This window comes from Clarias gariepinus, chromosome 16 (assembly GCF_024256425.1).
Source record: "Clarias gariepinus isolate MV-2021 ecotype Netherlands chromosome 16, CGAR_prim_01v2, whole genome shotgun sequence".
In the NCBI taxonomy this organism is placed as follows: Eukaryota; Metazoa; Chordata; class Actinopteri; order Siluriformes; family Clariidae; genus Clarias; species Clarias gariepinus.
The window spans coordinates 27,206,953-27,351,131 of NC_071115.1; the positions used below are offsets into that span (position 1 = coordinate 27,206,953).

Sequence of the window (144,179 nt, forward strand, 5' to 3'; positions counted from 1 at the left end):
GCCATAATAACAATTTTAAAAAAATCCATAAATTACACTGTATGCAAATCTCCTGAGACTCAGACAGATATAAGTACACTGCATGTACACAGCAGTCTGTGTTTGGTCGACTACAGCAGAGGAATCATGAGCTTGTCTCTTCTTTTTCTGATATCCTCTGTGCCCTGTGAGTAAACACATATCTCCACACTTTACTTTTTATAAGCTTTATATTTTCAGTCTGAACTGAAGTGAAGAGTGTTTAATAGCTTTTATATGTTTTACCTCTCTCTTCTTCTCAGATGTTCATGGTATCAGTCTGACCTCGTCTCCCGCTGAGGTTAAACCTCCAGGAGCCTCAGTAAAGCTGTCTTGTCAGATTTCTGGCTATGCCCTCAGTAGCTATGGTACAGGCTGGATCCGACAACCTCCAGGAAAACGTTTTGAGTGGATCGGGATCATATGGGGTGGTGGAAGCATAGACTCTGGAAGTTCCTTTAAAACTCGTTTCAGCATCTCCAGAGACACAAGCAACAACGTGCTTTATCTAGATATTAGCAGTCTGGTGCCAGAAGACACGGCTGTTTATTATTGTGCAAAAACACACAGAACACACAGCTGTGCACCTCAGTGATAGGACTGTACAAAAACTAAACCTTACATATGTGCAATGTTTATATTGAGTTTAAACTATAAAAAGGTAAAATTTGTGTTAATTACACGTTTTAGTCATGCATAAATATTAAACAATATTAAACTTTTTCAAAATTATGTTTGCATTACAAATCAGTGCAAATTCCGATGTATTATTATTATTACGTTATTTACTTATTTTTACAGACAAATTTACCTACATTTTTTTTTTTTGCAATATTTCCTTTAAGAGGTTAAACATGTTGAGGTTAAAATGGCAGAGACTAAAGGGACTGATATAGGACTGATGTTTTAGCTTGTGTTGTGCTTTATTTGTATCTTGGCCCGCACTAATTCCAAAACTTTTAACTGCACAGAATTGGCCAACCTGATTATATTAAGTCTAAGAAGATAAAATGTGGGATAGGAATTATTATATGAATTATTATATGCATTGTGGGCTGATGTAATGCTGTGTGACATGCTTGCTGCTTCATCATTGTTAGCATACTGTGGGAAATAGATCTAACTTGATATTTCTATATATGCATCATGTCTTTTGATATTGATTTATAAATAAAAAAAAATTGCAAAAGGGATTTCTTTCTTTTTTATTCTTTTTTTTTCATTAAAAAGCCAGATAGACTCAATAATATAAATTTCCTCTTAAAGAGATAATTACTATTATACCCAGATATGAAAACACAAGCATCAGGGCTGGATAGCTCTCTATTTATGTGATGTCATGGTTTTTGAACTCAGAGGAGAACAGAGAAGACCTAAACAACACACACCATGTTCTCTACATCTCTACTGTGCCTGAGGGCAGCTGCTTCCTGTTCATCATCATTATTATTATCTATACCACTTTATCCTGTTACAGGGTTGTGGGGGGCCTGGAGCCCATCTCAGGAGACTTAGGACATGTGGTGTGGTACAGTACACCAGGGACGAGGTGCTTCCTGTGAGTGCTTCATTAAATTAAATAATTTGATTTATTTAATTAGTTCATTTTGAGTTACGTTACTCTAGCATTGTTCACCCACAATTAGTATTAATGATTATTTAATTAAGAAAAGAAAAAAAAGAATATTTTTTTCTGTTTTTTGTTTTGATTTTAACACCTATTTTTATGTATTAATGTTTTTCAGATTGCTTTAATCAGACATTGATCGAGTCCGACCCAGTCATCATCAAACCTCATCGGGGGCGGGGCTTGTAGAACGACTTTGACACACACACACTGACATTTTGGGAATGCCTGCTGTCTGTCTCACGGATTACATAAATTGTCTGAATAATAGATTACATTTTTGAAAATGTAACTAAATAACCAAGTACTTAAATAGCGAACCTAATGCGTTAGATTACTCGCTACATCAAAAAAGTAATCCAAGTACTCTAACACGTTAATTTGTAATGCATAACAACCAACACTGCTCTTCAGTCTCATACATTGACCTGCACAGCCTCTGGATTTGACTGTAGTACTGTAGCTACTCGATAGCTATAGGGTCAAAAAGAATAAGTTTCATCTATAAGATATGACAGTAGTCGCAAGTATTACCCCACTACAGGTAATGACCGCTTTACCACCCCAAAGACAACAGAAAGATGAAAGTGTATCTGCACATGAGCAGTGTGAGAACTGCAGAGAAGACACTGCAGTGTATTACTGCACCAGACACACACAGTGATATTTCTGCTTCAGTATAAAAACACATGCTTGTCATAATCACATAATTAGCTAGCATTTTCATAATCAGTGTATTTATGCAAATAAAAAAACAAAAATATTTAAATTAACTATGACTGACATGTTACCCACTTGCTGATTGCATGTAAAAATTTACACTAGTATAAGATCAATTGCACTACTTCTGATCATGTGGCAAAAACAAGCATACAAACAAAAAAGCTAATGTTAAATACAGTACTTGACTTCCCTCAATGTTTAAAAGGGTCTGTGTAATAATCTCTAGTTGTTATAAAGTTTCTCATAGTTTTGAACAGAGTAATATTTCATGGTATGACAGACTGGAAACTAGAGAACGAGAGAGAGAGAGAGAGAGAGAGAGAGAGAGAGATAGTGGAATCAAGAGTTTGTAAGATAAAAAATAAAATTTAAGCACATGGACAAAAGCAGAATTGTTCACCAAGAATTAATCACAAATCTACTGCCAGATGCCATAGTTTGTTAATATTTTGTATTGCAGAAAATTAATGATTATGATCCAAGAAACTAACCATAACACTTTCTAAAATAAATAAATAAATGAAGAAAGTGTTATATTTCATATTAAAAGACCAAGTGCTACATATCATCATGATTTCTGCACGGTGAAATATCGAAATTCATTCTTTTTTTCAAAATTTCTTTAAGGATTCTTTGCTAAAATAAGTGTTTTCAGCTTTAAAAATTGTTCTGCTTAAACCCTTTCTGATGATGAATCTTTTTTTGTTTAGAACTCAACATACAGCAATGTATAATAAAGCAATTATAATCATCCACTTATCTACACACTGAGTAACCTGTGGTTGTGGATTTAATACATCCATAGTGCTCATGGACACTCCTTATTTAAATAGAGTCGGGTATAAACAGCATGCTCTTAGCTGTTCTAGTTTCCAGTGAGTAGTAACTGGATGGGCTGGATCCGTCAGAAACCAGGACAAGCACTGGAGTGGATCGGACGAATTGATACTGGCACTAGCACTGATTTTGCTCAGTCTCTGCAGGGCCAGTTCTCCATCACTAAAGACAACAATAAAAACATGCTGAACCTAGAAGTGAAGAGGCTGAAAGCTGAAGACACAGCTGTTTATTACTGTGCGCGAGACTCACACTGACACAACAGACCCCAGAGCTGTACAAAAACTTACACAAGCACTTCCTTATGAGCTGTAAATATTCCCTTAGCAAGGAAAAGAACTTCAGAGACATTTATTATAAACATCATCATTCATTCACACTCAGCACTTAGATTTTAAATCTTTATTCTAAATGTGTCTTCAATGTCTACAAGCTAGTTCTAGTAATTTTTAATAACCGCACAAATATTTGCATAATTTGACAATTGATTACAGTGGAACCTTGAATTATGAACATAATTCGTTCCAGAAGCGACCGTATTTCAAAACACTCGTAAATAATAGCGAATTCCCTCATAAGAAATAATGGAAACCCAAATTATTCGTTCCACAGCCCCAAAAATTAATACATAAAAATAATTAATACAAAATATAAAGCAAAAATAAAACAAATTAACCTGCACTTAAAAAAGTAAAGATATATCCCGACAGATACGTGTTTCCATTTATGCACGCAGGCGCTGTGTGTGTATGTGTGTGAAGCTAAAGCAAGAGGAGAGGAGGAATCAGACCCTCCCCTCTCCCTTTTGTTGTCTTACACAGTAAACCTTCCTCCTCTCCTATTTAAGTTTCACACACACACTAAACACTGTTTTATCGGGGGAAATTAACAAGGAACATCTCTAATAACATTCGAGTGAGCGCTCACTAACGGAATCATTGCTGTAAAGAAAAAATAAAACAAATTAACCCGCACTTTACCTTTAAAAAGAACCATGACAGAGCAGTGTTTCCATTAGAGAGATAGAGTATGTGTGTGTGTGTGTGTGTGTGTGTGTGTGTGTGAAGGCTAGAGGAGGTGGGGTGTGTGTGTGAAGGCGAGAGGAGGAGGAGAGTGTGTGAAGGGGCATGGTGTCCAATGACGCGTGCACACAGACACAAAGTGCTTGCAAAAACAGAGAGAGAAAAAATGGATCTTTAACCTCTCTAACGAGACTTTCTTTTGCTTTACACGCACACGTGTTATAATAAACAGTACACGCACGCTGTACACACACGCATACAAACACAAAATTAAATGTGCTTTACACCCACACACGTGGTCACAGTGTTATAGTAAACAGTACACATGCACGGATGTTGATTATACCAGTAAGAGATGCGCACTAAGACCCAGTAGGGGAGATGATTACTCACAATTCCGCAGCGCAAGAAAGAGAAAAAACGTTGGCTCAGTTGTGATAACGTGACGAAAAACAACTCCGCGTCAAAACAAGGAGCGCATGCGTGATACATGATACTCGGTACTCGTAAACCAAGACTTGTTCGTTTTCCAAGTCAAAATTTATTAAAAATCTTCGCTTGTCTTGTGGAACACTCGCAAACCGCGTTACTTGCAATCCAAGGTTCCACTGTACTTTTAGTTTACACAAAGAAGGACAAGACATACATTACTTGTTTCTTTCTTTTTCAGCATATCCCACCTGAGAGAGACTGATGGAACCTTTTGTGTTTACAATGTTTCTATAAGATGATCTGAATTATTTGATAAGTGCCAGTTTCTAAAAGGATATACTGTAACATTTGTGTTCACTGATCACCGGGAAACTTTGTGTTCCAAATATTAAAAATACAGCTCCTGACAGCCAGCAGAGGGAGACAGTCTCACAAAATGAAAGAGTTTGTGTGGGAGAACTCAGTTCCACAGAGATCTCCAGATTCAATGACATGGAGAGCCGTCACCTTTTATTAGCGCCCTGTTGCTCCACTGCAGAAGAGTGATCAGTACAGTATGTCAAAAAAAAAAAAAAAAAAAAAAAAATATATATATATATATATATATATATATATATATATATATACTCAGCAAAAAAAGAAACGTCCCTTTTTCAGGACTGTGTATTTCAACAATAATAATAACTTTACAGATCTTTATTGTAAAGGGTTTAAACAATGTTTTCCATGCATGTTCAATTAACCATAATCAATTAATTAACATGCACCTTACAGAAAGTAGGCATTTAAGGTCACAGTTCTAAAAACGCAGGACACTAAAGAGACTTGTCTACCGACGGTGAAAAACACCCAAAGAAAGATGCCCAGGGTCCCTGCTCATCTGCGTGAACGTGCACTAGGCATGCTGCAGGGAGGCATGAGGACTGCTGATGTGGCTAGGGCAATAAATTGCCATGTCCGCACTGTGAGACAGGACGGGAAGGACAGCTGATCATCCTTGCAGTGGAAGACCACGTGTAACAACACCTGCACAGGATCGGTACATCCGAATATCACACCTGCGTGACAGGTACAGGATGGCCACAACAACTGCCCGAGTCACACCAGGAACACACAATCCCTCCATCAGTGCTCAGACTGTCCACAATAGGCAGTCCATGAGGAGGAGATGCACTGCAGTACTTCAAGCAGCTGGTGGCCACACCAGATACTGACTGGTACTTTTGATTTTGAGCCTCCCTTCATTCAGGGACACATTGGGAAACATTTTTAGTTTATGTCTTATGGTGTTGACTCTTTTAGTGTTCATACAAATATTTACACATTAAGTTTACTGAAAGTAAAAACAGTTGAAAGTCAGAGGACGTTTCTTTTTTTGCTGAGTATATATAAAAAAAGACACTGAACAAAAAAATGGCAAGAAAGTGGATAAACCAGGGCATAAGAGAAATTTAAGACAAGCAAAATAGAAAGAATCCTGAGACAAGGGGACAAATGTTAATAAGGAAATAATATGGAAGTATATTAGTGCCAAAATTCCTCAAAGCAAAATAGCAGGTTGAATTACATGAACTGAAAAAAATGTGTTGCAATAAATATGTTTGAATTTTTCTGCATTGCAATTTGATCTGAATTAAAAAAAATCCTTAGAGCATTTACAATGTTTGAAAATTTTTGCCACTGCAATTTATTGTGGTTGTATATTTCAAGTGAAAATGTAATCCAAGCATTTAAAATTCAATGCAAAAATATTCAAGTTACTAAATTGCAGTTCAAAATATTTTTAAGTGTTAAAAATACAATCTTCATTATTTTTCAATCTTACAAATTCAGGTCGACAAAATTCAGGTAATAAAATTCAGGTTGCAAAAGTTCAGGTAACAAAATTCAGGTAATAAAATTCGAGTCGCTAAAATTCAGGTCTTTACATCCGGGATATCACAGGCAGAGCAGTGGAGAGCCGATTGCTGCTGTCCGTGCCGCAGTCTACTTTAAAGTGTGCTTCCTGCGCCCTGTGCAGTCTACTTCTCAGAAACTACTTACCGATCGGAACGCAGCCCTCTTAACTAACAGGCCGGGTTGCCAGTTGCACAATAAAGGGTGTAATGTGTTAAAATTACTCCTCTGCCGTAAACACTATATTCAAAGCAAAGCCAGCGCTCTTTCATTCACACGCGAGAGCGATGGGTTTCCCGCCCCTGAGCTCGGTAATGTTCAGTCTGTGGAAAAATTCATTACAGCAGCAGAAACAAATTTAGGAAGCAGTGAAACAGCATGGGTTCAGCGAGTGACACCAGAGTAACTGCAGAAGTCTGACTCTGTGCAAATAAACTGATAGGGACAATTCAAGACAAAGAATAAAGATAGATAGATAGATAGATAGATAGATAGATAGATAGATAGATAGATAGATAGATAGATAGATAGATACTTTATTGATCCCGAAGGAAATCCCAGATATCCAACAGCAATAGAGACAGTAACAGTAAGACAGGTTATAGACTCCACACTGTATATCTTACAGTCAGTATACAGTCAGTATACACAGGGTAATGTGAGAACTGACCAGAGTTACTTGTGCAATGATGAACAAAAACTATATATATAAAAAGGATATAAATATAATAAATATAAATTACAATAAAAAATAGAAATGGGGTTAATTGCAGTGCAGACATTGATGTACAATGTTATATGTGACAAAGTCACAGTGCGACAGGTATTAATGAGGCGCCGTATGATGGCGCAGTTGATGCAGTAATTTATGCAAAGGTAGGCCAAGTATTGAGTGCTGTGCATGTTCATACTTTTTAGTAGTAATTTTTTGGTCTTGAGTAATATTCAAATTTTACAAATTTAGTTTTTTTTTATAGCTGTAAGCCATATTCATCAAAATTGAAGGAAATAATTACTTGAAATATATCAGTCTGGACAATGGATCTTCAGTATGAGCTTCAGTTTTTTAACTGAATTACTGAATTAAATAAACTTTTTGAGAGCTTTTTTAATTTATTGAGATGCACCTGTGTGTGTGTGTGGTTGTGTGTGTGGTTGTGTGTGTGTCTGTGTGTGTGTCTGTGTGTGTGTGTGTGTGTGTGTGTGATGGCAGGAAACAAAACTCCAATATTTAAATAGATTTCATATTTAAATTCCACTGTTGGAAACCTTTTAATGGCACTGTGACTTTTCTTATAAGACCAGTGAAGCAAACATAAAGTATAGTATTATATATTTATATATACTATAATATATTACAAAAACAAAGCATTTTTTTTTTAGCTTGGAATTCAAACATCAAAGGATGTAGCTTGTATTGGAGTCATGGACTGTTTTTAGGTTTAATTAATTTTAGTTTATGCTCTGAAAACTAAATAAAAAAAACTAATCTAAATAATCCACATTATTACACTATGGTATGATGAGGGTTGATGGGTACTCCATATCATTACATTAAGTCTCCTTTTCAAATTAAGTTAATATAAGATGCCTTTAGCTGTTACAGCATTATCTTCCGTAACATCATGGAATTAGTAACTCTATGTTGATGAAAATCACATTTTCCACTTTTCTCCATGAGTATGATGTAATGATGCAAATATGTGCCCATGCAGTATTTATATGCATCTGAGCTGAGTGGAGCAGTCGAGTTTCATCAACACTCACCATGAAGATCCCACCCTCCTTCCTCCTGCTACTAATCAGTCTGTGTGTCTTAAGTGAGTTCTTGTTAATTTTTTATATTTTAATTAATTGTACTGTTTTAATACCAATGTTTTAATTTGTTTATACCCTCTCTGAAAGGCCAGAGTTTGGAGTCTATTCCTAGTAATGCAGTACTGAGTAATCCTGGTGGAACTCTCAGCCTCTCTTGTAAGGCTGTAGGGTATGATTTTGGAAGTTATGGTATGAGTTGGATACGACAGGCACATGGAAAGCCCTTACAGTGGATCGGGCGCATTAATACTGCAAGTGGAGAGACATACTACAGCAAAAGCCTTGAAGGAAGAATTAAAATAACAAAAGATAACAGTAAAGGAATTTCATACTTCAAGGTATCTGGCCTGACTGTAGAAGACACAGCTGTGTATTACTGTGCCCAAAGACACAGTGACACAAACAGATGGCAAGGATGTAGAAAAACTTTAGCGTTAACTCTGATAGACCCTGAAGCTGATCCTGAACTCTATGTGTCTCTTAAACCAAGTTGTTTAAAAGGGTGATCCTAACTAACCTATGAGCAATAAAACTATTTGCCATTGCTGCCCTGACACTCTTGACACCCGAATGTACCCTCACCACTGTAAATTTTCTATTTATCTGTAAATTATTAATAACAATTCATTAGTTGTACCTCAGCATACAGTACAAATTTAATTTATCCCATAGGTAAGTTCTCAAGGCTAAACTTTTATATTGTGAAAAGTATTTTTTAATGGGAAATAATGTAAGATAATCCATTTCAGCCAAAAGACATGCACTTGAAGTATTATATCAAAGAAATAGACATTAAAGTTGTCCTTAAAATTATCACACTTAGCAAAACGTTTTACATAGCTTCAGACAGACTGACAGTTTTACCTCTGTGTTGGATAAACTGGCTCGTTATATGAAATGATTTTGAAAGAACAAGTCCTAGCCCAGACAAAGTACACATTAACATTTCCACATTCTTTAAAATCTATTTCTGGTTTCTTAAAACTGAGGGGTCAAATGCAAAAAGATTTTTACCAATTCACCAGCACCTACATTATAAATGTATGAACATTATTCTTTCCTATGAGATTTAATATCTGTTAGGGTCGCTATTTCTCTAGCCACAATCTTTACCTACCTATCATGTTGAGTTTGATAGGTAGGTAAACTCGCTATGAGAACATGTTCTTCTGGGACTTATATCAAAGCTGCAATCCCTATCTACAGCACTGATGTACTGTAAGATCACTGGGTACTCAGCAAAAAAAAAAAAAAAAAAAAAAAAACATGTACTAAATGGGTACAATATGCATCAGGTCAGTTGCTGGAATGGAAAAGCTGGTACCACAGTTCCAGTACTGGCTGTAGAGATTCACCAAGTAGCCATTTCTTACCTGAGCACTATGATTTACAAAGTGGAATACACAGTTGAATTATTTTGCATGTGCGTGTGTGGAGTAAGGAAATGTTTTGCATTTTATTTTGTATTAAATTATTTATTTAGAAATGAATTAATTCAATCTTTGGGTAAATAAAAGAGGATAAGATTCCTATAATTAAATTCTTAAATTGAAAACATTGCATGTCAGTCACCTCCCTTTTTTTTATTTGGTTAAAAACAGAGATGTAATACAGAGCCCATAAAAAATTTTAGAAATACAAAAATTTTGTATTAGTGTCAATGTTGATGAATTACCCACAAACATTAGAGTACGCTGTAAAAAAAAAAATCCAACCAGATAAATTTTGAATAATTAATTTTGCCTTGTTGGCCCAACTTGGTACCTTGGTATTTGATGAGACAGCAGATAAAATTGTGTTCTTGAAAAACTATACAACTATACAACAGTTAGTCAATCATTTATAACTATATCCATCTTTTCCCCCTACTTTTCCTTGACTTTCGCCCAGCAGCAGTGTCCTGCTCCACCCCAGCACACACGGCTGCGCAATCACTAAGCTAACAAAAGTTGGAGAAAAACCTGAAGTGTTTAACAGTTAAGAAGTAGCAGCGCTTAAGTACTCAGTAAGTTAAGGGACACAAAAATGTCTGTGTTAGTTTAGCTTCAGTTTATAGATAAGCATCTTGTGTTATCCAGATATTTTATTGTTCTTTAAGCAAAATATGTATTACCTTGTTTTATGCAGATCATTGTTTTAACTTTGACTAGTTTTCAAAGAACAAAGATTTTTTTTTAATAATGTTGTATTTTTATTTTTTATTGTTGGGGTATTGTTAGGCTAGCTTGTTTTTATAGAAAAACAGTCAATCAAACCAACTATATTAATGTGCTAAAATAGGAGACAACTTACATTTTTGAGCAGAAGAAAAGAAAGAGAAAGAAAAATATAATTAATTGAGCCCACAACCAATACTACTTTAGCTGACTTAAATATTTAAATTAGAATTTGTGTAACTAAACACCAATGTGAAATATTTTGTTTATCCAGCAAATTCTTCTAAAAGAAACTTAAAAAAACTTTTTTTACGTTGAGACAGCTTGTTTTTTTACAGTGTACTATAGGTTTTTTTTATGTAAACAATTTCATAACATTTTAAAAAAGAGAAACTTCTGTTTAATTAAGTTCATAATACATTATTCACATACATAAGTGTGTTAATCATTGTATAATAGGCATATTACACAATTAATTTATTTGTTAATAGGCAGTAAGAAAAGCTCTAATAATTCCTTATGTTTGTGGCTATTGTAATCTGTAAAACACAATATTATGTTCATTAAAGTTTCAGAATTATGGGCAGACATAAAATGTTAAACATGGCTCCGAATGGTCAAAATGGTTGGGTTTTCTCCATTAAAAAACATATATCCTTCATAAAATCTTTCATAAAGTCTTGTCTGCTTACAATCTGTTTTAAATACAGTGGAACCTCTGATTGCGAGTAAAGCAGTTTGCGAGTGTTCTGCAAGATGAGCAAAGATTTGTAATAAATTTTGAGTTGAAAAACGAAGTCTTGGTTTACGAGTACTTGATTTTAAGTATCATGTATCACGCATGCGCTTTATGTTTTGACGCCGAGCATCATGTGATCACAACTGAGCCAATGGTTTTTCTCTCTCTTGTGCTGCGGAATTGTGGGTAATTGTTTCCCTTGCTTGGTCTCTCACCGGTATAACCAACATCCATGCCCATGTGTGTGCGTGTAAAGCATCTTTCATTTTGTGTTTGTATTTGTGTATGTGTACAGAGCATGTACTGTTTATCATAACACACGTGTGTGTGCACGTAAAGCAAAAGAAAGTCTCAATAGAGAGGTCAAAAATCCATTTTCTCTCTCTCTGTGTCAGCATGCCATTATGTCTGTGTGCACGTCATTGGACACCGTGCACTCTCAGACACATCCCTCCTCCTTTCACCTTCACACACTCTTCCTCTTCTTTACTTCTTGCACACACCCCTCCAGCTCTCTCTCTCTCTCACACACACACACACACACACACACACACACACACTGCTCTGTCGCAATTCTTTTCAAAGGTAAAGTGCAGGTTATTTAGTTTTATATGTACTTTACAGTAGTGAATCCGTTAGTGTGTGCATGCAGTCGAGTTGCATGTGGAGATGTTTCTTGTTAATTTCCCCGATGAGGCAGTGTTTCCGTAAGTGTGTGTGTCATCCCGCACAAATAAGAGAGAAGGAAGTGTTACTGCGAAGACGAGAAGGGGGAGAGGGTGGCGCGCACACACACACACACACACACACACACACGCACGCACAGCACAAACATTTTTTGTCTGGCTTTATTTGTACTTTTTTCAAAGGTAAAATGCAGGTTAATTTGTTTTATTTTTACTTTATATTTTGTAATTATTTTTACGTATTTATTTTTTCGGGCTGTAGAATGAATAATTTGGGTAACCCTGTTCCCTAAAAAGGCGGGATGCTGCGTGAAAACGCTATGGGAAACATCTTGTCATGTTGCTGATTGTGAAGCATGTGTGTATTAAACACGCCAATATGATCTGTAAAAACTCATAACTTGTACTGGATATTCTGTACAGAATTTAGCCTTAAATAGAAAAGTGTTTTAATAATGCTTTATGGCCTATAAGGGGCGCTCATTCTCTATCTACACAACATCCACCCAGCGAGTTGATACTGACTGAGACGGTGCCATAAGGATCAGCACATGGATTTTAAAGTCTCATGCTTTTTCTGCAATATTATTATGAAACAAAAAAAAATAATAATTTGGCAAAAGGCTTGTATAATTATAGCCCAATAACACACACACGCACACGCACACACACACGCGCGCACACACAAAATAAATCCACATTATGTGTAATTTAAATACTGCTTAATCAAATTTTGTGTCATTGTTGATAAATTACCTAGTGTAAGTATTAGCTATTTTATGTAAGTAATTTCTTAGTAGAGTAAAACCAGATACATTTACTTAAATAATTTTATATTGCATCACACTGTTTTATTCCTTGTATAACATGCCTATTACATGATTTATCTGTTTGTTAGTCAGCAGAAGAAAGGCTTAACAACGCTTTATGTTGTTTTCTTTCTTCACAATTTTCTTTTAATTATAGTTTAAGCATTATGGGAAGACATATGTATAACTTCAAAAATAAAATCCAAATATTTTGTGTTGTTGTGATTGGGGTTTCTAATCTAATATAAGGGAGGTTTGTGCCAAGAACAAGGCTTTTCCTTTCCTTTGTAAAAAGCCACGAATCATTGATAACAATAATGTCTTATCTGCTTTAAATATGTTTTAAATACTAACTCCTCCTACTGTATCATCAAAAATATGCAAATACAATTACCAGAGAAGGAAATAATTCAATTTATGTGAGATGATGTTCTCTGTTAAACTTTGGATAAGTTCTCAAAACAAATAATAATGATTTAATTGAAAGCGTTTCCTTCTTACACAAAAATTAATATGATCATAATTGTTTGTATTAATTTTAAACTCAGTTGTTAATAAAAATAAATGATTTAATGACCACTAAACCATTGTTAATACTCTTATTTTAAATAATATATTTAATAGTACTTAATACATTTTGCTCAATGCTTTACCTATTACCTAATGCTGTATTAGATCTTATTTTCAACTTTTTAAACCTTGCAAGTTTTGTTGTGTACAGTATGTCCTGCAAGCCTTATTTACCTAAACTCATACTGCTCGATTTGTTTAGGGAAAATAAAATAAAAATCTATCTATTTAGATAGATATTATTTTGACTATAACAAACACTAAGATGAAACCTATTGTAATATTGATCACAAAGTACTTCACTGATTACTAAATAATTTTTTTTTAACCCAGTTAAATTTAATAACATTTTGTGTTACCAGTCTAAACTGACCAGTATGATGTATTTATTGAACACGAAAACCCAAATGTACACAGGGAAAACTTAACTATATTACAGAAGTAATGCAGTCTCCAAACAGTCTCCTCTAGCAGTTTTTGCCCTCCTTTTTGATTGATCTCCTTCCAAACCACAAAGCCATTATAGGCCAACACAAAGATGATATTGAAAGGTTTGTGATGAAAAGTTAAAAACAGGACTTGATGTCATTCATTCAGGATATCGCATATCGCATTGGCCCTGGGGTAGCCAAAAAGGGGAATAAGAATTGTGTATGTGTGTGTGTAGTGCTGGGCGATATGGAAAAATCATATATCACGATATGGATTATTTTATATCACGATAACGATATATATCACGATATACCACCCACAATAAAGTACGTTTTCAGTTATTCTCCGAAAACTTTGACGAGGTCTCGGAAGCTACTCTTCTTAACTGCATACACAGGGGTCATGCCTTTACAAATGTAATGCAAGATGGCACATGTGATTTCTTTATGGCGCTGGGACGTTTTTTCATACGGTGTGCTTTTTATGAAAGACTCTTGAATTTTAGGCTTATTAACTCGTATTCTTTTTCGTGGACCTTCTTCAAGTGGTAAAAAAGGTTTGTTGTATTAGCGTCAGGCACGGAAACAGTCTTTTGGCAGAGTTTGCACATGACTGTCTTCTGCTCCGTGTCAGAGCTCTTGAAGCCAAAATGCAACCAAATCACTGACGTACCCCCACGTTTCGGTAAAAGTACTTCTTGGGCTGCTGCCTGCATAGCAGTTTCAGTTTGTTGCGACTCCGGGCATTCATCTTTAACCTCTTGTGTCTCCATCTTTAAGCACTCACGAGTTAACTAGCGGAAAGCATGTCGTAAAGCATGTCGCAACAACATAAAGCGTCATGTCGCAAAACCACAAGACGGAGTTTCTTTGCGAAAAAGTTCATTTTTATTCTTGATTATCACTTATATAAGGGGAGAGTATGCATTGCATAGCGACAAGACATTATCATACATTTGTCATAGCCTGTTTAATGCAATATTATCTTTAGTAATTCATAAAATTAGGTTAGAAACTATAGAAATGATAGAAATAGGACGATAGACACTTTTCTCACGTTTAGGTGTGGGAAAGCAGTGTAGAAATGTGCTTGAGTTCTGTTTTAAACACCAATTGTAGTCTTAACCATTAATTTCCAATGACTGGTCATTTTTGACCGGGAACACCATGAGTGTATAAAACTTCCACTAAACACAAACTTTTATAAAAAAAAATTATATTTATTTTATGTCTTCAGATGCCATGTGGCATGGAAGCGTTTCACCTTTTCACCTATTAAGTTTGAGTATTCACTTCTGTTTTCACATTATCATGACTTACAAATTTGTTCCATCATGATGTCATAATGCAAATCCAGAGTGCTGTGTGTCCATGCAGTATTTATGTGCTGATGAACTGAGTAGAGCAGTCAAGTCTCATCAACACTCACCATGAAGATTCAACTCTCCTTATTCCTGCTACTAATCAGCATCATCAGTGAGTTTTCAAACTCTCACTCTCACTCAAGTATCTTCTATACTGCATGAGGCAGGGTACACCGTGGACAGGGTGCCAATCAATCACAGGGCACACACACATGCACACACTGAGTTTTTAAACTGAATATCATATATATTTAAAAACTGGCATTTATTTAATATACTATTGTTTTTCCTTTTATGTTGCAGGTATTCAGTGTCAAAGTCTTGAGTCTATTCCAACTGGGTCAGTGTTGAAAAAGCCTGGAGAAACACTGAGTCTTTCCTGTAAAGGATCTGGGTTTAATTTTGGTAGTTATGGCATGCACTGGATCAGACAAGAAGCTGGAAAAGCACTGGAATGGATTGGGCTTATCTGGTATGATGCCAGTAAAACAGTATACGCCAAACACATTGAGGGACGTTTGGAAATTACCAGAGACAACTCCAACAACATGGTGTACCTGCAGCTGACTGGCTTGACTGTACACGACTCTGCTGTATATTACTGTGCAGGAAACCACAGTGGTACAAACATGTTACTCAGCTGTACAAAATCCCCATAGAGTTGTGTTTACAGAGAAGAATGCATTCAATATACATGCGATTTTCTTAGGATCTGCAGGTGGCGCTAGAACATAACAAATATATTTTAACCCTCATGCTGTGACCTGGTCAAATTTAAACGATTTACATATTTCTTCTCTAAAAAAGTGCAGTTAATTACCTCCGCATGTCATGAGGTTTTTATAAAAAATTGTGTATTTTATGGAACTTTTATACACTTATGGTGTTCCCGGTGTATAAAATAGAGTTCAAGCACATTTCAACACTCCTTTCCCACACCTCAGCATGAAGGTGTCTTTGAGCAGACACACACACACACACACACACACACTTTATGCCACTTTTTGGCTTTGATGTCAGCCCTCACGGGAACCTATCGACAACATAATTTTTACTCCGTGGGAACCACAACTGTTTAAAAACAAAATTGCTTCATTGTTCCAATCATACCAAATTTCACGCAGCTCTAAAATAGAAATCTTTTTTGAGGTCTTACAATTCGCAAATAATTCAATTTATGTGAGGTGATGTTCTCTGTTAAACTTTGGATAAGTTCTCAAAACAAATAATAATGATTTAATTGAAAACGTTTTCTTTTTACACAAAAATTAATATGATCATAATTGTTTGTATTAATTTTAAACTCAGTTGTTAATAAAAATAAATTATTTAATGACCACTAAACCATTGTTAATACTCCTATTTTAAATAATATATTTAATAATACTTAATATATTTAGCTCAATGCTTTACCTATTACCTAATGCTGTATTAGATCTTTTTTTAAACTTTTTAAACCTTACAAGTTTTGTTGTGTACAGTATACTGCTCGTTTTTTTAGAGAAAATAAAAAAAAATCTATCTATTTAGATAGATATTATTTTGACTATAACAAACACTAAGATGAAACCTATTGTAATATTGATCACAAAGTACTTCACTGATTACCAAATTAATTTTTTGAAACCAGTTAAATTTAATAACATTTTGTGTTACCAGTCTAAACTGACCGGTATGATGTATTTATTGAACACGAAAACTTAAATGTACACAGGGAAAACTTATCTATAGTACAGAAGTAATGCAGTCTCCAAACATGATATTGAAAGGTTTGTGATGAAAAGTTAAAAACAGGACTTGATGTCATTCATTCAGGATATTGCATATCACATTGGCCCTGGGGTAGCCAAAAACGGGCATACAAATTGTGTGTGTGTGTGTGTAGTGCTGGGCGATATGGAAAAATCATATATCTTCTTAAATGCATACACAGGGGTCATGCCTTTACAAATGTAATGCAAGATGGCACATGTGATTTCTTTATGGCGCTGGGACATTTTTTCTTACGGTGTGCTTTTTAAGAAAGACTCTTTAATTTTAGGCTTATTAACTCTTATTCTTTTTCGTGGACCTTCTTCAAGTGGTAAAAGAGGTTTGTTGTGTTAGCGTCAGGCGCGGAAACAGTCTTTTGGCAGAGTTTGCACATGACTGTCTTCTGCTTCGTGTCAGAGCTCTTGAAGCCAAAATGCAACCAAATCACTGACGTACCCCCACGTTTTGGTAAAAGTACTTCTTGGGCTGCTGCCTGCATAGCAGTTTCAGTTTGTTGCGACTCCGGGCATTCACCTTTAACCTCTTGCGTCTCCATCTTTAAGTTTCTTTGCGAAAAATTTCATTTTTATTCTTGATTATCACTTATATAAGGGGAGAGTATGCATTGCATAGCGACAAGACATTATCATACATTTGTCATAGCCTATTTAATGCAATATTATCTTTAGTAATTCATAAAATTAGGTTAGAAACTATAGAAACGATAGAAATAGGACGATAGACACGTGCATGCGACACCTGCATGTTTAGGTGTGGGAAAGGAGTGTAGAAATGTGCTTGAGTTCTGTTTTAAACACTAATTGTAGTCTTAACCATTAATTTCCAATAACTGGTCATTTTTGACCGGGAACACCATGAGTGTACAGTATAATACTTCCACTAAAAACAAACTTTTATTAAAAAAATTTTTATTATATTTTATGTCTTCAAATGCCACGTGGCATGGAAGCGTTTTACCTTTTCACCTATTAAGTTTGAGTATTCACTTCTGTTTTCACATTATCATGACTTACAAATTTGTTCCGTCATGATGTCATAATGCAAATCCCGAGTGCTGTGTGTCCATGCAGTATTTATGTGCAGATGAACTGAGTAGAGCAGTCGAGTCTCATCAACACTCACCATGAAGATTCAACCCTCCTTATTCCTGCTACTAATCAGCATCATCAGTGAGTTTTCAAACTCTCACTCTCACTCTAGTATCTTCTCTACTGCATGAGGCAGGGTACACCGTGGACAGGGTGCCAATCAATCACAGGGCACACACACATACACACACTGAGTTTTCAAACTGAATATCATATATATTTAAAAACTGGCATTTATTTAATATACTATTGTTTTTCCTTTTATGTTGCAGGTATTCAGTGTCAAAGTCTTGAGTCTATTCCAACTGGGTCAGTGTTGAAAAAGCCTGGAGAAACACTGAGTCTTTCCTGTAAAGGATCTGGGTTTAATTTTGGTAGTTATGGCATGCACTGGATCAGACAAGAAGCTGGAAAAGCACTGGAATGGATTGGGCTTATCTGGTATGATGCCAGTAAAACAGTATACGCCAAACACATTGAGGGACGTTTGGAAATTACCAGAGACAACTCCAACAACATGGTGTACCTGCAGCTGACTGGCTTGACTGTACATGACTCTGCTGTATATTACTGTGCAGGATTGCACAGTGGCACAAACATGTTACTCAGCTGTACAAAATCCCCATAGAGTTGTGTTTACAGAGAAGAATGCATTCAATATACATGCCATTTTCTTAGGATCTGCAGGTGGCGCTAGAGCTCAACAAATATATTTTAACCCTCATTCTGCATTCTGGTCAAATCTGACCGATTTACATGTTTCTTCTCTAAAAAAGTGCAGTTAATTACCTCTGCATATTATGAGGTTTTTATAAAAAATTGTGTATTTTATGGAACTTTTATACACTTATGGTGTTCCCGGTGTATAAAATAGAGTTCAAGCACATTTCAACACTCCTTTCCCACACCTCAGCATGAAGGTGTCTTTGAGCAGACACACACACATGCACGACGCACACACACACACACACACACACACACACACACACACACACACACACACACACTTTATGCCACTTTTTGGCTTTGATGTCAGCCCTCACCGGAACCTATCGACAACATAATTTTTACCCCGCGGGAACCACAACTGTTTAAAAACAAAATTGCTTCATTGTTCCAATCATACCAAATTTCACGCAGCTCTAAAACAGAAATCTTTTTTGAGGTCTTACAATTCAGTCTGTGGCAGCACGATGGCCAAGAGACATACTGCATGTAAAGCTCTGGAATTCATATTTGACAGAGAGAGTGATCAGGAGGAGAGAAGCCAGGTTGAGAGTGATGAGGGTTAAAGGAGGAAGTACTAGAGGTTGAGAATGACACAGAGTATAGCCCAGAGGAGAAAGACTCTGATACTGATGAGTAGTGTTGGGCGACGTTACTTTATAAAGTAACTAATTACATTACAAAATGACTGTCTTTCAAAAATAATCAATTACATTACAGTGTTACTTACTGATAAAAGACCTTTATAATTATTCTACCATCATCACTTAGCAAAGTTTGGCCCATAATCTGTTAACTACTAATACCCCTATCTCACCTTCTTTTTTGCGCGGTGGCCATAAGTACGGTTCACTATGATTCACCGAGAGTTTAGGCGCCGTGATTAGGTTTCTATCTTTCGCGTAGTCAAACTGCATACTGTAGGTGAGATAGGGGTATAACAGCAGGAATAACAGAGTGGGGCTTGTAGGAAAACTTTCACACACACAGACTAATGGATTGGGAATCACTGGTGTCTCTATCACTTATCACTGTCAGAGTTCCACCACCCTCCAAATACTAATTTAAATCCCTGTCTAAACAGGAAGTGGTCCCTTACAGCAGAAGGGTGTTGTAATATCCTAGGTGTACGGATTACATAAATTGTCTGAATAACGGATTACATTTTTGAAAATGTAACTAAATAACTGTGGACCTAACATGTTAAATTACTCCTTACATCAAAAAAGTAATCCAACTTTGTAACGCGTTACACCCAACACTGCTGACCAGTTGAAGTTGGGGTTTCTTTTCGGCCAAAGAAGAAATTAAAAGTTCAAATTTCACATTCAAATTTTATTTGTCACATACACAGTCATACACAGTACGATATGCAGTGAAATGCTTATACGACGGCCAGTGACCTTAAAAAATAAAAGCTTACAGATAAGAAATAAATGTGAGTGAAAAAAAATATAGAAAATAAATTAAAAAAATTAAAATATACTCTACAAATAAGCACATTCACAATATAGCAAAATATAGAAAATATAGAAGAAAAAATTGAAATTTATAAACATTTTAAAGTTTTGTGTAAATAAAGAAAAATAATGAAGTAAAAATTAAGTAAAAAAATGACTGGGGGTGTGCAAAATGCATAAAAAGTGTCATATTAAAGTGTCTTATTAAAGTGTCTTGTGCAATGGTCCAGAAATGAAAATATAAATGTGTACGTGAAAGTGTGCATGAATGTGTTCATAGTGTTCATGAATGTCCAGTCATGACATTAAGTTTACCTGGATGTCGTCCCCACCTGAGAGAAGAGGTCAGCTTCCAAGTGAAAATGTCATCAGGAAGACCCCAGGGCCAACGCAATATGCCATATCCAGTGTGGGAGACATCAAGTCCTGTTTTAAATTTTTAGTCAGAGACTTTTCAATATTATCAGCCTACAGTATAATGGCTTTGTGGTTTGGAGGAAGATCAATTCATGCTGGAAGGAGGGAAAAAAACTACAAGAGGAGACTGTTCCTTGAAGAACTGGGCAAAGGCATGATTGTTGCTGCAACAGCAGCAACATCCACGACAACCAAAGAAGGAGAAGGCAAAAGAAAGAGGTGCCAATTTTGTGCACCAAGAGATAAAAATACATAGTGGCCCATGACACTACATAATTTTGCAGGAACAAATCCTAGTGGTTTTATACAAAGTACATATAAATGTTTCTACACTGTTTGAAATATATTTCTGGTTTCTTAACCGTGAGATGTCATAGGCAGAAAAAGCTGCACCATTTCACCTGCACCCACATTAGAATTGGAGGGAAAATATCTTTCCTTATGAGCTTTAAGGCCTGTGAGCTGCACTTTTTCTATATTCACACTCTTTAGTTAACCGGCATGTTGAGATTTAAAAGACTGAGAGAGCATAATAAATATGACAGCATGTTATCCTGAGATTTACATCAAAGTCATAAACTTTAACAAAGTCAATCAGCACTATTGTAAGATCACTGGATACTCAACCACAAATTCCTAAACTAAATGGGTACAACATGCACCAGGACCAGTAATGAAATGAATCAGCTGGTACCACAGCTACAGTACTGGCTGAAGTGATTGACTAAGGGACAAGATCCATTTCTCAGCTAAGGTCTCTACCAATACTGTATTTTTTAAAGTTGAATTCTCCTGCATGCATGTTCAGGGTCACTGTTTCCTGAACAGTATATAATAACTAACATGCATAAGGACAGTGCTGCTATCTAGCAAGTGCTGTGATGTATTCAGTAAAGCAATATACATATTTTACAGTATAATAACAAAATAATGCTTTCTAAAAAATTTCTAAACAATTAACTAATGTATACAAACATTTATTATTTTACAGAATAATTAACTGACAATCAACATAAACTAAAAATATTTATCAAGTGAATGCCTGAATTATTCAGCATTATTTAACATTATTTATTTAACACAATCTGTTCTCATAGTTTGCTATATGTAAATTTAAAAATGCAGAAGGAAGCACAAAAATAAAATAAATCCATCCAACTCCTCATGAGACTCATTCAGTATTACTCATTATCAGGCAAATATCTCAATCATTTTGAGATACATTTCCAAGATTTTCATTATTTATGATCATTTGCCTTTTCTTTACTTAGATTTACTCCAGATACATAGCTATTTAAAATACAATACATCAGAATTATATACATGCAATCCTACTTTATCCCTTTCTCATAGAAAGATTTAAAATCTAAAAAAAAAAAAATCATTACATCCAGATTGAATTGTATGATTGAAGACACTGCTGTACAGTATATTGCTAAAACTACCACACACACACACACACACACACGCACACACACACACACACTCACAGAGTGATGATTCTTTGTAAATGTCAATACAAAAACATATGCATGAATTACCCAGTATATTATACCTAAGGAAACATACTGTATAATACAATTAACTTTTATGAAAATGCTCTAGATTTTTGTATTGATACAGTGTTCTACAATTCTTTACCACATTTTTTTATGCTACAATTAAATATGTTTTTTTTTTTTTTTTTTTTTTTTACAAAATACTGTAGCAATGATTGCATAATTAAACCTTCCCTGCTTTCAAAAAAAAACATGGTTCTACATGAAAACATTTCTGATAGTAAAACATTGTGTTATGTGGGTTTACATAGGACCTTATAATCATCAAATCATCTACTGTACACACAGCCTGTGGTTATGTATTTAATACATCCATAGTAGACACTCCCTATTCAAATAGAGTCAGGTATAAACAGCATGTTCATGGCTGAAGTAGTTTGCAGTGAGCTCTGTGATAGTTAACACTCACATACACTGTAAATCTTGGTGAAGCTGAACTCAGAAAAGGATGATTTTAAAATATTGTGTTTTGTTTCTATTAATGCCATGTAAGTTTCAGATTTTTTATGTGATGCAAATTAGTAAAAATAATAATTCTGTTCTGTTAAACATAACATTAAATACTTATTTTACAGATTCTTATGGACAGTCCCTGACCTCCTCTGCTCCCGTGGTGAAGAGACCTGGAGAGTCAGTAACTCTGTCCTGTACTGTCTCCGGATTCTCAATGAGCTACTGGATGAGCTGGGTTCGTCAGAAACCAGGGCAAGGACTGGAGTGGATCGGATACATTGATGGTGGCACAGGCACTGGATTCGCTCAGTCTCTGCAGGGCCAGTTCTCCATCACTAAAGACAGCAATAAAAACATGCTGTACCTAGAAGTGAAGAGTCTGAAAGCTGAAGACACGGCTGTTTATTACTGTGCACGAGACACACTGACACAACAGACTTCAGAGCTGTACAAAAACTTACACAAGCACTTCCTCCTTTTAAAACACACCAAACAAGGCTTGCAGATATTTTTGCAGAAAATTCTTGCAGAAAATTTGCGGGCATTAGAAATTTCCCCACTATGGGATGAATAAAGATATATCTTATATTTTATCTTATTTTCACTCCACAACTGGGCATTTATGATTCTGTTTTAGATATTTTCGTTTATGCTTTACAGTTACAAGTACAATCACCTACATTATAGCAGAATCAACAGCCTTTACCTGCCTCCCTCACTTTATCCTTTTTCATAAAGTTGCAGCTGATGTTGCTGATACAATGGAAAGCCTCCAACTCTGAAGACTTTCTGAAAATTGTATTAAACCTTTATCTTTATAAATATCTATAAATAGTTAATAGAAAACCTTACCATAAAATTTATACACTTTTTTATTTAATGTTTGTGAAGTGCTATACAACAACTGTATACAGTAACTGTGTATGACACACACTATCACAACAAACTGCAGAAACACAAACAGGACGCTGCATCCCAGGGGGATATATACAAACAACATGCATTAATTTCAGCTTTCTGTTTCATTTATTCTTTTTTCTTACTGCATAAACAGTCGTTTCTTGAGAACTTGATTTCAAACTTTTAATGAATGAAATGTTTGAATAAATACTGTACTATAAAAGACTTCCACAATAACTATAATTAAAAACATAACCCATACTGTATAGAAATTTCCCCAACTTCAGACAGATATATGATATCCTCTGTGTCCTGTGAGTAAACACTTATCTCCACACATACTTCCATTTTTATATTCCCTATAATACAGTTTAAAATTTAAGTGAAGTGTCTTTAAGTGTTGTATTTTTTATCGCACTCCTTTTCTCAGATGTTCATGGTATCAGTCTGACGTCATCTCTTGCAGGTTAAACCCCCTGGAGCCTCAGTAAAGTTGTCCTGTTAGATTTCTGGCTATGCCCTCAGTAGCTATGGTACAGGCTGGACCAGACAACCTACTGGAAAAGGCTTACATTGGATTGGGGTCATATGGGGTGGTGGAAGCATAGACTTTGGAGCTTCCTTAAAAACTCGTTTCAGCATCTCCAGAGACACGAGCAACAATGTGCTTTACTTAGATATTAGAAGCCTGGTGCCAGAAGACACAGCTGTTTATTATTGTCCACACATAGCTGTCTAAAAACACATAGCTGTACACCTCAGGGGGATGACGGTACAAAAAACAAACCTCACATACAGTATGTGCAATGTTTGTATTGTGTGAAAAGTTATGATACAGAACAGCCCCGCAGTACCTGAGCGAACTGCTAGTGTCTTACAATCCGCCACGCCTACTTCGATCAAAGGATGCAGGCTGCTTGTCAGTACCGCGTATTATGAAAAATACAGCTGGGGGCAGAGCTTTTTCTTACAAAGCCCCAAAGTTATGGAATAGTCTTCCAAATAGTGTTCGGGACTCAGACACAGTCTCAGTGTTTAAGTCCAGGCTAAAAACCTATTTATTTAGCCAAGCATTTTTATAAATAGATTTGCCATAGGTAAAGGAGCAGATCGGGGGGACTCATGGACGTAGAGTATTATGGTGAACTGGTATGTTTGGATGCTGTCTTCCTCACTCTCATTGATCACTCAGGTTTGCTGACGGTGAGGTGATTGTTTGCTTTACATGTCAGGAAGCCCTCATGTTTGTGTTTCCTTCTGGCTCTCCCTTTTAGTTATGCTGTCATAGTTAGTTCTGCCGGAGTCTCTGCTTGCACTCTACAGTTAATATACATTCACATTATACATTGTGTGACTGTGACCATACCTAACTTGCCATCTCTCCTCTTCTTCTCTTCCCCCCCTCTTTCTTTTTCCTCTCTCCTCCTGTCCCCCCTTTCACTCTTTCTCTCTCTCTCTCTGTCGAGCTACACATGTCGTTCCTGAGCTGCCAGTGATCCAGACTCCCTCTGCCCTCCGGACCTGTCTGACCCATCCTGGTGCCCCGCTTCTGGCTGAAGATCTCGTCACATGGATGCCCCGTGTGTCTCTCTGGGATGCGTCTGGTGTCTGGGAATGATTCTCTCTATCTAGAAAATGGTTCTGGCCTTGACTGGGGTTGGCAACTGTTTCTCTGGGGACTTGACAGTTCGATAGTTCATGACTGGAACTTCTTACAAGTCTACCTGGGTCTTCAATAACTACCTGGACTCCATATTAACATCAATTAACATCAGCTATTATAGCTGAACTGCCTCCCACCCTACACACTGTAATAATGCAGATCATCTACTGCTTTCTGTTTCACCCAAATGAGGATGGGTTCCCTGTTGAGTCTGGTTCCTCTCAAGGTTTCTTCCTATTACCATCTCAGGGAGTTTTTCCTTGCCACTGTCGCCCTCGGCTTGCTCACCAGGGACAAACTGACCATTTTGATTCATACAAATTCACATTTCATACAAACCTAAATAATTCTTTTGACTGTGTAAAGCTGCTTTGCGGCAATGAAAATTGCTAAAAGCGCTATACAAATAAAAATTGAATTGAATTGAATTGAATGATTTGTAAAGTCCATCACACTTTATATATGGATAAATGTTAAGCAATTATAGACAAAATTAAAAGATTCTAAATAATCTATACATGAAAAATTATTATTATTATTATTATTATTATTATTATTATTATTATTATTATTATTATTATTTAGTTTTACAGACAGATTACCTAAATGTTTATTTTCCACTCCATTTTTTGCCATTTTTTCTATACTTATATATTTACCCAACAAGTTAAAATAACTAAGAAACTATAAGAACGGACAGAGTACTGATCTGCCATTTGTGTTGCGTTTTATATGTACCTTGGCCTGCTCTCCAAAACTTTTAATAGCACAAAATTGCCTGAACTGATCTCATTAAAATACATTGCTGCCATAGTGACAGACCCACAGTGATACAGAACAGCGAATTTCTTTTAAAGATTGGTGGCATGTAATAAAATTCTCTGAATGCAACATCTGATTCAAACTTTTACCTGTCATTCACTGGAATGAAGATTTAACAGATTGCGTCATTGAAAAAGGACAACCATTAGTTTTGATTAAAAAATAATAATATAAATGGTATTCTTTCTCGATTCTTTTGTCTTATCTTCACAGAACATGTATTGCTTCTCTTCTGGCACATTTTCTTTCCTCTTCTTTTTGTATGTTTTTTTGGATGTTTTTTTTCTTTACATACTTCTCCTTTATTGATTTAATTTTTATTCTGAGCTCACTCTTTCTCTCTCTCTTTCTTTCTTCTTTTGTCTTTTTGTTCTCTCCTCCTCAAATGTTGATTTTTTGTCTTTCCTTCTCTTCTCCTCTTCTGGCATTGTATTTATCCAGATTTTATTCTTTCTCTGTTTTTTATTGACTTAACATGAATATTGATAAATAATAGTAATTTTAAACTATATTTTAAGTAATTAGCCTTATTGTGTGCATGGTAGGGGTGAATAGTGTAGGTCAAAATACTAAAATCTGATCTTGCAAGCTTTGGCTTCAGAAAACTTAGTTATTACTAACTCCATATCCACTGATTTTCTGACTTAGTGCTCAATGGAGAGAACAACAGGACAGCCTCACTTGTGGCATTGTTGACCTGAAGTGACTTGTGACCAGGCATAAAAAAATGGTGTTACATTTGATAAATAATTATAAATAATTAACAGCACATGTTTTATGAAGCGTTGCCGATTTTTTTTTTAGCTCCCAAAAGGTGCTACACCGACGGCGACCAGCAGAGGGCAGACACGAAGAGTAGCCATGCGCGAGACTTTAGTTATCCAGAATTCTTGAGGTTGATTAACCAAGATTACCTGCAACTGACAGGCAGGGAATTTATGACCAGACTTGGGCAGAGGCCTTTGTTACAGAACAAAGCAATTCCAAAAAACATTCTCCTTCAGGATTTTTTGGTAGACAGAATTCATGGTTCCATCTATCACAGCAAGCCTTCCAGGTCCTGAAGCAGCAAAACAACCCCAGACCATCACACTACCACCCCCATATTTTACTGTTGGTATGGTGTTCTTTTTCTGAAATGCTGTGTTACTTTTACGTCAGATGTAACGGGACACGCACCTTCCAAAAAGTTTAACTTTTGTCTCGTCGGTCCACAAGGTATTTTCCCAAAAGTCTTGGCAATCATTGAGATGTTTTTTAGCAAAATTAAGACGAGCCTTAGTGTTCTTTTTACTTAAAAGTGGTTTGCGCCTTGGAAATCTGCCATGCAGGCCATTTTTGCCCAGTCTCTTTCTTATGGTGGAGTCATGAACACTGACCTTAATTGAGGCAAGTGAGGCCTGCAGTTCTTTAGATGTTGTCCTGGGGTCTTTTGTGGCCTCTTGGATGAGTTGTCTCTGCGCTCTTTTTTTGGTCGGCCGGCCACTCCTGGGAAGGACTACAGAAATTGAACTCAGGTGTGATAAACCACAGTTAAGTTATTTTTTAAAAGGGGGGCAATCACTTATTCACACAGGGCCATGTAGGTTTGGATTTTTTTACTCCCTAAATAATAAAAACCTTCATTTAAAAACTGCATTTTGTGTTCAATTATGTTATCTTTGACTAATAGTTAACGGTTTTTGATAAGCAGAAACATTTAAGTGTGACAAACATGCAAAAGAATAAGAAATCAGGAAGGGGGCAAATAGTTTTTCACACCACTGTATGCACCCAATGTTTATAATTAAAACATATAATTTAGAAAAAAGTACCATTTGTTGAATGCCACCTTACCCTTTTAGACGCTATGAAAGCATGATAAATAATGTACACATATAATGTGTAATATAAAATGTAGTTGAATTTATTTATTTATTTATTCATTTAAAGAAGTTGTGAGAAAAGTATCAACTGCATCAGTTGTGAGTGGGTCGTACAAAAGGCCAGTAAACAGTGTATTGGGTGTTGCTGCGTGAAATATCTGCGCTTCATCATTTTAGAACTATTGAGTCTTCAATGGCCATTGTTTATATTGTGCAAAAAATATCTAATTTATTTTTTTAGAAAATGTCACAGTCAAATACAAAAAGTGTATCTGAGCCAGTAGGCTTTACAGTATGAATCTCCTCTTTAAAGAAATTATTCATCATCGGATATGCAAATACTTTCATTCATTTGTTTGCTAAAATGTGCAGCATACTGTATATTGTGTGAGATATCATGTGTTTTTCTCCACAGATGTCCTCAGCTAGGAACTGACTCAGCCTGCTGAGGACCAAATAAGATGATAAATAATAGCATTTACGGAATTGTTTTTGTGTTACAATTAGGCTATAACTTACTCTGCTGTACTCAGTACAAATAATAGACATATTTTCAATTAAATTGGAGTATTCCGTTATGCTGTATTATAATTAAATGCAAAATTTTGGTGAAGAACCAGTGTTAGGGTTAGGCCAATGACATTGGTCAATGTTTGAAAAATGTTGAAAATGATTTGTTAATCATCTGTATAAAATCTTCTCAGAGTTTTGTTTAAAGATTGAAGTGCTTTTAACATACAGGTACATGCCGTTTTCACAAGATCTGCTGGTGGTGCTACAGCATAACAAATCTATTTCTAGACCCTTTCTTTAAAGTAATTTGAAGTACAGCATATTCCATGGACAAACATGGCTAGGCACTAAACAAGTTTTATTATATGTTTATGTGAAAATAAACACTGAGACTGTCTCTTAAAGTAAAATTCCGAAAAAAAGAACCAAAGAGGAAAACATAATAATAACATTAACAGAACTCTTGCAGCCTTTAATCAGTAATTATTAAACACACGTACCGTAGCATCACAATATGGGGAATGTACAGTCTTATGCAAAAGTTTAGGCACCCTTGATAAATAACAGATTTCGTGCATAGTTACTTTTTATGTCATAAATTAAACGTAAGGTAAAAAGAATAAAAACATTATTGTGGCAATGTGCAAAAGTTTAGGCACCCTACATAATCAGTGACACCTCCTCTGGCAGATATCACAGCTTTCAAATGCTTTTAATAGCCAGCTAAAAGTCTTTCAATTCTTGTTCTTGAGATTTTCTCTCATTCTTCCTTGCTAAAGGCTTCTAGTTCTGTAATCTTTTTTGTTCATCTTCCATGCACAGCTCTTTTAAGATCTTCCCACAAATTTTCAATAATGTTTAAATCAGAGGACTCTCATGGCCATTCCAAAACCTTCAGGTTGCGTCTTTTGAGGTATTCCATAGTGAATTTCGAGGTTTATTTAGGATCATTGTACTGTTGTAGAAGCCATCCTCTTTTCAGCTTCTTTACAGATGGTGTTTGCTTTTAGATTTTGCTGGTATTCAGTGGAATCCATTCTTCTCTCCATCCATGCAATATTTCCTGTGCAACTGGCTGCAACACAACCCCAAAACATGATAGATCCACCCCCCTACTTAATAGTAGTATATCAATCGTATATATTTGAGTATGACCAAAATAATCAATATATATTTTAGGCTATATTTACAGTATCTGTCAAGTCAAAATAAGTTTATAGACAGAAAAAAAAAAGGATTTCGGACATCACAGACAAGACATTAATATATAATCTGAAATAATAATTATTTTTTTACTCATATGTTATTATAAACTATTTGAAAATACATTGAAAAATAATTAAACCCTTAATTGATATATGAAATGTATGCTGAATATTTCACCAGCACCCATTTAAGAAAATGTATAAACATTATGCTTCTGTTTTACCTTTAAGGCCTCTAAGGGGCGCTATTTCTTTATTTACACAAGATTTATTCAACAAATTAATGTTTAAATAACTGAGAGAGTGTAATAAATATAAGAGCATGTTTCCCCTAAATAAAAAAAAAAAAAAAAAAAAAAAAAAAACATAAACTCTAATCACCACAGATCATGAACACATTGCAAATGTAATATGTATCTGTATATTATCAAACCAGGCTGCATAACCCTCACTGTTTAAAAATTATTAAAGAAATAGTACAAATCCTTATGTTCATTGCTTATATAGTAATTGTGTAAATTCTTTTTATTTAATTTTTTTTAGATTTCCAGGGAATGACACACTGAAAAAAATAATCCTTTGAATTTACTTAATTGTAATGTCATCAAAATGTGCCAAATTACACAATTTTTGCCTGCTAAACCAAAGTATTTCATTCATGTTAAACTTGTGTGAAAGAATCATGTTGACTTAACATACTCTTTATCATTTACTGTAAAAGCAATCGATTGTGCAATTGTAATGTAATTGAATTATGTCTATGATACTCCATTATCATTGAAAATTCTAACAATTTCTTAGTGCTTACATTATTCAAATGTTTAATGTAATTTTAATAAAAAAATAATCAGTCAAATAAATTTTATTAGGTTCAATTAACTTATTTATTACAGCTAGGTCCAAAATAATTTAATACTGTTAACATAAATGAATAGGTTTGGTACAACAAATTTTTCTGTTGTAAATCTAGTTGATCCAACTCAAGTAAATTTAAATTTCAAGCCCTGGTCAACAGAATTCTGTGAAGGAAGGAAGCATAAGACAAACGGGATAAAACGGAGATATTTATTTTATATTTAATAAAAACCCTGTTTTACACCAGCAGCAACTTACAAATGGGGTCTCAATTTGAAAAGATGTATAAAACATAAAACACAACAAATAAGTATTAATCCTAGAAAAAAAAATATTAAACACCAACAGAAACGTTTTGTACTTTATAACTGTCCGTTATGACTTTTAAATATGACCGTTAGATCCGGTTGGTCAGGAAACTCTTGTCAGATGCAGACAGGACACTTTCACTCACAAACTGCTGTGAAAAAATACAGAGATAGATATTCAATTAATATTAATGATACTTTAATTAGCAAATGAACAATATTTATACTTTGTTCCTCTCGCTTCACAACTCATAACAGACTGAAACCAGAACCGAACCGCAGATTAAGCACGCGCATATAACCGTCGGTATTTTTCAGTGTAATTAAAAATACAAGAAATACAGTAGCTTAAACCAAAATAACGTGACTAAACATCGCTAAACAGCAGGTGACATTTATGTTCAGTATTTCGTTTCTATTTAGAAAGAAGGGAATTAATTCCTGCTTACCTTTTCCACACGCCCGCCAAACGTTTGTCTTCTCAATAAACTGTGTTCGCATCTTGCGATATCTTCTCGCGATGTTTGCTTTAATATTTCCGTTTTTATAGTGACAAGATCTCTTTGGTTTTTCTCAACATGATTAAATCTAATACATGTTAAATTGTTGAATTGCATGCAAATACAACATAGTTTATTCATGTTTATCGTGGAAACCTGAAATTACTATGTACTAAACACATATTACATTTTAGTACATGTAACAGTTAGCCAACTTCCGTCTTTTGAGTGATAAATTTTTTATTTCTAAATAGTGTATTGACAGAAAAGTAGAAGCTATAAATGTGCATCATAAGGTCAACAGCTTCAATACAATCACAGAAGTAGAAGGATGGATATGAAACTTGTGTGACAAAGCCAGAAATTTTAACATTAAAGTGTATTGGTTGAATTAGTTATGCATATGATGTTGTGACCATCATTTAATTTTGGGGGAAAAACATCAAACTTAGTTTACTAGAAAATAATACAGAGAAGCTTGCATCTAATAATTATTATGCTAAATTTAATATCTGATTATTTGCTGAGTTTCTCCATATGTTCAAGTGTAATTGATATATGAATAACAAAAGTTGATACAGAGGTTGCTGATACAGTAAAAAAAAGGGGGGGGGGACCCCACAGAAATGCATACACCCATATTAAATAATAACTCCTCCCATTCTCAACAGATATGTAAATACAAACCTGGATATCACTCTACAGTATTTATGTGACATTATTTTCACTATTAAACCTTGGGAACAGTGAAGGCCTCAGTACAAACAACACACGTCATGTTCTCTACATCTCTACTGCTCCTTCTGGCAGCTGCTTCCAGTAAGTGTTTTATTAAATTATTTAATTTATTACAAGAATAATAATAAATGTGCAGCATACTGTATATTGTGTGAGATATAACTGTTAATTTTCCTTCACAGATGTCCACAGTTATGAACTGACTCAGCCTGCTGCCATGACAGTCCAGCCAGGCCAGAGTCTCTCCATCCCCTGTAAGGTTTCATATTCAGTTACAAGCGGGCATACAGTTTGGATCCGACAACCTGCAGGAAAAGCTCTGGAGTGGATTGGATACATTGAAAGTGGTGGGAGTTTATATTACAGTGACAAACTAAAAAATAAGTTCAGCATCTCCAGAGACACTTCTACTAACACAATAACAATTCGAGGACAGAATCTGCAAACTGAAGACACAGCTGTGTATTACTGCGCAAAATACACACAGTGATACAGAACAGTGGATTCCCCTTACATAAACTCTCAGACATGTAATGAACATTCTCTCAATGCAACTAATAAACACCTTAGTAAATTTACAGTCATTCATTGGAATGAAGATTTAACTTGCTAAGTTAACTATTTTTTTTTATTATTTTTTTAAGAATTGCACAAAAATACCTGCTGGTAGTAAACAAAAAAGAAATCAGTGCAGGACCTCTGAAGGACAAAAAGTAAGAAAAAAGGAAGGATAAAGAGGAGAATCATGAGGAAAAGAAGGAGACAAAACTGTTTAATCAGTTTAATCTGTAAAACTGTTTAATCAGTAAAGTCAGAAATAATACATAATGTATCCAACAGTATGCTTTTTTTTTTGTTTGTTTTTAAACACACTACTGTATATTCTTACAGGTTGAGGAATAATAACTTTAAAACATACAGTAGTAGGATGAAAATAAAGTGAAATTCTAATACCCTTACCATACTTTAACAATTAAGCATCCCAGTCCAATACACACCAGATTTCTGACTAGATTAGAAAATATTTGTATTAGTTTGATCACACAATCTTTTTATCCCAAATAATGTATTTCCTACAGTACATACATTTTCCTTACATACTTTAACATATCAGCAGTCACATTATTTAATTAATTTATTTAAAGTGTTCATTATATAAATCTCACAGTAAAATGTAGAGAAAGTGTATCTTTCAAGAATGAGCATCTCCCTGTGAACCATGCAGCTGGAACTACTGCACTACACACTCTGACCACAGCACCTGCTACAAGACTGTTTTGTTTTACAGTAAATTCATTTTTGGGAATTTAGCATTGCCAAAAAATAAAGTTACGTTCTATTTAGTTGACTATAGATATGATTTATGCAATCCTTCCACTATTTTTTTTTGTAATAATTGTGTGTCAGTGTGTGTAGTGAGAACAATGTTTAATTTACGTTTTACCCCAAACAATGATGATCTGGTAACATATGCATTCCGCAAGTTCTTATCTTCGCTGAATGAGTTTAGATTGAATAGCTGGTTAAGAAAATTATTTCTAGACATTTGATGATGTTTTATTATTGTTATTCACAGGTGGTGTTGGTGCTGTGGAGCTCACACAGCCAGCCTCTGTGATTGTGAAATCTGGAGTAATTTTTCACCTCTAGTAAGATCTCAGTGTCAAGCTATTGTATTAGCTGGATACAGCAACATTCTGGGAAAGCACTGAAATATCATGGATAACTGTGAACATTCTTAAAGAAAATGCGGAACAAGTTCAGTTTCAGCCAGGACACGTCCAGCAGTGCAGTTTACTTTGACAAACCAGTCAGACTGAGGACACGAGTCAGATACACAGCACCAACTTACTGCAGCCCTGCACAAAAACACGCTTGTTCGTTTTGTTAATCCATCATAAATGCTCTGTGTCCATTCTAATGCTTTTCTGCAATAGAGGGTAAAGTGGATGTTAGTGTTTCAGCTCAGTGCGAAATACAGGAAGAGAAAAAAAAGTGTAAATTCCTATTAGACATATAGGGGGCAGCAGCTTACTTTTGTTGAAAGAAAACGAACTTACTTTTAAAGAAAACAATGTTTGGAATGAAAAAAGAAATGTATAATCTGTTAAAACAAGGAGCAAAACATAACAACAGCAGTAATACACACAAGATATTATTTATGTTAGCTTATGTAAATATTTAATATGTGTAAATTACAAATATGTAGACACTGACTTAAAGCAAATGTGAACATTTACATTAAGAAGCGGTGAATGAAAACATATTCAGTTGTGATTTGAAACAGCATAGTGCATTTATTGATTTATTACTGTAAACATGTTTAACAACCATCTTTGAAGAAAGTTACTAGATCATAAGGACTTTAAATGTTACTTGAACATACATGAATGATTACAAACCCTGTCCAAAATGAAAAACTGTAAACAGTGACATCACTCTCATTCTTGGCACATGCAAAGTCTGTGGATGCTCATATTATAGACCCGGCTTTACTTGTTTATTGGAAGTCTATGCAAATCCTTCCAATTATTATTTGCTCTGTATAAAGGTTAGCTTGTTGATAACACTCATAGCATCCAACTAAATTACAGAACTTCCAACCATTATAGAATTTGATCATGGGACTATGGAGTCATTCAGCAGTGCATTTTATACCCATGTTAGCACAAGGTATATGTTCTAATATTTTAATATTATAATAATATATAATTGTTTTTGATGGTTTTGTAAAAAAACGATCTTTTGTAAAATAAGTGGCTTTAACATGACTTAGCACTGCATATAGCAGAGAAACCAAGCAAAGCTCTGGAATGGATGGGTGAGATGAATGCTGGTTCAAATTAAGCAATATTTGTCTGTAAAGAACCAGTACACCTTTACAGAAGATGTTCCAGCAAGTACTTGTAATTGTCCAAACACATATTTTTCACACAGCATTTTATTGAGAGAGGAATTACTTTTGTCATACTGGTGCAAATAATAAATATAATCTTTCTCTTACTATGGTTATAGAGCAGCTCAGTCACAGTGTCTTAACAATTGTTTGTAATACAAATGAATGGCATATTTTATTAAACCAGTTTGAATGAGCTTCATATTCCAGTTTCCTAAATTACTCTAATTAAATTACAGCAATACGAAATCATGTTCTATTTCAAATATGTAATGAGTTTATTTAATGTATCTAAATAAATATATGTTTTATATTTAAGGTCATAAAACAAAGCAAAATTACATACCCACATCACTCCCCTTCCATCAAGGCAAATCAATTCAAGTCTGTAGGATATTAAATGCATGTAAAAAATTATTAATAAAATAATAATAATAATAATAATAATAATAATATGAGGACTACTGCATTACTCAGTTTAACTCCATGCTGCCTATTGTACAATAACTCATATTGATTAATTTTTTGTAGCTATATACTGTATATCAAAATGTTTCTTGTAGTCTATAACTCCTTTATGGGCTGTACATGCAAATGAGCCTCTTACTTTTCCTTTATAAGCACCGAGGTCAGATGCATTATGTACACTTTTATAGGATTAGCCATGAACCCACAAATAGCTTACTGTTTTATTTTGGCATTAATGACCATAACCCGTAAGTAATAGCTTATTTAAGTGTGTATCAGTTATGTAAATAGTGTAATTATGTAAGACTGTAAAATGATTAAATGTATTTGACAGGTTGTGGATGTCAGACACTAACCGAGTCTGAGCCAGCGGTCATTAAACCTGGGGGATCTCATCAACTCACCTGTACCTACTCTGGGATTAGTGATGATGATGCAGCTATAGCTTGGATTAGACAGGCTCAAGGAAAAGGTCTTGAGTGGATCTCAAGCATTTCTGCTCCAAGTGGTAGCAAGAAGTACTACTCTCAGTCTGTTCAGGGAAGATTCACCATCTCCAGAGACAACAGCAAGAAACAGGGGTATCTGCACATGACCAGCCTAAAAACTGAAGATACAGCTGTGTATTATTGTGCTCGGTGGACTCACAGTAACACAATCAACTGCAGTGATGTACAAAAACTTTAAAGTGAAGCTCAAGCATTTATACAAAAGTGAATAGCTTTAAATAATAATAATAATAATAATAATAATAATAATAATAATAATACATTGGAATGCACAGTACTACTCCATTTAACTTTTTTCCCTATGTTTGAATGAAATGCTACTCAACACAACATATTTACATTAATAATTAATCCATACATAGTTTAATCTTTGTTAATTAATGAGTGCATTTTTACTAACACACAAACAATGAGGGCTGTAAAGATCATCAATACTTATTTCCACGTATAAAGACTATTTTTAAAAAGTATTATAACAAATTATGCTATTGCTTCACAAAATAATGCATTTTTTCTTTAAAAAATACAAATAAATAAATAAGTGAAACTTAATCCAAACACTTCATGATAAATTGATTGAATACAATAAGAAGTAGCATAAGACTATTTGTCTACTCGAATATTTTCCCATTAGGTGTTTCCACGTCACAACACTTCTCAAGTTACCAGATCCCCAGTGAACCTAAAAAGCACATACTGTGGAAAAAAAAAATGCATATCAAGATGTTGCTACTCTGTATACAGCTTTTATAAATCAACCTGCAGGGATAAATCTGGAACGGATAAACTACATTTGGGTTAGAGAATTAAGTACGCAAAAACATTCTCTAAAAAACAAGTTTTTTTAAAGACTTTTTAAAAGACTTTTTAAAGACTGCTCCAGCAGCACGGTGACTCTGAGAGGACGAAATCTGCGGACAGAAGACACAGATGTGTATTACTGCAGTAGTCAGCCAGACACACAATGTCAATGTTTTTCACACAATGAAATTCTTTCTGAATGTCAATGCCAAACACATGCATGATACAATCACAAATTGGGCTTGAAATATCATTGTAAGTGTATTAGAACTAAGGAAACTTGTAAACTAATTCTGAATTTTATGACTTTCCTTTATATGATTACCCGTGATACACTCACAAACTCATCATCTATACCGCGTTATCCTGTATACAGGGTTGTGGAAGGTCACGTACAGTAAGCCTATTCCAGGAGACTTGGGCACGATGTAGGGTTCACCCTGGACAGGGTGCCAATCTATCTCAGGGCACACACATACACACACTCACATGCTCATTCACACACTACAGGCACTGGAGGGCTACAGGGGTAGCTCAGTGGTTAAGGTATTGGACTACGGTTCGGAAGATCCCAGGTTCAAACCCCACAACCACCAAGTTGCCACTGTTGGGCCCTTGAGCAAGGCCCTTAACCCTCAACTGCTCAGATGTGTAATGAGATAAAAATGTAAGTCGCTCTGGATAATAGTGTCTGCCAAATGCCTAAATGTAAATGTAAATTTGGGAACGGCAATTAGCCTAACATTAGCCTGCATGTCTTTGGACTTTGGGAGTTAACTGGAGAACCAGCGGAAACCCACCAAGTGCATGCAAACTCCATGCATACAGACCCCGAGGCAGGAGATATAAATCCGGAACCTGGAGATGCAAGGCGACAGTGCTAACCACTATGCCACTGTGCCACCCTACCAGTGATACTGTATCTGAATATGAACACATTTTTTTTTTAAGAGTCTGAAAGTTGAAGTCATTGCTGTTTACAACTGGGCATGAAACTCACACTGACAAAACAGACTCCAGTGCTGAATAAAGATGTACACAACATGAGCTATAAATTTTCCCTCATCAGGAAACCAAACCCAAGAATCTTTTTTTTTTTTTTTTTACAACATCTATTCACACCCACCCTTACGGAAATAAAATATATGGCAATATATTGTAAAATACTGTAATATATACAGTATTTTACTGTATAGTATATATATATATATATATATATATATATATATATATATATATATATATATATAATGCAATCTAATAAATAATACATTTCCATATATTTAACTAGTGCTTATATTTATTAATATATTGCAATATATGAATGGACCGTGTGTGTGTGTGTGTGTGTGTGTGTGTGTGTGTGTGTGTGTGTGTGTTTGGGGTCACTTTCTAACTCCATGATTGTTCCTGATTTTTATTTCTTTCTACATTGTAAAGGAATGCTGAAGGCGTCCAAAAATTGCATTAATCTCCTTTGAACAGTTGATGGTGAGATGTTTCTGCTACTTCTGCTCTGTAAAGACTTCATAACGTCTCTAATCTGAGGTGCTGTTAATTGGTCATTTTTCAGGCTCATAACTCTAAATGAACTTCTCGTCTGTGGCAGAGGTAGGTTTTGGTCTCGCCCTCCTCTATATATATCACTGTAGACAAAACCATTATATTTATACTTATAATTGTATAATTGTTCTATTGAAACATCATTAAAAGTTTATGCATGTTTAAGAAACTACCTGTAGATAGTCTTCCTTAGTTAGTTAGTTTTACAATTTATGTTGTAATTTATGTTAGGACTATCTGTCTTGTCACTGCTAGCCAGCTAGACCTCTTAGTTAGCTAGTTTACCTTCTCTGTTAATTTATGTTGTAAGTTTATGTTGCATGTAGCACCTTGGTCCTGGAGAAACGTTGTTTCGTTTCACTGTGTACTAACTGTATATGGTTGAAGTGACAATAAAGCCTACTTGAACTTGAAATTGAATGTGCTCTGATTAAAGTCCATTTTGTTTGAACTACATTTACAAATAGGCATATTGTATAAAGAAATAAATATATTGAAACAAATTCAATATATTATGAAGTATATTGTTGAATATAAAATTACATACATTAAGATAAATATTTAAATATATTTCTCAATATATGAACAGCTGCAATTCATTATGTATTTTTCAATATATTGTAATATATTAATACAATATTATTCTGTATATTGTGAATATATTTGTACATTTTTTTCTGTTAATTATTACTTAGTATTAGTTAGTGTAGCAACGAGGAATATTAACATTATAAAAGCCTTTCAATTTACCAGGAGATCAGAACACTAAATCATTTAATATATTGACAGTTAATATATATAGAAATATATATATATATATATATATATATATATATATATATATATTGCATAAGGGACTTTAGGTCTTTATTTTAAATTATGTCCTAAAGCTAGTTCTTGTAATTAATAACTAATATTTTTATTATATATATTTTTTTTTTTTTTTTTTTTTTTTTTACTAAATTCGTGCATACCTAAGCAGATGAGTAATTTTCCATGTTTACAGCAGCGCCAGAAAATAAGCTGGCAACATGGTTGAAGTTTAGACTGTACTTTTGGGATTTGGGAAGAGGCAGAGGTTGTAAAATTTAATAAAGTGTAAAATTACATTTTTTCAGTTTTTTTATTTTATTTTGTTTTTATTGTGGCTAATGTATAACAATGCGCTTATATGTTGTTGATGCTTATCATATAGCATTGTAAAGGTTCTTGGCTAAGCAAGTTATCATTTTTCTATTAAATTGACAAAATCCAAGTCTACTAAAATCTCAATCTAGCATATAGTGTAGTATAAATACAATTTAAGGCAACAGTTCTTGCTTTTTAAACCTCAAGAGGTCAGTCTTTGTAAAGAAATCCTACTCAAGATATGTATATCAACACATTCAGCTTTTCTCTCTTTACTTGCTGTGATCTTTCTCAAGCCTCATTTAACTCATATTTAAAATAACTGACATTGTTTTAATTAATCTTCTTTTACTTCTTCTTCTTCTTCTTATTATTATTATTATTATTTGTGTGTGTGTGTGTGTGTGTGTGTGTGTGTGTGTGTGTGTGTGTGTGTGTGTGTGTGATGAGTGGGAAGGGATTTATTTAACAATAATTAAATGTATGTTATGAATTTTATTGACTATACTCCTACCAGAATTCCAAAAATGTTGGGACGTTTTTTTTTTTTTTTTAATAAAATGAATAAAAAAATAAAATACTTTTAAATCCCATGAGCCAATATTTTATTAATAAATATACGTAAATGAAGAAAACATAAATGTTTAAACTGGGAAATTTTACAGTTTATCCACTAAGTGAGCTCATTTTAAATTTAATGCCCACAACAGATCTCAAAAAAGTTGAGATGGGGACAACTAAGGGCTGAAAAAGCAGAAAAAAGGCACTATGAATGCTGAAAGGTATAGAAGGGTTTATATACCTTTATAAGCTATATAGGGTTTTAGATGACATCTACTGTATTTTAGGGCTTTGACGTATTTTAACAGGACGATGCAAAACAACATATTGCATCACAATGGCATGACTTCCGGGTGCTGAAATGACCTGCCTGCAGTCCAGATTTTTCACCTATAAAAAACATTTGGCATATCATTAAACAAAAAATATGTCAAAGATAATCACCAGCTCTTCATCAGCTGAAAACCTATGTCCGGCAGGAATATGAACAAATTCCAGCACCAAACTCCGGAGACTCATAACCTCGATGCCCAGACATCTTCAAACTGTTGCTTTTGAGACCTGTAGAAGGCAACATATTTAAAATGAGCTCATATTGTGCATAAAATTGTAACATTTCTCAACTTAAACATCCTTAATTGTAAATAAAATATTGGCTTGTATGATTTCAAAGTCTTTTTGCTTTCATTTTATTAAAAAAAAAAAAAAAAAAAAAAAAAAACATCCCAACTTTTATAGAATTTGGGTTGTATTTATTTTTTATTTTTTTTGGATTAATATGCACTTAAATAAATAACAATGAAAAAAAAACTGTTTTTAAAACTAGCAGAATCAGGGAAGTATCATTAAGCGGAAATGTAGGGGGAGGATTAGGGAATGGTAGTAAATGACCACAAAAATTACTGCTTATTGCTCGAGTGTGTGAAAATTAGAGTAAGCTTGTACTCTTTTTGATTAGTGCTCTGTAAAACTTTTCACGCCCCTAGTGGGCGGGCCATGCAAAGAAAATCCTGCATTTAAAACATTTATGCTGGAACACTCAGCTTTACACCATACCAGCAGTTTGTGTTCATTTACAGCAAATCATTTTAATTCTTTAAGATGGGACTAAACAGAGTCTTGATTTACTTTGCTCTAACAATGTTCATTCAATGTCAGTATAAATATTTAAGACGTATTTTTTTAACATAATTTTTTCTTTCCTTTTTTTTCTTTAACACTGGTTGTATATTTTTGTTTTACAGATTGTTGCAGTCAGACACTGATTGAGTCTGATCCCGTGATCATCAAACCTGGTCAGTCTCATAAACTGACCTGCACAGCATCTGGATTTGACTTTGGTAGCTCTTGGATGGCTTGGATCAGACAGGCTCCTGGAAAAGGACTGGAATTTGTTGCAACTATTGAGTATGATAGTGATAGGAAGTTTTACTCGAGTGCAGTTAATGGCCGCTTCACCGCCTCCAGAGACAACAGTAAGATGCAGGTGTATCTGCACATGAGCAGCGTGAAGACAGAAGACACGGCAGTGTATTACTGCGCCAGACACACACAGTGATACTTCTGTTTAAACACCAGTACAAAAACACATGCTTGCTACATGTATAGTCACATGATCAGCAGTGTCACATCATAAGCAATGTATTCATGAAGGTCAAAGAACCAAAAGGTTTACATTGTCTTTGACTAACATGTTACCACTTAACTAGTTTGAGAAAAATTCAAGGCCAAAAAAGCAAACAAACAAAAAAACTCTTCTCTCAGAAGAAGTGTATTCTTTTGTTTTAGACTTCTATGGATAAAGAAAAGCACAAAGACATCCTGCATGATAGATGTCTCTAAAATAATAAATAAATAGAATTTCTGTATTGGTGGGGAATTAAACGGGTATTTTCTTTGCATACGGGATTTTAGGTCTTTATTTCAAATTTTGTCCTTAAGTTAGTTCTTGTAATTAACTATTATTTTTTTAAATTATTTTTTAATTTATACTTTTTTTTTTTTTTTTTTTTTTTTTTTAATGAATTTGTGCATATCTAAGCAGATGAGTAATTTTCCATGTTTACAGCAGCGCCAGAAAATAAGCTGGCAACATGGTTGAAGTTCAGACTGTACTTTTGGGATTTGCTTTTGGTGATCAAGCTGTATTTAAGTAAAGGTGGGGGCAGAGGTTGTATAATTTAATGAAGTGTAAAGTTACAGTTTTTATTTTATTTTATTTTTATTGTGGCTAATGTAACAATGCACTTATATGTTGTTGATGCTTATCATATAGTATTGTAAAGGTTCTTGGCTAAGCAAGTTCTCATTTTTCTATTAAATTGACAAAATCCAAGTCTACTAAAATCTCAATCTAGCATACTGTAGTATAAATACAATTTAAGGCAACTGTTCTTGCTTTTTAAACCTCTAGAGGTCAGTCTTTGTAAAGAAATCCTTCTTAAGATACGTATATCAACACATTCAGCTTTTCTCTCTTTACTTGCTGTGATCTTTCTCAAGCCTCATTTAACTCATATTTAAAAGACCTGACATTGTTTTAATTAATCTTCTTTTTCTTCTTTTTTTTCTTTTTCTTCTTCTTCTTCTTCTTCTTCTTATTATTTGTGTGTGTGTGTGTGTGTGTGATGACTGGGAGGGATTTATTTAACAATAATTAAATGTATGTTATGAGTTTTATTGACTATACTCCTACCAGAATTCCAAAAATGTTGGGCCTTTTTTTTATTTAAATAAAATGAATAAAGAAATAAAATACTTTTAAATCCCATGAGCCAATATTTTATTCATAAATAAATGTAAATGAAGAAAACATAAATGTTTAAACTGGGAAATTTTACAGTTTATCCACTAAGTGAGCTCATTTTAAATTTGATGCCCACTACAGATCTCAAAAAAGTTGAGATGGGGACAACTAAGGGCTGAAAAAGCAGGAATAATATATGATCGTTTTTGATGGTTTAGCCAAGATTCAGCCAAGTTAATTGAAATCAGATCTGTAACATGATTAACTATAAAAAGGATGTCTTAGTGAGGCAGAATCTTTAGATGGAAAGGGGCTCTCTAATCTGTGAAAAACTGTGTTAATGTTTTCAGTGACCCATGTTACACACATTCCATTGTATATTTTGTTATATTTATTATAATTTAGTGTAGTTATCTTGTGTCTATTACTTTGTTTATTGTTACATTTCTTACTGCTGCTGGTCTCTGACAGCTACCAAACAAATTGTGTTGTGCCACTACAATGACAATAAAGTCTCTTTATAATCTTATCTTTATTTTAAAAATATTGTGGAATACTTTATAAACAATGTTCCTCAATGACAAATTGGAAAATCTTTGCAAATCTCATCATCTACAGTGCATAACATGATCAAAAGATTCAGAAACTGGAAAATTCCTGTGCATAAGTGACATGGACGAAAACCATTGTTGGATGCACTTAAGGACCTCAGATGCCACTCCATTATTTATCGGTATGATTGTGTCATTAAAATTACAAAATAGGCCCAGGAATACTTCGAAAAACCACTCTCGGTAAACACAATTTACCATGCCATCTGCAAATGTCAACTAAACATCTATCATGCAAAAAGGAAGCCATACAGTATGTGAACATGGTCCAGAATCGTTGTCGTGTTCTGATGGCCAAGGCTTATTTAAAATAGACTTTTTTTTTTTTATTTGAAAGTGTCCTACAAGTCCAAATTTCACATTCTTGTTGGAAATCCCAGATGCAGTGTCCTCTGGGCTAAAGAAGAGGGAGACCTTCCAGCATGTTATCAGCATTCAGTATAAAAGCCAGAATCTCTGATAGGACGGGGGTGCAAAAGGCATACAGTACAATATGGGTAGCTTGTATGTTTTGAAAGGTACTATGAATGCTGAAAGTATAAGCATTTTAGATGACATCTATTTCAGGGCTTTGACGTATTTTAACAGGACAATGCAAAACAACATATTGCATCACAATGGCATGACTTCCGGGTGCTGAAATGACCTGCCTGCAGTCCAGATTTTTCACCTATAAAAAACAATTGGCATATCATTAAACGAAAAATATGTCAAAGATAATCACCAGCTCTTCATCAGCTGAAAACCTATGTCCGGCAGGAATATGACCAAATTCCAGCACCAAACTCCGGAGACTCATAACCTCGATGCCCAGACATCTTCAAACTGTTGCTTTTGAGACCTGTAGAAGGCAACATATTTAAAATGAGCTCATATTGTGCATAAAATTGTAACATTTCTCAATTTAAACATCTACAATTGTGAATAAAATATTGGCTTGTATGATTTCAAAGTCTTTTTGCTTTCATTTTATTCAAAAAAAAAAAAAAAAAACATCCCAACTTTTATAGAATTTGGGTTGTATTTTTTATTTTTTTATTCATATGCACTTAAATAAATGACAATGAAAAAAACTGTTTTTAAAACTAGCAGAATCAGGAAGGTATCACTAAGCGGAAATGTAGGGGGAGGATTAGGGAATGGTAGTAAATGACCACAAAAATTACTGCTTATTGCTCGAGTGTGTGAAAATTAGAGTAAGCTTGTACTCTTCTTGATTAGTGCTCTGTAAAACTTTTCACGCCCCTAGTGGGCGTGGCATGCAAAGAAAATCCTGCATTTAAAACATTTATGCTGGAACACTCAGCTTTACACCATACCAGCAGTTTGTGTTCATTTACAGCAAATCATTTGAATTCTTTAAGATGGGACTAAACAGAGTCTTGATTTACTTTGCTCTAACAATGTTCATTCAATGTCAGTATAAATATTTAAGACGTATTTTTAAACATAATTTTTTCTTTCTTTTTTTTCTTAAACACTGGTTGTACATTTTTGTTTTACAGATTGTTGCAGTCAGACACTGATTGAGTCTGATCCCGTGATCATCAAACCTGGTCAGTCTCATAAACTGACCTGCACAGCATCTGGATTTGACTTTGGTAGCTACTGGATGGCTTGGATCAGACAGGCTCCTGGAAAAGGACTGGAATTTGTTGCAACTATTGAGTATGATAGTGATAGGAAGTTTTACTCGAGTGCAGTTAATGGCCGCTTCACCGCCTCCAGAGACAACAGTAAGATGCAGGTGTATCTGCACATGAGCAGCGTGAAGACAGAAGACACGGCAGTGTATTTCTGCGCCAGAGACACACACAGTGATACTTCTGCTTAGACACCAGTACAAAAACACATGCTTGGTGTAGTCACATGATCAGCAGTGTCACATCATAAGCAGTCATTGAAGGTCAAAAAACCAAAAGGTTTACATTGTTTTTGACTGACATGTTCCTGACTAGTTTGAGTTTAGTAAAAAAAAAAAATTTAAGGCCAAAACAAACAAACAAACAAAAAAACCTTTAATGCCACTATTTGTGTATTCTTCTGTTTTAGACTTCTATGGGTAAAGAAAAGCACAAAGACATCCTGCATGACAGATGTCTCTAAAATATTAAATAAATAGAATTTCTGTATTGGTGAGAAATTAAACACTTAGAGTAGTTCTATAAATATTCAACAGGGCCAACAACCCAATAGAGCATCTTTGGGATGTGATGAAGCGGGAGCTTCGTGCCCTGGATGTGCATCCCACAAATCTCCATCAACTGTAAGATGCTATCCTATCAATATGGGCCAACATTTTCTAAAGAATGCTTTCAGCACCTTGTTGAATTAATGCCACGTAGAATTAAGGCAGTTCTGAAGGCGAAAGGGGTTAAACACCTTATTAGTATGGTGTTCCTAATAATCCTTTAGGTGGGTGTATACAGGTAATACAGTGATTTGGAGATGAAAAGATTGCATTTTTAACTTTGTTTTAATACTGAAGTTATATTGTAAGCCTACGCAATATAGTAGTTGTACTGCAAATAAAATATTTGGGTATACACAATTTAAATAAAGCTGACAGCACTTCTACAATCTAAATGTATATGTGAATAGGGCAGTAATTATAATGGTATCACACTTGTTTGAAAGCTGTACACAGTACCGCCGCTCCGTATACGCAGAGTAAGCAGTCTGCGTAGGGCACCAACTCCCAGGGGGGCGCCATCCCAGCTGCTCAAAAAAATCGTTTTTATATATACTCGGCAAAAAAAGAAACGTCCCTTTTTCAGGACTGTGTATTTCAACAATAATGTTGTAAAAATCCAAATAACTTTACAGATCTTCATTGTAAAGGGTTTAAACAATGTTTTCCATGCATGTTCAATTAACCATAATCAATTAATTAACATGCACCTGTGGAATGGTCGTTAAGACCTTAACAGCTTACAGAAAGTAGGCATTACAGAAAGAAGACCACGTGTAACAACACCTGCACAGGATCGGTACATCCGAATATCACACCTGCGTGACAGGTACAGGATGGCCACAACAACTGCCCGAGTCACACCAGGAACACACAATCCCTCCTTCAGTGCTCAGACTGTCCGCAATAGGCAGTCCATGAGGAGGAGATGCACTGCAGTACTTCAAGCAGCTGGTGGCCATGAGTATGCTAAGCGCCCTCACCTCTGTTACGGCTGCCTATTTGGCCAAAAATGATAATTGAACAATATGCCTGGTCCTGGAAAGAGACATCAACAGTCCGGCGCCGAGAAACGAAAGAAAAAAAAAAAAATCCCCAAGATGAACCCGTGCATCACTTTCAGGTACGTTCATAATACTGTGAAACTTATTCTGTCGACATTAATAATGTGTTTTAATGTCGGTAATAATTTCACGACTAACGCATCTTTCTTGATATGAATACAAGCAGATCTAAATAAACAAAATGTCTTAAAATGCATTATAGTAAAACACAGAGGCAATTATGATTATTGATTAATAATGACCATATGGTGGCATTAAAAAACAGTGTTAAAATACATAATCTAATACAAAATTACCAGTTTACATACCAATTTTAATAGAAATGCCTGAAAAAGGCACCAAAGGCCTGGTAAATGCAGTTGTTACATTTAAATGTTTTATTTAAAGTGTAATTTTAGTTTGTATTTTTTGCTGTACAGCTACAATTGTAATTTATAAATGATACAATTTATTTACGTATTTACTCTTATTTGAATAAAGTTCTATTTTGGCCCCTGTAGTAGTTTTTTTTTTTATTATTTTATTTTTACTTTCGTAATATTTGGGGGAGGGGGCACAAAAGTAAATTTCTGCTTAGAGCACCCATTTAGCCAGCAGCGGCCCTGGCTGTACTGTACATGGTCTATATTTTAAGTCTTCTGACCTCATATGTTTTATCCCAGTAACCTGTACAACTGTACACACTACAGTAACTCCTAAATCTCTGTCTTACCCATAGGCACTGTTCTCTTATTTATTTATGAACAATTATATTATATTTACTCGTATTTAAATGAAACAATCAACAAAATATACTAATTGTATTAACCACTTACATTATAGCTAAATCAACAGGCTTCATGTGCCTCTCTCTTTTTTTTTTCTTTTTCATGAAGTTGCAGCTTATGTGAAGAATACGTTTCTCAGTTCTCTTACTGAGAAAATCACAAAGCCTCCCAGTCTGAAGACTTTCTCTTTTTTTTTTACATCTTTAACTTTGACTAAAACTAGAGACTCCTTCCATGAATTCTAAATAAACATCCAATAGAAAACTTCACTATTATTAACATTTATACACATTTGTTATTTGTAGAAGTCCATCCAACCTGATCCGCCAACCTGATCTCATAAAAGCTTGTAACAGAAGAGATTAAAAGAAAAAAAAACACAAGCACAAGGGTTGGATATCATTCTATTTATTTATTTATTTATCTATTTTTTTTATATATGATGTTACTTGGTGAAATTTGGAGAACAGAGGAGACCCCAGAACAAATGACACACAATGTTTTCTACATCTCTGGTCAGGTTGCTTCCTGTGTGTTTTATCAATTCATTAATTTGCTACAATAAAAAAAAAAAAGTGCAGTATAGTGTATCACTGTTGTGTGAGATATCATGTGTTTTTCAGTGAAAGAAATATATTGTCACTAAACGATGCAGAAAAATGAGTTCATGCTTTTATCATCTCTAGGTTGGACTATTGTAATGCCTTACTGTCTGGTTGTTCAACTAGATGCATGAACAAGCTTCAGCTAGTCCAGAATGCAGCAGCAAGAGTCCTCACTAGAAAAACATTGTACGAGCACATCACCCCTATCTTATCCACACTGCATTGGCTCTCTGTGAAATTTCGCCTCAATTTTAAAATACTACTTTTGGTCTCGCGCCAAAGTATCTGAATGAACTGCTAGTGTCTTACGGTCTGTCACGCCTACTTCGATCAAAGGATGCAGACTGCTTGTCAGTACCAAGTATTATGAAAACTACAGCTTAGAGCTTTTTCTTACAAAGCCCCAAAGTTATGGAACAGTCTTCCAAATAATGTTCGGGACTCAGACACAGTCTCAGTGTTTAAGTCCAGGCTAAAAACCTATTTATTTAGCCAAGCATTTTTATAAATAGATTTGTGTTGGGTAAAGGAGCAGACCTGGGGGACTCATAGACATAGAGTATTATGGTAAACTGGTATGTTTAGATGCTGTCTTCCTCACTCTCATTGATCACTCAGGTTTGTTGACGGTGAGGTGATTGGTTGCTTTACATCTCAGTTCCCCCTCATGTCTGTGTTTCCTTCTGGCTCTCCCTTTTAGTTATGCTGTTATAGTTAGTCCTGCCAGAGTCTCTGCTTGCACTCTACATATTCATATTATACATTATGTGACTGCGATCATATCTAACCGTTATCTCTCCTCTTCTGCTCTCCCCTCTCCTGTTCTCTCTCCCCCTCTCTTTCTTCCCTCTCTCTGTCGAGCTACACATGTCGTTCCTGAGCTGCCAGTGATCCAGACTCCCTCTGCCCTCGGGACCTGTCTGACCCATCCTGGTGCGCCACTTCTGGTTGGAGATCTAGTCGCATGGATGCCCCATGTGTTCTTTTGGGATGCGTCTGGTGTATGGAGATGGTTTTACCAGGAAGACGGTTCTGGCCTCGACTGGTGTTAACAGCTGTTTCTCTGAGGACTTGACTTGGCTGCAGTTGCTCGATAGTTAGGACTCCATATTAACATCAATTAACATCAACTGTTATACTGAACTGCCTGCCAACTAACACACAGTATGAATGCAGATCAATTCCTGCTCTCTGTTATCACCCATATGAGGATGGGTTCCCTGTTGAGTCTGGTTCCTCTCAAGGTTTCTTCCTATTACCATCTCAGGGAGTTTTTCCTTGCCACTGTCGCCCTCGGTTTGCTCACCAGGGACTATCTGATCATTCTGATTCATACACATTCACATTCCATACAAACTTAAATAGTTCTTTTGATTGTCTAAAGCTGCTTTGCGACAATAACAATTGTTAAAAGCGCTATATATACAAATAAAATTCAATTGAATTGAATTGATAAGTTGAATTAACTACTTAAACAATGAGAGACCAGTGCCTGACATTCTGATATTATATAAATAGACATTTATACCCATAAAATCAATTTGATTAAGGGTAATTTTATTGAATAAAATAATTTACAGAACTAAATATAAAGTAATGGTTTTGTCTTTATTAAATATAAAAAAGTTAAGCACTTTAAATATTTCCATTGGACTATTAAAACCTGTAAAACACAGAAACCACCAGCCTGCTTCGAATGGACCAGCATAACATTATGCAAATGAGTATGCAAATTTTTACTCATCCGCCACCCAATTTACAACTACATATAGAGAAATATTAGCCTCAGTCACTGGCATTGTTGGCTCTGGAGAATTCAGAACTGCTTTCACTTAAACGATGTTCCTGCCATTTTTGCTGCTGCTGGCAGCTTCGTCCTGTGAGTTTCTCTTCATTAATGAACTCAGAGTGAGATGCTAGTAAATTATTGTAGTTATAACCTACTGTACATACATGTTTGATTGAAATTGTGTCTTTGTTTTCAGATGTGGAATGTGCAGTAGAACTCACTCAGGTCTCCTCAGTGATGTTAAAGCCAGGAGAATCTTTAACCCTCAGCTGTAAAGTATCCGGATACTCTGTTACTGATAACAGCTACGCCACAGGTTGGATTCGACAACCTGCAGGGAAAACTCTGGAATGGATAAACCACATTTGGGGAGGTGGATCAGTTACTCAAAAAGATTCTTTAAAAAACAAGTTCAGTATTTCTAAGGATGGCTCCAGCAGCACGGTGACTGAGAGGACAGAATCTGCAAACAGACGACACAGCTGTGTATTACTGCGCACGCCGACCCCACAGTGATACTTCTAATTAAATGTCAATACAAAAAACTAACGCGTGATGTAGTTCTGAATTGAGCTCCCCTTTGATCATCTGTTTGCACTTACTGAGGTGTATTATAATAAGTTTGACTCTAAAGAAAACTAATCACTACTACTACACTTCAAGAGTGTGCGCAACTCCAGCCAGTATTAAAGTTTTAATTATGTTTAAAACACAGCAAAGATGTTCTGGCCAACTTCTGTTAATTTAACTTTTGTACAATATTAATTTATTTTAAAATAACTATTTAATATCTATTTACTTTCAGCACTCACATTATAAATCAAAAGCAAATATGAATTTTCGTTTTGTTTTTTTTTTAACTTTTTTTTAGTAATGATATTTTGGATATGTCATAAAGTATAATCATTTATATCATACTGTACTGTATAGTATCAAAAATAATTACAGACACTACTGTTCAAAAGTTTTAGATCACTTGCAAAACAACAGTTAGTTGTTATTTTAAGACACAGAGGTCAGACTTTCTGTTATAGTTCCTGCAAGAACAGTATTGTTCCAAAACCTACCTCTGCAGCAGACGAGAAGTTCATTTAGAGTTATCAGCCTGAAAAATGACCAATTAACAGCACCTCAGATTAGAGGCGTTATGAAGTCTTTACAGAGCAGAAGTAGCAGAAACATCTCAATATCAACTGTTCAAAGGAGATTAATGCATTTTGGTCGCCTTCAGCATTCCTTTACAATGTAGAAAGAAATAAAAATCAGGAACCATCATGGAGTTAGAAAGTGATCTAAAACTTTTGAACGGTAGTGTATATTTTGCATGTAACATGCTATACAATTACAATATGTAGATATTATTGGGGGGGGAAAAAGTTAAATGTAAAGACCAGAAGATAAACACATGGTGGTTTTTGTTGTTACAAAATAAGCCTGACTATGATAAAAGGCACAAATCTGATCTGAGGGGTTTTGTACAGGCATCCCAGTGGTACATATCACTGTGTTAAGGTATTTTAAGCAGTAATACATTGCTGTGTCTTGCATCTGCATGTTCTGACCACGGAGAGTCACTGTGTTGCTGGAGGTGTCCCGCGTGACGCTGAACCTGTTTTTCAGTGAATCTGTGTACCCTGTGCCTCCACTATTACAAATGGATCCAATCTATTGCATAGCTTTTCCTGTAGCATGACGGATCCAGTTTGTACAGTAGCTGCTATCAGTCAAGCTATATCCAGACACTTTACATCCAATAGTCAAAGCCTGTCCAGGCTGAACAATAACATGACCTGGCTGAGCAAAATCAATTGTACCAAGTATACCTGCAATATTTTTTTTTTTTATAAATGAACAAAACAAGCAGTAATTAAGCAGTAATTAAGCAGTAATTCCTTTAAAAGAACTCATCAACAATTACACAAAGTATAACAATGGATATTTAAACAGAAGTGTGAATTTACAGGATGCAGTTTTAATTTTTTTTTAGGTGCACTGCTTTTCATTTAAAACAGGCCCTTATTCTAGTTATAAATTATAACCTAATGTCACTGACCTTTACTTTTTTAAGGCTGTGGTGGTAAATCTTTTACATTCCGCAAGCATATACTTGAAGAGAAATATGATAGAGAATTGCTTTGTGTTTGTGTACAGTATGCGTGTCTGTGGGTGTTTGGGTGGGTGGTGGGTGGTGGGGGGGAGTTATGGGGGTAAAAGAATGTCCCCAAGTCACCATACACCAACTATTCAATACCTAACTTATATTTTACCTTATTTTTAAAAAATGAATAGTTCAAGAGTTTGGCTTAATCTCTGTTTCCTATTTCTGTGGAACTTTATTCATAAAATTATATTATTATGTAATTAATAGACTTTCATACACCTCTAGAGGGCAGTAGTGCACTTTTACTGAACTAAACCTCATGAAACCTTCTGAAATGAGGAAAGGTAAATGCTTTAACTTTTTTATATCACTTTTTTAACCAAATGGCTTTGATTGTAAATGTGTGCACATGTGCCCAGTAAAGGTTGCCACGCCATCAAATGTGTCGCTGGTCCTATGGCCTAGGTTGTCTGGGATACATTGGATAGATGAATAAAAATAAAATAAATAAAAAAATCACTAAAAAGTTGTTCAATACAAAAATTTGGTTTGTTAATAATTAAAAATTATGTCTGTAAGTGAAGGAATTTAATAATTCACATGAGTTCAAATTCAGCCTGTGGATATTTATGAAATGACTCTATTGCTTTAAAAGGTATATGCAAATCCATCCTGGTATAATTTGCTCTGCATAAAAATCAGCTTGTTGCTCAGCTAAAGCTCAAATCAGAAATGAATTATATGTTATCTCTCTAATGTTACTGTTGTTAACTGCTCAATCGCATTGTCTTTACAATTGTTTGTAATACAAACCAAAGACAAATAAATGTGTAACATAAACCTCTATTTTATAAGTGTATTATACACCTGCATGTGAAAAAGGCAATACAGGACAATACATAATGTGGAAGTTATAGTTCTGTTTTAAATGAATACATTTTGTAATTTGTTTTTCAAACATGAAATAAAAAATGTGAATTATAGTTTAACAAAAATGTTCTGTGGTTTCAACAAAGTCCACATTTACTCTCATTATGGACCACAGTGTTAGTGTAGCATCAGGGATACAGAATAACTGTACTGTATCTACATTTACCTTCGGATCACTAATCTAAAATAACTGACATTGTTCCTTCTATATACAGTAACACAAATATTTCTTGCATTGATCATGTTAGACCTGAATATCAGAATGTTTCTTATAGTCTATAACTCCTCTAGGGGCTGGACATGCAAATGAGGCTTTCTTGGTATAAACACAGACTCCAGCTGCATTAGTTCTACATTGTTCATCAGCCATGCAGTCTCAAATCATTTACTGTTTTATTTTGACATTATTGACTATAACTGGTGAGTAACAGCCTATTTTTGTGTGTATCACTAATTTATGTGTATCACTCATGTGAGTATAGGAATATGAAATGAATAAATATATTTGACAGGTTGTGGATGTCAGACACTAACCGAGTCTGAGCCAGCGGTCATTAAACCTGGAGGATCTCATCAACTCACCTGTACCTACTCTGGGATTAGTGATGGTGATGCACGTATATCCTGGATTAGACAGGCTCAAGGAAAAGGCCTTGAGTGGATCTCATACATTTCTGCTCCAAGTGGTAGCGATAAATACTACTCTCAGTCTGTTCAGGGAAGATTCACCATCTCCAGAGACAACAGCAAGAAGCAGGTGTATCTGCACATGACCAGCCTGAAGACTGAAGAGACAGCTGTGTATTACTGTGCTCGGACAACACACTGACACAAACACCTGAAGTACTGTACAAAAACTCCATATTCACTTACAACTTCATTTATAATAAGTGAAGCGCAAATATTCACACCAGAGTCACATGCTTTGTCTAACTTACAGGGTTAAATAAATCCACAGAGATCCATACTGTGTGTATAAATGGGCCAACTGCCATTTTAACCTCAGACGATCAGACATTCTATCCATAACACATTTTCAGTGGTTTAAGATGGTGAATGTGAACTACTTATGTGAAATCGCCACATGTGCGCATGTGTGTTGGGGGGTTAACAGAATGTCCACAATACACAACACTTATCTATTACATATCTTTCTTTAGTTTCTATCTAACTTACGTATCCTCTATTTTGCATTTAAAGAAAAGTAGTCCAAGAGTTTATCTAGTAATTGTTTTTAAATAGCTTGTAGTGTAGATTAAATCAGTGATGCTGCATCTCTAAAACTGCTGAACATCATGAACTCAATTATAATCCCCTTACATATGTAGATGTGGGAGGAAGTGTGACAGCATCGAGTTAAGAGATAAAAAAAAAATCATAATCCCAACATCTTCTTTCATACACTAAAGTTTATTATTACTATTTAATCTACTGTATGTTTTCTGTCCGTGGAACTTTATTGAAAATCACAATATTATGTAATTAATAAACTTTAATACTGTACATCTATAGAGGGCAATAGCGCACTTCTACTGAAGTAAACTGCATAAAACCTCATAAAACTTTTAAAATGAGAAGCAGATATATTTTCTGAATAACAAACAACGATAACATATATAATTTTAATACATTAGACATAATCTAAAGTATGACCTACTCTGTATAGACACCTAAAACATCTAAGCCAATTGAAATATTTACTTCTTCTATGCCTGGAGTTTTCATCTTCTCCCTTTGCTTGGTGGGTTTCCTCCATGTTCTCCGGTTTCCTCCCACAGTCCAAAGACATGCAGTGTAGGCTGATTGCTGTTTCCAAAATACCTGAGGTGTTTGGCATTTTTGAGTGCGTGTGCATGTGCCCAGTAAAAGGTTGACACGTCATCAAGTATGTATGTGCTGTAGGTTCCCTGGGATAGGATGGATAGATGGATGAAAAAACTTCAGAATTGAAATAAATCAATAAGTTGTTCAGTAATATGTTTGTTAATAATTAACAATCATGTCTCAAGTGAAGGAAATTAATAAATCACAAGAATGCAAAATCAGCCTGTGGATGTTCATATTATAGACCTGACTCTATTGGTTTAAAGGATGTCTATGCAAATCCATCCTGTTATTATTTGCTCTGCATAAAAATCAGCTTGTTGCTCTGTTAAAGCTCATATCAGCGAACTGAATTACAGAACTTCCAACTGTCATAGACTTAATTATGGGGCTAAGTGTTATTCAGCAGTGTATTTTTATACTCATATTAACACAAGGTATCTAAAACACTCTTATATCTTTTCCACTGAGCACATGATTTAATGAATTAATGAATGTTTTTGATGGTTTTATATAACAGGTTTCTGCAGTGCTGAGATCAGACTGGACCAGTCTCCTGCTGTGATGAAGAGACCTGGAGAAACTGTGAAGATCTCTTGTAAAATAAGTGGGTATTCAATGACAAGCTACAACATACACTGGATACGACAGAAACCAGGGAAAGCTCTGGAATGGATCGGCTATATGAGTACAGGCGATAATAGAGGAACATATGCAGAGTCTGTGAAAGACCAGGTCACTTTTACAGAAGACGTTCCTGCAAGCACACAGTATTTAGAGGCCAAGAGTCTGAGGACAGAGGACACTGCGGTTTATTACTGCGCTCGATAAAACACAGTGACTGAAGCTGAGGAAGCAGCTGTACTAAAACCACACACATATTATCACACAGGATTTTACTGAACAAGTCATTATTGTTGTAAAAGATAAATGTAATCCCTAATGTTACTATTGTTAACTGCTCGATTGCATTATATTTACAATTGTTTGTTATACAAACTGAAGACAAATAAACATGTATTATAAACTGCAGTTTTATCAGTGTATTATACACCTGCAAGTAAAAAACAAACAAACAAACAAAAATACAGGACAATACATAATACTGTTTTAAATGAATACATTTTTGTGTTTTGTTTTTCAAAAATTATGAAACAAACATAAAATAGAAAATGTGAATTATAGGTAAAATGTTTTGTGTTTCACTTTCGCTTTCATTATGGACCACGGTGTTAGTGTAGCACCTGGGCAGAACAACTGTATCTACATTTGCATTTGGATCACCCATAACAAATAACTGACATTCCTCCTTTATATACCACACATATTCCTCCCATTGAGCATGTTTGACATGAATATCAAAATGCTTCTTATAATCCTTAATTTCTCTAGGGGCTGGACATGCAAATGAAGCTTACTCGTTATAAGCACAGACTCCAGCTGCATTAGTTCTACATAGTTTGAATGTTTTTTGAGCAGCCATGTGTTCACAAATCATTTACTGTTTTATTTTGACATTATTGACCATAACTGGTGAGTGTGATTATGTAGGAATATAAAATGATAAAATTTGTTTGACAGGTTGTGGATGTCAGACACTAACGGAGTCTGAGCCGGTGGTCATTAAACCTGCAGGATCTCATCAACTCACCTGTACCTACTCTGGGATTAGTGATAGTGTTGCAGTTATAGCTATACTATCTATACCAGAATCGTCTTTTTTTTTTACTGCACAGTTTGATTATAATGTTAAATGTTGACCACAGTTTTATAAAATAAGTTATTAATTAAAGGTCTGAGGTACATGATGTTTTAAAAACACTACAATATTTCCCCATGTGAGAGTGGAACATATGTAAACAGATATTCACAGTTCTTTATTTCTCTTTAAAACTATAAAATAAAACTTAAAGATTTAACATCTACATCGTAAAAGGGAAAAAAAAACAGAAAACAGAAAATCTGTACTTTCAGATGTATGTCATAGTGCAATTTATTATTATTATTATTATTATTATTATTATTATTATTATTGCAAGTGTCCAGTTTAGCTATAATAATCAGTGGGGATATTGATAAGATTAATTCACTTAAAGACAAGTTTGTCATCTCTCAGAACATGCAGACTGAAGACACAGCTGTGTATTACTGCACTCATTATCAACAGTGTCATGACAAGCTAAAAAAAAAAAAAGCTATAAAAAAATTCATGAATGAATTCATTTTTTTACAAAATCAATATGGACATTTTTTTTGTTTGTAATTGTTTATAAAATATTACTGCTATATATTAGCTGTTTTTTCGACATGTCTAAAAATGCTTTACCTGTTTGAAAGCAGTTTTGGCTTCATATAATTTAATTTACATGGTATTTATAATAATTGACATATTATTCATATTATATAATTCTGATGACTGTATAACTGATTCTTGATATTGAATTTATATACAACACATAAGAGAGGTAATAAAGGCATACCACACTTCAAAACAAAATACTGTAATTGATTACTGTTATTATTTTACCCACATGCCTTTAGGTGATCTATTTCTTACTGAATTCGTCACTAAACATTCTTACTTCTGTAGTATTTGGGGTGAACTTCGAAATCTTCATCTACTTTGCCAGAAATGTACAGCTGAACCTAATTACTGTTTTTTTGTAAACTAATTCATATTGAATTGCTCATTAAAACACCTTCAATATTTCTTTACTGTGATCTGAATTATTTCTATGTTTCCTGCAGTTTCTGAGAGCATTGCACAGATTTCTACTGATCAGTAATGTTCTGGGTGGTCCAGTACACAGTGATGTATGAAAAGGACATGACATGTATCTAATCAGTTAAGAATAGTTATGGACTCATGCAACACAGCTAACGTTTGGCAGCAAGCTTTATCTCTGCACAACTATTCCTCTGTGCATCTATAAATGTGTCTAATGGGCGTGGCATGCAAATAACACCCTGTGATTAACACATTTATGCTGAAACATTCAGCTCAACAACACATCAGCAGTAATCATTAATCATTTGAGATGGGACCAGGATTTTTTAGTTGCTTTGCTCTAGCAATGTTCATTCAATGTAAATATTGATATTTGTTTAATTATTTACTTATTTAAAAAAGGTTTATGTCTTTTTTAACACTTATCTTTGTATATTATTGCATTACAGATTCCTGCAGTCAGACACTGATTGAGTCTGATTCAATGATCATTAAACCTGATCAGTCTCATACACTGACCTGCACAACCTCTGGATTTAACTTTGCTGCCTCTTGGATGGCTTGGATCAGACAGGCTCACGGAAAAGGACTGGAATGGGTTACAACTATAGGCGACAGTGATAACAAGTATTACTCAAGTGCAGTTAATGGTCGCTTCACCGTCTCCAGAGACAACAGTAAGATGCAGGTGTATCTGCACATGAGCAGTGTGAGGACAGAAGACACTGCAGTGTATTATTGCGTCCATCATTCTCACACACAGTGATACTATCCATTAGACACTAGTACAAAAACACATGCTCACATTTTTGTAACCAGTGCATTCATGGAGTTACTGTAAAGATCCAAAATGTTTAGATTGACTATTACTGATATGGCTGACAACTGGCCGAATTTTACTATACAGCATGTGGCTTGTAAAGCGCACTAGACATTTATGCTTAATTAACTTCTGAATGTATGAATTTATACTAGAGATAGCATACAGTGTGTCCTTTACCTACTGTACAGTATGCTATTTCCCAGATTCTTATGAACAGACCCTGACCTCCTCTGCTTCTGTGGTGAAGAGACCTGGAGAATCAGCCAATGTCCTGTACCATATCTGGATTCTCAATGAGCTGCTACTTAAAGCACTGGATCTAACAGGAGTGGATTTGACACATTTTCCGTGCTCATTCTCTGCAGTTCCAGCTCTAGAACTAAAGATATAAATAAAGATATGGTATACCTAGACTCACAATAACACAACATACTGCAGATAATTTTATAAAAACTCACACAAGCATGTCGACATGAATTGTAAATATTCTTTCAGCAGAGGGAAGAACATAAAACACATCATCCATTCATATTCAGTAAGCAGATCTTAAGTATTTATTTCAAATACTGCTTCAATGTCCCCGAGCTTGTTCTTGTAAATAAAAATTATGAATTTTTACTAAATATGTGCACCTTGCACTTCTCCAAATATACCCAACCCACTCTATATTTTATTCTCTTTAACATAATGGATCCAGTTTATATAGCAGCTTCTGTTGCCTAAGATAATGGACATTTTTGGACCATAGACATCTACACACACATGCACATTTGCACACTTCCTGGACATTTTCATTTACTTCCATTGAAATTCATTTTTACATTTTTTCTACATAGTATAGATAAGTTTTTTTTATATTTTTTATATATTTTTTAAAAATATTTTTTCTATTTCGTTCTATTTTTTACAGCTATGTTTCTACAGCTAAAACGTATTCTTATTTTATTCCACTATTTCTTTCTTGTTTTTTTTTTTAAGGTCACGGGAGGTTGTTTAAGGATTTCACTGCATATCGTACTTTGTATGGCTGTGCTTGTGACACATACTGTACCATTTGAATTTGAATATAACCTATAATCTTTATATATATATATATATATATATATATATATATATATATGTTTTATGTCTCTAATGGTCAGTATTTTAATGCCTTCTCAATCTATTTTAAGACATTCAGATTTTCATCTGTCTTTACATGTAGTGATCATTCTCCAGCTTTATTACCCATTATTTAACAAAGATATCTTCTTATAGTTTTAAATTATGATAAAGTGATACAAATTAAAATATTCAATTAAATGTACATTATCAAATTTCTATTTTACAACTGTAATAAGATTTTGTGATTTTATATGAATCAAAATTACTGACACTAAAGATGTTTACGGTGGCCCAGAAGGGCAAATCATCTTTCCCGTATATGTGTGTTTTTTCCCTTGTAATTGTGTTTTTTTTTCCTTGAAAATGTCCGCTTTTTCCCTTATAAATGTCGTTTTCTTTCCCTTGAAAATGTCCGCTTTTTCCCTTATAAATGTCGTTTTTTCCCTTATAAATGTGTTTTTTTTTTCATTGAAAATGTGCAATTTTTCCATTATAAATGTCGTTTTTTACCTTATAAATGTGGTTTTTTTTTTCTTGAAAATGTCCGCTTTTTCCCTTATAAATGTCATTTTTTTCCCTTATAAATGTTTTTTTTTCCATTGAAAATGTGCGCTTTTTCCCGTGTAAATGTCTGCTCTTTACCGTTTGTGCGCAACTACTTCTTTCCCGTGTGAGAACTCTTTCTCCAGTATTTTGCAAGCTAAAAGCTAAAGCTAATGCGCAAAGGACTATGGGAGTGGGGTCAAAACGCAACTGAACATGGAACTTTCCGGATATCAGCTCCAGGACTCAACATCATGGAGTATACAGTGAATTATAGCGTGATAAAGTTATAATTTTCACTAAATTTTCAACTGCACACAATTACCAGGTAATGTTTAATATATAAAATTAATCAGATTTTTACTGTTTTAGGCACTAATGTTAACTTTGTAGCAGTGTTAATACTATTGGAGTGTTTGGGGGAAATGCCGAGCCGAGTGTAAATGGCAGTGATTAAAAGGAATATTATCTCATTTAGACCATTAAACACTGATGTAAACCATCAGCTCCATGGCATCTCTGTAATATACATCCACATATGGATTTATAAGCAAGCTAATATCACTATGCTAACCGCTAGCGCTTAGCATGGGGAAACTAGCTTGTTTATTAATATATATTAGTTTAATAGTGTATTTGGACACCTATACGTGATGTAAACAGTTAGCTCTATTGTTTTTGTAAAATGCCTGTCCAAATATGGATCTATAAGCAAGCTAATATCACTATGCTAACCGCTAGCGCTTAGCATGGGGAAACTAGCTTGTTTATTAATATATATTAGTTTAATAGTGTATTTGGACACATATACGTGATGTAAACAGTTAGCTCTATTGTTTTTGTAAAATGCCTGTCCAAATATGAATCTATAAGCAAGCTAATATAATTATGCTAAGCGCTAGCTTACTAAAAGAGCTAAGATAGCAGCAACTATTGCTAATTATCCCTGAGCTGCTCCTGTTATGTGCTAAATGTTACAGATGGTTAACGAATTGTTGTATGTAGTTTATTGGAGCTCCTGAGTGCCATATAATGTATACTGCTGTATAATGTAGTGGGTTTTATCATAGCTAGAGATCTTCTGAATAGTTAGTTATGTGCTTACACAATGTATGTAACAGTCAAGAAAAGGGGCTTTTGTTCAGGTTCTATCTATTCTAGTCATTAAAGTCATTAAATATATGTTTATACTCCTTATAATATGTATGATTGTGTGTTTTTCTTCTCACAGTGAACTGTGTGTAAATCATCAACTGCCTGTGTATCAGCTGATTTCTACACCAGCTTTACATCCTGAGCAGAAGGTGAGTGCTCTGAAGTATTTACCTCTCTTTTCAAGAACACCACTGAGCACATCTTAATCAGGGGACAGGGACACATTTCTCTTCATGAACATGTGTGTGTTAATGAATGGTGAAGATGGGGCCAAATTTTGCAGCAATCCTTAATAGCAAAACCAAATAATTGGTTTTAATACACAGCATTACTAAAAGCTTGCATTCTATGAAATTTTTTGTGCGTGCCTGCCTGCGTGTGTCAAACTGATGTCATATGATGTCAAACATCATGAAGTGATATTAACTTGCTTATAAACCCATATGTGGATGTATATTACAGAGATGCCATGGAGCTGCATAGTAACACCATGAAGTCTTTTTACTAGACACTTATAATAACTTGTCTTTATTTCTCCCCTGTTGTAGATTGTCGTGGAGAGGACGGACCCTTGATGCTCTGCCTTTTTGCACCAACAATACATACATGTATTTTATTAATTTGTAAATAAAGTCTTTAATATAATTTTATAGTTGAGTATTTATTTCTAGTTTGCTTATTATTTAGCAAAACAGTTAAAGTGCATGTAAAGCATTGCTGCAAATGACACTGAATAGAATCAGATGTTACTCCACTCTGTGTGAGGGTACAGGCTTATATACAGTATGTGATTTTAGCATCAATAATGTTTTTCTACTAACTAAAGCATGCTGCCTTGGAGATATTAGTGACATCTCTCTTTCAGTTCGAACAACATATTCCATAATATTTATGAATACATTAATCCCATATGTTCAGCAGTTAAAACAGAGGTTCTTAAACATTTTACAGCGAAGGACTCCTTCAACTGTAAAACAAACACCTCTGCATACATTTACTTATAGTGCATTTCCAAAATTACATTTTTATGTTATTCAAAAAGTAAAACCTTTTGTTTTCATTTAAATGATTAATGATTAAATGATCCATGAAAATCAAAAATCTAGTATGTCAAAATATTAGAATATTTCACTTCGATCATGGGGAAGACTGCTGACCTAACAAGTTGTCCAGAAGATGATCATCTACACCTTCCAGAAGGAGTGTAGGCCCTCAAGGTCAAACTTTACCACCAACTATTTCACTGACCATGTTGTTGCTTGATTTGCCAGCCATCTCACCTGACCTTAGGTTTCATGGGAAAGATGAGCTGAAATCTGAGATAAATTTCAAGCTGAATGCTTCAAGTGTGATCTGCAAACATAACCAGGGTGTCATGTTTAACAGCTTAATGCAATGGGTTACATAAAAACACCAACTATTTGAAAATATGTAGGCTTATGAATAGTGGCAACGTATATCTACTGTATGTACAGTGAATGTATGTTCAAGAATAAGAGTATCATAAATTGACCAATAATTAAAATACACATGTAAACAATGAGTCTGTCATTTGAAATGCCGTTTATCTAAAAAAATTAGAATATTGTGCAAAAGTGTTTAAGTTTTAAAATTATTGGGGGGGAAACACATTCACAAGGGAAACGTCATACACATAGAAAAAAAAATCATAGAGCACAATAAAAAAATTATATATTCACAAGGAAAAAAAATATAAATTTACAAGGGAAAATAATACATTCACAAGGAAAAATGTATATACTTATAGGTGAAAAATAATACATTTACGAGGGGAAAAATTATACACATTTAAAAGGGAAAAATACTATATTCACCAGGGAAAAATAATATACTTACATGGGAAAAAGTACACATTTTCAAGGTGAAAAGGTAATATAAGTACACGTGAAAAAGCACACATATACAAGAAAAAAATAATATACGTACACGGGAAAAAGTAAACATTTACAAGGGAAAAAGCACACATTTACAAGGGTAAAAAACACATTTATAAGAAAAAAAGCATACATTTTTAGGGGAAAAAAGGACATTTACAAGGGTAAAAAAACACATTTACAAGGGTAAAAAAAACACATTTATAAGGGGAAAAAAAACACATTTATAAGGGGAAAAAAAGGACATTTACAAGGGCAAAAAAGCACATTTATAAGGAACAAAGCACACATTTTTAAGGGAAAAAAGGACATTTACAAGGGTAGAAAAGCACAATTATAAGGGGAAAAGCACACATTTATAAGAGAAAAAAAGCACAATTATAAGGGAAAAAGCACACATTTATAAGAGAAAAAACGCAAAATTATGAGGGAAAAAGCATACATTTCAAGGGGAAAAATGACATTTATAATGGAAAAAGCATACATTTTCAAGGGAAAAAGCACACACTTACAAGGGAAAAAAACACATTTACAAGGGAAACAGCATGTATTATCGAGGGGGAATTTTTCCCTTGTAGGTATATAATTTTTCCCTTGTAAATGTATTATTTTTCACCTATAAGTATATACATTTTCCCTTGTGAATGTATTATTTTTCCCTTGTTAGTGCATAATTTTTCCCTTGTTAGTGTATTATTTTTCCCTTGTAAGTGCATTATTTTTCCCTTGTAAGTGCATTATTTTTCCCTTTAGTGTATTATTTTCCCTTGTAAATTTATATTTTTTTTCCTTGTGAATATATAATTTTTTTATTGTGCTCTATGATTTTTTTTTCTATGTGTATGACGTTTCCCTTGTGAATGTGTTTCCCCCCCAATAATTTTAAAACTTAAACACTTTTGCACAATATTCTAATTTTTTTAGATAAACGGCATTTCAAATGACAGACTCATTGTTTACATGTGTATTTTAATTATTGGTCAATTTATGATACTCTTATTCTTGAACATACATTCACTGTACATACAGTAGATATACGTTGCCACTATTCATAAGCCTACATATTTTCAAATAGTTGGTGTTTTTATGTAACCCATTGCATTAAGCTGTTAAACATGACACCCTGGTTATGTTTGCAGATCACACTTGAAGCATTCAGCTTGAAATTTATCTCAGATTTCAGCTCATCTTTCCCATGAAACCTAAGGTCAGGTGAGATGGCTGGCAAATCAAGCAACAACATGGTCAGTGAAATAGTTGGTGGTAAAGTTTGACCTTGAGGGCCTACACTCCTTCTGGAAGGTGTAGATGATCATCTTCTGGACAACTTGTTAGGTCAGCAGTCTTCCCCATGATCGAAGTGAAATATTCTAATATTTTGACATACTAGATTTTTGATTTTCATGGATCATTTAATCATTAATCATTTAAATGAAAACAAAAGGTTTTACTTTTTGAATAACATAAAAATGTAATTTTGGAAATGCACTATAAGTAAATGTATGCAGAGGTGTTTGTTTTACAGTTGAAGGAGTCCTTCGCTGTAAAATGTTTAAGAACCTCTGTTTTAACTGCTGAACATATGGGATTAATGTATTCATAAATATTATGGAATATGTTGTTCGAACTGAAAGAGAGATGTCACTAATATCTCCAAGGCAGCATGCTTTAGTTAGTAGAAAAACATTATTGATGCTAAAATCACATACTGTATATAAGCCTGTACCCTCACACAGAGTGGAGTAACATCTGATTCTATTCAGTGTCATTTGCAGCAATGCTTTACATGCACTTTAACTGTTTTGCTAAATAATAAGCAAACTAGAAATAAATACTCAACTATAAAATTATATTAAAGACTTTATTTACAAATTAATAAAATACATGTATGTATTGTTGGTGCAAAAAGGCAGAGCATCAAGGGTCCGTCCTCTCCACGACAATCTACAACAGGGGAGAAATAAAGACAAGTTATTATAAGTGTCTAGTAAAAAGACTTCATAGTGTTACTATGCAGCTCCATGGCATCTCTGTAATATACATCCACATATGGGTTTATAAGCAAGTTAATATCACTTCATGATGTTTGACATCATATGACATCAGTTTGACACACGCAGGCAGGCACGCACAAAAAATTTCATAGAATGCAAGCTTTTAGTAATGCTGTGTATTAAAACCAATTATTTGGTTTTGCTATTAAGGATTGCTGCAAAATTTGGCCCCATCTTCACCATTCATTAACACACACATGTTCATGAAGAGAAATGTGTCCCTGTCCCCTGATTAAGATGTGCTCAGTGGTGTTCTTGAAAAGAGAGGTAAATACTTCAGAGCACTCACCTTCTGCTCAGGATGTAAAGCTGGTGTAGAAATCAGCTGATACACAGGCAGTTGATGATTTACACACAGTTCACTGTGAGAAGAAAAACACACAATCATACATATTATAAGGAGTATAAACATATATTTAATGACTTTAATGACTAGAATAGATAGAACCTGAACAAAAGCCCCTTTTCTTGACTGTTACATACATTGTGTAAGCACATAACTAACTATTCAGAAGATCTCTAGCTATGATAAAACCCACTACATTATACAGCAGTATACATTATATGGCACTCAGGAGCTCCAATAAACTACATACAACAATTCGTTAACCATCTGTAACATTTAGCACATAACAGGAGCAGCTCAGGGATAATTAGCAATAGTTGCTGCTATCTTAGCTCTTTTAGTAAGCTAGCGCTTAGCATAATTATATTAGCTTGCTTATAGATTCATATTTGGACAGGCATTTTACAAAAACAATAGAGCTAACTGTTTACATCACGTATATGTGTCCAAATACACTATTAAACTAATATATATTAATAAACAAGCTAGTTTCCCCATGCTAAGCGCTAGCGGTTAGCATAGTGATATTAGCTTGCTTATAGATCCATATTTGGACAGGCATTTTACAAAAACAATAGAGCTAACTGTTTACATCACGTATAGGTGTCCAAATACACTATTAAACTAATATATATTAATAAACAAGCTAGTTTCCCCATGCTAAGCGCTAGCGGTTAGCATAGTGATATTAGCTTGCTTATAAATCCATATGTGGATGTATATTACAGAGATGCCATGGAGCTGATGGTTTACATCAGTGTTTAATGGTCTAAATGAGATAATATTCCTTTTAATCACTGCCATTTACACTCGGCTCGGCATTTCCCCCAAACACTCCAATAGTATTAACACTGCTACAAAGTTAACATTAGTGCCTAAAACAGTAAAAATCTGATTAATTTTATATATTAAACATTACCTGGTAATTGTGTGCAGTTGAAAATTTAGTGAAAATTATAACTTTATCACGCTATAATTCACTGTATACTCCATGATGTTGAGTCCTGGAGCTGATATCCGGAAAGTTCCATGTTCAGTTGCGTTTTGACCCCACTCCCATAGTCCTTTGCGCATTAGCTTTAGCTTTTAGCTTGCAAAATACTGGAGAAAGAGTTCTCACACGGGAAAGAAGTAGTTGCGCACAAACGGAAAAGAGCAGACATTTACACGGGAAAAAGCGCACAGTTACACGGGAAAAAGCGCACATTTTCAATGGAAAAAAAAAAACATTTATAAGGGAAAAAAATGACATTTATAAGGGAAAAAGCGGACATTTTCAAGAAAAAAAAAACACATTTATAAGGTAAAAAACGACATTTATAATGGAAAAATTGCACATTTTCAATGAAAAACAAACAAACACATTTATAAGGGAAAAAACGACATTTATAAGGGAAAAAGCGGACATTTTCAAGAAAAAAAAAAAAACACAATTACAAGGGAAAAAACACACACATATACGGGAAAGATGATTTGCCCTTCTGGGCCACCGTAGATGTTTCTAAAATTTAGGAAAGCTTGTGTATTTAAGTAAGACAATACAGGCAGCAGGAGGATTAGGGCATGTTAGCGAATGACAAAAAACAAAACAAAACTATTAATAACCTGTGATTGTGAAACCTAATCTGTAAATCGTTTTGCACCTTTAGTGGGTGTGCCATGCAAACGAAATCCTGTGATTGAGCCATTTATACTGAAACATTCAGCAGCACAACATACCAGCCATTTGTGTCTATTTACAGCAACAATATTCATTTTATTTTTTTTAAGATGGGACTAGACAGAGTTTTTAGTTACTTTGTGCTAGCATTGGTTATTCAATGTCAGTATTATTCATTATATACTTTAAAAAAATCATAAATTATTAAAATTTTTTATTTAACTTTTACTTTTGTGATTTTTTTTTTATTTTAGATTCCTGCAGTCAGACACTGATCCAGTCTGATTCAGTTATCATCAGACCTGATCAGTCTCACACACTGACCTGCACAGCTTCTGGGCTACACTTTACTAACTACCGGATGGCATGGATCAGACAGGCATCTGGAAAAGGGTTGAAATGGGTTGCAAGCATCTCCTACAACAGTGGTAGCAAGTATTACTCCAGTTCAGTTAATGGTCGCTTCACCGTCTCCAGAGACAACAGTAAGATGCAGGTGTATCTGCACATGAACAGCATGAGGGCAGAAGACACTGCAGTGTATTACTGTGCTAGAGAACCACAATGACACATGAGGTTCCAGAGCTGTACAAAAAAACCCTCATGCCATGAAAGGATGTTTTTTAGGATATGCATTTTACAAATATAAATACACTGATCTTGGCAGCTTTCTTAAAACAACAACAACAACTTACTGGTAACACCCTAGAGACTGAAAATAATCAACAACAGGGTGGTGTTAAGTGTTGCTGAGTTCCTCCTATCTTCTTGAAATTCATCCAAAGAGATAGGGTACACTGCCAGCAGACACCAGGAGCTGCATACAAAGAGAGCATCTATGTAGGAGAACACAGTTAGTTAGAAGCAGTCAGTACCTACTGTATATGTAATCCGTCCTCGTGTGTTTATTTACAAGGAAGCAGAGGTTCTTAACTCTGCACTTTGGTCCACAGTGACCTGCCCAATTACAGTATTCCATTTGGCAATAAATTATTATTACTATTATTATTATTATTATTATTATAGTGACAATAATTATTATGCAACAATAACAAAACAAAATAGTTCCTTTTATCCATAATAGAAGGATCAACAGATGGTCCTACATCAACCTCTTTTTTCTCTCTTGTCTCTGACACTGAAGACTCCTTGCATGAAGCTTAAGGCAGAGGACAAAAATGAAAACCTAAAATGATTGCCATAGTTAGTGTGTATGCACATTTTACTAACCACAAAGAGACATAAATACGCTGCAGGTACACATCAGTCTCTGTTTGGTCGAGTACGGCAGAAGAATCATAAGCTAGTAGTGAGGGGTCGTTCATAAAAAAAGAATGAATCTATAACATGATTCAAAGGAACGAGTAGTCTTAGAGAGTGATTCTTTTATTTTCTACTGGGTGGGCATGCGCAAAGCATAATGCAAAACCATAGGTTATGTACAGAAAACAGAAATGAGTAGTTACCTTTGAGTCTTTTTGGTCCGAATTGTTCGTTCTTTTGTCACATGACTCTCAAAGATGCTATGCAGTGCAATAGATTTAAAAGAATAAACGACGAAGATATGAGGGAGAAGCTGATCATTCTGTTTATCATAATATGTCCTTGGCTGGATTGTAATATTTTCATTAATGAACTATGGCCAAAATTTGTATGTATGTAGACATATTGGGGATCTGTTTATCTGTTCATTTTATTTCTGATCAAAAGAACGAGATTAATTAAATCACTCAAGTTAAGATTCGTTCATTTTGATGAATGAGATTCAAAGAACCAAGTCTCTAAAATGATTCAAATTTCCCATTACTATGAGCTAGTATTCTTTCTTTTAAAGAAAAAAAAATTAAGTATTTCTGTACAATATTTTTTTAGAAAATAAATAAAATAAATCTAAACTTGTGACCAAATTTTTGACTGGTACTGCATGCACTGTTGAAATAAGATAAAGCAGTCGTTTCTAAGTGACTATGGTTGAGCAGGGTAAACATTACAATGTGTGTGACAGGGGGACCTTTCAGGACCAGGGTTTAACACCACTACTATGTTTACACATTTAAGTAATTGCTTTTCAAAACCACAAGATGTGTCAGTAGGAAATGCAAGGAATATAAATTTAGACAAATAATTAGAGTTCAGATGTTATAGTCATAGATACTCTAAAGTATGTTGGCCTTGTTAACTGTTAATTTATAGTCTTTATTCGGCCCCAAGCACTATAGGGTGCGCAGGACCCTCTTGTTTTCCTAAGTATTTTTTTCCTAACTTTTGGGGCTTTTGAGGGGACTTCAAATGCTCAAAAAATTGTCAGATATGTTGGAATCTACTGCCAATAGGATGCCTGAAAGTCGCGTGGCCCAGGGTATTATATTGCCAGGGTGCATATTGCTGCATAACTCATACACACTTGCATGTATGCACATAAAGCTTATTAAGCCGAACAACTATAGTTATATAATTGTAGAATGCTTTTTGATATCTCAAATGTGTCAGCTGTGATGGTGCCTTAAACTTACCACACACACACCTCTCACTCTCGCACACGCGCACACATGCACATGCACACACACATTGTTTCTTGCAATTATATTTTATTTATAATAATAATATAATAAAATGAATATTCACTTTTCATTCAATATTATTCTTTTATTAAGTGCTCTAATTAAGAATTTCATTGCATGCCATGGTGTGTGTGTGTGTGTGTGTGTTAAAGATAAATAATTTAATAATTTATTCATGTTTTATGCAGCTTGCTTTAAAATAATAAATTCAAAAATGCCCTTACAAACCAGAGCATTTTATGCAATTTTTGTTTTGCTTGTTTATAAACATATAGACATCTGTCACTCAAGATATACAGGAAGTAGGAACTTGTTTCTTTATCTTTGTTTCTTGTGTGTTCTGCTTCACTTTAAACTATGATGGCTGTGAAGTGCAAAAAAAATTACAAAACTGACTTCAGGGCCACCGTAAGAACGCCATATTTAAAACCACAATAATGTTTGCACTTTCATACACACAAAAATCTACCGCTACTACAGTACTTCCTGTATATCTTGAGTGACAGATGTCTTGTCCAATCAGCGGTAAGCATTTCATTCGCAATCTATACCTACCTTTTTCGGTTTGTATCTGACTGGCCGAGAAGTGCAATACAAATTAACAAAACGGAAAACAAATTAACAAATTCAAAACCAAATTAACAAATCCGAAAACAAAATAACAAAACCAAAAACAAAACAACAAAACTCCCCCCCCTCCAAAAAAAATTGTTTTGAGTTTTGTTATTTGGTTTTTATGTTGTTTTCCGTTTTGTTAATTTGTATGGCACTTCTCGGCCAGTCAGATATTAGTTATTTTGTTTTCCGTTTTGTTAATTTGGTTTTGAATTTGTTATTTTGTTTTCAGTTTTGTTCATTTGTTTTGCACTTCAGGGCCACCGTGAGTTTGTCACTTGGAGTGCAAATGCAGTGTAGGTAACTGCGGCCGAATTCCACAAACCTCTCTTAGTCCAAAAATGCATACCAAATGAAGATTCTGCAGTCCCTGTGAGCTAAATCAAGTAGGTATTTTTCAAAGTTCTGGAGCATTTAGAACATATTAAACTCTGTACTTTCCTTAGTACTAATCATATGTTAAATTCTTATTAGAAAAGCCAAATTAAAAACTGACCATACTGTATGTAATAAGCTGCTAAACTAGCAAAGGTTCTAGCTACTAAAACGTGTTCATGTGTGTACAGTACATCTCAATTGAGTCAAGGTTTTATTTATTTATTTTTATGACTGGAACCTGACATGTTAGGGTGTGGAGGAATACATTGAAGGCAGGTGTCACTGGCAGTTGTTTTTGTAACAGAGTGTACCACTGTGGGGGGCTACACAGTGTTTTAAACCATTACAAAAACCTGCTGCAAATTATATACTGTATATAATTTGCAGCAGGTTGCATCAGGTATATATAGTTGTTAGTAAACAACTGCTCAATTCAGATCAGACTGTGCTGGCCACTCTGTTAAAGTCAGAATTCCATTTAACTTTGATTGTTTGTGATACTTATAAAATTGCTTGTGACTTGCATGTGTAACCGGTTGGATTAAGATAATTATTTTGACATATTTTTCCCTGCAAGTCTTAATACCTCTTGTGTTCCTATAGGGATGTGGTAAGACACCCCTATTAGCGTTAAGCAGCATTATAGGAAATTGAGCGACCTTAGTAATTCAGATGCTCTAAGTGGCTTGATAAGTGCGTTTCAGTAGCGTGCGTTGATCTTTTTTTTTTTTTGTGCTTGGTTGTAGAGTTCCGGTACCATAAAGCTTTTTATAATCAAATAAGTTCATTTGGGAGGTGAGGCCAGAGTGCTAGCTGCTTTTTTATACACCTGTTTTATATTGCTGTTTCAATGTACCGTTTTTATGGCGGACTGTTGCCGACGGCTAGGTGTCGCTGTTTTGAACTGCTGATTTATAGTGTGTTTTAAGATTTTTCTGTCCTATTGTGTTACATGATATACAGTAGATGTGATAGCAAATTTTGTTTGTTTGCGGTATTATACCAAACTAACTCGTCCGTCCCTGCTGAAAAAAACCCCAGCATAGACCAACATAGCCGGTGACCAGCTTGACCAGCAATTATACCAGCATATGTTGTGTTTTGGTGCTGGTACTGTATGCTGGTGACCGGCATTATAGTGCCATGATGCTGGTGCTAAAATGCTGGTCACTTTACTGATGCTGGTCCTCAGCATACCAGAATACATTTTGCTGGTTTGCTGGTGACCAGCATTATAGTGCGTAGTGCGAGCATCATGGCGCTATAATACGGGTCACCTTACTGATGCTGGTCCCCAGCATACCAGCACCAAAACATCACATACAGTATGCTGGTATAACTGCTGGTCAAGCTGGTCTATGCTTTTTTTTTTCTTTTCATTTTTAAAAAGTTTCCATTGATTACATAAAATAAATGTATTGCTAGTGCATTTATATAAAAGGTTTGTGTTTTGTTTTTAGACAACCCAGCAAATATTTAATAAATGTAAAATAATGTATGTACATGTTTTTGGTAAGTGGATTATTTTTGTCTTGTATATAAATGCATTTAAAAATAACACTACGTGGTCCATGTATTTATATCACAGAACATTTTCAGTTAAAATACAAGATAATGACCTAAAATGGTAACCAATTTTAAGTACAGTACCAAAACCTTGCTGGTGACCCAGTATATAAATCATGCTGGCCGATGCTGGATTTTTCAGCAGGCATGCTGGTCTTCCATCAGTGCATGCTGATTCCCCAGCTAAACAAGCACCAGTCCAGCACTAACCAGCAAGACCAATGCTGGTGGTTTCACCAGCGTAGATATGCTGGTCTTCCATCAATTATGCTGGTTTACCAGCTAAGCAGCATCAGACCAGCACTAACCAGTATTAACCAGCATAGACCAGCATATAAATCATGCTGGTCTATGCTGGATTTTTCAGCAGGGGTATTTCAATTTACTTAGGTGCTTAATGAAAGGAAGTGCCCAATTGATTATATTTTTCCTGGAGGGGAATATATTTGAACTGTAAGTTTTATTTGTAAACCGTTTTAGAATATCAGTGTGAAATAAATTAGTTTTTGTTTTTTAATTTTCCGCAGGAAGTATAAACATACAATGATCTGTCCATTTATCTTTGAAGACTTTTACTCCTTTTTTGGAGTAAGCCATGCTGTCTTGTCTGTTTGCTTACAGTATGTATCGTAAGGATTTGGGCATTTTTGGGCACAGACGAACAGACTGGTTTAGGGTCAGATATCAGTGAACGAGCAAGTTCTGATGTTTAGACAAAACCCATTTTATACAGGTGCATCTCAATAAATATCATTAAAAAGTTTATTTATTTCCATAATTAAAATAAAAAAGTGCAGATTCATTACACACAGACTAATATTTCACAAAAGTTAAATGTTTATTTCCTTTAATTTTAAGGATTATGACTTACAGCTAACACACACACACACACACACACAAAAAAAATAATTTTTATCATAGAAATGTTGGACTACTGAGGAGTATGAACATGTACAGCTCTCAATACTTGGTTGGGGCACCCTTTGCATGAACTACTGCAGCAATGCAGCATTGCACTGCATACAGTACATGATATGGAAGCCCAGGTTGCTCTGATGGCGGTCTTCAGCTCTTTGCATTGTCGGGTCTGGTGTCTCGCATCTTCCTTATCATGGTACCCAATAGATTCTCTATGGGGTTTAGGTTGGTTGAGTTTGCTGGTCCATCAAGCACAGGGATACCATGGTACTAGGTATTAGTACTTTTGGCAGTGCGGGCAGGTGCCAAGTCCTGCTTGAAAATGAAATCAGCATCTCTATAAAGCTGGTCAGCAGAGGGTAACATGGAGTGCTCTTAAACTTCCCAGTGGACAGCTGTGCTGATCTTGGACCTGCTAAAACACAGTGGACCAACAACAGATGACGGAGCTCCCCAAACCACCACTGAATGTTCAAACTGTACACTGGACTGCACGCAACTTGTATTCTGTGCATCTCTTCTCTTCCTCCAGACACAGGGACTTTGATTTTCAATTTAAATGGAAAATTTACTTTCATCTGAAAAGAGGACTTTGGCCCACTGAGCAACAGTCCAATCCTTTTGTCCTCAGCATAGGCAAGACACCTCTGAAGTTGTCTATGGTTCAGGAGTGGCTTGACAAGGAATGCGACAGTTGTAGCCCATGTCCTGGATATGTCTGTACAGTATGTGGTGAATCTTGAAGCCTTGACTCCAGCTGCTGTTCACTCCTGTTGAAGCTCCTCCAAATTCTTAACTGAGCTTAGTTTCACAATGCATTTAAGGCTGCGGTTATTCCTGTTTCTTGTGCACCTTTTTCTACCACATTTTTTTCCCTTCCATTCAACTTTTCATTAATGTGCTTGGATAGAGCACTCTGTTAACAGCCAGCTTCTTAAGCAGTGACCTTTTTTTGCCGACTAAACCAGACTGAGAGACCATTTAAAGGCTCAGGAAACCTTTGCAGGTGTTTTGAGTTAATTAGCTGATTAGAGTGTGACACCATGAGTCTCCAATATTGACCTTTTTCACAATATTAAAATTTTGACAGACAAAATGAAGAATTTTGTCTGTAAGCCATAACCAAAATCTAAGAAACAAACGCTTGAAATATCAGTCTGTGTGTAGTGAATATATGAGTTTCACTTTTTTAAATTAAAATATAGAAATAAATTTGTGCTGATATTTTAATTTATTGAGATATGGCTTTATCATTTCAGAGAGCTCTTGTAGAAGTTTTTTCCCGGGTAGTATTTGGTCAGAGTGACCTTGCCCAGATTTCCAGGAGGATAGTCACAATAAACAAGCTGCTTTTGGGGAGAAGAAAGGTACAAAGATGACCTGTCAGATGAACACTATCTGCCTTACTCTCTGTAGTTTCCCTATTTTAATCCAGATAACAATTTTCCTGATACACTGACTAAGGGTGTGACTGGACCTGTTCTACAAATGGAAACAATTTTATGTGTGTTGTGCTGCTGATCACAGCACTGTGGATCAAAGTGAACATGTTACATGAAAAGAATAAGAATAAAAGAAAAGAAAAGAAGCATACTACAATATCAATAAGTATTATTTAATGCACCTATTGTAATGCAGAGGTTGTTAGGGGGCTGTTTTTTTTTTTTTTTTGCTTATCGTACTCTGATTGTTCTCATTAAAAGAAAATGAATAATGGTGCTTTGATAGATAAGTGGTTGTGATGTTTTGATAGTTGTCTATTTAGTTCATGCAATTTACTGACACTTAGTCAAGCTTGTAAGCTATTTGAAAACACAAACGTGTGTATGGAAATTCGCCATAGTTTTTCAGTTTAGAGTAATGGAAAAGGTATTCAACAAAGCAGCTTTACACAATCAAAAGAATTATTTAAGTTTGTATGAAATGTGAATTGGAATGAATCAAAATGGTCAGTTTGTCCCTGGTGAGCAAGCCGAGGGCGACAGTGGCAAGGAAAAACTCCCTGAGATGGTAATAGGAAGAAACCTTGAGAGGAACCAGACTCAACAGGAAACCCATCCTCATTTGGGTGAAACAGAAAGCAGTAAATGATCTGCATTTATACAGTGTGTAGGGTTTGAGGCAGTTCAGCTATAATAGCTGATGTTAATTGATGTTAATATGGAGTCCAGGTAGTTATTGAAGACCCAGGTAGACTTGTAGGAAGTCCCAGTCTTGAACTATCGAACTGTCAAGTCCCCAGAGAAACAGTTGCCAACACCAGTCAAGGCCAGAACCATTTTCTAGGTAGAGAGAATCATCCCCAGACACCAGACGCATCCCAGAGAGACACACGGGGCATCCATGTGACGAGATTACTAGCTGTATGCGGTCCTATGACTAGAACTTCTGTCTTATCAGGATTTAGCAGAAGGAAGTTAATTAGCATCAAATTTCTCATGTCCTGCACACATTGCTCAATTTGTGAGGCACCCCAATCTTTACGAGGGGTCAAGACCCGGTCAAGACTGGATGGCCGACAGTCCCAACTCTTGGAAGGAATTTCCCGAAGGCTTGTTTATATGACTTCGCCTTACGAAACGTAGTGGCCAACTATGGACAACTCCACGCACATCTACACTACATGTTTACGTTTACATTCTGGACCATTGCACAAAGTCACTTTTTCTATGCATATTTGCACACCATTATATTTCTATTTGTACAGTTCATTTCTATTTTCAGTTTCTATTTTAGTTCTATTTTTCCTAGTTAAATTTTATTTTATTTATTTTATTTTTTTATTTAATTTTTGTATCGTATTTCTTTTATTCATATTTATTACTATTATAAGCTTTAATTCTCTTTTTAAGGTCACTGGCGGTCGTGTAAGCATTTCACTATATTTCGTACTGTGTATGACTGTGTAAGTGACAAATAAAATTTTAATTTGAATTTGGCGACTGAATTAACGGCGTCGCCAAACAGGCCGGAAGGCGAGATGGGGGCATCAAGGAGGAATGCACGATCCTTATCCTTGTTGCACGACGAGACAAGTCTGTGAGAGACAAGGCGCACTTGAGCAGACGGAAGAATTTCCCAATCTGGTGAGAGCGCGAGAGAAAGGAGGGGAAATCCGTCTCGTGCACATCTGCCGGATCCACGCGTAAGTCCTGAAGACAAAAAGATCACTCCTATTTATAACCTGCATGTGCGCTTCATCAGATGGCGTCACCTGACCGAGGTTATATGTGTCAAAATTTGGCATGTTTGATACACACATGCTTCACAACCGGCAACACAGAAAGATGTTCCCATAGCGTTTTCACGCACCATCGAGTGTAGCTTTTAAAAGGGAACAAGTATTATCTTTATATTTTATATGAATCTATAAATACTTTTGTGAAAATATGATAAAAATGATAAACTAACTCAGTTGTTTTTGTAAGAGGAATGAGTATACGAAAACTTGAGACTCTTAAGCCTGTTCTTCATGATGCAGGTGTTTCCTGATTAACCGTATGAACACCAAGTGGAGCACAAAGGACCATGCATTATATACTGTGTGCAGACATAATTCTAAGCAAACGTTCTTCATGGTAAAATTAAGATTTCATGGGGAAATAATTGCTTGTTGTTGTTGTTGTTGTTGTAGTTTGCTTTTTAACATCCTTGTGGCTCATGGAAAACATGCATAAAATATTCCCCATCTTTTGCAATATTTTTTGCTTATTTGCAGTTTTGAGGGGAAAAAAAGTTATCAATTTGATGTCAAACTGTTCATGTCTTGTATGCTTCAGCGTAAGTTTTGTTATAAATGTAGGATGTTTTTATTTTTATTATTATTATTATTATATAAAAGTACCTGTTGTTGACAGTAAATTAGTAAGATTTTATGAGATAAATAAAAATAGTTAAGAAGTTAAAAATAAACTTATCAGCTTAAATTTAATCAGTGATATTATCATTTAAGGTCTACGTACTGTACATGTCTGCCTGTCTTTCTTTATGGCAGAATTTTCTGACTAACTTATTAATACAAAACAATAAAATGTTGTAATGTTAAGTATCTTAGGCTTTGTTTACACTAAGTTATACTTTCGTCATGAGACAAATACACTCCCTGTTCAGTAATCAGAGAGTGAATCAAAGATGAATAATTGAAAAAGTAGATAAAAATTAAGTTTTGTCCTAAAATGACTCCAGTGTATTATAATTCACTTATACCGCTTCAGAAGTGAAAATATGAACTTTTACACGTGACAGAATATGAAAGGTCTGCAAAGACATTTTAGCGTGAAAGATTTTCTTGACCAGTGCATCCCATAAGCTGGACACAGATTTGTTGCAGGATCTGTAGACACCACACAAAATCCTCACACCCGAATATGCTGCAATATTTACCGGGTCTACCTCTTTCGGGGTGTTTCCATAAACCCTTTTCCTCCCTAGGGTTTTTCATGTTCATGACAATGGTTACAATGGAGTCCGTAAGGAAAAAATAAAAACAGGACTTGATGTCATCCACTCGAGATATGGCATATCGGGTTAGTGTTAGGATTTAGTTCCATTTTTGGACCGAAAGAAGACCACAGCTTCTTCCTCATCAGTGTCAGAGTCTTCCTCCTCTGGTTATACTCTGTCATCGTCAACCTCTGACTTTTTCTTCTCGAAACCCTTCTCAACAGTCAACTTGGCCTCTCTGCTCCTGATCACTGTCATTGTCAAATATAATTCCACAGCTTGGCGAGCAGTACACGTCTTGGCCGTTGTTCTGCTGACTGAACTGTGAGTAAGGCCTCAAAAAGCTGTATATAGCAAAGCTGCAAAAAAGTTGCATGATTGGAACAATGTTGCAGTTTGGTTTTTCAACAGGTGTAGAAAAAAATATGCTGTCGATAGATCCCCATGCAGGTTGCCATAAAAGCCAAAAAGGGACATAAGAAGGGTGTCTGCTCAAAGACACCTGCATGTTTAAGTGTGGGAGAGGAGTGTAGAAATGTGCTTGAACTCTGTTTTTTTTTTTATTATTATTATTTTTTTTTTATAATAATTGTAGTTTTACCTATTTATTTTCAATGACCGGTCAGTTTTGACTGGGAACACCATGAGTAAATAAAAGTTCCATAAAAACACAGACATTTTTATAAAAATATTTCTAATTTATTTTATGTCTTTTAAAATGCCATGTGTGAACAGGAATACATGTGAGAGAAAACATGTAAATCGGTCAGATTTGACCAGAACATATAGCATAAGGATTAAACTGGTATCAGTATTTAACACATGTACATGTCCTGTTTGCCACAATGTAGAACCCTAACTCATTTGTTCCTCCATCAGTGTTTCCCTTGAGTTCTGACGGATTTCATCAACTACAGTATGAGTGGGGCATAAATCTGTCATAAATACTGTACTTTTTGGTCACTACACTCTAAAAAACGCTGGGTTGTTTTTTCTACCCAAGCGCTGGGTTGCCTCTGTTGGGTCATTTTTCTGGGTTATTTACAGAGAGTTGGGTAGTTTTTGTGTAACCCAGCTGCTGGGTTGAAGTTTGATTGGCTCCTCCCCCAAAGTTCACCGGTGGATTCAGCGGCTGTCAGTCAGAGCTTCGTGTCTCTCTTCAGCTCCCACACCGCTGATGACGGTTCATTTAAGGGAAAATGACGTTAAATACAAGGTCTGTATACACATGTTCACTCACCTAAGTCACATATGACTGAAAAATTATTACTATATGTAAGATTTATTACTGTTACCGTGTTAAGGTTACACTTAAACTTTCAGGCTGGTCTGAGGTAAGATAATTTAGCTGACACAAGCTGCTATAGTTAGCCAAAGAACCCCACCTGTGTGTGAAAGAAACGGATAAGATGTCTGAGCTTTTTATCTTTCTCTGTAGAATGTTTGCAAGGTGACAAAACTTTAACTGTAGTATTAGCATGACGCTAGCATTTAGTTAACATTAGAACTTTATTAATCTCACAGTTTGAGACAATAAAATGATGGGGTGTTACAAAACACTGACCCTCTCACAAATATACACACCTGCTAACCTCCCGTTTTTCACTAGTTAGTAATTTACTCCGCGGTCAAAAGTCGCCTGCGTTTCTCCCGAGTTATAACAATATTTTACACCTTTACCCCTTTGGCAAGTAGTATGCAAATATGACTGCTGCATGTAAGCTAACCAGGTAGCCCTCTTTAACCAAAGTTGCTAGTGACTAAATTAAGTCAGCTGTACAGATAACTACTAGATGGAAGTATTAATATTTGGGTGATTGTAATGTGCCAGAATGACCCCAGCTATAACAATGCATTTCCTCGGTAATTAGCTGAAAATCAACACAGACCACAAGATCAACTAGTCTGACAAAAAAAAACAAAAAACAAACATATATATATATATATATGAGCTTTATCCCAAAAGCCATGCTTATTTTGCTTATTTTATTTTTGGTAGTAGCTGTCTCCATGTTTTTGTTTCATGTTACCTATACCCTATCTTTGTAATTTTTTTATTTAGTATAAATCCTATTACACATTAAATTGATAGTCTTGTTCAGTTTAATCTTTGTTATTCAACCAATTTTTAACTTTCTTTTTTTCTAAGGTTGGCACCAACATGGTGGAATACCTCAAGCAGGCTAAAGGGTCAAGGCCGTACCCCTACTGTACATCCTGACGTTGGGAGATAATAACCAGCGCTGCTCTCAGGCATTCGTCATTCTGGTGGGACAGGCTCTGGAGCAATGCACACTACTTGGGGCGGTTGATGTGTGCTTCAAGGCATTTTATATTTTTGACATTAACTATTTAAAGTTGTGTGCTATTGTATAGGACTTTTTGTAATGTTGCTATGAAATAGCAAGGCCTACTTGCTATTGCTAAAAGTCAAAGACAGTGTTTGTATGTTAAAATGAAACCAGGGCTGAATAGTTTTGTTCTGCAGAAAAGATATCTAATGTCACAAAGAGATCCTGCTCTGTAGAAGCTGCCTCAGCCTATTTGTGTTATTACTCCATTCTGCCCTTATGAGTAATAGTATAGTAATGATGTCGCTGTTGATTATCTGTTCTTGTGCTTTTGAAAAATAAACGTTTTTTCTATGAACATTAAATAGGATGTTGTTTATTGCATATATGTATGGTTTGCAAAACTTTTAAGTTTTTTTTTTTTGTAATAAACCAGTATATCAAAGTAATTTAACTGTTTAATAGACGTGGGTAGTTTTTTTTTTTTTTTTTACAGATACACTATAATAACGTAATTTAATAACCTATTTGTGAGGTAGAATTAACTCAACATTCTAGTTAAAATTAACCAACATCTGGGTAAAACATTTGACCAATTTATGTGGTAGAATTAACCCAGCATTACAGTTAAATATGACCCAGCATTTGGGTTGAATATTTAACCCATTTTGCTGGGTTAAAAAAATAACCCATTTTGCTGGGTTAAATTAACCCAGCATTTAGTTAGTCCAATAGTTACCCAGCAGCTGGGTTAAAAACAACCCAGATTGGGTTGTTTTTAACCCAGCATTTTTTAGGATGTAGGGAAAGGCAGACATATACTGTATAAGCCATTAGTTTAAACATCCTAATATAAAAGTGAATTTTACAGAATGGCTCTGCTGAGACAAAACATCTACAGACAGAGTAATACAGTAGGTCATAGAGAAACAATGCTAATGTTTGAACTACAGCCAAACAAATACACCCCCAACACAGAAGCTCCACCCCCAAATCCATGGATGGACATTGCCAAAACCATCAAATCTATACTTAGAAACACGATGAAATCAGGAGCATCTACTGCATTTGGGGATTTAGGGAGCACTGACTTGAGATTTCTTCCAGCACATTGGTAATACATACAATTCTGAGTTGGTATAAACACACAAGCCACCAGAGCAAGCCTTATCACAAGGAGGTACTGTACATTTCCAATGGCACAAAATGAGGCTAGCTTGTCTAGATAAATGGTGGACTCTGATAAATGGTGGTCTATAGACTCAAGCTGTATTTTTTTTTATTCTAATACAGATCTTTATTTCCTCTCTGCACTTCCACTTTCGCACGCTCCTTGACACGTTCCCTACTCTGGTTCTTGGGATTAGGCAATATGCCAGGGTCTAGAGGCCTGATACAATATGAATCAATCCAAATAATCTCAGTCCCAGAAAATTGTGTCCATAAAATACTTTAGCAAAATTCTTTGCAAGGCAAATAACATGATCTAATGCTGAAAGAGCCAGTGTTGGGTGTAAAGTGTTAAAAAGTAACGCATTAGGGTACTTACTTAGATAGGGGATTACTTATTTGATGTAACTAGTAATCTAACGTGTTATGTCCGCCATTTACCTGTTAGTACTCAGTTATAAGTATAATGTTAGGTTTAATGATATACTGTATAGATTCTATCCCTGCTCCTTCATCGCATGGATTAAAACCCAGCCGCTTGTGTTTTTTTTTTTTTTTTTTTACAAGTATTTATATTGTTATTGTTGCTCTTATGGTGGAATTATTGATCATGCTAATTATTTATAGTTATGTTTTATTTATTACATTTATTTAATTGTAGGTAATGTATATGTGTTACAAGATCTGGGTGTGGACTTTGGAAGTGGCGCCCTCTGCTGGTATTCCGTGACATTAACCCCCCCCCCAACGGCGCTCCAGCGCTCAACGGAGGTCCACGGCATTGGGTGGCAGGCGGATGATCTGGAAGGTCTAATCCCCCTCTGGGACTCTGGGGCTCTGCTTGGTTAGTGCAGGGAGCCGCGCCGCCCCAAGCTCCGTCGTCCTGTGCCCTGAGGGGCACGCGTCCCACTGCAAGCCGCGACCCTTTCCAGCATCGCTAGCTCACCCTCTTTAGTCTCTCTCCGTGTAGCTTGGCTGGATGTCGCTCCACTCGTTTCTGCTCCCTCCAGATTGTTCCGCCGGATTGCAAGCCGACTACCAGGAAAGCCTGCTAGCCCCGGCATTACAGTCTCAGCCCCCCCCCACCCTCCACCCCCATCCCCCCCAAAAAAAAATACAAGGGGAAGCCCCTCCACTATACCACTGTTTAGTCGCAAGGGTAAGAACTGCTGGAAAGTCTTTTAATAAAGAAAACAAAACATGAACAAACAAGCATAAACATAGAACTTTGAAAGGGCCAAAACAACAGGCACTAAGGTAATTAGCTTTTAACAGAAAACACGGTTTAAACTCCAAATCATAATCAGGAATAAGGAGAACATGAAACTATAACAAAACATGCAGCATGACATAACTATCACCAGTAACAGGAACTAGGCAGAGCAGAAACTAAACAATACCAGGAGATAACCAGACCATATAACTTAAACAGGACGGCATGACGCAGAGACCTCTCTGAGAGTATTCTCAAAGGGTAACTGAACAAATGCACGACAACCAGAGAAGCTAAACACAAGACTATTATACAGTCTATATACTTTCCTTATAGTTTACTATAAGGAAACTAATGAGCCACCTCGGTTCAGGTAGGCGCACCAATCACCTGACGGAGGTGTGACCGAGTTCAAAACACAAAAAACAACTGTTGCATACATTTATCTACTGTATTTCATTATCATTTTCATACTGTTATTTTCACAATTACTTTTACAATTAATACTGTTGCACTGTTATCACATACTGTAAAATTGCACATCATGACTGAACTGCACATCATTAACTTCATTTCTCTAATTGTTTATTTTTTTTTACTCTTGTTTTTTATTTATATGCTCTTATTCTATACGCCTTATATATCTTGCAGATTTTCACTGCACTAGTAACTTCTGTTTAGTTTTTACATTACCCTGTGTGTACTGACATGTACAGTAAGATAGCAATATCTATGTGTTAGTGTATCTATCTATCTATCTATCTATCTATCTATCTATCTATCTATCTATCTATCTATCTATCAAAAACCCTCTCACTAGGGAGATTTTGTACAGAGAATCAGGAAATTAATTTACTGTGACACCTACTTTGACCACTGGGGAAAAGGAACTTCGGTGGCCGTGACAAAAGGTAGTAATTCATTTATCTAACACGTTTATTCCAACCCTAAATTTAGCCAATTTTAGAAAAATCTAAAGATATTTTAAAAATTTTTACTTATTGTACGAGTGGTATCTTAAACCTGATGACTGTAATCTGCTTTTGATTACTGAGGAAAAGAAATGTCAGTGACTGTGACTTCAGATATGAAATTAAAACCAATAGCACTGGTTATCCTTCAAACTTTTATAAATGTAGTTTATAAAACACGTAACAATATATTGCATTTCCCGCTAAAACAAACCACATTATTTTTATATGATGGGACTATTTTAGGGGTTTTAAAGTTAATAAATTTTTTTAATTGGTTGGATTTACAGTATATGTAGTATGTCTTGCGTGTTAATAAGCGCGATACTATTCCTAATTAATTTGAGTTCAGTTTAGTTTAGTTAAATGTATAGCGATAAAAGCTCTGTTAGAATCTGAAGCACAGTGTGACTGGGCTTTTGATTGCTGGGGAAAAAGAACACCTGTCACCATAACAACCAATAAGTAATTCAGCGCTTTAACTGTCACTTCTTTTTGTTTTCATATATGGGCTAGCGATAATTATCGATCTAAAATGTGAACCTGGAAAAAAAAAATATTTAAGGGACGATAAAACGTGTTTAGCTACATAATATGCTTAACTTTAATTTTATCAATGCCAGACTGTGACATGATTATATTTAATGTATGTGAATTATTACTACGGTTTATAAAAATACTTATAAAGTACTTAAAAATACATATAAATACTTATGATATATTAGTGCTTTAGATATTTTTATGTATGTACTGATGTAAAATTGAAACATGAACTGCAAAAGTTCTTTTGGTAAAGTTGTATGTTTGACGTGCTTTACTTATTGTACTTATTGTCATTTACAAAATCATTTATTTAAATTTATTAATGATTTAAAATTATGTATTGCATTTAGCCTTTGTTTTGCGCTAACCTACTTTATAGGGAGCAGTTGGTTAAAACTGATATAGAATTAGACTTATAAAATATAATAAAATAAAAATACAACGAAACAAAAAATACACCAATAGAGTCTGTGATAGATAGATATTTTTCTTTACGAATGTTTTGAGTGATTTTATTTAGGCCATTTTAATGTTTATTATTATTATTATTATTATTATTATTATTATTATTATTAGTATTAGTATTATTATTGTTCCCTTCATTCGGGAGCTGTCATGACCGAATAATCAATATCAATATCAAATATTATGTGCAAAATAAATCATATGGGTGCAATAACAAATGAATACAATACAATACAATTATATTTATATTATAATTATTCTATTTATATCTGTTTATATCTGTTTATATTGCCCCCCCCCCCCCCCCCCTTAATTTATCTTTTTAAAGATGCAGCAACTGGAAAAACAATTTCCTTCGGGATTAATAAAGACCTATCTTACCTTTTTGTTATTATTATTATTATTAGTAGTAGTAGTAGTAGTAGTAGTAGTAGTGGTAAATGTATATAACTGATACAATAAGTAAATAAATAAATAATAATAATGTACTGCAGTTGGCTCGCTGATGTTTGTCTATTGTTTGTCTATATACAGCAACGCAAGAAGCCCCGAGGTCTCTGTTTCCCGTGTGGCAGTGCGGCGCGTCCCCTGATGGGTTCGTCACTCTGGGCTGCCTCACCCGCAACTTGGCAACCGCCGATGGACTGAGCTACGTTTGGAAGGATGCGAGCGGCACCGCGCTGACTACCGTTGTACAATACCCGGCAGTGCTGGACAACGGACAATACTCCTCAGTGAGTCAGGCGCGCGTCCCTGCTACCGACTGGAACGCGAGCAAGAAGTTCACTTGCGAAGTCTCTAACTCCCTGGGAACCAAAACGGCAGAGCTGAAAATAAGACGTAGGTAAAAAATACCGCAAAACACAATTTTGCAGCCAAATATGCAGGCAGTAGCAAGTTTTTTTTTTTTTTTTTTGCTTTAGCGAAGCTTTTTTGTTGTAATTAGGTTATCTCCCCTGACCCAACACAAACAATAAGTTAACAAACTTCCCTTGCCCCTTGGTGAGAGAACGTCAAGGCCACAATGCATTTGGGACATTTTATTTTGGAACCTTTAGAAGAAACATAGTTGGCCCTTAATTAGCTTTACTTTGAAAGCTAATTAAAGATACTTTACATGCGCCTACATAATACAGGCAAAGTACAGTACGTAACTTTGATGGAACCTCCCCAGTAAGAAAATGTACAATTTATACCTACTGTATATGAGTGATACTGACTATTGTGAGTAATAAGTATATTTGATGAAATGGCCAGTGAATGTATTGTGGCGTGGGCGGGGCGGCGGCTGATGACCAGCATGCCTTGCGGGGATGTCGGTGTGTGTTCACCATGTTGGGGAAAGGTGTTCTGGTTAGTGGCTTAGGCCCTGTTGTGTGTGAGGTGGGTGTGACGTGTGAAATGTGCTCCAGTTCAAGCTAGTGCTGAATTGGATGTAGGCTCCTGAGTGAAGGTACTGCTCATGCCTTACATGCTGTGAGCTTAATAAAGTCCTCCCAGCCATTTGCATTGGGCAGCCAGGAAGCTCACTCGTCTCTCCAGCATTCTTCCCGGCGTAAAAACACTACAGTATTATTGTAAACAATCAAATAAATAGTAATCAATGTGCTAAAACAAATAAAAATTCTAAACTACAGAATTACAGTAAACTACTTACTTATGCACTATATCTGAAAGTGTTCATTTAATACAATTTCAGCTAATCCTACAGTTTAATATTTCTTTGAAGCTAAACCTTTTATTTAAAACAGCTAGAGCAACACCGTTTTCTCCAAAAGTGGTCATATTCTGGTAGATGATTATAACTTTCTACTATGTGGTAATATTTTTCTTAGCTACATGTTTTGTCTCATTCCAGTCACAGCGTGAGCATTAATAACTGAAAATAAAATTAGACTGTAAACAAAATAAATGACTAAATTTATTATGATAAACTGTGATACTGTAAATGCTATGGTTTTATTCTATACTATAATATGGTATCAAAATTGTTGTGCCAACATCTTATTACAGTACATATCAAAAGTGTAAATTATTCTTGACCTGTTGTTTTCTTATCATTTATAGCTGTGATTGCGTATCCACCCATCATCAGCATCAGCACCAGCATCAACACAGCAACAAACGATATTAATCTAATTTGTTGGTTGGATGGTTTTAGTCCTAAAGCGATTATTGTTGATTGGGGAGTGGGTAATAAAGGGACTGAGAAAAAATTTCAAAAAGAGGGAAAAAAAGAGTTTTCCATGCTGAGCCAAATCAGTATAAATCCACAGCAATGGAATGAAGGCAAAGAGTTCACCTGCAGCGCTAAACACCAGGCCAAAATCTACAGTCAATCATGGAGCATTTGTAAAGGTCAGTTTCACACAAAAACAATGCAAAATAAAAATAAAAATCTATGATGTCAAAGTGTACAGAAACAACCTCTAATATATTCCAGGCCATCCAATTTCTAAACCACGGATACGTCTGGAGAAACCTCCTCTCAGGTCCATATTGACAGATAAACATGTAACAGTCTCTTGTGTTGTTGAGACTGTGTTCCAGCCTAAAATTTCATGGCTTGTAGATGGAAACAAAAAATCAGACCAAGTCATTATCAGTGAAAGACAAGGCGAATCCACTGTTAGCAACCTGACTATTTCTGTTGAAGACTGGACAAAATGGAAGACAATAACCTGCAGGGCTGAACATCCATGTTTTAAAACAATAGAAGATAATATAAAAACTTCAGGTAAGTTCTGTATATAATTTAAAACTCAATTATCATTCTTTATGTTTATTTGTATTGCAAAAAAAAGCTTTACGACTTGAAATATGATGGGATTTGCAGTGCTTCTATAAAATATTACTAATTTAAACAATAATAATAGATGGAGTTAAATCTCATATGTGCATGTAAAATGGTTCATGTTGAAAAAGTTTTAGAACAAGAGAAAAAAGATCCAAATTACAGGCAAGTTCTAATTATAATTTAAAACCAATATTTTTTTTATGATTTCTTTTTCTTTTTTGCAACTTAAAAAAAGAACAAAAAGGAATGTGAAATGAGTTGCAATACTATCACACAAAACATTACTTTTTAAAACACTAATTATGCACACAAAGTTAGATGCCACGTGTCCATGTAAAAAGTGTCATGTTGAGAAAGTTAACTTGGAAATATTTTACCTAAGTGAAACATTTTAACTTATGTGACTATATTTTATGTACCTCAGAAAACGTGCAGAAAACTCCTACAGTGGTGATCAGAAGGAGTCTTGCAGACATAGGAAGGAGAGACGGTGCAGTGCTGGAGTGTGCTGCAAGCAGTCTGCCCTCTGGTGAACTCTCTGTCATCTTTCAGGCCAATGATGTGAACTTTCCAGAAATTCAGTCTGTGAATCTGCCAGAGGCCCAGGACACACTAGTTGTATCTTTCACTATTCCTGAAACACACCGAACCAAATACCACCGTTTTGCTTGCCAGATTCAGCTAAGCCATTCCTTAAAATGGAGGTCCAATTATATAGAAAACCTGTTTAGTAAGGACAATTCTGTTCTACAGATGTAAATCTAAAACATTTTGACATTGTGATATTTTAAAATACATTTTTGCTATAAAATGTTGATCTGACCTGTCAAAAAATGCACTTCTCTCCAGATGATCCTTTAGTGGAACTTTCTGTTGTGTCCAGTGAGGATAAAACTGCTTCAACCGTGCAAAAACTTCTTTGCTATGGAACTGGACTTAACCCAGTGATCAAGTGGCTCCCCGAATCTGTGGGGAATAATAAAAGTGAAGTAACAATGAATGAAGATGGATTTGTGAAGGTGTCCAGCGAGCTATCAGTTTCAGAACAAGAGTGGAAACGTGGAACTACATTCACCTGCCAAGTCAATGATCAGGGTGGTCTCAAAACTGTCCAAAAGAACACCAGTTTTTGTGCAGGTATTGTAATTATCAGAAATGTTCATGAGCCCTAAACACAACCTAAATGTTAGATGCAGGTGTGTCTTACACTAAAGTAATTTCTTTGTCTCCAGTCACTCAAGATCATGCTAGGAATGCACAGGTTTACCTGTTGGGTCCCTCCATCAGTGATATGCCAGAGGAGGATCCTGTCTCTGTCACATGTCTGCTGTTGGGCCACAGGCTCCAGGACTTCTCAGTTAATTGCAAAGTAGGGACAGACAATTTGTCTTCAAATGTGATCAAAACTGAAAACCACGGCAATGGAACGGAGAGTGTTCAAAGAGTTTTAAGGGTTCCAGCTGATATGTGGAAAAACCATGAAAATGTTTCCTGTGAGGTGAAACACCCCTGTTCTAATGCCCAGACATACATCACCTCTAAAACCAAAGGCAAGTGTTTATAAACACCAACATTTAGGAAACCATTTAAATATTTTGTTTTAAGTGACTTTAACCATTTTAAATGTCTGACTATAAGTTAATTATTACTAAAAGGACTATCCATTTTAATCAGCAATGTACTATTTTATGTAAGGAGTCAAGCGTTTTAAAGTCCAAAGCTTATGTATGATCTGTGCTCTTTCTCTGCCAACATGTCTGTGATAAGGCCAGCCCATCTGGCAAGACAATCTACTCCTAAACTGCTGTGCCCATTCCTTCTGCATACAGATGTCTTTGTTTGTTTTGCAGACCTTGCTGCAACTCTGCTCCTAACAACTCCAACCCAAACAGAATTAGACAGTGGAACAGCTACCTTCATCTGCTTAGCTTCAGAATTTTATCCTAAATCACACACATTTAAGTGGACCCATGATATGATAAATATCGAAAATAAGGTCAAACGCACTATATTAAGCAAAGAGAAAGATACTTACACTGCCATTAGCATTTTGGAACTCACTGCCAATGAATGGATCGACTCATCTTCTCCAGTTAAGTGCGAGTTCCAGCACAAGGCACAGAATCTGTCCAAAGGGGCAAGACATGGTACGTATTAAGTTATTCTACTTAGTTTTTTATATGAATATGACCATGTTTTGTACAAGTGATGTCTTTTATATACGATTATTTGACTGTAATGTGCAATAAAACTCAGATTTGATGGTACTTTTTACAATTGTACATTTATTGTTTGGTTTTTTGTAATTTAAAAACTTTAACATTTGCTTCTTTAAAAAAATATTTCTATACCTTTTTTACAGTGTCGGTTGACCCGCAGCAGCCAAAGGTGACAATAATCCCACCTTCCAACACAGACATTCTTATCAAAAGATCTGGCGACCTTGTGTGCAAGGCTAAAGGACCAGAGGGCTTCACTGGCCTAAAATGGCTTGTTAACGGGAAAGAGGTTGCTTCTCTATCTGAAAAAGACGTGTCTGGGAAGACAGCGATCACTCTCACTACATTGATCTCTTACGAACAGTGGAATAGTGGCACCAAATTCACCTGTGAGGTGTATCATACAACATTTGCTCAGGGGTTTATTAAAGAAGACTACCAAAGAGAAAATGGTAGGAAATGTGTTTAATAATTTTACATATTCTTGCTTTTAATTTGTATGGAAAAACTAAGATATATTTTTTAAGAAGCATGAAAGCATTTATATATAATTTACGGGTAAATGATAATTGCAAAAAGAATCAATGCAAAAGGAAAAAAAAAAAAAATATATATATATATATATATATATATATATATATATATATATATATATATATATATATATCCTGTTTTGTTGTTAAATGTGATTTTTATGTTTGTAGGCAACAGAAAATGCCCTGAGGTTTACTTGCTCGCTCCATCACAAAGCTCATTGAGCAATTCGGTGACCCTGACTTGCTATGTAAAAGATTTCTACCCTCAGGAGATGGCTGTGTCTTGGCTTGTTGATGATAAACAAGTTGGCGATGTCGTTAAGCAGAACACAACTAAAGTTATTAAGAGAGACAACTACTTTTCAGCATACAGCCAGCTCATTGTCAATACTGCTGATTGGACCAATGGCAGTGTGTTCACCTGCAATGTTTATCATGAGTCAATCGCGGACCCTGTGCGCCACATATCCAGATCCATCGCTTACAATTCAAATCCACCCACCTTAGTGAATCTTAGTCTGAATGTTCCCCAAAACTGCCAACCTTCTAGTCTGCACTAATAATTGTGTTTTCCGCTAGTAATGCTTGTTTTATTTTTGTTTTTGCCTGTCTTTTATGTTTTTATTATTTTTTTATTTTTTAATTAACACAATGTCATTGTCTTTCAAGTCTGTCTGATGCTTGTGTGTTCTTCGTTTTTGGAATATGTCCAATGCAATCTCACACTGAAACAATGAAAATAAAAAAAATCATTCAGCATATTTTCTGTGCAGTGCAGATATATTCTAATATTGCATCATACTAATTTTATCTGTCCATATCTAAACATCTTTTAAATATGGCTCTTTTAAATCTCTCTCTCTCTCTCTCTCTCTCTCTCTCTCTCTCTCTCGCTCTATACATGTATACACTATGGGTTACAAAGACCTAATACAATTGTTAACTAAACTTTAAGAAAGGCAAACCTCTTAATAAAACATGAAGTCTGTTAATTATGATAATAGTGAATCCACCAAAAAAAAAAATCACAAATTTCACATTGTGTGTTTGCATTCATGTAATAATGTTTTTGTCAAGCTTTATTTGTTGCTGTCCATACAAACAAAATATTGCAATGGCTTAGTAATAGTTTTATATTGTTTTATCTCCAGCAAGCCAAGACATGCAGTGCCTCTTGTCATGTAGATAATTTTTTCTACCTACTTTTTTTTTTTTTACCTTTTTCCTTGACAGATTAGGGGTCACCAATATCATTTGTGTCTAAGCAAAACTAAACCAAAGCCTTTGTAATAAAAATAAAATAAAATCATAGAGGTTTTAAGATGCAAAAATGATCTGTTTCATGAAAACCACAAAACATTAATACATTAACAGTGATTATCACTTGACCAGTAAATTGGTGACAGGATCATCTACAATTATGGCTCACCTTAGTGCAACTAAGGCTCATGCCTTTGGGAGGCAAAGGCCAGACATGCTAATGAAGCACAACTAGGTAAAAAGAAGTCAATACTGAACAGAATAGAAAGATACCAGAATATTTAGTGCGGTCTGACCTGGCCACTAAATCCCCCAGATCCAAATCAGATTGAGCACACATGGGATGAGCCTGACAAAAAGGTCTGATCCATGGTGGCTTAAGAGCACACAGCACTATGTTTCTACCCAATCATGAGACAAATTACTCAAGGATTTGTTTGATTACAAAGGATTTGTAAACTCAGTCCAGTGAAGCTAATAGAGGAGTGATTAATTTCTATATCCACTGTGTGTTTATATACTGTATGTATATATATATATATATATATATATATATATATATATATATATATACACTGTATATCCTGTATGTGTGTGTGTGTGTGTGTGTGTGTGTGTGTGTGTGCGTCAATGGATGCCAACAGACACAGATTGCTCAGTGCTGATGGAGCTTTTCTTCCATGGGACAGACATGGATCATGAAAACATAACAAAAACTGCATTTACATTTGTATTTCTTTTCCTCATCACCCTCTTCTACAGCATTGGGGTGACTGTAATCAAGGTGAGAAAACTGTATTTGGTATAGTTATAAATGTTTATTATTTTCTTCTATAAAATGTTGTTTGTTTGTACTGTAAAAAAGATGTTGGTCAAAAATTATAAAAGATAATTTCAATAATAGCAGCTCTAAATTAAAATTAAATTAAAAGTCAGGACAACTGGGAATGTGCTATAGCCAAATAACCCACGTAATAATAATAATAATAATATATGTGAGCTTTTCTAAACACTTTTAGTATTAGTTATAGAATTATGTGAGGTATACTAATTTTATATGAGTTATATAAAATAAATAACAATATAGTAACAAATTGGTTTTCTAATTAAATGTAATTGTCAATTTTACTTATGGCACTATTCAGATAATTTTGTTGTTTGACACAATAATGTATCACATTAGTATGATACAAATTAAATAACAATTTTGATGTGTCACTGAGGGTAAAAGAAAATATTTAATAAAAATAAGAATCAAGAAAAAGATGTGTAAAGTTTTGCTAGAATTCAATCCACTAGCTTTATACATATGTGAATAGTAAACACAATAAAAGGTTTTGTGTGGGATTTTGTTTTAAAACTCAATTTATGTAAGATATACTGTTGTACCCACAATAAATGACTGTTTCATGATCTAATCTTTTTTTATTATTATTTCAGGTGAAATGAGTAAACAGCTATTGGAAATGAGTTTGGTTTTCTTCTTATTATTATTATTTTCCAATATACTATTCTGAGTTAGACTTTTTGCTACTGCCTACATACTGTAGCTACTTTCTGCATATATCTGTAACTGTCATTTAAAAGTTGAATGCTTTTTCATGCTTCTATTTTAATCTCAAATAAATGTCTTACAAAGTATACAAGTGAACATATTATTGTTTTCTTTATCATTATTTGAATTACAGTAAATTTAATGTGAAGTGTTTATTAACAGGCATACATGCAATATAGTGTACACATACATGCTATATGTGTATTCTGACCACAATAGAACGTCAATACAAAGGCATGTTATTGCACTCACAACAAACGGACCCATTAAACATGATACAATTCACAACAAGGGTGAGTAAAACAAAAATTACCCACCATATTAAATACAAATAATAACTTTGTATAATTAATATATGACAAATTTCTAAAAAACGATAAAACAAAACAACAGTATAAATAAGAGCATAAAGGATTTGAAACATACACCTAAGCACCACATACTAATTTGCATAAAACTGCCTGCAATATTTTAGACCTGCACTTATCATTTTTTAATATTTCAATGCTTATTAGGCAGTTGCGTGACAGAACATTTAACTTGATTTTGCAATTTTTAATCTATGCGATGCACACTGATGCTATTTGAAAAGTAGAGAAGGAAAAGCAAGCTCAAACTGAAGGCATGTATGTTTAATTAATGCATAATTTATTGCAGTGGGCCCAGTTTTCATGACCTCGTCTAGGGCCTCACAACCCCACAGGCCGGCACTGTATATAGGCATAAGACTTATTTTGTGCTGTAAAGTGAAATAAAACATTTGTTACATAATTATTGTTTATTCTTTCTTAACAAATTATTTATCATGCCACTAAGCAAACAAAGAGAATAGACAAGCACTCTTCATAACAGGAAAAACACTGTGTGTAAATGGTCTATTCATGCATGCTTCTTCCTGTGCAGGTGCGTTTCACCCCATCTCAATGAAGCGGATGATTTTCACTTCTCTTTTTCCCATTTATTTTTAGACCACTTCGTGGCTAATGCTCTCAACTGCTGTTTGCTTTGCTCACTGAAGTCTATCCTGCCCTCCTTTCTCTCGCCACCCCAGAAAAGACCGAAATCTGGAAATAAAACTCAAACACAAGATTGGAGAAAAGCACAGCGATAAACTGTGATTAATGCTATGCTTTATTCTAATATATATTCTGTTATGTAAATTTAAATCTGCTCATATTCACTTAACAGTAAGGAACTTGCTTATTTGTGCTCATTGTTTTTTTTTTTCTCTTTGGTCACCTGTCACAACGCATTTAAAGCAATAGATCTGCCATCGGTATTAGTTTGTTTCAGGTATGTTTCAAATAGCGTTCCTTGTGGTATATGAAGTGTATCCAGATTTTTTGTAATGACAACATTATCCTAATGTATCATAAAGTATAACCATGTAACAGTTTTAGAGTTCCTCACGTTCCTCAAGTGTTGTACCAGCATCTTATTACAGGACACAAATTGTAAAAAAAAAAAAAAAAAACGTTAAAATTTAAGTAAGTTCTACAGAGCACAAACTATAAACTCTATTATAGTTTTTTATGTGAATTTCTTTGCAACTTAAAAAAAAGAGAGAAAAAAATAACAGTTTGCATCTTGAAATGTGATGGGAGTTGCAATGCTACCACCAAACATTACTTTTTTAAACTCTAATTATGTGCACAAAGTTAAATGCCACGTGTCCATGTAAAACATTTTATGTTGAAAAAGTTAATTTAACCATATTTCTCCTTATATTTCACTTTACCTTATATATCTCAGAAAATGTACAGAAAACTCCTACAGTGGTGATCAGAAGGAGTCTTGCAGACATAGGGAAGAGAGACAGTGCAGTGCTGGAGTGTGTTGCAAGCAGTCTGCCCTCTGGTGAGCCCTCTATTACTGTACGTTCCAGGCCAATGATGAGAAGTTTCCAGAAGCTCAGTATGTCAATCTGCCGGAAGCACATTGACTGCACATTTCACTATTCCCAAAACATACGAAGCCAAAAACTATCATTTCATTTGTGAGATTGAGAAGCCGTTCCATGAAGTGGATGTCCAATTATATCGAAAACCTTTTTGGTAAGGAAAATTTAAATTTCAGTCTCTTAATTGCTTAATTATTGATATTATACATAGTTTAAAAGCATACAGGAAAGGGGTGGCGGAGAAGGAATATCATTGGTAGATATACCGGCACAGTCAGCATAGCTTGCGAATTCTGCCTTTCAATTTCTACCACTAGCTCATCAATCGAGTTCATAAATGGTCTCAACTTGAAATGTACAAAGAGTTTTTCTGTTGTTGTTGTTTTTAATCTTGTTGTGCAGTTAATATCATTGGTCTACATAATAACTTTAAAAGCCAATTATTAATATTTATTTTAATATATTATTATATCCTTTTAAGGTTTTTGTTCAGGTTAATGAGTGCAGAAAATTTGGGATATTTTTAGGAACTTCCCACATTACTTTGTTACAACCAACAAAGATCCCAGTCCAGATTGTTCTGTTCTACTGCTGTAAAGCTGAAACATTTTGACACTGTCATGTAACGTGTGATGACCTTAGTGGCCATTTAAATGTCCATGGTACAGTGACATCTCTTCCTGTTTTTCAGCTTTTATATTATTTTTTGCTATAAAATGTTTAGGTTACTTGTCGAGACAAAAAAAAAAAAATGCTTCTCTCTAGATGACCCTTCAACGAAACTTTCTGTTGTATCTAAAGTGGACAAATCTAAAAGCAAATGTTTATGTTAACATTGAACTTAGGTTGAAGTATAATGAGAAAATGCCTACAAATCCCTATACTTCTGACAGAATTTATTGAAATGGCAATATACATCGATGACAAGTCAGACATTATCGCAGTGGATCAGGCTGAAGAAACCTGGAATATTGACTGTACCTGTGTCATACTCTTCGTCATCTCTCTCATCTATGGATGTTCAGTTAAAGACAAAATTTAAAGTCAAATAGAGTGAAGTAGAGAATAAAGCTTGATGCTGGAAATTAGTTTCTTTAAGCTGTTATATTTTATGTTATCAGTTGTCATGATTTTTTTTTCAAATAAAGGATATACAAAATCACTCCTTAATGACATTTGTATTATTATTTTTTTTTGTAATCTAAAAAATTATAATACAAAAAATAAAGTAAAGTAAAGGGTAAAGAACAGAGCATTTCGAGGGTGAACTCCTACTTTGTTCTCTCCTTCTCACAGGAGGGATGGCAACTCTTAAAAGGGCAACAAACATACATACTGTACATTATGTGGTATACAACAAACTAGGGGCCGTTACAATGGCCAGGGATTTGCTTCATAAGAATTTGATGGCATTTCACTTTCAGCTGTGTCTCCATCACTGGCATCTGTTTTGTCCATCTCCATCGTTCTTGTGAGTTTAGCATGTTTGTTCTCCCCACCCATCAATCAATCAGTGCAGTGGTTTTTAGGGTGCAATTTTTCCCCTTCCCCGTTGCATTATTTATATTATTTTTCATTTTCATTAATTTATTTTTTACTCAGTAGTGAATATGATTTTAAATGTAGCGAAGAACAATGCTTTAAACAAAACATATTTAAGTAAAAGTAAAATTACAGGTTGTAAAAACACAAAAAAGTATTAAAAACACTACTAAATTACAGTAATGCAAGTAAATGCAAATTATTACATTTAACTTCTGTTTAACCAGACATATGGTTAATGTAAAATTTGTTCGAGTTTATAAAATTTCGAAGACTTAAAATGCATACTGTAATAAATAGGCTAAGATTAACAAAAAAATAATATATGGCTGCTTATTTAAAATATCAAAATGCAAATGGAAACACCAGGCAATCAGATGCAGAGGTAACAGAACACACACACACACACACACACACACATGCACTTCGTAATGTTAATAAATTCACTTTTCTTGCCCAAATAGTATGAAGGAGCCATTTTTGCATGACATAATAATTTAAAAGTTTCTCCAGCTTTCTGAAGCTAGGAAGCCCTATCTGTAGTTAGAAAATTTCACCAAAACCTCATTCTTTGCCCAAATTTAACTTTTAATTTGAGGAAATATGCAAGTTATTTAAGAAATTCATGCTTTTTCCCCTATTTCCATTACAGTATTTTCATTTGGCCAGATTTGTCCATGGTACAGTTACATCTCTTCATGTTTCTTAGCTTTTATACTATTATTGATATCTGGCATTAGTATCCTTCACTGATGGGTAAAGAGTTTGCAGAAATAGTTAAAAGATAAAAGCAAAAAATGCATTGATCAGCATTTGACACATAACTGCTCATAACTTTCCTTCTCCTCAACACTTCTGTACCTCCAAAATCATCCCACACTAGCTTTCAAACAGCTTACAGTCTCTAGTCTCACTTCATAGTAAATCTCTTACAGTATGCAGCATATAGTTGAGCTGAGTACATCTTCCACCATTCCTATATGTCACACTGTGTTCCTCGTTCTTCTTAAAATGATGTATTTACCACTGCCATTTTAATCCTTTTTGCAAAATATACAATAACATATCTTTCTACATTCCTCTCCTGGACCCCATACCTATCCATCATGACCTTGCATGAACATGCTTATTAAGGTCAGCTACAATCACCAATCTTTCTTCTGTGAGGACACTCACTACCACTTTGTCTAACTCACTCCAGAAAGTTTTTTTCTACTTTACTTCACATCTTACTGTACCTGTGGAGCATACGCACTGATGACATTTATCATTACCCCTTCAACTTCCAGTTTTACACTCATCACTCATCAAACACTCTCCACATGTCCACTACTCTCTTGGTGTACTCTTCGCTCAGTTTGAAATCTACACCATTCCTTTTATTATCCACAAAATAGTAAAGCAGTCTGAACCCACCTGCATTGTTCTTAGTCCTACCTCTCCTCTACTTGGTCTCTTGTACACACAGTATATCTATCTTTCTCAGGACCATCATATCAGTTAGTTTTTTCCCTTTACCAGTCCTAGTGCCAACATTCAACATTCAGAACCTATTTTAACCTCTTTTAACCAGTTTGCATAGTGTCTGTCCCATTTTTTGAGTAAGCAAAAAAGCATGCTGTGTCAGGCTTTAGTTGTGTTTGGTCAGGATTGTGGGAATTTGTAGATGCATTGCCATTATTTCTGTACATTCTGCATACTCTGTGTATAACTGTGTAAACTATCGCATTGATTGACTCTGCTGATTGATGCACATGGCCACACCCACCTCATGGCAAAAACATTGAATTCATTGGTTCTATTGAGTGATGCATAATGCCACACTCATCTTGAGGGAAACTCAACTACAGATATACAGACATACAGACAAAAATTTTCTAGTTTCTTGAGTCTAGTTTATTTATATAGATTGCTTAGCTTCATTATGCTTCATATGTACAGACTTTTAGAAAGGTACACACACAGTTCCGTACAGTATATATAAATATACATTTTAAGTTTTATTAAATCTTTCATGAGTATTTAAAAATAAATATTTTTTACATTATTAGTAAAATATTTTCTAATCTTGGTCTTGCATATTACTATGCAAAAATATTTTTTAAAAGTGGCTTGAAACTGTACAGTTTGAACTGATTTGATTACCAAAGGAGGAACTTTAATGCTTGATAGAGCTTCCATTTTCACATGTGTGTGTGTTTCAGTGTTTTGCTTCAGGCTCTGCTGGTCACACCTGAGGTGAGAAAATATAAGACACTATGAATGGGGATTTTTTTTTTTTCCGTTTTAAATTACCTAAATAAAAAGGATTATTATGAATTAATTTTTCAATTACTTTATTTACACAACTCATACTACATTGTTCATCTGTATCAGATTAAATTGCTGTAAACTAACCGAATTACTTACAAGGTGTGTTCAAGACATTTGAAGGCTTAAGGCTAATTGACATTTACAAAAGACTTCAAGCACAATCTGTTTATGAGACGATTAGCTGAAGTATAACATTTCAACAGTTCATGCAATTTTTCCAAAAAGGTTATATATCTGTGAATGATGATCACAGCTGAGATCACAGTTCCTTTTAATGTTCCACAGGCTCTCAAGAGAAAACTGGACTGGTTTGATCATCAAAGGTATGCTGTTTTTGCAGGACATTGCATGACCTCATACTGCAGATTTTACCATAAGCACGTTTGAGGAACCTGACTGTAAATTAATGCCACACCCCCCATACAGTCCAGCCATTTCCACGTTGCCGTTAAAGGGGTTCCTAGGAGGCAAGCATTTCAGACATAAAAGGCAGTCCCATCAAGGCTCTGGCATACTAAAAAACTTTTTATCTTGATGGTACAGAAGCATGAGTAAAATGCTGGGATAAGTGCATTAATGTAGCAGTGGATTACATGGGGAAATAAATTGAGTTGTTAAAAATCATAACTGTATTCTGTTCAACTAAAAGTCCCATTTTGACTTTAACACCTTTATACAAGGTGACTATGTAGATGATAGATACAGTAGTATATGTCTTGCGTTTTTTGCAGTTCAAACACAAGATTAACATTTGAGAAATTTAAAATTTAGGAAAATAAAATTTAAGATAATTTTATGTATCAATGCAAATTTAGAACATTTCAATTTACTTTAAGCAATAACCATATTAGTTAAACAGATTCCTCAAGATCCAAAGTTAAATGCATGCGACATTGACATTTTATTTTTATATAAATTTAGCATTTTGCATTTAAATAAATTCGATTTTATATTACAATCAAACTTGCAAAAGTTCTCGGATGCCTCTGCAATTGTGGGGTGTGTTTATGGTGGTCAGGAAACAGAGTACAGAGTACCTAGTGGACAGCTTTGTGAATTGGTGTGAGAAGAACCATCTCATCCTGAATGTGACTAAGACCAAGAAGAGATGGTGAAGGACCAAGTCTACCCCCAGCACAGTCAACATTCTTGGTGAGGAGATGGAGGTGGTGGAGAACTACAGATATCTTGGAGTTCACATTGACAACAGATTGGACTGGAAATGCAACACAGACGCTGTCTACAGAAATGGACAGAGCAGACTACTTCTTGAGGAAACTCGGGTCCTTTAATGTCTGCAGCAAGATGTTTCAGATCTTTAACCAATCTGTTGTGGCAAGTGCAATATTCTTTGCTTCAATCTGCTGTGGCAGCAGCATCAGAATCAGTGATTCTAAGAAACTCTATAAACTCATCAGGAAGGCTAGCTCAATACTGGGCACTCCCCGTTTGGAGCTGGTTGTGGAGAAAAAGATGTTACATAAACTGTTAACCATCATGGAGAACACCTCACATCCCCTCCACAACATACTGGTCAAACATCAAGATCCCTCTCCTGACAAAGAGCTATTGTAAAGTCTAATTGCAGTTGGCAGAAGAGACTTCCTGTAACGTTTTTTGACACTTGCTGGGGTACCTTGGGCATCTTGTGTACAGTTTTAATCCCACCCGTATAGAGAATTATCATGCTTCGTCCCATGTGAGGTCGACACACAATACCTCGCCAGTTGTCGCATCTGGAAAGATCATCTTTTTTCGGTAAGGTGACGATAACGCCTCGTTTCCAGTCTTCGGGTCTTCGGGGTACCGCTGCCAGAAACGATTCTGGACTGCAATGTTGTACTGTTGGGCTACGGCTGGGTCGTGAAGGCAGGCGACATCGAACGGTTTTAGCCGTGGGGCAAGGGCGAACTGGTGCTTGAGGCGGATACAACAGGCTGCACCAAGGAGGAAATGGTCGGTGCCAACATCGGCGGCTCTATAGCTGCGCACATCGAGGAGGGATGACCGGTAACGCTTCGAGATACAGATGTAGTCGATTTCGTTGCGTACGCCATGGAGCTTTCCATGTTGCCTTGTGGATCTTTTTATGCGCAAAGTAGGTGTTGCCGATCGCCATTCCGTGTGTTGCACAGAAGGTCATAAGGCGCATACCGTTGTCCTTAGTTGCCGCCGCCGAACCGTGTGGGCCGATTACATGCTCAAATGTTTGCCTCTCAGGGCCGATTTGAGCATTAAAAATCGCCAGCGAGGATGACAAGGTCGTGCCGTGGGTTACGGCGAAGCTCGGTTGCCAGGTCGTCGTAGAAGGAGACCTTATCCGCATTGGCGGCATCTTCCGTTGGAGCATAAGCTTGAATGGACGTTAACTTCGCGTGTTACCCTTGTAGTCGCGCAGAGACAATTCTGTCGGAAACGGGACACCAGCCGAGTAGGGACGACGCTGCTTGACGTGAAAGCATAATGGCAACCCCGCGGACGTGGTCGGTGGCGTGTCCGGAGTAGACAAAGGTCTTGCTGTCAATAGTCATCTTTCCACTGCCTGTCTATCGGGCCTTGCTGACACCGAGGATATCTAAGCGGCATCGGTCGAACTCGTTTGCCAGTTGTGCCAACTTTCCAGTTTGAAAAAGAGTTCGGACGTTCCATGTCGCTAGTCGTGTTTTAGTTTTGGCGGTGAGCAGATGGCTTCGCATCGGGCTATGGACAGTCGCTTGACTTTGATCCCTCGTCGTCATCAAGGATTGGCCGTTGCTACCGCCGCGATTTTGAACTTGAAGAGAATTTTTCGTTGTTTCCGTAGCAGTTAGGTTTTTTAACGGGGCGGGTTGCTGGCCCAGCGCCCAACCCTCCTCCTTTTTCATCCGGCACTTGGGAACCGGCAATGGTGGAGTTTCACATGTACATAGAAGCAATATGCATATTCATATATTATTTGATAGAATGTTTCTACCTTGGTAATGCACCTTAAACTTGACACAATTATTACCTCATTAATGCACCTTAAATTGGTAACAGTATTCATTAATGCACCTTAGTTCTCTACTCTATCTACCTAATAATGTACTGTATGTTGCAACTAAGTATGTTGTGCATGGTGTTATAATAGGTTAATAACAGATCTGTTTTACACTATTTTTACATTTTTTTAAAGCATCAGTTATGAACAGGATGCACCTGTTCTTCAAATGCCAGCACCTTGTGCTTTTTTTTTTTCAAAAATGTAAATATAAATACGGCAACCACAGTATGTGAAACTTTTTTTTTCTATTTAGTTTTAAAAACCCACTACCTGATTTGTGTAAGTTAACAACCATCTATCCACAGAGCACTAAAAATTATTTGCTTTGGCTGTCAGTGCATCTGTCTACATAATTGTCATTTTGTGCATCAATCTGTGCATCCGCTGGTTTTCAAGCTGGTTCTACAGTATCTGTAGAATAATCAGGTCACCTTGTTAGGTTACTTTTTGGCCATCAATCACATCAAAAAAGAGAGTTAATTATGTGCTTTTGGAAATAGGCTCATTTTACATAAACTACTTATCATATGGGTAGAACAGTTGAGTTCTGTCACATGGTTACCCTACAGCTAAAATTAAACAACTCAAGTCTGTGAAGCAAATAGATAATTTTATAATGTGCTACAAGAACAACCTACAGAACGTTCCCCACCATGTCCAGTATCCGCCTTACAGAGTTACAGTATGGTTGCTGAACAACAGCTAACCAACTTATCATATAATCTGTTGTTTTTAAACCGCAATACCAATATTTTAAAACAGACCAAACTCAAACTACAGTCTTTCACATCTTCAAGCATTTTTCCAATATCACTAAAAAGGTATTTTTTTTCTATTTCCATAGTTAGCTTTAAAGGGGCACTGGTGGCTCAGTGGTAGGTGTTTCGCCTGCCATGCGGAAGGCCCGGGTTCGATTCCCAGCCAGTGCCCAAACCCCAGCCGCTGGATGCAGTGCCGGTCCCAAGCCCGGATAAAAAATGGGAGGGTTGCGTCCCATTGGATATGGATATTTCGCTTTGGCGACCCCTTGTGGGGAGCAGCTGAAAGACCAGCAGCAGCATAGTTAGCTTAAAAAAACTTGCTACTATAAAAAGATAAAATAAAGCATACCATTATCAAAATATTTAAGTAGTTACAAGCTTATACACAGTAAGTGCAAATAAATGATGTTTCTCGGGTATTACATTACACTATGAATCAAATGTGATTTACCAAAGCAGAGCCAAAAGAAATAACACTTACATGTAGCCCTTTATTTCTGAGCACAGTTTTTACTTTTATTAACAAGCAATTATTTTTCTATATCTAAGAACTTGCACTGCTGAGTAGTCTATAAGGACAATACATTGCTAAGACGCTTTAAGAGGTTATAAAAAATGTTTAGTTCTAGATGTCAATGGCACACTTAGACAAACATGGAAAACATATAAAAACTTGCATGGTAGTGCCTATGTCAAATACAGGATATACACCCATCAGCCATAACATCATGACCACCCATGTTAAAGTCACTTGCATCCTTAGAGGCTGGAACTTTTATAATTGATTTTTAAGCATGGCTACATGCTTGTCTGGGGTGCATTCAGCCTTACATTTCATCCCAAAGTTGTTCACTTCATTTGCGGTATTAGGACTCACTCCCAATCCACTCCAACATCTTTATGGACCCTACTTAGTGCACTCAGATGTGTCATATATATATGGATGTATTTAAACATACAGTATATGTATACATATGTGTGGCTGTGGTCATCATTCATGTGTTAATCGCCGTGTGTCTAATAAAATGTCACGTTCTATCCAATATACTTCTTGAGAGATACCGCTTTTCTCGTGAGGGTATCATTTATATAATTTCTTTGTTAAACCCCTCTGTGAAATGTTCAACTTGCCGGAGTCGAGCGTTAACAACTGCACAAACTGTGTATTTCCCTCAGGTTCTTTGCGAGTGGCACTTTCCTTTTGGAGGCACGGAGAACGTGGCGAAAAGTTCTGTCTGCCGTGCTATTCTCAAAGTGTACTTGGCACTCAAACAGTTTTTGAGGGTATTTGTGATATTTCCTAGCCACTTAAGACCCCAGGCTACAAAAACAGAAGTTTTTTTTTTTGCCATTGGAGGTACGGTACAAATATTGTTAATGAAACTAATGCAATTGTGATCATTCCAATAAGTATAAATTGTGTCTCCAGGCTTTCCTAATGTAATTGGTGCCATAGACTGCACCCACTTTCCTATCAAGGCCCCACCAGGCCCCAATGAAGGGGATTTTGTGAATCGAAAGGGTACACTTACAGTAAGCTGGGGCTAACATATTTGACTTTTTCCCATAAAACAGGTGATTACGATGGGGTTCTTATTGGAGACAGGGGTTATGCCTGCAGGAAGTATTTCATGACTCCATTCCCAGACCCAAACCCAGGTCCACAAGCCAGATCCAATGCAGCTCTAACTACGACATGGGCACGCATTGAAATGACCTTTGGGCAACTGAATGGAAGATTTCTGTGTCTGAAATGTCTAAGGGTTGCACCTGACAGGGCCTGTGACATTACTGTTGCATGTTCTGTGTAACACAACATCGCCACCATCAGAAAGGAGAGGACCCCTGTGGTGAAGGTGCATCCTGATGATGACCTCCAGCCAGTGCACTTGGATCAACCTAGTGGCAAAGCTGCACGGGACAGAATTGTGAAATATCATTTCACATAATTATTTACAGAATAAAAGAACACTGCACAAATATGGTTATTTTCTTGTGTTTTATTTGAAATTAATGACATCTTTCATCTTCTGCCTGCATAAAGAGAGATAGAGAGAGTGTTATACAAGATCAACAATAGTAGGGTACCATGTGTGAAAGTCACATCACTTACTGTGAAGTTCCTTTTAAAGCAACTGAATCTCAAGTGCTAATTTTTTATTTTTTTTTATTATCCACTTCAATTTGTGCTTCCAGTCTCCGTTTCATCAATACCACATATTCATTTTTAAGCTGCAGGTTTCTTCGGTACAAAGAACGGATGTCACTGAACGGATGTCAAGTTGTGGAGAAGAAAAAGAAAATGTAAAACAAACCAAAAAAAAAACTAAAAGGGGGACACCTTAATACGTGCCTCTCCCAATAAAATTCAATTACAAGTATAACACTGGGCACCTCAGTTTCACTTCTGTGCGTGGAGTCTTCTGGAGCACTTTCTATAGGCTTCTCTGGAGCCCTATCTGTGGACCTCTCCTAAGGTGGGGACTCCGGCACCTCACAAATAATAAAATGCCGTCATATTACATACAGATAAATACACATATGCCTGTATTATACATTCTTACAGGTAATTCCTCCAGACACTCGTCAGACAGGGTTTCTTCACTGTCCTGTGCAATGGAAACAAATAGGTCATTACAAAAAGGTGGACTCTTACCTTATTTTCTACAGTATAGTTTAAAAGAAAAAATAAAAACAACAAAAAACACAATAAATACTTGACTTACTACACATGCTTCAGGCATCACTTGTGGGACAGGTAAAAGTTTGGGCGTGTTGTTTCGAACTGCACATATGTGGCAAAACAGCATTACATGAACTACACTGCAAGTCATCCATAACTCATGTACAAATGTAGTATTAATTCATTCTTACTCATGATTTAAGACAGTTCAACTGACTAACACACATTTGTTGTTTAGACTTTAAGGTAGTTAGAAATCATTGCAGCTGTAGCACTTTTCCAATACAAATTAAATCAATTAACTGAAATAAAGGTGGTGGTGCTGCTGCTGGTCCCCTGGCTGTGTGTCTAAGGAGGGGCTACCCCCAGGGATGCCCTCCACAATTGGTCTGTTACTATTGAAATCCACGGCGAGCTCTTCTGCTGGGATATAGAGAGAGGGGGCCGGACCACCTCCGTCCAATTTGTTCCGCTTTTTCTTGGTTGCTTTTTTAAACCAGTGTCTTAAAAGAAAATGAAGATAACTAAGCGAAAGAATACCATTTTGTAAGATGTTCTTGTACTTCACTTTTACTTGTTCCCATGTTTGCATGGGTCCACTGCTGGCTCGGACATTAAAGATGACAAAAAGATACAATAAATACCTATAGGATTTGAGATATATATATATACTAGTGCTGTCAATCGATTAAAAAAATTAACTAATTAATCGCACATTTCTTTTGCAATTAATCGCGATTAATCACAATTTAAAGACTAAAACTTTTTGGATATGTAAATGTAAATAATTAATGTAAACTCAAGACAATTTCAAGACAATAAAACTATTTAAATTCAAATATGATTGTTTATTGGAATTTTTGTTTAACTTGTAACACAGATTTTCTCATGTAAACAACATACCTGCAATAAACCATCAATATCCTCCAAATTAACTGTTGGCTTGAAAGCCATATTTATTACAGAAATAAAAACACAGGTATGTGCCATTTGTCTCATTTGAATTTCAAAACAATCAATCCAATTTACATTGGCGAGGCCCTGTAGAGATTGTTTCGGTGGGGTGTTTTGCTTTTACGTGATATGTCAAAGACAAATTACTTCTGTGGTATTTAAATTCGGCTTCGCAAAATGTACAGATTACTTTTGTTTTATCCACAGAACCATCCGGCAGAGTTTTATACTGAAACTTTGCATCTAAAAGTCCTTCCTTGGTCTTATCCATACTTCTTTGTACGTTGAACACACGTCGGCCACAACAGGAAATTAAAAAATCGCATGCGTTAACGCGCTAATTTTGACAGCACTAATATATACACACACACACACACACACAAACACACACAGTATCTAAATAAAATATCAATGAACATGTAACATGGGCATCACTCACACATTTTATTTATTCGCTACTTTTTGCCAGCCCTCTCTCCTGGCTTTTGCAGCATTTGCTGTGTTTTTCAGTGTCTTTATTAAAGTATGGAATTCCCCGTAATCCTCTAATAAAAGCTCTTGCTCCGCTTAAGAAAAAATATGCGCTCGCTCTTTTGCCATTTTGACAACCAAAGGGGCCGAGAAGTGCAAACCAAAATAACAAATTTAAAAAACAAAATAACAAAATGAAAACAAAACAACAAAACTGAAAACAAAATAACAAATTAAAAAATCAAAACATAGAAACAACATAACAAAACCAAATACAAAATACCAAATAAGAAAACACAACAATTCACTCAAACCGGAAAAGGTAGGTTTAGTTCGCAAATTAAATTCTTATTGCTGATTGGATGAGACATCTGTCACTCAAGACATACAAGAAGTATAATATAATATTTTTTTAAAGCACATTTAACACGACTTAATTGACCAAAGTGGTGTATAATTCTAAAATACTGAAATGAATACTTAAATAAAAATACATCTAAATGTCCGTATGGCTTCAGTACTTCATATATACTTATTATAGTTTAATGCCTGAAGAGGGCAGACTGTGTAAACTAAACTATTTCTACCTGCTCATTAACACACATTTAGCTTCTCTCTCCACACAGACTGCAATAAGTCATTTAAATGTTTCACAGGGGCAATTATGCAGCTCATTATGCGGGTCTTTGTCTCCTGTAGCAGGAATTACAGCATTATTCATGATTATTCATGTCTCCTCGTGTATGGCCTTTCTAAGCAAAAAAGAGTCTTAGAAAATGAATATATTGTTTTCGGTTAATGAGTGAGCAGGATGATTATCATACCATTTTGAATCAAAAACTCTATATTAGATCCAGGTCACAAAAGTCTTGTACACAAATGTTATGAATGTGGTTTGTCATCTTAGTTCAATGTCCTATTTGTTTTTTTTTTTTCAATAACCATGCAAAACTGTAATTTTCTCCAAAATATAAACTTGTACACACATGCTGCTCACATATTACTGTAGCTCGGTTTGTACTTAATATAATGTATTCAGACTTTAGACATTTATATTTTCATAAGTAACTGAAAAATACACGAATGTCAGGACATGTCAAAACTTCTTCTGGGCTCCAAAACACCTGCAGGGTTAGCTCCTAAGAGTTAAATGACTTAACAATATCTGTTTAAATAAATTTACTGTATTTTACAAATAAGCTGTAACATTTCTATCTAAAAGGACTAGACATGTTTGTGTCACTCTGTGATTATTCATGACATTCGTATACCATGATGTGCTACATTATAAAAGCATAAAATTCAATGCGGAAGAACAGTTATGGACATGACAGTGTGAAGCACAGCTGGTATTCCTTTTCGAATCTAATTTCTCTCTAGTAGGCATGGCATGCTAATAAAATCCCATGTTTGAACAATGTTTGCTGATAAATTCAGAAGAATATCCTAAAAGTTTGAGTTGATTTACAAAAAAAAAAAAATCATTTTAATTATTTGAGATGGGACTAGAACACGCTTTGAGTTACATATTACACTTTCATAAAGCTTATTATTTATTATTTTTATAAATCCTTTTCTTCTGTCCATTTTTAAAATAGTGTGTTCTTCTTAGTGTGTATTTTAGATTCCTGCAGTCAAACACTGATCAAGTGAAATTCAGAGATCATCAAACCTGATCAGTCTCATACGCTGATCTGCACAGCATGTAGAATTGACTTTGGCAGCAACTCAAAAGGTTAAATCAAAAAGGCTGAGAGTGGAAGACCGTATTCACCTAAGGGATGCTGTGGCAAATGATAGTAACAAGACCTTGGGGCATTGGTCATCCTACCAGCGAAGTTCACAGAGAGCCCCAGAAACATGCATAAATATACTCATGAATGCAATGACATATGTCAGAATTTCTTAGAGACCTGACTTATTCATTAACTTCACTTGCAATTCAGCATGGACAGAAACATAGGAAATGCTTTTAATGAGTATCCAGCAACCATCATGATTTAATAGCTAGAGTATTTAGGCAAAAACAAATGAAATTAATTGACATCATAACAAAGAGTCATGTGTACGAAGTGGCACAATGCTGTATGTACTGTATACAACTAAATATCAAAAGCATGGACTGCCACACTCACACAATCTAATCTGGTTGAAAGAACAAATCCAGACTAAACAAATCGAAAACTGTTATATCAGCTAAGTTCCCTGATCCATGGAGCATGTGGACATCTCAACCTCAATTCACCATGTATGAATGACAGAAAGTGCATCAAGAAAGACCTGAGTCTTTTAATTTATTAAAGATACGCAAACTGGAGATGATGGTTATCCTCAGTACAGACGGCATGGTCCAGAAGATGGAGGGTTCACATGGAAAATAAAGTTACGCGGCAACACAGAAATAGAGCTAGACAACAGATGGGCCATGTCATGCTCCCCACTGCTTTCCAAAATGTTGCAGGTACATATTAACATTAAGTACTGCAACGATGTGAAATCCAATCAAATATGTGTGCAAGAATGTCAGCAAAACCAGTGGCATGGCTGTTAGCATCACCACTGACAAGACAAATGATGAACTGACAGAGTAATGTTCATAAGTGATGACATGGTATGTGATGCCACACCTGCAACAGCTTGGAGGAACATCCCAACCATGGAATTATTGTTTTGCCTTGAGATTTTGAACAATGCGCTGATAATTGTTAAAAACAATGAGTATGGCCATGATCAATAAAACATTATTGCAGTTAGGCCAATGATCAGTCTACATGAATCAGAGGGCCATCCTTGCATGAAAAATAAAGATGTTTATCACATGAACAACCTATCTTGACCGGAAAGGGAAAGGCAAAACAGTGTTTATTCCGTATATACCTCTGATTCCTACAGATCTGCCATTTTTAAAAGGCTACAGCTCCAAGTGCATACCAGTGGCAGTCTCTATAGTAGTCAACAAGTCTCAAGGGCAATCAATCAATCAGTTAATCTGAGCTCTTTCTGCTTTTCTTACGGGCAACTTAATGTTGTGTGCTCAAGGGTGGGTTCCCCAAGCAATTTGCTTATTTTTTTGCACCGGATGCCCAAACTAAGAATGTAATACACCGTCAAGTACTTCTGTAAGAATTTTTACCAGAGGCTTTCAAGCTCTTTTCTATTTTTTTTTTTTATTGTGCATTACTTTTATAATAATTGTACATTATTAGTAACTATGAAAAATACAAGTTAATGTCAAACTAACACATTGTGTTCTTTACACCGTCCACAAGGTTTCAACTATGAAAATCCTGGGCAACGCCAGGTAATTCAGCTGGGTAATATATAAAAAATGTATCCTGAGCATATACTGTATAGATTCGAGTTGTCACTGCAAATGTTATCGTATAAGGCAACAGTTCGCATATAACCAGAAGTGCATTTGTCCTAGTTCAAAATAACTTGCACATGTAAACGGTACACAGAGCAGGGGTTATATACAATGTGTGCAAATGATTTTGTTCCTGATTTTGAACAAACTCCCTTTTATTCCATCTTCAATACATAATAAAATAATATACTCCAGCACAGTTAATAATTAGCACCCTAAATTTAGGATCTTAGGATCTTAGGAAGTTATGCTGCGAGTTTCTCTATACATGTATGTAAAATTTCTGTTGTTCATATATGAGCAATCAAAGCTGAAACAGGTTTGTGTCACAGAAGACAGTTTTGTTCCATAAAAAAAGTGACAGATCCTCCATAATATGAATCTCCTTCCTAATAACTGACTACATTTAATTTTTTACTCCTCCCTCATCAGCAGATATGCAAATACGAGTGTCAGAGCTGGATTTTACTCTACTTATGTATTGTGATGGTCTCTGTTAAACAGGAGAACAGAGCAGACGCCAGTACAAACAACACATCATGTTCTCTACATCTCTACTGCTTCTGCTAGCAGCTGCTTCCTGTGAGTAATTTATCAAATTCATCCATTTATGGCAAAAGCAATAAATTCACAGCATAAATTGACATATCACTGTTTTTTTTACTCCACAGATGTCCATAGTTATGAACTGACTCAGCCTGCTGCCATGACAGTCCAGCCAGGCCAGAGTCTCTCCATCCCCTGTAAGGTTTCTTATTCAGTTACAGATTATTCTACGGCTTGGATCCGACAACCTGCAGGAAAAGCCCTGGAGTGGATTGGTATCATCTATAGTGGTGGGGGTACAGACTACAGTAACAAACTAAAAAATAAGTTCAGCATCTCCAGAGACACTTCTACTAACACAATAACAATTCAAGGACAGAATCTGCAAACTGAAGACACAGCTGTGTATTACTGCGCAAGAGAGTCACAGTGACACAGAACAGTGGATTCCCCTTACAAAAATGCTGACACATATAATAGACATCCTCTTAATGCAATGAATAAACATCTTATTCAAACTTTTACTGTTGTTCATTGGAATTAAAATGTATTCATATGATGACAAATCACATGATTGGAACTAAACAGCTGCATACAAAAAGCTTTAAATTGCTATAGACCACATATTTGGACTTGTTGGAAAAAAGGTCATGTTGAGTTCTATTGACCATATTGCAGAGCGATGGGTGCATCCTCCTACTTGTCCTGCTTGGCTTTGTTACACTCTGTCTCTGTGTTCTTGCTGCCTTGCCTTCTCTAAGTCAGGTTTCTTGATTAGAAATTTAATACCTGCTAATAGAACAGTGGTTCAGTTATTTTTAGTATCTTTTGTTTGCGAAAAATATTAGGTATACAGTAGTCCCCAAGTTGATGATTTTGAAGAGATTAATGAAATTAGTTCAATCTTTTTAAATGAAGGAAAAATATACTAGGTGGTAATCTCATATAATTAGCTTATCACCTGCATCAATGTTTATTAAATTGTTTGGTTTCAGAGCCTGAATTTTTTGCCTGATGTTTACAATTTAATCAAAAGTGCACAAAGTCCTGCATGTTATTGCTGTGGTGGTCTTATTCCTATTTCATTTTGCTACAGTATTAAATAAGAATCTAGTATTTTTTGGTATTTTTAATAAGAGTGGAGAGATATGTTAAAATAGCAAGTCTACGACCTTTTTAATAGTTCAAGAAGCTCTCCATCCAGGCTTTTTAAAATATTACTGAGCAGTCTGTTTTGAGTTGTGTGTGTGGTATCATTATACCATTACATATACTGTATCATTGTACTATTATACAAGTTTTTTTTATTTACTTTTTTTTCTTTTTCCTGGAACTACATTGTCTAAGGTATACCAAAATATTGACTGAATGTTAAACATTCACTTGCCTGATCGAGTTCCGTGGGGTCACATGGTAATCCAATCCCAGGATACACCTGAGTACTGCCGCTAATGCCCCTAAAGGTTAATTTCATGTGCCTTACTATAAAGTCTCCTATAATCAGGTCCCTTTCAGGTTTCTCAGCAGGTTCTTTACTGAGGGGAACAAACCTGTTGGACATGTGAAGAATGGATTAGTGAAGAAGAAGAAGCCACCCTTAGTGGTAGCTTTGGCTGAGCAAGTATGCCACTGAGTCGTTGCCCAATCATCCCACAGTGAAGGCTCTAATGGTGGAGTCAGGGGCTGGCTATCTGCACCTTAGTCACCCAGATTTTCTCCAACACAAATAAACAGAGAGCTTTTACTTATTCTGCTTCACCACACACCATGATTTCTACATCTACAACCTTTACTGCTGCTGCTGGACCCTGTAGGTGTACATATAATTTTTTTATGTTATTTGGTTTTTATAAAAATAACTTTTTTACAGGTGTTCACTTTGTTGAACTGACCCATATCAGATGCACAGTAACCACTGGTCAGTCACTGACCCTGACCTGTAAAGTGTCTGAATATTCAGTAACAAGGACCTACTATACACACTGAATACGACAGTCTGAAGGCAAAGCTCTGGAGTGGATTGGATATTAATGTTATGATGGGAGTACTGTCTACAGATAGAAACTGAAAAGCAATTTTCAGATTTCCACAGAGTAAAGTTTTTCTAAAGTTACGTAGTAGAAGAAGCGAGTTACTCGGTCTGTCCGCTGAGCTTTGGTAAGCTTTTTTGGCGCCAGGAGAGACTCAGTCAAACACACACACACGTTGTCTGTCAGAAAGGTCTCTGTTTATTAACAGCAAAAGATGGGGTTTATATATGTTTGACCAAACGCCTGTGCCATAGACATATGTTGCTACAAAGAACATGAACTATTGTACATGTCTTGGTGAGATCCTGAAGAATCAAATGAGAGAAAGATAGAGAGGTGTCCGTCCAGAGACAGATCACAAGATGTTGGCTAGAGTTAGGGGGAGAGGGGGATGGAGACAGAGGGGGAGAGAGAGAGAGGGAGAGAGACATGAAGAGAGAATGGGAAGGTGAGCGTGGGAGCGTTCACACCTTAAAGAGCAGATGCAAGAGGAGACAGGAAGATAGCAGCATGAAAGATTTAACATGTTAATATCAGATCTATGAGGAAGAGAGCAAGATAGTAAAAATAACTCCTTTATATATAAAATAAACCATTTTACTTCTGTGGAGGTTAAACTGCTGTCTTCCACAAACTTATTTTACAGGAACAAATCCTAGGCCAGATAGCAAATATAGAAATTTGCATTTCTATTTCTATTTCTCTCTTTTTTTTAAAGAGATAGAAGACAAAAAAATCTGCTTTTGGAAATAAACTCTATACAAACATTTATAGTTTCTTCAAACTTTGGCCTTGTACTGTACAGTATACCATTTTACCTGGACCCACAATTATAAATGTGTGAACATGATGCTTTTCTGTGAGCTTTAAGGCCTGTGAGGGGCGCTCTTTCTCTATTCACACTCTTTATTCACCCAGCATTTTAGGCTTTAAAAGACTGAGATAGTATAATAAATATGAGAGTATGTTCTTCTGGGATTTACATAAATGTAAGCTCTAATTAAAGCACTGTTGTAAAATCACTGGATACTCAGCCACACGTTAATGTACTAAATGGGTACAACATGCATCAGGATCATTGCTGGAACGAATAAGCTGGTACCACAGCTCCAGTACTGGCATAAGAGATTCACTTAAAACCAAGATCCATTTCTCATCTGAGGTCTTCAGCAGAGCTGTGATATACAACGTTTAATTAAGTGTGTTTATAGTTATTGTTTTATATATCACATATGGAAATGCAAGAGAAAAGTTCTGCTATTTATCAGATGCTTTGATGCAGTATATATAATAAATAAATGTTGTATGAGCTAAATAATTTTTTATTATTAACCTATTTGTTATGAACAATTAAGTTGATTGTGATATTCTAATTGTCATTTATTTTTGTTGTAGTGTGTGTTTTGCTCAAGCAGTTATAATATATATAATAGTTTGTTTGATGTTTGATGTTGTTATTGATCCATGACATAATAAAGGTGTGATTGCTAGCACAAAGGATTTTCTTTTTTATGAAAGGTCAGACATCCTTTATGCAGCTTTTATTTATTCATTTATAAGTCGAAAGATGAAATAAAAAAGTCAAATTTAACCAATTTAGGCACTAGTGCAAAATATTTTATACTATTCCAAAGACAGAAACCTACACAAACACTCACTCATTGTCTTTACGGAGTTTTTCTGGAGCCTATTCCAGGATACTTAGGGCACAAGGTTCACCCTGCTAATCTATTGCAGGGCACAAACACATACACATTACATACTCATTTACACACTATAATCAATTTGGGAATGCAAATTAGCCTAATCTGCATGTCTTTGGACTGTTAGAGAAAACTGGAGTACCCAGAGAAAACCTACCAAGCACAGGGAGAACATGCAAACTCCAAACACACAGGCTGGACTTGAACCTGAAGGTGCAAGACGGCAGTGCTAACCACTAAGATACCATGCCACCCCAGCACAATACATATATTTAAAATCCTCTTCAATCTTATTTTGTTTAAATCCAAATGTTGATGAATTACCTACAAATATTAGTGTAGGTTTTATTTTTATTTAAACAACTTCTTGGCAGATTTAAAACAAACAATTTAACTTAATTAAATTTTACATCACACACATAGTTTTTACTGTAAGTGTAAGCTTTTAGTTATTACTGTAAGAGTAAAGTTTTATTCCTTGTAAAATACATTCACATATCCCACATAAAATGTTAAAGTACTGTCTACGTTGACTATGTTTCAAATACTAACTCCTCCCTTCATCTGCAGTTATGCAAATATAGGTATCAGTCCTGAATATCACTCAATTTATGTGATGTGATCTCTATTAGGTTTTGGAGAACAGGGAAGACAAACAGCACACATCATGTTTTTTACATCTTTACTGCTCCTGCTGGCAGCTGCTTCCTGTCAATGCTGTTTATAATATAATATAATATGTTTATTTACTACAATAATAAATTTACTGCGTACTGTGTATTGTGTATGATTTTACAATGTATTTTTCTCTACAGAGTCAACGGTGAGGAACTGACTCAGCCTGCTGCCATGACAGTCCATCCAGGCCAGAGTCTCTCCATCACCTGTAAGGTTTCATATTTACTTACAAGCTACCATACAGCTTGGATCCGACAACCTACAGGAAAAGCTCTAGAGTGGATTACACTCATCAATACTGCTGGGAGTAAATATTACAGTGACAAACTGAAAAATAAGTTCAGCATCTCCAGAGACACTTCTACTAACACAATAACAATTCAAGGGCAGAATCTACAAACTGAAGATACAGCTGTTTATTATTGTGCAAGAGATACACAGTGACACAGAACAGAACTTACAAAATCCTTGAGGTGTGCAATAAGCATCATCTTTAAGCAGTTAATAAACATCTCAGGCAAACATTTGCTGTCATTCATTGGAATGGTGTTTTAACAATTTGTGTCATTGCACAAAAGCAAATATCAAAAATAATCAAATTTTTTTTTATCTTTACAGCATATTTAATGAACAATTGTTTAATGTTGTTTAATGTTTAGTCAATGACTTCAGGAATAATACAGCATGTGTTCAACAGTGTGCAGTGTACAAACACATTATTTTCACACAGATCAAGGGCTAATACCATGACCTACCAACAAAATAGAAAGAAAATATTATACAATCTTATGTAAAAGTCTAGGCACCCCTTGATAAATAACAGATTTTGGTGATTTTTTACTTGAAAAGATGTTAACACAGTCTCTCTTGGAAATGGAAAAAATGCACAATATTTTCAGTAATCACTGATGCATAATTACTTCTTATGCCATAAATTGAACAAAAAAAAATAATTAAAACATTATTATGGCACTGTGCCATTAGTAAATGCCAATTTCAAATCTTTACGAATACTTTAACTCTTCAAACCTTGTACATACCTGTACACTTGCGGACACTCAACAACCTCTAAGCAGCTGTTAAAGACTCTGAAAATGAAAGTTATTGATGCCCACAATGCAGGAGAAGGCTACAAGAAGATAGCAAAGCGTTGCCAGCTTGCAGTTTTCACAAAAGAAATGTAATTAAGAGATGGCAGTTCAGGGGAACTGTGGAAGTCAAGATAAGATCTGGAAGGCCAAAAAAAACGCTCAGAGAGAACTGCTGGTCAGAAAGACGAATCAAACATTTGAGTCAAAAAACCTGCAGGAAGATTTAGCATACTCATACCTTCATGGAAGAGTCAGCAGAAGAAAATCTTACCTGCGTCCCCATCATAAAATCCAATGTCAGAAATATTCAACAAAACATCTACAGAAGCCTGATACAAGTGTTGTGGACTGATGAAGTTAAAGTAGAACTCTTTGGACACAATCACCAAAGGCATGTTTGGAGAAAAACATTTTTATGAAAAGACCACCTTGCCAACTTTTAAGCATGGGGATGGATCTACAGTATCATGCTTTGGGGTTATGTTGCAGCCAGTGGCATATAGGAAACATTGCAAAGAATGGATTCCACTAAATACCAGCAAATTATGGAAGCAAACATCACACCTTCTGTAAAGCTGAAGCTAAAATGAGGATGGTTTCTACAACAGGACAACGATCCTAAACATAGCTCAAAATATATTATAAAATATCTTAAATCCCCTGTTTAAACATTATTGAAAATTTGTGGGTACATATTAAAAGAGCTGTGCATGCAAGATGACCAAAGAACATTACAGAACTAGAAGCCGTTTGCAAAGAGGAATGGGAGAAAATCCCAAGTACAAGAATTAAAAGACTTTCGTCTGGCTATAAAAAGCATTTGCAAGCTAAGTACTGTAGGGTGCCCGAACTTTTGCATAATAGCACAATAACGTTATTATGTCTTAACTTGTTCAATTTATGACATAAAAAGTAACTATGCATTAAAAAAAAATATTAAAGTTTAGGGTTTATTGAATGGTCCTGAAAGTCTTAATTGATTCGACCAGGAACCCTTTCTGATATCGAAGCATGCTGTCATAAAGTTCTACATAGAACCTTATAATCACCCATTCATCTATACACTTAGCATTCTGTGGTTGTAAATTTAATACATCCATAATGCACATGGACCCTCCCTATTCAAATAGACTCGGGTATAAACTGTATGTTGTTGGCTGTTATAGTTTCCAGTGAGCTCTGTGATAGTTAACACTCACATACACTTTACATCTGGTTAAAGCAGAACTTGGACAAGGATGGTTTTAGGAAGTTATATTTTATTTGTACTCATTTCATGTAAGTTCTTTTCTGTTCTTTTTTTCTAAGATAATTTACAAAAAAAAACATCTATTCTGACATGATAAACATTACATTAAGTAGGTCTACTCTTTTTTTTCCCCCCAGATTCTTATGGACAGTCCCTGACCTCCTCTCCTGCTGTGGTGAAGAAACCTGGAGAGTCAGTCACTCTGTCCTGTACTGTCTCGGGATTCTCAATGAGCAGCTACTACATGTACTGGATCCGTCAGAAACCAGGACAAGGACTGGAGTGGATCGGCTACATTAGCACAGGCACTAGCATTGGATTTGCTCAGTCTCTGCAGTGCCCAGTTCTCCATCACTAAAGACAACAATAAAAACATGCTGAACCTAGAAGTGAGTCTGAAAGCTGAAGACACGGCTGTTTATTACTGTGCCAAAGACACACACTGACATAACAGACTCCAGAGCTGTACAAAAACTTACACAAGCACTTCCTCATAAGATGTAAATATTTCCTCAGCAAAAAAATATAACCATAGAGACATTTACTGTATTATAAACATCATTCATTTACACTCAATGCCCAAAATTTCAAACATTTTATTCCAAGCATTTTTTCTTAAACGAAAAGATTATTGTTTCAAACAGGGACTTGTATGTGTCTGTCTAATAGTTTTATATTGTTGTCTTACATGTCCAACATATTAAAACTGTCACTTTAAATAATCTTCCAAATAAGGATGATTGAGTCTGGTACCTCTCAAGTTATTTTCCTTGACTTGCTCATAGGAGACAATGTGATAATTTTGATTCATTACTTTTTCCTCAAACATTTTAAACTATTTTTTAAATTTTTCTTTTGATTCTGTAGCGCTGCTTTTTAACAATGATAATTGTTAAAAGCACGGAAAAAAATACTTTAATATTTGAGCATAAGTCCATATTCTTCTTCTTCTCCTTATTATTATTATTATTATTATTATTATTATTATTATTATTATTATTTATTTGATTTTAACCCAAGAGTTTTAATATTTTTAGGCAAATTGACATATTTATCCAGTGCGTTTGTTAAACTGTATCCTTACACAACATGCTCACTCAGCATACATACAGTAGTACATATGGACATTTATGCACAATTTCAAGTACAGTATATTTGTTTTTATAGGTAGACAATATAATTTTGGCAAAAACTACAATCAATCAAATTTTATACACTAATACTTAACCAAATAATAAGTTTATATACTTACATAATTATAAACAGGTTGAATGTAAATTGAAAATTTTCCTGTGTGGGGTGCTCTTTATTTGGTGTAGGGGTTAGCACTGTGGCCTTGCACCTCCAGGTTCCATGTTCGGTTCCTGCCTCGGGTCTGTGTGCATGGAGTTTGCATGTTCTCCCTGGTTTTCTCCTGGTTTCCTCCCACAATCTGAAGACATGCAGATTATGCTAATTGGCACACACACAAATTGGTGTTGGATTGTGAGTGTATGTGCCCTGTGATAGATTGGAGCCCTGTCCAGGGTGTACCCTGCCTTGTGCCCTAAATCTCTTGGGATAGGCTCCAGGCCTCCCATGTCCCTGTACACAGGAAAAGGCGGTATAGACAAATTATTATTATTTATTTATTTATTTATGGTGGTGTAGGTGTTAGCACACCGGGTCCGGGTTTGATTCCTGGCCAGACTTGATTCCCGTCTCTGTGTACATGGAGTTTGCATGTTCTCCCTGTGCTTAGTGGGTTTCCCCGGGGTACTCCGGTTTCCTCCCACCGTTCAAAGATATGCAGGTGAGGCTAATTGACTTTCCCAAATTGCCGGTAGTGTGTGAATGGCTGTGTGAGTGTGTGTATGTGTGTGTGCCCTGTGATGAATTGGCACCCTCTCCAGGGTGTACCCTGCCTCATGCCCTAAGCCTCCTGGGATAGGCTCCAGGCCCCTGTAACCCTGAATACAGTATAAAGCGGTATAGAAGATGAGTGAGTGATTTATTTATCTATAAATATGTGTGTGTGTGTGCTTAAATGCTTATACCACAACAATTGCAACATTTATTTATCAGGAAATGAAACAACACACAGTACATTTTAGCCATAAATGTATGTTTTATATCTACATTTCATGTGTTGGAAAAATCTTAATAAAAAGTTAGTTTTTTCTGAACTGAGAATTTAATAGCACTGTGATGTGAAGTTTTTTTTTGTATGTAAATGAATCAATAACTTTTACAACAAACCTTTATCAGCACGAAATGGTCTAATCTGATCTCTGAAATGTTTATGAATTCACTTTTAAAAGTGTTTCTTTGTTTTTGTTTGTTTGTTTGTCTGTTTTTAAAAATAAGGTTTTGAGAAATGTTTAATCTAGACGTGCACATATCTTCTTTCACTATATATGCAAATACAAGCATGCGATAGATCTCATATTATATTGTGTGCTGTAAATTTATTATCATTGTAATAAAAAAATAATTTGATAAAGCACTTACAGAAAGCAGCTGCCAATGGCAGAAATAGAAATGTAGAGAACATGTTGTGTGTTGTCTGTACTGGACTCTTTTCTGTTCTCCAAAGTTTAACAGAGCACATAAACTGAGGGGCATACATATATGAATCCTATTGAGATGTTGTGGCATGACCTTAAAAAGGCGGTTCATGCTAGAAAACCCTTAAATAAAGCTGAATTACAACAATTCTGCAAAGATGAGTGGGCCAAAATTCCTCCAGAGCGCTGTAAAAGACTCGTTGCAAGTTATCGCAAACGCTTGATTGCAGTTATTGCTGCTAAGGGTGGCCCAACCAGTTATTAGGTTCAGGGGGCAATTACTTTTTCACACAGGGCCATGTAGGTTTGGATTTTTTTCTCCCTAAATAATAAAAACATCATTTAAAAACTGCATTTTGTGTTCAATTATGTTATCTTTGACTAATATGTAAATGTGTTTGATGATCAGAAACATTTTGTGTGACAAACATGCAAAAGAATAAGCAATCAGGAAGGGGGCAAATAGTTTTTCACACCACTGTATATCAACAGTGGTGGAAGTTTATATTACAGTGACGAAATATGTTCAGTATCTCCAGAGACACTTCTACTAACACACTAACAATTCAAGGATTTGCAAACTAAAGACACAGCTGTGTATTACTGCGGAAAAACATATAAAGTGACATAGAACTTTTCCTTACAAAAACTTTGAAACAAAAATAAAGGGATCAAAATAATATATTTTTTACTTTCTTCCTTAATTTTACAGCATAATTAATAAACAGGGAAAATAAATGTTAAGTCTGTGAAGTTAGGAATAATACTGCATGTATCTACCAGTGTGCTGTGTTTAACACATTGTCTGCTCTCACATGATGTGATTAATTTTATCCTACTCTGTTTTTATGTTATTAAAGTTTGAAATTAAGCTTTTCCTGTAGTTAAAAATTCCAATTCCCTTAGCATAGCATAGCATGTGTGAGCTTTAAAAGTTCCTCAACCAACTAATAGACATCCCAGTCCCAATAACACCTCTAGTCTAAACCAGATTTTTGGGTAGTGTTTAAAAAAAACAAACTTAATTCATTTAGAGCATCCATTATATATGCCTCTTTGGAAAATGCATAGAAAAAGTAAAATATTAGAACAAGCACCTCTCTGACCCTTGCAGCTGGAACTACTGTCAGAGTCACTGTTATAGAAATGCACACTCCATAGCACCTGCCACTTTAGAGAGAAATGTTGTTTTCACGTGATTTTGCAGCTATTTAGCGTTTAGAGAATAAAAAAAAAAAATATCTTCGAATTAATTGATCACAGAGAGATATTAGTGTTCGTTTATTTCTGGTTTGCTGCTAATCAATAAGTAAACCTAAGTCTTCAAGGTCATGTGGTACAGCAGTTCATGATGCATTTTATGCAAATACTCCTTATTTATCTTACAGCAAGGAGCTCAGCGTGTCAGTGTTTTTGTGTGAGTGGTGAGAACAGGAAGAGCAGCTTGGAAGTTTATTTTACATTTTATACCAAACAATGATGCTCTTATCAGTGCTGCTGCTGGTAACAGCTGCATTCTGTAAGTCTTCATGCTGGCTGAATGAGTTTAGACTTAATGCCTGAGTGTAAAAATAATTTGAAATCATTTGATTATTTGATTATCATTTTTTATTAACAGGTGGTGTTGGTGGTGTAGAGCTCACTCAGTCAGCCTCTGTGGTTGTGAAACCTGGAGAATCGTTCTCCATTTTTTGTAAGACCTCAGAGTCAAGCTATTGTGTTTACTGGATACGGCAACCTGCTGGGAAAGCACTGGAATATCTCGGATATCTGTGTAGTGGTGGTGGCACTAATCTTAAAGACACAATAAAGAGCAAGATCAGTTTCACCCAGGACACATCCAGCAGCACAGTTTATTTAAGAGGACAAAACTTTCAGACTGAGGACACGGCTGTGTATTACTGCGCCAGAGACACAGCAATACAAACTCACTGCAGCCCTGTACAAAAACATCTATGATCATTCACATCTCTCTGCAGTACACTTGTCCCCAGGGACGCCTGGTATAAATGATTTAGCAGGGCTAAGACCACTTTATATTTCAAATATTAAAGGACATCAACATCATGTTTCATCTTGGACCTCAAGATTAAATTATGTGTTGGTGTAAGGTGAATATATTAATAATTCCTTATTAATATTATTTGAATCTATTCTAGTGCATTTCTGCCACTGGTGTTAGTGTCAGTGATAGAAGCTCCACACAGTAAGAACAAACAGCTAAGAACAAAACACATTCCTGCAGGGGGCAGTAGCTGAAAGAAAATTCATTAACCTATTTTTAAAGGAAGCCATTTTTGGAATAAAAAAAAGAAACATAGAATCTCTTAAAACATGGAGCAGAGGCAGTAAATAAATAACAACAGCAGTAACAAATATTAATTCAGATAAATTGTGTTAGTATTAAAATGTATTTAAATTACAAATATGTAGACATATCTTGACTTATAACAAAGCAAATTTGAACATTTATTTAAGAAAAAATACAATGACCACACTTAAGTCACTCATAGCAGGTAGTTATACACTTCATTGTTTATGTGACAAAAAAAAAAAATCCTTTTTTTTTTTACTTTTTCTGTGTAACAACATGTTTACCACTTCTAAAACAAAAATATATTTATGTTATAGACAATCTTACATACAGTTCATACAGTATGTAACTATAGGGCCATGTAGGTTTGGATTTTTTTTCTCCCTAAATAATAAAAACCATCATTTAAAAACTGCATTTTGTGTTTATTTGTGTTATCTTTGACTAATAGTTAAATGTGTTTGATGATCAGAAACATTTTGTGTGACAAACATGCAAAAGAATAAGAAATCAGGAAAGGGGCAAATAGTTTTTCACACCACTGTATAACCTCAGTCAGGTGACATCATCTGATGAAGCGCACCTGCAGGTTATAAATAGAAGTGAACCGGAAACATTCCTCAGATCAATTTTGTCTGAAAGGACGTCCAGTTACGCAAGCAGTGCGCACTGGAGCGCAGCATCTTGTTCCCGCTTTTTCAGGTAACAGGGTTACAGCAAAGTAACCCGAGACGTTCCCTTTCAAAAGCTACTGTACACTCGATGCTGCGTGAAAACGCTATCGGAACAAGAATACCAAAGCTGCCACACTGCAAGTGTCTGGACCCCCAAGGATGTGTAGCGTGTGCGCACAAAGGCCAAGGAGGTCTCAGAGCTAGCTCTGGGAGGCTGACTTGAGGACCCGTGAGCCCGGAGTAGCATGAACATCCAGAATATAAAATCTGACAAATGTGTGCGGAGAGGATCAACCTGCCGTATCACACACTTGCTGCAGGGGAACACCTCTTGCCAGCCTGGTTGAATGAGCCCTGATTCCTAGAGGCAAAGTGAGACCACGCGCCTCATAGGCTAGTGCAATAGCATCTCTCACCCAATGTGACAACATTTTTGTAGTGGCGGCTTTGCGGTCCCCGTAACATATAAAAAGCTGCTCTGACTTACGCCACTGGCTAGTACTGGGCAGAGTAAGTGAGGATTTTCCTGCTCCGGAGCTGTGAAAGGCAAAGGACAAAGTGCTTCGAGAACAACTGGGTGAATGGTTGAGAATGGAACTTTCGGAAGATAGTTCGGGTGAGGATGCAGAATAGCTTTGACCAGCCCAGGGGCAAAGTCTAGGCAGGATGGAAAGACTGACAAAGCCTGCAGATCTCCAATTCTCTTCAAAGAAGTAACTGGCAAGAGAAAAACCATCTTAAGTGTCAGAAACCTAACAGGTGCTGACTCTAGTGGTTCAAAAGGGGTGTCAATCAGACCTTCGAGCACAATAGATAAGTCTCCAAAAGGGACAGTGGCTCTAGTGGGCGACCTCAACCATTTAGCTCCACGAATAAAACGGGCAACTAAAGGGTGTTTTCCCACAGAAACTCCGTCAGTCAGAACATGACAATTCGAAATAGGGGCTACGTACGTTCTGAAAGAAATAGGGCATAAGTCCGAGGACAACTTTTCTTGCAGAAACTTCAGCACTGAAACGATTCGGCAGTGGACTGGGTCTACATGTTTTGCCATGCACCAACTTTTAAATACACTTCATTTGAGGGCATAAGTTCTTCTATAGGAGGAAGCCCTAGCACTTAAAATAGTTTAAATTACACTGGCTAGAGGGGCCAGAGGTGAAGGTTCCAGAGTTTAGACTGGAGATAAAATATTGTCCCCTGTGCCTGAGACAGAAGATCCCTCCTCATTGGAATCACCGACGATAAGCTGTTGAAAAGAGATTAGATCTAAGAACCACACTCTGGTCGGCCAACGGGGCGCTATCAGTAAGAGGCGCAAACCCTGTTGACGACCCTCGCCAGGACTCCCGGGAGCAGGGATATCGGGAAAAACACATAATAGCATAATCTGGGCCACGTACGGGCCAAGGCGTCCAGAACCAGGGGAACTGAGTCAGATAGTAGTAAAGGGGACCACTTCGGGGTGGGGTTTTCATTCCACGTGTGTCAGAGCTTGACTGGACAGCAAATCTGCTCCCACATTTGTATGGCTTGGTAGTTAAATGGCCCTAAAGGACAGGAACTTGTCCTGTACCCAAAGCAGAACCTGTTGCGCTAGCTTATTCAAGCGGCGCAAACGCAGTCTGCCCTGGCGATTAATATATGAGACTACCGTAGTGTTGTCCACCCGCACTAGGACATGGTAGCCTCTCAACTGCTGGAGGAAGTGCTTTATGCCCAGAAATAGAGCCATCATTTCGAGGCAATTGATGTGTCCGCGTGAGAAGATGACCTCTCCAGCTCCCTTGGGCTGGACGGCCATCTTAGACCGCACTCCAGCCCGTGGGTGCCTGAGTGTAAAAATCCGGGGTCTGAACCACATAGAAAGGGTACGAAGCCCCTGGCGCGTAACCCTTATTGGGGATCGGCCCTCGAGTGAAATCCCCTGGTACTTAGCCACAGCTGAAATGCTCTCACGTGCAGAAGGCTTAAATGTATCACCATGAATGCAGCTGCCATGAGAGCTAAAGATCTCTGAAAGTGATGAACAGCCACTTTCTGGTCTAGCTTGATTTCCTTGAGGGTGTTGATAAGGGATTCGACACGAGCGGGAGACTGCTGTGCCCGCCTTACGATCGAATCCCATGTGACACCCAAATATGTTGTTCTCTGAACAGAAAAGAGCATGCTTTTCATGGCGTTGGGTCTCAATCCTAAGAAACAAAGATGAGCTAGGACGATCTGATGTCGAAGCGCTAGCTCCTGAGATTGGGCCAACCAGTCGTCTATGTAATTCAAAATATGGATGCCCTGGAGTCGTAAGAGCCAGAACTGCATCCATGCATTTTGTGTATGTGCGGGGTAAGAGAGCTAGATCAAATGGAAGGACCAGATACTGGTAAGCTTCGCCCCCGAAAGCGAACCTCAGGAACCTCCTGTGTTGTGGCAATATTTCTATATGAAAGTATGCGTTCTTCAGATCGATTGTTACAAATCAATCGCTTGGTAGGATTTGAGGACAATCACTTTAAGTCAACATTTTGAAGCTGTATTTATTTATTTTTAGATAGTGGTTCAGCCCGCGAAAATTAAAAAAAATTATGCAGCCCCCCGTTCCTCTTGGGAACCAAGAAATACCGACTGTAGTAGCCTGACTCTTTGTCTGGTAGGGGAACATGTTCTGTGGCCTCTTTTCCCAGCAACTTCTGTCAGCAGATGCGCCTTTTCCTGTTTCATGGAAGTGGAGACCACGCCGTTGAAACGCGGAGGGTGATGTGAGAACTGAATCCTGTAGCTTCTCTTTACAGTGCTTAGTACCCAAGGAGATATACTTGGCAGTAGCTTCCACGCTGCTAGTTTCTCCGAAAGGGGCAAAAGTTTCGGTGGCTTGGTTAGATGGGGGGTGTTAGATGTTCAGCATCCTAAAACATGGCAGGAAAAAAATTAAGAACTAACACTTTATTGGAGACCAGTGTTGCCCAAAACACCAGTGGTGGCGGAGCATGAACACCGACCTCCTGGGGGTGCCAGGGAGAACACTTCATTCTCGAAAATAATTCTACGTGCCTCTCCCCATTGGGAGGCCACCCCCATGGTCCTGGGCACATGAGCCTCAGGACTTCTTTGTAAAGAAGACAGTATGCCGGTCCGACCTTGGCATACTGTCCGAGGCTGATTGCGAAGCGTGGCGCGCCGCACCCCAATATTTACGAGGGGGTGCCCGGCTCAAAAACACTCTGCTTGTGTGTTTCATGCCTCGCAAGAGTCAGACTTGGTCGAGACTGGGTGGCCGACAGTCCCGACTTTTGAGCATGGCGGGAAAGGAATTTCCCGAAGGCTTGTTCATATAACTTTGCCTCATGACCCTAGTGGTGGCCGAGTTAACGGCGTAAGGCGGAAGGCGATATGGGGGCATCAAGGAGGAATGCACGATCCTTATTCTTGATGCCCATGAGATTCAGCCACAAGTGCCTCTCTGCAGAAACCATTGAAGCCATACAACGGCCGAAAGCACGAGCTGTCTGCTTTGTTGCACGAAGAGACAAGTGTGTGGCCCGGCGTAATTCCAGCACGCCCTATCTTCAAGAGCCCCGCCAGTGCTCAAGTCTCTTAGCAGGTCAGCCTGGTAGGCCTGCAAAACCACCATGGTGTGCAGTGGAGCACCTACTTGACCTGCTGCCTGAAAAGCTTTTCCCTCCAGGGAAGAAGAAAGTCTACACAGCTTGGAAGAGAATGATGTCCCAGAAAAAAGAGATAGCCTGGAAGCGTCTCTTCTATCTGGGTGTCATCATATAACCCCGCACTTCCACATCAACTTTATTTAAATAAATAAATAAGTCGATAGCATGAAAACATGGGATGAATACAGCTTACTCCATGAAAGGGTTAACTTATCATGGAGATTGCTAAGAAAAGGGAGAGAGCGTCGTTGAGGCTCCACCCCCCGGCCACCCGACAGAACCTGTCGTCTAATGTCGAGTGCTTAGAGGCTATTTTTATCTCCGTGGAAGCGAGAGAGGATGTCTATCCGTGTGTAACGGTTAACCCCTAGAGGGCGCCAAAGCGCCTGGGTTTGTTTTATGTTATAGTTTTGTTTTAGTTGGACTTCATGTCCCAGACTGCACCTCGGTCAGGTGACATAAGGATTCACCTGAACCGAGGTAAGCTAATTAAGTTGATTATAAAGAGCCTGACTGAAGTTCAGTCAGGCGTCTAGCTTTTGTTGCAATTTATATGAGTTATGTTGGTGTTGTTTTATGTGTTTATTTAAAAGAATAAAAACCATTCTTGAAACGCCAGCTCGCCTCCTGCGATTATGCCACCCAAACACAGACACTCACGGAAGAAACGTGACAGAAAGCTAGACCTTACCAGTGGCATAGCGGAGGTCTCTCCCCTAGATTGTTTTTGGGGGGGAGCAATCACCATCTCGCCCGAGCTGGCCGAATGGATACAGGACAGCGAGGAGCAAGGAGAGAGAGAGCTGTTGCAGAGCTGGGAGGGCTGCAAGCTCGCCGAACCGGCGGACTGGCTGGGAAACAGCGAGGAGCAGCGAGAGACAGAGGCGCCATCCGGCGGACGCCGTTTAGAGGTGAGGCAGCTGAGGGAAGCAGGTTCCCACGCTCCGACGAGGAAGTACGGGCCAGGGAGGTCGGGTACATCGGAGGCGAACGGGAACAAGAGCCCGAGGAGAAGCGAGGTAAAAAGGAGGATGGGACCCGGGAACTGCTCAAGTTCTGGGCAGAGGTGAATGGGGAGCGCATTCGGGGCCTGCAAGAGCAGGTGGAACAGCTCCAGCACCTGCTCATCCGACTCCACGAGAGCCAAGCAACAGGCTCTGAGCTTTCTCAGTCTCAGGACGTCGCGCAGCCTCCGCTGGACAGCGAGGACTTCGCGCTTCTTCCTCCTCCGCCGCCTCTCCTCGACAGTGAGGACGTCGCGCATCCTCCGCTGGACAGCGAGGATTTCGCGCTTCTTCCTCCTCCGCCGCCTCTCCTCGACAGTGAGGACGTCGCGCATCCTCCGCTGGACAGCGAGGACTTCGCGCTTCTTCCTCCTCCGCCGCCTCTCCTCGTCAGTGAGGACGTCGCGCATCCTCCGCTGGACAGCGAGGACTTCGCGCTTCTTCCTCCTCCGCCGCCTCTCCTCGACAGTGAGGACGTCGCGCATCCTCCGCTGGACAGCGAGGACTTCGCGCTTCTTCCTCCTCCGCCGCCTCTCCTCGACAGTGAGGACGTCGCGCATCCTCCGCTGGACAGCGAGGATTTCGCGCTTCTTCCTCCTCCGCCGCCTCTCCTCGACAGTGAGGACGTCGCGCATCCTCCGCTGGACAGCGAGGACTTCGCGCTTCTTCCTCCTCCGCCGCCTCTCCTCGACAGTGAGGACGTCGCGCATCCTCCGCTGGACAGCGAGGACTTTGCGCTTCTTCCTCCTCCGCCGCCTCTCCTCGACAGTGAGGACGTCGCGCATCCTCCGCTGGACAGCGAGGATTTCGCGCTTCTTCCTCCTCCGCCGCCTCTCCTCGACAGTGAGGACGTCGCGCATCCTCCGCTGGACAGCGAGGACTTCGCGCTTCTTCCTCCTCCGCCGCCTCTCCTCGACAGTGAGGACGTCGCGCATCCTCCGCTGGACAGCGAGGACTTCGCGCTTCTTCCTCCTCCGCCGCCTCTCCTCGACAGTGAGGACGTCGCGCATCCTCCGCTGGACAGCGAGGACTTCGCGCTTCTTCTTCCTCCGCCTCCCAGCTTCGAGGACATCATGCCAGCTCCTCAGCCTGGCCTCGGGGACGTCACGCTTCTTCCCCCACCTCCCGGCTTCGAGGACATCATGCCAGCTCCGCCGCCGCCGCCCAGCTCAACGCGCGTCGCGCCAGCTCCGCCGCCGCCGCCCAGCTCAACGCGCGTCGCTCCAGCTCCGCCGCCGCCGCCCAGCTCAGCGAGTGTCGCTCAGGCTCGTCAGCCGCCGCCCAGCTCAGCGCACGACGCTTCACCGCCACCGCCGCCCAGCTCAGCAAGCGTCGCTCCAGCTCCTCAGCCGCCGCCGAGCGTCGCTCCAGCTCCTCAGCCGCCGCCGAGCGTCGCTCCAGCTCCTCAGCCGCCACCGAGCGTCGCTCCAGCTCCTCAGCCGCCGCCGAGCGTCGCTCCAGGTCTTAAGCCTTGCATGCGGGCGTGGATGACGCAGGTTTGCCAGCCCTGCTCGCAAGAGGGGATCGACCGCCTCGGTGTTGGGGGTCCGGACTGGGACCGCTGGGGGGGGGAGTCCGGGTCCTCCGGTAACGCTCCGGAGGAGCGTTTTTTAGGGGGGGGTACTGTAACGGTTAACCCCTAGAGGGCGCCAAAGCGCCTGGGTTTGTTTTATGTTATAGTTTTGTTTTAGTTGGACTTCATGTCCCAGACTGCACCTCGGTCAGGTGACCTAAGGATTCACCTGAACCGAGGTAAGCTAATTAAGTTGATTATAAAGAGCCTGACTGAAGTTCAGTCAGGCGTCTAGCTTTTGTTGCAATTTATATGAGTTATGTTGGTGTTGTTTTATGTGTTTATTTAAAAGAATAAAAACCATTCTTGAAACGCCAGCTCGCCTCCTGCGATTATGCCACCCAAACACAGACACTCACGGAAGAAACGTGACACCGTGCCCATTTACAAAAAGGAATATTACAAGAATCCCTCCCCCCCTGAGAAGAATTTCTCACACTCAGAAAGACATCTCGTTTAAACTCTGCCATATCGGTGAGTTAAACACTTTCTTATTTTTGCTGGTTTGCACACACACACAAACACAACTAGGCTGTCATGACGAGAAAAAGATCTGAGGAATGTTTTCAGTTCTCTCCTATTTATAAACTGCAGGTGCACCTCATCAGATGACGTCACCTGACTGAGGTTATATATGCCAAAATTTGGCTTGTTTGATACACACATGCTTCACAACCGGCAACACAGAAAGATGTTCCCATAGTGTTTTTACGCAGCATCGAGTGTAGCTTTTGAAATATATATATATATATATACTGAACAAAAATATAAACGCAACACTTTTGATTTTGCTCCCATTTTTAATGAGATGAACTCAAAGATCTGAAACATTTTCTACATAAACAAAATAACCATATCTCTCAAATATTGTTCACAAATCTGTCAAAATCCTTCACGATGAAGAACTGGAGTCAAGTCGAGACCCCAATGAGGACGACGAGCATGCAGATGAGCTTCCCTGAGACTGTTTCTGACAGTTTGTGCAGAAATTCTTTGGTTATGCACTCCGATTGTTTCAGCAGCTGTCCGAGTGGCTGGTCTCAGACGATCATGCAGGTGAACATGATAAATGTGGAGGTCCTGGGCTGGTGTGGTTACACGTCGTTTGCGGTTGTGAGGCTGGTTGGATGTACTGTCAAATCCTCTGAAACACCTTTGGAGACGGCTTATGGTAGAGAAATTAACATTCAATTCACGAGCAACAGCTCTGGTGGACATTCCTGCTGTTAGCATGCCAATTGCACGCTCCCTCAAAACTTGCGACATCTGTGGCATTGTGCTGTGTGATTCAACTGAACCTTTCAAAGTGGCCTTTTACAGGTGGCCAGTCTAAGGCAAACCTGTGCAATAATCATGCTGTCTAATCAGCATCTTGATATGGCACACCTGTGAGGTGGGATGGATTATCTCGGCAAAGGAGAAGTGCTCACTATCACAGATTTTGACAGATTTGTGAACAATATTTGAAAGATATGGTTATTTTGTGTATGTAGAAAATGTTTCAGATCTTTGATTTCATCTCATAAAAAATGGGAGCAAAAACAAAAGTGTTGTGTTTATATTTTTGTTCAGTATATATATATATATATATATATATATATATATATATATATATATATTAACGTATTGGTGCCATGATCCACTTTTTATTTTATACAATACACTTGTAAAAGTTTACCGATTTAGTTTTTGTTTAAATATAATTTAGGAGTGTATAGTGTATACATTTTTGTAAATTGCCACCTATCTACATTTGCGTTAAAAAATATATTAAAGTTTAGGGTTTATTGAATGGTCCTGAAAGTCTTAATTGCTTCTACCAGGAACCCTTTCTGATACTGAAGCATGCTGTCATAAAGTTTAACATAGAACCTCATAATCACCCATTTATCTATGTCGTTGTTGGTCTTTCGGCTGCTCCAGACATGGGGTCGCCACAGCGTAATACCCAGTCCGGACTACAACTTGGCACAGGTTTTTACGCCGGATGCCCTTTCTGACGCAACCCTCTCATTTTATCCGGGCTTGGGACCGGCACTGCCTGCAGTGGCTGGGGTTTGGGCACAGGCTTGTAATCGAACCCAAGCCCTCCCCATGGCAGGCGAAACACCTACCACTAAGCCACCAGTGCCTCAATCACCCATTCATCTATATACTTAGCAATCTGTGGTTGTGGATTTAATACATCCATAGTGCAGATAGCCACTCCCTATTCAAATAGACTCGGATATAAACTGTATGTTGTTGGCTGTTATAGTTTACAGTAAGCTCTGTGATAGTTAACACATACACTTTAAATCTGGTTAAGGCAGAACTTGGAGAAGGATGGTTTTAGGATATTGTATTTTATTTGTACTAATTTCATGTAAGTTCTTTTCTGTTCTTTTTCCTAAGATAATTTACAGAAAAACCATCTATTATGGCATGAGAAACATTACATTAACTAGGTCTACTCGTTTTTTACAGATTCTTATGGACAGTCCCTGACCTCCTCCCCTGCTGTGGTGAAGAAACCTGGAGAGTCAGTCACTCTGTCCTGTACTGTCTCTGGATTCTCAATGAGCAGCTACTACATGTACTGGATCCATCAAAAACCAGGGCAAGGACTGGACTGGATTGGATACATTGATGGTGGCACTGACACTGGATTTGCTCAGTCTCAAAAGGGCCAGTTCTCCATCACTAAAGACACCAATAAAAACATGCTGTACCTAGAAGTGAAAAGTCTGAAAGCTGAAGACACGGCTGTTTATTACTGCGCACGATACACACACTGACACAACAGACTTCAGAGCTGTACAAAAACTTATACAAACATCTACTTATAAGCTGTGAATATTCCCTGTGCAGAAAATAGAACCCTGGAGACATTTGCAGCATTATAAACATTATTTATTTACACTCAATGCTCGAATTTTCAAACATTTTATTCTAAACATTTTTTGCCTAAACCAGATTATTGTTTCAAAACAGGGACTTGTATGTGTCTGTCTAATAGTTTTATATTGTTGTCTTGCATGTCCAACAAAAATGTACAGTGGAACCTCGGATTATGAGCTTAATTCGTTCCGGAAGTGGGTTCGTATTCCAAAACACTCGTAAACCAAATTACATTTTCCCATAGGAAATAATGGAAACTTAAAGGGGTCATACAGCACTACATGCACTATTTTAAGCTGTTTGGACTGAACTGTGTGTTAGGAGAGTGCGTACACAACCACTCTACGATGATAAAGAGCCGCCCAGTGGTTTTCTTTTCGTTTATTACAGTAACATCCTCCTTCTGAAATCAGGCCAATCACAAATGCCTGTCGATGTGACGCCAAACCGACAGAGGCCGCTCCTACACAAGTTGATTGACACTGGTGTTTTAGCAAAGACCCGCCCCGAGTGAGAAGAAGCTGTCGGCCATTGTTTTTCGCCGCTGGAGCAAAATGTTGCCTAAGAGAGTGTTGTGTACAGTTGTTGGGTGTAATAGCGAACACAGCAGTCGTCATTCACTACCTAGGGTTAGTGACCTAGGGTACCTACCTAGGGTTAGGTATCTGAGCCACTGAGGAGGCAGTGGCTGAATTTAGTTTTTAAAGCTAACGTCCCCGCTGATTTACCTAAATGCGTTCATGTTTGCGATAATCATTTTTCACCAGACTGCTTTATAAACGCGGGTCAATATAAAGCAGGTTTTACTAGGAAGCTGCTCCTAAAAAATGGATCTGTACTAACGCTTCATGTTCCTGCTTCATCTTCACCAGGCTCGGTGAGTGTAATTTATTTTACTATGACTCTTTGCAGATCGCCTTTTCTAATAATCACGATGAATGCGGAGTGTAAGTTAACTTATACTCTAATAGAACATGGTTATGGCTTCTTCTCTGTGTATATCCGTCTCTATATAATTCCTAATCGCCCGTTTATAATAAACAATGCATTAAGGTGACTGTCTAGTTGCAAACTGTGTACGTAGTCGGAAAACTATATTATGCTTACCTTTGTAACGTTACATGGTTTATAACGATGTCTGTCGAAGATTAAGAAGTCATGTAAAGACATCAGTAAACACATCGCGTCCGTATCTCTCTCGGTAAGCTTCTCCGCTGTATGTTGTTGTTGCTCGCGGCAGCGCAACAGCCCGTTAATTCATGCCCATGCAGTGATGAGAGACAAATCGAGTCGATGCATGTCCATTCTTTTAATTTCTGCGTTGTCAGGCGATATTACAAACTTCCGCGTAGGTTCCGTACTTAAATCAAACCAAAAACGACTGAAGAAAACAGGCTCAGGCTCTATATTACAGCGTTTTCCAGTTTGGACTGCATTACCCACAAAGCATTGCCCGCACTGGACTACACTTCCGTGGCTATACCCCACGTGTCACGCCCCACAGAGCTGAGAACAGAGCTAGTTTTTACCAGGTAAAAGTAGTGTTTTTTTTTACACAATCCTTTTAAATTTTTAATTAACGTATAATACAAACTTTTCATTAGGACCCTGAAGATCATATTAACATTTAATGAAAAATATGATGTGTAGGACCTTTAAATTATTCATTCTACAGCCCAAAAAAAAAAATATATATATATAATTAATACAAAATATAAAGTAATAATAAAACAAATTAACCTGTAATTAAAAAAAAATAAAAAAATAAATCCTGACAGATAAGTGTTTTCGTTTTTGCACGCAGGGTGTGTGTGTGTGTGTGAAATGTGCGTGCACACACACACACAAACACACACACACATTAATAAATAGACCGTTTTTAAAACCGTTTAAAAAATTAGCAAGGACCATTCCTAGTCACACTCACGTGAGCGCATACTAACAGGATCACTGCTGTAATTAAAACAACAACAACAAAAAACAAATTAAACAGCTCCTTACCTTTGAAAACAATCGCGACAGAGAAGAGTTTGTGTTTGTTTGGCAACCTGAGAGGAGGGGGTCTGAAGGGGGGCTCGCTGGCGTTTACGGCCCCCTTCTCTCAGGTTGCCAAACAAACACACAAACTCTCTGCCTTACACAGACACAAACACACACACTCAAAAACACTGCAAGCACTAAGACCCAGCAGGGGAGACGATAGGTCTCGGCTTTACAGCTCCCCTCCTCTCAGGTTGCCAAACAAACACACAAACTCTTCTCTGTCGCGACTGTTTTCAAGGGTGAGGAGCTGTTTAATTTGTTTTTTTTGTTGTTGTTGTTGTTGTTGTTGTTTTACTTTACAGTAGTGATCCCGTTAGTATGCGCTCACGCGAGTGTGACTAGCGATGTTCCTTGCTAATTTTTAAACGGTTTTAAAAACGGTCTCTTCGGTAATGTGTGTGTGTGTGTGCGCACGCACATTACACACACACACACACACAGCGCGCGATTACCTACAATTTCGCTGCAAGAGAGAGAAAAACCGTTGGCTCACTTATGATGATGTAACACTCAGTGTTAAAACAAGAAGCGCATGCGTGAAACATGATACTCGGTGCTCGTTAACTAAGACAATGCTCGTTTTTCAAGAAAAAAATTATTAAAATTTGTTGCTCCTCTTGCGGAACACTCGTAAACCGAGTTACTCGTTATCCAAGGTTCCACTGTATTAAAACTGTCATTTTAAATAATCTTCCAAATTAGGATGATTGAGTCTGGTACCTCTCAAGGTATTTTCCTTGACTCGCTCATAGGAGACAATGAGATAATTTTGATTCATACATATTTCCTCACACATTTCAAACTAATTTTTCTAATTTTCTTTTGATGCTGTAACACTGCTTTTTAACAATGATTATTGTTAAAAGCACCATATGAACAAAAATTATTGAATTGTATTTAAATTTATATTGCTATTACAGTACTGTGTATTACTGCACTCACTATCCACAGTAAGACAGATAAACATAAACCAGACAAGAGACCAGTACAGACAACACACACCATGTTCTCTATATCTCTACTTCTGCTGTTGGCATCTGCATTATCAAAAAGTGCTTTATCAAATTTCTTTATTTATTACAATGATTATAAATTTGCACACAATATAATATGAGAGATATTGCAGTGTGTTTTCCTCCACAGATGTGCACAGTGATGAACTGACTCAGCCTACTGCCATGATCGTCCAGCCAGGCCAGAGTCTCTTGATCCCCTGCAAGGTTTCATATTCAGTTACAAGCGAGAATACAACTTGCAAGAAAAGTTCTGAAGTGGATTGTATATCAACGGTGGTGGGAGTTTATATTACAATGACAAACTAAAGGTTCAGCATCTCCAGAAACACTTCTACTAACACAATAACAGTACAAGGACAGAATCTGCAAACTGAAAGCACAGCTGTGTATTACTGTGCAAAATATATAAAGTGACACAGAAAATTTCCTTAGTCAGTCAGCCTCTGTGGTTGTGAAACCTGGAGAATCGTTCTCCATCTCTTGTAAAACCTCAAAGTCGAGCTATTGTGTTTACTGGATACGGCAACCTGCTGGGAAAGCACTGGAATGGCTCGGATATCTGTGTAACAGTGGTAGTACTTATTTTAAAAACACAATAAGAAGCAAGATCAGTTTCACCCAAGACACAACCAGCAGCACAGTTTATTTAAGAGGGCAAAACTTTTAGACTGAGGACACGTCTGTGTATTACTGCGCCAGAGACACAGCAATACAAACTCACTGAAGCCCTGTACAGAAACATTTATGATCATTCACATCTCTCTGCAGTACACTTGTCCCCAGGGATGCCTGGTATAAATAATCTAGCAGGGCTAAGACCACTTTATATTTCAAATATTAAAGGACATCAACATAATGTTACATCTTTGACCTCAAGATTAAATTATGTGTTGGTGTGAGGTAAATATATGTGTTGCGGAAGGACCCACACAACAAACAGAATGAAAGGGATAAACCAGACCGGGCACTTTTATTAATAATGATAAACAGCTGAAATGGTGATAGTGACTGATAGAATGAACCTGAAAGTCTTATCTGTGATATTGATGCGTTTCCAGATGGCAGGAGTGTGAAGTGTGTGTGAGAGGGGTGTGTCCGATCAGCCACAATGCTGGTGGCTTTGTGAATGCAGCGCATGGTGTAGATGTCTTCAATAGAGGGAAGAGAGACCCCGATGATCTTCTCAGCTGTCCTCACTATCATGACAGTGATGCAGCCGCTCAGGATGCCCTCGATAGTTCCTCTAGGAAAGGTGGTGAGGATCGGTCGTGGAAGCTTGGCCTACCTCAGTCCTCTCGGGAAGAAGAAACGCTGATGGGCTTTCTTGTGCAGGAGCTGATGTTGAGGGACCAGGTGAGGTCCTTCTCCAGGTGAACACTCCTGGAGAAGGCATTTGGTGCTTTCGACGATCTCCAAAGAGGAGCCATTAATGCTCAGCGTTGATGGTCCTTGGTCTTGTCAACATTCAAAGACAGGTTGTTGTCTTTACACCAATCTGTTAGCCTCTGCACTTTCTGTCTTTGCGCTGACTCGCAGTTCCTGCTAAAGAGACCCACCACAGGTCGTGTCATCAGCAAACTTGATGGTGTGATTCAAACTTAGTAACATTACAAAGTCGTGAGTCAGCAGTGTGAACAGCAGGGGACTGAGCACACAGCATTGTGGGGCCCTAGTACTCAGTGTGGTGGTACTGGAGGTGTAGTTTTTAATCCGTACTGACTGAGGCCTTCTGGTCAGAAAGTCCAGAATCCAGTTACAGAGGGAGGTGTTTAGGCCCAACAGGCTCAGCTTCCCGATCAGTTGTTGGGGGATGATAGTGTTGAATGCTGAGCTGAAATCTATGTACAGCATTCGAACGTATGTGTTCTTATTGTCCAAGTGTGTGAGGGCAAGATGGAGTGTAGTGGAGATGGCATTGTCCGTTGATCGGTTAGGACGGTATGCAAATTGCAGTGGGTCCAGTAAGGGGGGCAGCAGTGTCTTGATGTGTCTCATGACGAGCCGCTCAAAGCACTTCATGATGGTGGGTGTAAGTGCAATGGGACGGTAGTCATTGAGACAGAACACAAAAGACTTCTTCTGCACGGGGATGATGGTGATAGCCTTGGAACAATGGCGCTGCTCAGAGAGATGTTGAAGATGTTGGTGAGAACATCTGCCAGCTCACCAAAATTTGCCAGCTGTTCTGCACATTTTCTGAGCACTCTGCATGGGATGTTGTCTGGTCCAGCAGCTTTACATGGGTTGACTCTGCATAGAGTTTTCCTCACATTAGCTGTAGTGAGACACAGCACCTGGTCGTTCGGAGGAGGGGTGGTCTTTCTATATTAACTACACTCTATATTAACTATATGTAACTACACTCACCTAAAGGATTATTAGGAACACCTGTTCAATTTCTCATTAATGCAGTTATCTAATCAACCAATCACATGGCAATTGCTTTAATGCATTTAGGGGTGTGGTCCTGGTCAAGACAATCTCCTGAACTCTAAACTGAATGTCAGAATGGGAAAGAAAGGTGATTTAAGCAATTTTGAGCGTGGCATGGTTGTTGGTGCCAGACGGGCCAGGCTGAGTATTTCACAATCTGCTCAGTTACTGGGATTTTCACGCACAACCATTTCTAGGGTTTACAAAGAATAGTGTGAAAAAGGAAAAACATCCAGTATGCGGCAGTCCTGTGGGCGAAAATGCCTTGTTAATGCTAGAGGTCAGAGGAGAATGGGCCGACTGATTCAAGCTGATAGAAGAGCAACTTTGACTGAAATAACCACTCGTTACAACCGAGGTATGCAGCAAAGCATTTGTGAAGTCACAACATGCACAACCTTGAGGCGGATGGCCTACAACAGCAGAAGTCCCCACCGGATACTACTCATCTCCACTACAAATAGGAAAAAGAAGCTACAATTTGCACGAGCTCACCAAAATTGGACAGTTGAAGACTGAAAAAATGTTGCCTGGTCTGATGAGTCTTGATTTCTGTTGGGACATTCAAATGATAGAGTCAGAATTTGGCGTAAACAGAATGAGAACATAGATCCATCATGCCTTGTTACCACTGTGCTGGCTGGTGGTGGTGTAATTGTCTGGGGGATGTTTTCTTGGCACACTTTAGGCCCTTTAGTGCCAATTGGGCATCGTTTAAATGCCTGACCATGTCTATCCCTTTATGACCACCCATCCTCTGATGGCTACTTCCAGCAGGATAATGCACCATGTCACAGAGCTTGAATCATTTCAAATTGGTTTCTTGAACATGACAATGAGTTCATTGTACTAAAATGGCCCCCACAGTCACCAGATCTCAACCCAATAAAGCATCTTTGGGATGTGGTGGAACGGGAGCTTTGTGCCCTGAATGTGCATCCCACAAATCTCCAACAACTGCTAGATGCTATCCTATCAGTATGGGCCAACATTTCTAAAGAATGCTTTCAGCACCTTGTTGAATCAATGCCACGTAGAATTAAGGCAGTTCTGAAGGCGAAAGGGGGTCAAACACCGTATTAGTATGGTGTTCCTAATAATCCTTTAGGTGAGTGTATAGTCTAGCCCTAAATTAAATTTAATTGAAGTGTTGGTAAAAAATATGGGAATAAATACCTTGTTTGAATATTTTTGTAAATAGATTTGCCTTAGGTAAAGAAGCAGATCTGGGGGACTCATGGACATCGAGTATTGGGTGAACCTGTATGTTTAGATGCTGTCTTAAGATAAGATAAGATAAGATAAGATAAGATAAGATAAACCCTTATTAGTCCCACAAGTGGGAAATTTGTTTTGCCACGACAGCAAGTTGACAGTACAAAGTTAAAAATTAAGAAACAACAAAATAAAGTAAAACAAAATAAAAATAGGGGAAAAAAACTTCCCCACTCTCAATGATCACTCAGGTTTGTTGGCGATGAAGTGATTGGTCGGTTACATCTCAGGAACCCCCCATGTCTGTTTCCTTCTGGCTCTCCCTTTTAGTTACAGTATGCTGTCATAGTTAGTCCTGCCAGAGTCCCTGCTTGCACTCTACACTAAATATACATTTACTTAATACGTTGTGTAACTCTGACCATGCCTAACTGCCTTTCTCCTTTTCTTCTGCTCTTTCCTCTTCTCTCTCTTCTCCTCTCTCTCTCCCTCTCTGTCTTTTTCTCTGTCGAGCTATATATTTCGCTTTTGTGCTGCCAGTGATCCAGAACCCCTTTGCCCTCTGAACCTGTTTGACTTATTATGGTGCTCCGCTTCTGGCTGGAGATCTTGTTGCATGGATGCCCCGTGTGCCTGGTGAATGGGGACGGTTCCACTTTTTCACGAAGACGGTCAAAGATCAGCTGATGCTGACAGCTGTTCTCTGAGAACCCATGACTGCAGTCTCGCCGAAGTAGACCATCCGATTTGCACTTCCTGACGCAAACCTCCCATTTAATCCAGGTTTGGAATCAGCACTGCTTCTAATTTGGTTATTCTGACAAAATCTAATATTAATAAACATTTATACCCACAAAACACACTTTACTAAGATAGAAAAAGAAATATAAAAGTGAATGGAAATGGAAGTAAGTGAGGATCAACACAGAACTAAATTTCTGTAAAAAGTTAATTTCTGTAAATCAATGGTGGTTATTAAGATGTGAACAAACAAACAAAAAAACAGCCAGCTGTTTTGAATGGACCAGTATAACAATATACAAATGCATATGCAAAATCCCACTCACCCCCCTTGTGTAAAACAACATATAGAGAAATATAAGCCTTGGTCTATGTGGGCTCAAGAGAATTCATCACTACTTTTAGTTAAACAATGTCCTTGTCATTTTTGCTCCTGCTGGCAGCTTCATCCTGTGAGTTTCACTTCAGTAATGAACTCAGAGAGATGCTAGTAAACTATAGTAGCTATAACCAATTGTACATACTGTACGTTTAACTAAAATTGTGTCTTTGTTTTCAGATGTGGAATGCACAGCAGAACTCACTCAGGTCTCCTCAGTGATGTTAAAGCCAGGAGAATCTTTAACTCTTAACTGTGAAGTATCCGGATACTCTGTTACTGATAACAGCTACGCCACAGCTTGGATTCGACAACCTGCAGGGAAAACTCTGGAATGGATAAACCACATTTGGGGTGGTGGGAATACTCATCATAAAGAGTCTCTAAAAAGCAAGTTCAGTATTTCTAAAGACGGCTCCAGCAACACAGTGACTCTGAGAGGACAGAATCTACAGACAGAAGACACAGCTGTGTATTACTGCACACGCTGCCCACACAGTGATACTTCTACTTAGGTGTCAATACAAAAACACATGTGTGCTGCAGTCATGTATTCAAGTTCAAGTAGGCTTTATTGTCATTACAACCATATACAGTTAGTACACAGTGAAACGAAACAACATTCCTCCAGGACCAAGGTGCTACATGCAACATAAATTTACAACATAAATTAACATACTGTAGACACTAAACTAGCTAACCAAGAGGCCTAGTTAGAGACAGGACAGAGAGACGTAACATAAATTACAACATAAATTAACAAAAACTAACTAGCTAAGTATAACTATTTTTACAGACAACATAAAGTGCACGTGCAAATGTGCAAACAAGAGCAACAACAAAGTGACAGTGCGCAACCACGACATAACAGAACATAAAATATGGTGTTGAGGTAGTGGGTAAACATAAACATTATTTAAAAACAGCAGCTAGAATTGAGGAATTAGTGCAAGAATTAGTCCAGTAATGATCATTGTGCAAAAGATAAACAGTGAAGCATTTACAGGTTGGTGTGTACGATAATTTGGTGGTGTAGGTCAGTGTGTCCGCACTTGTGTTGATTAGTCAGTCCAGTCCCAATATTTTGAGGTAGTTGAGTTAAGCTGTGTGATAATGTCTGTGTTTGTGAGTGTGTGTGTGTGTGTGTGTGTGTTTGTGTTTATCAGTCCATTCCCTTTTTGTTGAGGAGACGGATGGCTTGTGGAAGAAAGCTGTTGCACAGTCTGGATGTGTGTGCCCGAATGCTTCGGTACCTTTTTCCAGATGGCAGGAGTGTGAAGTGTGTGTGAGAGGGGGTGTGTCCGATCAGCCACAATGCTGGTGGCTTTGCGGATACAGCGTGTGGTGTAGATGTCTTCAATAGAGGGGAGAGAGACCCCGATGATCTTCTCCGCTGTCCTCACTATCCGCTGTAGGGTTTTGCGGTCCGATATGGCACAATTCCCAAACCAGACAGTGATGCAGCCGCTCAGAATGCTCTCGATAGTTCCTCTATAGAAGGTGGTCAGGATCGGTGGTGGAAGCTGGGCCTTTCTCAGTCTTCTCAGAAAGAAGAGACGCTGTTGGTCTTTCTTGTGTAGGGAGCTGGTGTTGAGGGACCAGCTGAGGTCCTTCTCTAGGTGGACACCCAGGAATTTGGTGCTTTCGACGATACCCACAGAGGAGCCGTTGATGCTCAGCGGAGAATGGTCGCCTCGTCTCCTCCTAAAGTCAACAACCATCTCCTTTGTCTTGTCAACGTTTAGAGACAGGTTGTTGTCTTTACACCAGTCTGTTAGCCTCTGCACGTTCTGTCTTTACGCTGACTCGCAGTTCCTGCTAAAGAGACCCACCACGGTCGTGTCATCAGCAAACTTGATGGTGTGATTCAAACTTAGTAACATTACAAAGTCGTGAGTCAGCAGTGTGAACAGCAGGGGACTGAGCACACAGCATTGTGGGGCCCTAGTACTCAGTGTGGTGGTGCTGGATGTGCAATTTCCGATCCGTACTGACTGAGGCCTACCGGTCAGAAAGTCCAGGATCCAGTTGCAGAGGGAGGTGTTCAGGCCCAACAGGTTCAGCTTCCCAATCAGTTGTTGGGGGATGACAGTGTTGAATGCTGAGCTGAAATCTATGTACAGCATTCGAACATATGAGCATATGAACATATGAGCTTACATTTTCATTATCAGTGTATTTGATTTAACACTGAGACTATTACTGAACCCTAAAAATTTTCTCTATGGATAGAAAAATGTCTGAATTGAGCAACATTTAGTGAAACCTAACCTCAGAAAAATAAAAAAAACACAATACAGAGGAAACATTCAGTCACCCTAATGGGCTAATTAGGAAAACCAGTTAGCTTAATCTGCATGTTTTAGGACTGAGGAAGGTAACCAGAGGAAACCCACCAAGCATGGGGAGAACATTCAAACTCCATGCACACAGATGACAAGGGAGGAATCAAACCTGGTCTCTAGAGGTTCAAGGTGATAGTGCTAACCACTATGCCACCATGCTGCCTACAGTAAGTTCTAACTACTGTATAGAATGAAATATTATATTGAACTCATTGGACGAGGTGCAATAATAGAAAATCAATTAACATCTTCTGTCAAACTTCATGAATTCAAGTTTATCACCTATAAAAATTTTTTACGTAATTTCTGTATTTTGTTCTTTAAACAACATTAGTAAGACACACTTCACAGAGAGTGAAGACCAAACACATAAAATGACAAACCTATAAAAGACTTACATTTGATACTCTCAGTGCTTCCTATTAAAATAGATTTTTTAAATGGTGGTGATAAAAATGTTTTAATTAGGCATTCATAGTTTCTTGATTTATATTCTGCTAAAAGAGGGTTTTTACTCACAACAGGAAATCATGTTTTTTTTACTTATTTACTCGTTCTGGATTAAAAACAAATAAATAAATAAAAACAGGAAAATAACTTACCTGGTTGCTATTTGTATTCTACCTTTTCATAGTCTGTTATGACCGTATCCAGCAACACAACCCGTGGATTAAACACAATTACAGAAAACAGAAACCTGTGTTGTGTGGATTTAATACATCCTGAGTCAGTCATTCTATATTTTACTGTCTAAAGATTCTCAGTGAGAGGTCACTGGAAACACTGGTTTCATCAGAAATTGGGACAAGCACTGGACTGGATCAGACACATTGATTATGGCACTCGCACTATATTCGCTCAGTCTGGCAGGGCCAATGAAGACTCCAATAAAATGCTGTACTAAGTGAAATCTGAAAGCTGATGACATGGTTGTTCATTACTGTATAAGAGAATCACACTGATACAACAGACTCCTGAGCTGTACAGAAATTACACAAGCACTTCCTAATGAGCTGTAAATATTCCCTTAGCAGAAATCTGAACTGCTGATACTTTTATTGCACCATTGCTGAGTTTTATTTCTTCATTTATCCAGAATACATGACATGTTTGTTGCACTGGAGGAACAGGTGGAGTAGCACATCTTTAACATTGATAGTGTAAAAGCACACAATTTAATCTTTAATATAAAACTGCTCTTTTTGTCATATTTTGAATTAAGATACCAGGGACATATTTGTCTTTTTGAAGGATGTAGATTGACCTAAATGTTTATATGTAATCTTGAGATGAGAACATGAAACACACTACAAGAACATATTCTTGTGGTTACTTTTAATTAAAGCTGCCTAACATGGATGATATCAACAAAGCAACAAATAAAGAGCTGTTAAACAAAGAAACTGTCTAATTGTCTGTCTTACATATAGATTTTTATTTTTACAACATAATAATAGTGATTCTTTAATAGGTGTTCAGTTCTGTATTCAGCTGATTCAGACTGGCTCCTCAGTATTAACCCCCGGCCAGTCATTGAGTCTGACCTGTAAAATATCTGCAAAAAGCAGCTACTGTACACACTGGATACGACAACCTGCAGGGAAAACTCTGGAGTGGTTCAGATGTATACTGTATGTAGTGGTGGTGACACTAACTACAGTAGAGTGACAAACTTAAAAGGAGGTTTAAGATTTATTTCAGGTTCCTGCAGAAAGACATTGATTGAGTCTGATTCAGTGATCATGAAACCTGATCCATCTTACACACTGACACGCACACACGGAATCTTTATTTGATTTAGTAGCTGATATGGCTTGGATCAAACAGGCACCTAGAAAAGCGTTGGATTTTGTTGTAGCTATAGTTACTAGTTACTCCATTTCAGTTAATGAGTAGCATGAGGGCAGATGAGTGTAGTGTTTACTGCAGTTCAGCATATTACAGTGATAGAGAAAAACAGTGACACTTCTGCTTAGCACCAGTACAAAAACATATATTCGCTAAAGTTTTATGATCATCTCATATTTTCATAAGCTGTGTATTAAGATCAAAACAACAAAATACTTCGAATTTTTTTTTTTAATCAGTTTAAATCAGGAAATGTTATGTACATAGCTGCAAAGTACGGACTAAGGGAAGCCATACCAGCAGCAGAAAGGCATTACATAGAGATACTCTATGGATACTGTAGCTTGCCAGATGATCTCAACATCTTCTTAACACGCTTTGGGTCCTCCAACGACAGCATATATATATATATATATATATATATATATATATATATATAGCAATGCAGACAAAAACTATTATATTCATACTTATAATTGTTTTATTGAAACATTATTGAAACTTTATGCATGTTTAAGAATTATACTCACACTTTTACTTTGTCGGTGTGCTTTGATTATGGAAAAGAGATCTCATGTAAATCTCTTTTTTTTTACCTAGACAAAAATGAGCCATCTTTGAGACTTAAGATTTAGGCGTTTTCTACGTCATAAAATGTGGCTCATGACCTCTAAATCTTAAAGCTACTTTATATTTGTCATGTGTGCGACTCACATATACAGAAATGAGCCGTCTCTGAGACTTGAATGACTTTTCAGCTGTTTTCTCAAACCTCTCAAATGTGCCTTAAATATGGCTCATTACCTCTAAATCTCAGAGATACACATATAAAGTAGACAGTGTTTGTAAACTGTGCATTT

At 36.7% G+C, this 144,179-nt stretch overlaps 1 protein-coding gene, 3 long non-coding RNA genes, 1 pseudogene and 8 gene segments (V, D, J or C); 11 read left to right on the top strand and 2 right to left on the bottom strand.

The window, feature by feature from the left end:
* Positions 1 to 101: 101 nt before the first annotated feature.
* Positions 102 to 613, top strand: LOC128544286 (Ig heavy chain V region 914-like). The segment is given in 2 exon segments: positions 102 to 166; positions 282 to 613. Coding segments are annotated over 2 exon segments (372 nt in total).
* A 14,575-nt stretch (positions 614 to 15,188) lies between these two features.
* On the top strand, positions 15,189 to 15,787 carry LOC128544287 (immunoglobulin heavy variable 3-33-like). The segment is given in 2 exon segments: positions 15,189 to 15,240; positions 15,432 to 15,787. Coding segments are annotated over 2 exon segments (402 nt in total).
* Positions 15,788 to 35,572: 19,785 nt separating this feature from the next.
* LOC128544288 (Ig heavy chain V region 914-like) lies at positions 35,573 to 36,024 on the top strand. The segment is given in 2 exon segments: positions 35,573 to 35,585; positions 35,672 to 36,024. Coding segments are annotated over 2 exon segments (366 nt in total).
* A 4,933-nt stretch (positions 36,025 to 40,957) lies between these two features.
* LOC128544289 (Ig heavy chain V region 6.96-like) lies at positions 40,958 to 41,457 on the top strand. The segment is given in 2 exon segments: positions 40,958 to 41,052; positions 41,144 to 41,457. Coding segments are annotated over 2 exon segments (366 nt in total).
* A 3,202-nt stretch (positions 41,458 to 44,659) lies between these two features.
* LOC128544290 (immunoglobulin mu heavy chain) lies at positions 44,660 to 90,148 on the top strand. Its single transcript, XM_053514312.1, has 12 exons — positions 44,660 to 44,672; positions 44,762 to 44,886; positions 67,215 to 67,392; positions 82,842 to 82,901; positions 84,504 to 84,815; positions 86,037 to 86,327; positions 87,191 to 87,427; positions 87,616 to 87,903; positions 87,999 to 88,135; positions 88,487 to 88,913; positions 89,129 to 89,437; positions 89,690 to 90,148. The coding sequence occupies exons 1-12, from the start codon at positions 44,660 to 44,662 to the stop codon at positions 90,079 to 90,081; spliced, it is 2,769 nt and encodes a 922-aa protein (XP_053370287.1). The 3' UTR covers positions 90,082 to 90,148.
* On the top strand, positions 59,959 to 61,525 carry LOC128544718 (uncharacterized). Its single transcript, XR_008365807.1, has 3 exons — positions 59,959 to 60,053; positions 60,957 to 61,029; positions 61,429 to 61,525. It is a non-coding gene; the product is annotated as an uncharacterized LOC128544718 (long non-coding RNA).
* On the bottom strand, positions 64,623 to 66,189 carry LOC128544719 (uncharacterized). The gene is made up of 3 exons (XR_008365808.1): positions 66,095 to 66,189; positions 65,119 to 65,191; positions 64,623 to 64,719 (listed from the first exon to the last, which is right to left on the bottom strand). It is a non-coding gene; the product is annotated as an uncharacterized LOC128544719 (long non-coding RNA).
* On the top strand, positions 87,595 to 88,534 carry LOC128544689 (Ig epsilon chain C region-like). The segment is given in 2 exon segments: positions 87,595 to 87,903; positions 87,999 to 88,534. Coding segments are annotated over 2 exon segments (636 nt in total).
* Positions 90,149 to 91,428: 1,280 nt separating the features above from the next.
* On the top strand, positions 91,429 to 92,427 carry LOC128544721 (uncharacterized). Its single transcript, XR_008365811.1, has 2 exons — positions 91,429 to 91,565; positions 92,222 to 92,427. It is a non-coding gene; the product is annotated as an uncharacterized LOC128544721 (long non-coding RNA).
* A 7,347-nt stretch (positions 92,428 to 99,774) lies between these two features.
* LOC128544291 (craniofacial development protein 2-like) lies at positions 99,775 to 100,955 on the bottom strand (annotated as a pseudogene).
* Positions 100,956 to 116,623: 15,668 nt separating this feature from the next.
* On the top strand, positions 116,624 to 117,092 carry LOC128544292 (Ig heavy chain V region XIG14-like). The segment is given in 2 exon segments: positions 116,624 to 116,675; positions 116,784 to 117,092. Coding segments are annotated over 2 exon segments (349 nt in total).
* Positions 117,093 to 130,735: 13,643 nt separating this feature from the next.
* LOC128544717 (Ig heavy chain V region 6.96-like) lies at positions 130,736 to 131,196 on the top strand. The segment is given in 2 exon segments: positions 130,736 to 130,784; positions 130,886 to 131,196. Coding segments are annotated over 2 exon segments (351 nt in total).
* Positions 131,197 to 139,159: 7,963 nt separating this feature from the next.
* LOC128544293 (immunoglobulin heavy variable 3-53-like) lies at positions 139,160 to 139,641 on the top strand. The segment is given in 2 exon segments: positions 139,160 to 139,199; positions 139,307 to 139,641. Coding segments are annotated over 2 exon segments (375 nt in total).
* Positions 139,642 to 144,179: the final 4,538 nt, after the last annotated feature.

Excerpts from the sequence above, each read along its gene's own strand:
- LOC128544290 (XM_053514312.1), top strand. Across the intron at positions 82,902-84,503 it reads TTCGGTGGCCGTGACAAAAG|CAACGCAAGAAGCCCCGAGG; the intron begins GTAGTAATTCAT and ends GTCTATATACAG. Across the intron at positions 89,438-89,689 it reads AGACTACCAAAGAGAAAATG|GCAACAGAAAATGCCCTGAG; the intron begins GTAGGAAATGTG and ends TTATGTTTGTAG.